We start from the raw sequence: 144,179 nt of genomic DNA on the forward strand, positions 1-144,179 counted from the left end.
TGAAGGAAAGGAAAACTGAAGATATTTACATTTATCATAAAGTATTGAATATGTGGCAAGTAAGTAATTTGTAATGGTTTTTACTTTTAAACTTCACAAAATCCTTGGAATTTAAGAATTTAAGTGAATGACCCAAAACTGACCCAGCTCGTCATGAGGGAGGGGAGTTGAACCCAGAAATGTCTGCTTCAATACCATGCATAGTTTCCAAAACAACACTCCACCTCCATTAATTAAGAAATACCCTTCATGGGCCTCGCCTGATGGGGCAGGCGGTTGAGCACCATGCTGTGAAGCTGTTCGCAGTCTCTGCAGTGCTGGTTCGATTGCCACCAGCCAGGGAGATACCCACATGGCGTGGCAGACTTCTCCTGTCTCACCTGCTGCTCCCCTTCGCAGTGTATTTTATTAGTCTGCCTGTTCTGTTCCCCATTCTGTCTCTGGTGAATCCTCTCACCCTCTCGCGTGTCTGACCTGTATCCCAGTTTTTGTATGTATGAATAAATAAATCTTTTTTTTTAAAAAAAGAAATACCCTTCATTTGGGAATTTAATGTATGTGGCCTCTAGATGCCAAAAAAGAGCTCAAATACCCTCTATTTATGGCTGTATCTTAAAAAAAAAAAACTCAATATTAATAGTAATGGCTCAAATTCCACCTCATTTTAATCTCCACTTATATCCTGCAGGAACTCCATCGAAAATCTCTCAGTTATTTCTAGGAGTCCCTGGAAGTGTCTTTGTCAGCTCAGAATTTACTCATGGAATTTTGCTCTGGACAGCCTTGCATATGTCCTTGGCCTTGAGGGAGGCCACATGCTTTGTAAGTCATTCATTCAGGTAATGTTTTGGAATACTTTGTACCCATCACTGGGAGTAAGTCAGTGTTTGGTTTCTTAAAGTGTCCAAAGCTGGAAGTCCTCATGATGGTAATTGGCAGCCTCTCTATACCCCGACATCTCTCATTGACCTCCTGAAAACATTTCCTTCAGCTTTCCACCCCCCCCACAGTGTTTAGACACCTGTTCGCCCAGAAGAGTGTGGGGAGGGGATCATAAATTGTCTGTATTATCTTTCTCAGTCTCATCCCTCGGCTCCCCACTCTTTACAAATGGTCTCTATTGAGGTCTTGCGGTGGCATCAGGTGCTCTCTGAGTGTCTCCCTCTCTCCAGCATTTGTATGTCTGTTATAAAGGGAAAGTTTAAAGCATGTTTGACTTGGCATAGTTGATTGTCAAAAAATGACACTTGAAATGCATTTTGATGAGTTCTAATCTTCCAGTCTTCCTAGCTAGCTCTGCCTATGTTATCTTTTTTTCTTGACCTTCAGAGTTTAGCTTTGCTATCATCTGGGAACTTGTTAAAAATGAAGAATTTGGGGGCCTCCCTGGTGGCACAGGGGTTAAAAACAGTGCTATCACCAGCCACTACAGCATGAGTTCTATCCCCAGCCGGGCAGGGAGTGACCCACATGGCGCAGCAGATCTCTCCTGCTTCCCCAGCTGCTCCCCTCAGCAGTGTATTTCAGTAGATCTGCCAGTTCTGTTCCTTGCTTTCTGGTGAATCCTGTCACCTCCCCCTCCCCCCACACCTCTGGCTTACGCCTGAGTTCTTGTATGCATAAATAAATGAATCTTTAAAAAAGTGCAGAATTTTGACCATCATTCTAAACCTACTGAATCCAAATCTGAGTTTCTACTGATAATCCCACCATTTAACAAGGACCAGTGATTTGTATACATGATAAAATTTGAGAAAGTCTGGTTTCTGATAGCCTCCCACTCCCTAAATTTATGCTTTAGGTAATGGCGAGCTAGGTGGCTTTTCCCAATCTCCAAACATTAAAAAGAACTAAATAGAATTGAAAATGAGCTTGAGTTTATTTTTTAATTTAACACACATGGTCTTTAGATGCCCTCTAAAAAGCTATAAAAAATTGGACATAAATAGGGGTATCTCTCTTAGAGTCATGAATTATTGCAATAACTTAATCAAATGGGTCTGATTTGATCTTTATGTCATGTTGCTGGGTATCTATTGTAATATATTTATAGGGATACTAGTTACTAAGGAGAGAAGCCTGGCTTAAGTGCATTTCATTCCATAGAAAGATACCAAGATAATTCTTCAGAGAGCTCTTGAATCAATTTATTGACTGCTGAGCTTCAATATTAGTTAAGGTGTTTAAAAAGATCATGAGAAAGATCTTTCCACTCCTAATTTTTGATTTGAGGAAAACTCAATTCAGTAGAACTCTGTGTATATATATATATATATATATATGTGTATGTAACACACACTCACACACACACATACATAGACATGTGTATATACAAATATACAAATATGCATTTACCTACATGCATGTGTATACATAATAAGTATATGTGTGTACCACAAATGCTTAGTGAACAAGCCACAAGTATGGAAAAGTAAGTAAATGGTTGCATTTATCCCAACAGATCTATCTAGTTAAACCACAGTAATCAATCAATACTAAATTAACAATCTACAATCTATACTCAGTCATACATTCAGCCCTAAATCTATCACTGTTGCCAAGGAAGTAGAAAGCAGTGATTGGATTAGCGTAGGGCATGCATTAACACTGCTAAGCTGGGGAGTACCAGTGTCCTTTGAAACAAGGAGATACGAGGATGGAATGGGGCAAATGGGGCTTTCCTAAAGCCATTATCATGTATCCATGATAGAAGAATTTCAGTCTTAGGCAGAGAAAAGGGCTTGTGTGAGGTCCTTCAAGGTCATGGATCACTTGCAGGGGAAATGGCAAGCAACTGTTATGGCTAGAGTAAATAATATCTAAAATCTCTGACCACTAAGACCACAAGAACCAGACCATAATTATGTCGCGCTGAAGCAAGTATGAAATTGTTTCATAATCAACACTCTTTCAAAATAAGACATGTATTCTTACAGAGTTGAGATACGAGATCTGGAAGATACAGATAATCAGAGAGTTTAAATGCAGAAGTCTCAAAAGAGTTTCACATAAAAAGACTTATGTTCTCAAAGATCTTAGCAATTCTTCTTCCAGCTAGAGCTGACTACCCTCAATTATAGGTTCTATTTGTGGGTCCCTGAACTTGATACTTGAAAACTTCCCTTGAGAATTACCTGTCAAAAGCATGCTTTGTCCAGCTGAAAACTAGGTTTATAAATACTTCAGCCTTTTTTAACACTGCCTCTGCAGAGTCATACACCACTTTTTTAAAGAAGTCATCAATTGGGGGTGACCTTTTCAAAAGAGTCAGGAATTCAGGAATCAAATTGATTCTGTACCTTTGTAGTATTGCTAGTTACAAAGCATGTTTTTGAAAGATGTCAAATAGAATACTTAACAACAAACTCTGTAATGAAGGTATATTGATGTTTGGTTATAGATCATAAACTGATACTTGAAAAGGTGAATGATTTTCTTTAAAATACACAGGAGCTCAGTGGCAAATAACCCTTTAGGTTAGAGACCCTTATCCCAAATCCAATAATTCTTCATCTGTGCACTTTCCTATCAGGAATAAAGTGGACTTTAGCAGAAACCTCTCATTTATTAAAACATAAATTGAATAACAGAACCCAGATCATATTTTAAGCTACTCAGTTGTAATTGGGATTGTGGCAATAGTTTGTTAATATTGATGCCACTAAAACATTAAAAAATATGAAGAACACACTTTCAAAATAAATGTGGGTAAAATGCCATCTTGTTTGGATGGATCTCACGTTTTATTTGTATATCCAAGGTCATTTACATTTGGGCTCCAACCACTTCCAAAAGCCCTCCCATTGCCCATGCTGTGTTTTTTTTTAATTAATTAACTTTTAATTGAGGCTATTACCACCCCATAGTCCAGCACCACAGGGAGATTAATGGAGTTTCTGTCTCCCGATTCAGAGAAATGTCGGGTGACCCCACAGGACCTTTAAACCCCACACAGGTGTCCCACAGGGAGAGCACATGTTTGGGTGCCCGCAGGTAGCTTAGCTAGAGCAGCCGCCATGATCAGGTGAGAACTGCAGATGCAATTCCAGATAAAGAAAGAAATATTTGCTCTGCTTCCCTCCCCTCCCCCATAGTAGCTGCCACTGACAGAAAGAGAAAGGCAGGGGGAGAAGGACAAAAACAGCGATGAAGATGGAGTCCCTCTGCCCGGCTCCAGCTCCTTAAGCCAGAGTCAACATGGGGGCAGTGGTGGTGCAACAGCGGGTTCACGCATGAGTCCCCCGCTGCTCAAACCCTTGCAGGTGCCTACCAGGCCTGTTCCAGGTCTCACCCTGGTGGCTTCTACGAGCTAAGATCTGCACACTGGATTCGCGTTAACCTGACAAAAACCTTGGAAAATCCATTGTGGGCCTCATCCGGCATGAACTCACCCTGTGTTTCCACTGATCAATTGGAGCAAAGTGCTTGCTAGCCCAACTTTACTTACGTTTCAGGCCCATCCTCAGCCTGGTCCATCCTCAGCCTCATCCATCCCTCCTGACAACACCTGAGCTCGGGATAAAATGGTCTGTCTTCTGCTGTCCCAGCCGCCCTCCACTCACTCATCTCCACCCACTCCCCACAGCAGCTTCTTGCTAGCAATGTGCACTCCTCTATAAAAGATAACGCCCTGTGCCCCCGCCTTGACACCACTGCAGAGTGCTCCCGCTGATGCCATAGTCCTTCCCCAATGCCAGGCCCTCCCCATCTTGTCCTAACTCTTTTAAATAAAGTCTCCCCTTGCTAAAGTCCGGAGTTTGTTTTTACATGCCACTGCCCTCTGGCTGATAGGAGAATTCTTCTTTACATAAACCCATCATGCCTTCTTACTAGTGAGGAGGAAAGCACCCTTGTTTCCCATTGTCTTATATTACATAAATTCTAATGATTTACTTCCTGAATCCTAAGAGCAATGATTCATTCACCTCTAAGCCTGGGGGGTTTACTTGCCTCTTGTTGCTTTAGCTCCAGATCTGTAGACTCTTTGTCTTGTGCCTCTTTCTCCTTTTCCCCAAACTTGCTGTAAAGGCCACAACCCATGGGTGTCCTTTAAAGGAAGTGGGGAAGGAGAGGACACAGGATGCTGGTCTTCTGGTAGCCTCTGGGTTTCCTAGAGTAAAGCTGCAGGCTGCTCCTCTTTACCCTGACACCCCCATGGCCTCAGTGTCTGCCACTTAGCTGCATTATTTATATCAGGGTTCTTCAACCAATGATGGCATTTGCTCCCCAGGGGACACTGGTGATCTGGGGAACAATTCTAGCTGTCCTAATTGCTAGGAGGTGGTTATTGGAATCTAGTGGGTAGGACCCCAGGGTGCTGCTAAACATCTTTCAGTGTCCAGGACAACCCTCTTGACAAAGAGTTATTCAGCCCCAATGTCAATAGTGCCAAGCGTGAGACATGCTGATTATTGATGCTGGCAAATTTAATCAAAGAACACTCACTTTTTCAAGAACTGAACATGGGACAGAAACATTTATCTATGACCTAGATGTACCTTCATTCCATCAATCTCCTATTTTTTTTTTTCTTCTTAAACTTTTTGGTGAAACAAGGATCCACAATTATGCAACAAAAGTTTATTGATAAGTTTGCAACATTGGGTACAACATATATAACTTCATCACGTGGTTACAATCCAGTATTTGTGCTTTGCAGGATAAGTAAACTCATTTGAGCACAACAAAAGTCTACACACGATATTCTGGGGTTGTTTAAAAAATAAATATATCATTTCCATTTAGTCACACAAAGAACTTCCAGTTTGAGATGATGGATACATTTTAGAATTTGATATTTGGTTAATGTGTCACTGAAACCTAAATTTGGGCCATTTGTCATAAATGCCTCATGAGCCCTGGCAATGATTCCCAGGGGGGTGAGTGTGTGGGGCGAGCTTCCTGATATTTCAGAATGTGGATGACATACGAGGTCTGCATCGAGGGAGCCGGGCCTTGTTCACAACTACAATTACTTCAGAACCTTTAAAAAAGTGTGAAAACAGTATCTCAGGAATTCTTTAATAAACACCTTCTTTGATCAAGAAAATAAAAGCCAATATAGCTTATTTATTGGAAGGGACAGAAGACTCATCAGGGAGATACCTTTATCTTTCAAAAGAGTAAATCTCTGTTATTAAAATACTTAAAATATGACCCAGTTTTCTTTTTTCCAAATGAAATGCCAATAGCTTTGCACCAGGAGAAGTCTATGATCCTAGCTGGTCATATCATATCCTGCATCCATCATCCAAAGACCATGTCTTCCCTGTGGGTACCACACACTGATGAAGCAGGGGCTGCTGAGCTCATGTCAATATCTGACTTCAGGTAAGAATCCCCTCATGTGAACCCTTCAGTCAACTATATATTATGTAGGATAACAATCTCTCTATCATTTACAATAAAAATAAAATGGAAGTTTATGCTTTATATAGTTGAATACACAAGCAACTTTTTTTCTCAAAAGACTTTTTTTTTTTTTAATAAGAAAGAAAGCTTTCCCTTAGGGTAAGAATTCTATAATCATGTCATCCAAGCAATGAAGAGTCAGAAATGACAATCTTTGATTGATCTTCCTCTCTTTCTCACCTGAAGGCAATAGTTTCATGGGCTGCTGTTGGGGAGATTCAGAGTTTTTATCAGTGTGCTGAGTGAGTAAGGGAAATCACCTCAGTAGAAACCATTGATAATTCTCTTGCTTTTCTGTTAATGTCCACTGAGGTTGGTCTCAAAGTGCAATCATTCACATCAAAATTATGGAAATTTGTCAGCTATATCTTAAGACTTTATTTGGGCTAATGCCTCCTTAAATTGCTCAGAAAAGCAAAGTCAAGGTCACAAAATTATTCTGACCAGTGACTTTGTTTCTAGTTGAGTTATATAATTGGAGACATGACATATCATTTCATATCGTCAAAAATATGTAAGTACAATTTCCTTGGTGTTTGGACCTCGTTATAAGCTTTTAATTTGAGTCCCATTAAGATTTCATTAAGGTCTGTTTTCCAGACATTCTAACACAAGCTATTTTGAAATCGGCCACAGGTAGTATTGATCTGTACAGACCTATATTTTGATTTTCTTCACATTTTTCCATGTGCAATAGTCTTGAGAAGCAGATTTTTTTTATAGCTCTGCTAATGTGATGTGATGTTTTGAGAAAATTTAGAGCAAATCACTGTAATCTAAGCTGGAATAAAGGAAAAGAATACTCTACAGATAGCACTGCCTTATCCCAGCTCCAACAGCCAGTCGAAGAGACTCGGGGTGTCTTCCTTTTGCTCCTCATGCATTTTGCAGTACTGGACAACTGCGTGGAAGATATCCCCCACTTTCCAGGACTTCTGATGGACCAGACGCACGACATCTAGAAACTAAAATGAAGCATAGAGTTAAGACACACATATCACAGAGGATCCTCAAAATCATCTCATTCAAACATCCTTCCAGAGGCAAAAGCTCTCCAGGCTATTTTTGAATATCACTAGTGATGGGGGACTATTTTCCAGACAGTCTGTTTTCTTTTTAGACAGTTCAAATTATTAAAGAGTTATTTCAACTGAAGTCTAATTTTCTTCACAATAGTGGTCATCCATGTGGGATACAAGTTGGAATTCTTCATTCCAGACTAATTCTTCTGGATACATGAACAGTTTCCTCAGGCCTACTTTCTTCTCTGGGTTGGACCCTTTTTGAAAGGAATGTATATAGCATGTACAGCATGATACCTGGTCCCTTCTATCTGTATCACAGATAATCTCATTGAATGTGTACAGAAAGGCCAAATAAACAAAGTGACAAACATTTGGGTTTGGTCACCTTATTCCACTTTGAGAAATTCCCTTCCCCACCATCAAGATCAAAAGAGATTGGATTTTCATTACAAAAGGAATTGCAGTCAACAGTCCTGTGAAATGGTCACTGACTAATGAAGAATGAGAGCTTGAGAGATGAAAAGTTGGGATTTGACATCCACATGTTCTTCTAACATCCTGTATAATGCTCTTTGTTCTACAGCACCCTATGTATGTAAGTGGTAGGAGAATATGTAACATTGATATTTATTTAGAACATTGGGCAAGAAGATACACTGGGAATCTGGTACAGTTTTCTGATAAAGAAAGATCTATTTGTTAAAAAACATGAACTGTTGTGATTTAGTTACATTTCTTCAGTATTTCCGTCTAGGACTTTTTTTGCTCTGTTCTTTTGTGTTTGCTCAGACTTTCAAGATGAGCCAGTAACTAGAATGTCAATTTTTTTCCTGATCTTTTCCCTCTGTTCAGCTCGGATTTGTTAATTCATTTCAATTACTGGGAAGTTGTCACATAGAGCTACTATTAAATTGGGCTTCTTCTCCAGCTGTGATGACACTACTTGCACAGTTACAGAAATCAGCACTTTATTGTACATGCTTGCTTTGTGTTGACTTAATCAGAATAAAGAACTTTTTTAGGTTGTAAAATGAAACACTTAACTTTTTACATGGAAATATAAACACTATCTCAAAGAGTTTTAGGATGATGTAAAAAGGAAGACAGATGGCAAGCCAGTAGCAATTATATTATAGATTGTATTCTCACTGGGACAGGACAGCATCTCAGCCATCATTTCATATCTTGTGTCTGCACCTAATAGGTGCTAAAAAAATTTGCTAATGACAGAAGGAATGACAAAATGTAAATTAAATACATTCAAAATGATCAAGATTATTTGAAATGTGGAATACTATCCAGATTCATCAAGGTTGAACTTTGTCTAAGAATTTATCCTTGAGTTTTATGTATTTACACATCTATTCTAAAAATATGAATGGAGGTATCACAATCACAGATTTCAAACTACATTACAAAGCTGTAGTAATCAAAATAGCATGGTATTGGAATAAAACTAGATACACAGACAGAGAGAATGGAATTGAGAGCCCATAACAATCCCACACTTACATGGACATAACCTTTGACAAAGGAGCCAAGAGTATGTGATGAAATAAGGAAAGCCTATCAAAAAATGGTGTTAGGAAAATTGGACAGCCATATGCAAAAGAATGAAACTAAGCCACCTTCTCAAACCATACACAAAAAGTAACTCACAATGGGTTAATAATGTGGATGTAAAACATGAAACCATAAAATACATAGAAGAAAACATCAACAAAACACTCCAAGACATTGGCTTCAGAGACATATTTAGGGACTCAACTCCAACAACAGAGGAAACAAAAGCAAAGATAAACAAGTGGAACTACATCAAACTAAAATGCTTCTGCACAGCAAAAGAAACTATCATTACAATGAAGCACTACTCCTTCACCACGAAATGGGAGAAATTATTTGCATACCCTACATCTGACATGATCTGTAAGTCCAAGATTTACAAAGAACTCAGGCAATTGAACAAAAGGAAAACAAATAGCCCAATGGGCGGGGGAGGGAGGAATGGGCAGAAGAACTATATAGATATTTCTCTAAAAAAGGTATGCAGAAAACCAACAGGCACAGGAAAAAAAATAAATGTTCATCATCACTTATCACCAGGGAAATGCAAACAAGAATCATGCTGAGATGCCATCTCACACCTATGAAAATAGCCTATATCAAAAAGGCCAGAAATAACAAATTTTAACAAGAATGTGGAGAAAAAGAAATCCTCTTATACTGTTGCTGGGAGTGCAGACTATTCCGGCCCCTACCAAATACAGTATGGAGTTTTTTAAAAAAATATTAAAAATAGATCTACCATCTGATCCAGCAATTCTACTCCTAGGTATCTATTGGAATTATATTAAAACACAAATTTGAAGGGAAATATATACTCCTATGCTCATTGTAGCACTATTTATAATAGCCAAGTTAAGAAAGAAACCTTAGCGTCCAAGGGAAGAAAGTAGATTAAGAAGGTGTGGTGTGGATACACAATGGAATACTACTCTTCTACAAAAGATAAAACATTGTAATTTGAACCCATATGGATGGAGATTATATTAAGTGAAATAAGTCAGAATGAGATAGGCAAACAGCAGATGGTTTCACTCATATGTAGAATACAGAGGAAGAAAACAAAGGAATAGACAAAGGCAAGACAAATAACCCTGGAAATTTGATTGTAGCATTGAGGGTGTCAGAGGGAGAGATAGGTGGGGAGCAAAAGGTGGAAGTATTCCAAAGGACTCTTGTAGGAACTACAGGTGCCTTGGTGGTGAGTATGAACCTATACCTCTAAATCATAATCAGTGCTTTGAACCAATGTTACCTCAATAACAAAGTAGTAGAAAAAAAATAAATGAAGCTACTTTATTAAAAAAAAAAACAAACTAAAAATACACAGTCACATTTTGGGGTTACATACTCAATAATTTTCTATTAATAGGGTGCTTCACAAAAATGACTGGAGACTGAATCTAGGCAAAGAAGAACCGAGATTGGGGCAATGGCACTAGAGAAGGGGCAAACATGGAGCTTGTCTCTTAGGGCACAGTGACTGGGTAAAATGATGTACTTTGAGAGGGCAGGACACTCTCTTTGCACTGCTCACTACAACAGTAATGGGGTGCCAGCTCCATTCAGTTCCATCGGCCCTAGTGATAGAATTTCAGACACTATTAGTTATCCGATCTTCCTTGCTGAGCTTTAGGTCAGTCAGATTCCTGAAATTTTAGAAAGAGAGCATAATAAACCTTTTAGGTAAAGGTTTTGTTTAAAATGCAAATAACTTCAGAAAGAGGAACTTGTCTATTAGTAATTTATGGAGATTCATCTAAATAATTTTCTGAGCTGGTACTTATATCTTGGTGCGTATGAATGATCTGAGGCATAATTTTTATATTGGACAATGTGAGGCCTAAGAGAAAAAGAAGAAAGGCTAGAATGTCTTTACATGATTCAATGAATCATTTTCATAGTTCTTCCTGGTTGTCTGGCGAGCAGGAGCTCTAGGTAAGAAGATTTGCCCATTGTTTCTTAAGTCTCATTGAGAGTTGTTCATAATCATCACCTTCTCTTCAGGATTTTCCTCAAGGTCACTGATGGCCTTATATGAGTCTTATCCCTTGAGGGTGTCTCTTATAAAGACGCCGTCAATACAAAGTCACAGAAACATAAAATTAGCCGTATCACCTTTCATTATTCTTTCTGTAAACTCTGGTGCTCTGAGTCACCACATTATTCCCAAGTTTTGTCACTAAGTCATGGCTCTAAGAGACAATCCAAGCTTTGGGGAGATGCCAGTATTTTCTAAACCCTTCCCAGAAGGCTCTGCTGCAGACCTTTCTACAAGCCTGATACCAGTCTCTTTGCATCTATGTAGGATCTACTGGAGGAGGGTCCCTCTCTGAGGGAGACCACAGGATGTTGTTGACTGACCCAAAGTTGCCAAAATGCCTCCGCCGTGAGCCCATCCTGCCAGTCATGTATGCAATGGTCCCAGGCTAGAATATGCCTCATGTTTTGACATCATTTAAATTTAACATAAGGCCAATAACCCAAGACAATTTCTCGTGTTTACAAATAAAGAGAATGAATGTCTCTGTCCCCTTCCCCAATATCATATACTGGAGCCTTAACCTGAAATGTGATGGGTATTAGGAGGGGGGTCTTTGGGAAATAATTAGGGTTAGAAGAGGTCATGAGGATGGGGCTCTCATAATAAAAGGGACACCAGAGCTCACACTGCCCTGTGAGGACACAGCTGTGGAACATGCCGCACCTTCATCTTGCACTGCTGGGCCCCAGAGCTGTGTGAAATGAATGTCAGTGTGTCAGACACTCAGTCTCTGGTACTTTATTATAGCAGTCAGAGCTAAGACAGCCTAACTCTTCCTTGTTTTTCCTTCCTTTGTTAAGTCTTCAAAACTGAGATCTTAAGGGCAGTATTTTGGGAAATGTGTGGTTAACAATCAATGTTATCAATGTTTCCCTCTCCTTCTCCTTTCAGCACTTTGCATGTGGAATGGAGTCAAGTGGGGAGGGGGCTTGACAGGCCTTCTTAGAGGACTGTGGGAGCCGTAGTGGTGGGTGGGAAGTGGTAACATACATCTGAAGGAGTGTGATCCTACACCTCTGGATCATCTGTGGTGTTGTAAACAATGTTACCTCAATACAAAAAAGAAATTAGGGGGAAGCCACTCTACTTCTGACCCCCATTTTCTTAAGATAAGCAGGCATCTGTTTCCTCTCTTCATACATTCTGTTCGAGGCATTGCCTTTGAGGAAAACAAGTAATTCTCACAGCTGAAAGAGGAGAAAGGGCCAGTCAACAGCCCACTCCAATTCACAGAAACCTACTCATTTTAAACAGAAGGAAAAGATTTGTAAAGCAATGATGCTTCCTATCCCAAACATGAGACAATTAGCTGTAAGTGGAAGATGAGGTGATGGGTCTTATTGATCTAAAAGCTTCTTAAGTTCATTCTGGATTTATCATTTTCATAGAGTGAAGTAATGGTGGGAAAATACCAATTGGTGTCATAACTACTTGCTTTTTCCTTTTCTGTTCCATTTTTTTTGTACCTTGAATCAAGTAGGTTAAATTTAAATGATGTCAAGGTCATTGAAAATTAAATTTGCAAGCTGTTTTAGATTTTTTAGGTGTTAGTATTCTCAACCATATTCTCCCTGGAATACAAAAAAATCACTTCAAATTCTGCCACTCTTGGGCCTCCCTGGTGGTACAAGGGGTTAAGCACAGCACTCTGAGGCTATCTGCAACCTCTGTAGTATGAGTTGATTCCTGGCTGGGCAGGGAGCTGACCATGCTGGCCATGGGGCAGCAGACCTCTCCTGTTTTGCCTGCTGCTTCCCTCAGCAGTGTCTTTCAATCAGTCTGCTGTTGTGTTCCCTACTGTCTCTGGTGAATCCTCTCACCCCCTGCACCTCTGGCCTGTACCCCTATTCTTGTATGTATAAATAAATAAATCTTTTAAAAACAAACAAATTCTGCCAACTTTCAGGATATTTTCACTGAGGCGGTCCCCAGCTTTAGTGTTCATCAGAGTCACTTAATTTGAGGGGAGGTGTTAAAAATGCATATTTCTGGGCCCAATCCTCAATAACCACTAGGTCCAAGAAGGGGCAGAGGGGCATTATTGGTAAATAAGTGTTTCCTGTGATTCTGTGCATTCGATTCATCATTAAGGTGTGATAAATATATATATATATATATTTTTTTTTTTAGAGGCATGTTTTATTTATTTATTTTTATTTATTTGTTTGTTTGTTTTGTTTATACATGCACTGGGTACAGTCAGAAGCGCGGGAGGGTGAGAGAATTCACCAGAGCCAGAGCAGGGAGCAGAGCAGGCAGAAGGACCGAAGTACACTGCTGAGGGTGATAAATATATTTTTTAATACGGACAAAACACAGGAAAGAGCAAGTTTGAAAGTGAAGATGTCATTTACTGGGTAGGAATGACAGTGCCCTGGATGGCCACAATATTTGGAATTTGACTTTTGAATGGACTCAAAGCTGGGATTAGTTACCAGTTGACTATAAGTGCAATTCAACTCCAAGGCTAAATTCATAGACAGTGGTGGGGAGGATGAACTGCTTCATTTTCATTTATGACATTCTCTACCCATTTAACTCTTGTCTGTATTTTCATATAGTAGGAGGATTAAAAGTTGGGAACCTATTAAGGGATATATGTTAACTAAATTAATCTATCCCCAAAATTCAAAATTCTTATAAATTCCCAGGGTTTACATCTGTGAATGGTGACTGGCAGTTGAATGTTGGAGAGAAAATGACATTTCTGAACTTCACGGAGATGTTACTTTAACCTTCTCCAAGCAATGAATTGCTAATGAGACACTGTTGCTTTAGTCTGATAGTGTCAAGGTAGGAAGCCACCTTCCTCTTAAAACAGCGATCCTTAATCCCTAGGCCCATGAATAAGATGAGATAAACATAGCCTTATTATGTTGCCTTAATGGCAAAAGAAATTCTTTGGTTAACTTTGCATTAATCAAAAAGAAGACTATGTGATGGACCTAATCTAATTGCATGAATCTTTCAAAAATCCAAGAGTGGCGGTGGCTGAAAAAGTAAGAGATTGACAGCATGAGTACATGGAGGGGCCACAAGACATCTGGGCAGCTTCTAGAAGGTGAGGTTGGCCCCCAGCTAACGGTCAGCAAGGAAATGGGGATTTCAGTTCTACAGCCACAAGGAACTGAATTAGAACAATCACTTGAACAAAGTTGGAAGCTTATTTTCCCCCATAGTTTCCAGATAAGTGGCCAGCCAGGTTGCCATATTGATTTCTGTCTTGTTAGTCCCTGAACAGAGAGCATAGTAACATTCACCCAAAATCTGACCTGCAGAGTTGGGTGTGATGGTTTTAAACTAGTAAATTTGTGGCAGTTGGTCATGTAGCAATAGAAAACTAGTAAGCCAACATTATTATTATTATTCCTCAGTCTCTTAACAGCATCCTGTTATATTATGGAAAATTGATCTTGAACGCAGATGGATTTATCCCTTAATCTTATTAACTGAGATTGTACCAAAGTTAGTGGTAGGTCTTAGAGATATGGAATCAGTCATAGTTGGTATTAATCTTGATGTTGCTCAGGGCTCTGTTCACCAACTTCACATTTCTGGCAAGTGGAGAATGATAATGAAGAAGTCCACCTAATGTAAAGTTTGCTTTGTAAGAAATTAAAAATGTATTCTCCTGGGCCTTCCCTTGAGGTGCAGTGGTTAAGCGCTGGGCTGCAAAGCTGCCTGCAGACTCTGCAGTGCCCGTTTGATCCCCGGCCACTGGTGAGGGTCCCACATGGCACGGCAGACCTTTCCTGCTGCCCACTGCTCCCCTCAGCAGTGTATTTCATCAGTCTGCCTGTTCTGCTCCCTGCTCTGGCTCTGGTGAATTCTCTCACCCTCCCACACTTCTGACTGTACCCAGTGCTTATATAAATTAAAAAAATAAATTAAAAAAATGCATTCTCCTGACACCATGCTACATCTGTTTTAAACATCAGCGTGGCCTCACATTGATTTCTAGTATAAACCAATCCTTTCTTTCTACCTTGTATTTAAATGAATGTTATGAAGAGGTTGATTCCAGAGCACAGGATTATCAAGAACAACAGACTTTTTGATAAATTCCCACTGCCTCAATTTACTTTCTCACCATCACCAAAGAGCTGAGACAAACTGAGCATCAAAGAAATAGTAATCATGATTATATCTGGGCAGGTGGGAAGTATCATAGTTGAAAACAATTTTAAGGTTAAGAATTTGAGAATAAATAATGCAAATTTGAATGAATTAACTGGACAATTACTGAGTTTCAGCAGTGATAAAAACACAAAGCTCTAGCAATATGCAAACCTGAACATGATACCTTTTCAATTCTGCTCTCCTGGGATTTCTTAAAGTAGATGGTGGGAATCCCAAGCTCAGAGGCAGCGATCCACTGCAGAGTGGCTCGAAGCTCAGCGTCAGGACACTCTGGCTCCAGGTCAAAGTTGATCACCAGCAGGCTGCCCTGGTGGCCGGCTGCTCCCACCGGGAGTCCAGGGGCCGGTTCTGCACACAGACACAACCACAGCCTCACTACACTTGCTACAGGGAGCTTGCAGGCAAATTGTGTGTCAGAATTACGGGAATGTGGCTTACCCTCTACGTTTTCTGACTGTCCTTTAAGAATCTCCTTCTCTTCTACTAATTCACTTTGGGAGAAAACAACAGTACATGATTGGTCATGTTTAGGAAGAGTAAGCTGTAAATGGAAGATGAAGTGATGGGTCTTATTGATCTAGAAGCTTCTTAAGTTCATTCTGGATTTATCATTTTCATTGAGTGAAGTAACACTGGGAAAATACCAATGAGGCTATGACAAGGACTACTGGGTCTGTGATAAATATCCCCACCCCTATAAAACAAACAAAAGGAAAGGCCTGATAACCTAGTGGTTTTAGTTGGGATGATTGGCATAGGAGACTCTGAGAGAAGCATCCTTCTATCTCCGTCATCTGTCTTCCATGATCCTTCGCAGATTTAAATAGTCAAGAGGGGATTTTGTGGGACACTAGCTCTGGGATGAAAATTTATATTTATCTCTTTCATATTTTATTGTCATTTAAAGGACACATGTTCCCATGTTGATGTCATTATTTTTTCAGAATGTGACAACAAACATTTCAGTTCAGGAGAACATGTTTTCTATATGGTCCTCTGATCTAAAATAAGGGGCAAAAAAACCAACATACTGCAAAATAACTTAATTGCTTGAATTTTTTGTTTCTTTCCTTTTATAGAAGGGTGGAGTTGGCTGGAAGTAATCTAGCACTAGCGACTCTCAACGAAAGTGAATATTTCATTAGATTTGGTCACGTGCAATATTTGAGATGTTTTTATAAGTGAATACTTGTTAGTGAGCCTGGTGTCCAGCGTGAGAAGCTATGACTGGACCTGACAGCAGGAAGGAAGGGGTAATCTTGAGAACCTCATGGTGCCCTATACCTTTGTCCTGGCAGCAAATGAAAGGACTGGGCCTCTTTAACATGTGTCTTTTTATGAGCTGATTCTCCCCTGCAGTCTCTGTTACTGCTAGGACCTGGTTGGTAAGCTCCACTGCCTTTCTGATGTTGAGAGAAAGTGCAGTTGCTCTTTCAAGCATATCTAATCATTTGTAGAAGAATGCCCAACTCCCCAAGGGTCCAGCTCTTCTGCCAGGTCTCTATGCAAGTGACAAAAGTGAAATGACACATGGCAGCCATGGTTTCTGCTGCTAAGGAGCTGTGGGGTGCTGACTTGTGTGGGGGTATTGATGCCATTATTTTTTTATACTCTGACAACAACATTTTAGTGTAGGAGAACATGGTTTTCCCTTAACACAGAGAGCCTGAGGGGTCCTAGGCTCACGTGGGGATTATGGATTCAACAATAAGTCAATAAATGTTTCCTGTAGGAGAGAGATAAAATCCCCCCAAAAGTAGATATTTGTTTCATTTTTTGGTTTCCTTTTAAAAACAATACCAACCCACAGCAAGGTGTTCGTGCATCTCGACTTGTGACTAATGGCTCTGTGGAAACACAAAGGATGCAACACAACTTGCAATCACTGAGGCATATCCCGCAGGTGGGATTCTGGATAACACGGTGAATTAGCAACACTTTAGCTATAGATAGTAACCAAGGAAACCAGCCAGGGAACAAAATGAATCTTAGATTTCATGTTCATTTTTGGGGGGAATTTCAGAAATCTCCAAATAATAAGGGAAGTCATGATGGTCAAAAAAAAAGATGTCAATTGATTTATTTTTCCAGAATAAGTACAAATTCTAGTTGAAATCCTATACTCATGCTGCTGTCCCTTTTGGTACCACATATTTTAATTTACTTTCAATTCTTGATCAAATTTGATGCAAGACCTATTGGGCTTCCCTAAGTATTTTTATCCCTTGGTTTTTCAGAGATTCTTTATGTGGTAGAGAGCAGAGTCCCTGGGTATTAATGATCCACAACCATCATGGCCCCATTTAGTAATGGGCACACTTGACATTACTAGCCCACATGTCTACAATTAAAGGAAGTCATTTACTCTACAGACATGTACTGAACAATGGTCTTTGTTGGTCAGCATAGTAACATTTAAATGGACTTTCGCTTCCATGTGTTCAACTACATAAAATGACATATATTTTTTATGGTATGGATAAGTTTCACCCGAAATGATTAGATCATCAGGGGCAGATTTGAAGTCCAGAAAGCAGGTGGTGGTAAGGTAGGGCTAAGGTAGGCCTGAGCTCTTGCTCCAGTGACATGGGACCACGGCAGTACGGACGTGATGGGATCAGTGTTGGCACACTGTGAATGATCAAAATGGATTGCCGATGGAATTGAGTAGTGGTCTCACAATCACTGCATCTCAGTGGCTACTTACTTAATCATAGGAGAAGATGGCATGCTTTCCTGATAAATGTCCAGGTCCATAATGCCAAGACTGCTAGTGGCACTACTGTTGCCATTGCTGACAAAGCAAAAGTTTACATATTAATGCCAGTCTCCAGCACCTGGCCACACTGCTGACACCGACATTCCATCGTTCTCGGAGGTGGTTTCTCTGGTTCCCGCAAGAATATGGCTTTTTGTCTAGGACTCCTGGGATATTTATTTCTGACTGAATTAAGGGGAATCCCAATAAAAGACATTTTTTGGCTCAAGCAGGTCCTCATCACCATCACCACCACCACCATTACTGTCATCATCGTCATCATGTTCTGGTTTCTGCAATGATATCACACCTGGTGGGTCACATCTAGTGTCCTTCACTCTATCAACTGGAGAATCCTTGGGTTTACCCATAGAGACAAAGTTATCTAAGAATGTGGGCCAAGGGACACACTGGGATGCTTCTCTGCCTGATTCATGGCTTTTGACACAAATCAGGGGATGAACAACATCCTCCCTTTACCATTCAGGAGATATTTTCCGAGGAACAGTCCGTGGGCTATCCACCTGACTCAATGTTTTCCTACAGCATACAGAGTTCACACGCACACTGAAGTGCAATGCCAACACTTTATAGCTCCTGTATCTTAAAATCTTTGAGACGAGCCACAGCTCATGCCTCAGTGCCATGGAGGGGAAGGGATGGAGTGCTGCATCTTTCCTAGATCACACAATCACCATATGGTCCAGCTACCAACCTGGATCTTAGATGATAATATCAAGACAATTTTGGTGCTCTGCCTGTACTTGCCAAAGGGAAGGCATTCAATTTCATGAAACCCACTGAGTTTTCTCATATTAGATGCCTCTGCCCAGTGAGGTCTTGGAAGGGTGAGCACTATTGTGTTGCGTGACGGGACCATCTCTTCCTGGAGGACAGTGACTAACCAACAGGACATTCCTGTTTTGATTTCATGTGGTGGGACTGAATAAATTCACTGCTTGGAATCTGGTGACTCAGACATTGCACTGGAGATAATTAACTCTATAAACTTCTGCTGAATCCAGAGAGTAAATTCTATTTGCTTTTTGTCTCTATATTATAACATTTGGCAACAGTTTTTTTTTTTTTTTTAAATTTTAGACAAATTGTTTGGCATTGGGAAATTTTCCTAAATCTAAATAGGCTGAACTGCCAGAAATAATACTTTCAAGGAACCATCATACCAAGCTGCATCTGAAACCTATTTTCCAATAGACCTTTCTGGAAAGCCTGCAGACTTGGCCCAGTGTCAAATAAGACTTTGGGCAGAAAAGTGGGGATTCTTTGTGTTTCAACCTCACAGCGGGTATAGTGTTCAGTTTGTGCCTCCCGATTGGCTTGGACCTCCTTTCGCTAGTTTCCAGAGTGGTAATACAGAGGGCAGGACAGAGAAAGGGGAGGAACAGTCAGGCCCAACAACAGGCAGCGTGAGAAACACTTGCCCCAGCTAAAGCCAGCCTGCATTGCCTCTGAAATACAATTGAGCCAGAGAGAAAGACCAAACACACCAGGTGTAATAGCACTGCTTATTTAAAAATTCGTGGTTGTCATTGTGGAAGGCACTCACTGGGACTCGCAGAGAAGGGAGCTCAGGTGGGTCTTAACCTTGGCCAGGTGATGGAAGCCATACCTGGTGTTAAGACAGCGCTCAGCACGACTGTGGCAGGCAGGCGCCTTGACCTAGTGTGCACATTGCTTTTTGCTCGCCCTTGTACTGCAAGTGTGTTTTTTAAGAATCTGCCTCGAGACCTACTTCCCTGGGAAGTCAAGTGAAAAGCAGGTACCTCATGGATCTGTCACTGAGCTGCAGAAAGCTGCTGGTGTCGTCTGGGTTGTCCTCCTCGTTGGCGAGTTGGGACCAGCTGTCTGTGCTCTCCCCGCTGCTGCCCGGGGGGTTGGGGGACTCATCAGGGTCTCTGCCTTCTGTGGAGACTTCAGCCTCTGGGGTATCTCTGGTACAAAGGCTGTCACTGCAGGCAGCAAGATATTGTTACCAAGAGTGCAGGCGGGAGACTGACCCTTTCCCGGGGAACTCCTGGCACCGTTGGGCTGGCAACCTGGCCAGAGCAAGCATGATTTCCTTGGACACAGGTGAGGGGGGGGGGGTCTTTCTTTTGGGTTGACCCTTCTTCCTGTACCCAGGCCCCACATGACTTTTCAGGATCATTCCCCACCAGCTCCCCATCTCTTCATTTCATCTCTTTGCACCCCCTCTCTCCATTCATATCCAAGACACGCACACTGACCAGCACACAGAATTATTGAAGGGCAGCGATGTTTAAAATAAAGAAATCCAGAATATGCTCCTAGAGACCTGATTCAGTGGTTTTGTGGAGGCCCACAAAACTGCATTTAATAAGCACATCAGGTGATTCTTACATAAGGAGCCCATGCTGGAGTTACCCCCATCCCCCAACCCCCGCCCTCATTGGTAATTTACCAAGTCATTCTACCTATAAACACCTCTCAACACTTTCTAGTTGAGGTCACCTTTGCAAATCATTCCCTTTCCTGAAAGCTCTGATTGATATCAGCACAGCTTTTCTGGACTGGTGCTTTTTCAGATCACATATCTTTCAGAGCATTTAATCCTTGATCTGACAGGCCTTTCTCCTTGAATCCATTCTTCCTTGCTCTCCCATGAATATCTGCCTCTCTGGACAGTCCTTTTCTGGAAACTGGTTCTCGGTTTCCTTTAAGTGTGACAATAGCCAGCTCCGGTCAGTTCACTGCCCTTCCCTGCAGTCTGTCCCTGAGTATCTCATTGATTCTCCTATTATGAAAACAGCTTCCAAGTCCGAATGCCAGCCGGGTCCCTCTTCCTATTTCTGGGGTTCTATTTTCTTTGCATTGATTTTCTGAACATATTCAATCTGTCTCATCAACATCTCAAAATCAGCATTTTACAATGAATTCTAACTGCCCTCCCATCCTCTCCCTGTTTCTTATTCCAGTTGGTTTTTCTAAGTGAGCCCAAAACCTTGGAGTGTTCTGCTTTCTTCTTCTTGACATTTGCATTCAGTCAAGATCGAGCATTTTCAGTTCCATCACATTTTGCATACTTATTTCCATTTTTTCTTTCTTTCTTTATATCATTTATTTATGCAAGAACCGGGGTACAGGCCAGATGTGCGGGAGGGTGAGAGGATCCATCAGAGACACAGCGGGAAACAGAACAGGCAGACTGATGAAATACACTCCTGAGGGGAGCAGCGGGCGAGACAGGAGAGGTCTGCTGTGCCATGTGGGTTTCTCCCTGGCCTGCTGGGATTGAACTGGCACTGCAGAGACTGTGGACAGCTTCACAGCACTGCACCCAACCGCCTGAGTCATCAGGGGAGGCCCTCCATTTTTTCTTTTAATTATTATATTATTTTATATATTTTTTACATCATTTTTCAGAATGTCTCTTATTTCCATTTCTGTGCTTTTGAAATTATCTTAATTTCCAACCTTCCAAATCTGTAGCGAAGAACGCAGAAGCCCAGTCAAATCCAACAACGTATGAAAGATAACAAGAGTTGGTACCACACATGAGACCTTGAGATTTGAGACATGTGGATATTGCTCTGTGCCCCTTGACCTGGACTATATTATGCTGAGCTCCTAATAGTCAAGCCTCATCACTTCTTCTCTCTCAGAACTTCACATTGTTTGAGATTAAGGTTTCCCACACACATCTTTGGCCAGTCAGTCAAGAACCTTCAAGAATTCCCTAAGGTGAAGCCTGTCCTCTATAGTCTTTCTAGTTTTACTGCCTCTACCCTCCTCACTAGACAACAAAAAAAATTATTTGATGTTCTGCAAACATTTCAGGGCATTCCTAACTCTTGGCTTTGGTCTCACTGCTTCCTTTGAACAAATGCTGCAGAACAGGACACAGTTTTTACAGTCTAATTACCACAGATTCCAGTTCTACCACCGGCCACCTATTCAACTTGGACTAGTTAATAAAGTTTTCTAAGAAAACAAAACCACTTTACAAAGACTTTTGGAAGAAATTAATTAGAAAATAAAACCATTTATTGTATGCATGTTGCATAATCCTGGTTCCTACATTCTACATTATTAAATTATATAATTGTACTAATATCCATTAGTTTAATCACACCCTTTCCTGAACTTTGCTCCTTATAAGCCATCAAATCTCAGCCAAGATGCTCACACCTGAATTTCCAAGGCTAGGGTCATTTCTTCTTCACCAATTGTCAAAGCAATTTACCTATTTTTTTTGTTTTCTTTTTCCCACTGCTTTCCAGTTTTTTACTCTAGTGCATATAGTTACCTGAATATATCATACATTATTAGAATTGTTATTATTAATAATTGTTATGTTTCTATAACATCAAATATTCTTTAGATGAATATGTTCTTGTCGAAGTGTCCAATGTCACAATTAGGCCCATTCAACTATTAATTTAACTATCTCCACATCTTAAGTCCCAAATGGGAAAATCTGAGGTGTCACCTACTAGAAAATTAGCCATGTCCTGCTCACCATGGTATTGATGTGTGGAAGTTTGTAGCATACTTTGCTGCTAACCCTAAAGCTAATATGTTTGAATTTCCATTAGTTTGCATAGCACAGTAACACACACACACGCACACACACACATGCACACACTGAATATGAAAGCTCTGGATTAGGGCTCAGGTCATTTATGTACTCAGAGTTGCTCACTTTGCTTAAAATTATAAGCAAATTCAAAAACCTTCCATGGGGAACAGGGAAGAATATGCTAGGGAACATGCTAGAATATTAAAAAATAGCTCTGTATCTCTCTTGATGTCTCTGTATCTTTAGAGTTAGTACAAATTGTTCTTTAATCCTGGTGACCATGCTCTTTGCTCAGAATATCTCCAGTGTAGAGAAACGTAAACATATCCATGGAGTCTTTTCTCCTGATACTACCTACATCAAAAAACAATAGCATAAAAGAGGACAACAATAATGATGGAAAAAATGCAAGATTTGACAAACAAAAAAGCACATGGTCCCCAATTTGGGATGCTTCTAATCAATGTATAATGGTTTGACTCATGGCTTTTCAACCTTACTGAGGAGTGAAAGCAATACCATTCAGTAGGAACAAGAATTTTGAATTAATAATTTGAATTCATACTTTGAATTATGAATTTTGTTCCTTTTCTGGGCTGATGATATGCAGCAGGATTCTCTTTTTCCCTCTCCACTCTCTGAAACAGGGCAGCTAAGTTAAGAATGCATGGCTGCCCCCCAACAGGGTGCTATTTTCCAGGAAACCTACTCTGGATAATTTAAACTGCTCACACTTGAGGGATATTTCTGCATGGATGTGGTGACCTAAAATACAACAGGTGTTTTTATTGGGGGCTGACGTGCATCGTGAACTCTGAAGTTGCTACTTTTTTATCAAGTTAAAAAGTTTTTTATTTTGGTATATTTCTTTTTTATGAAGCTTTTAGTAAGAGTTATGAAAATGTTCCTCAGATTGTAGCCTAAAAATATCTTCAGGAAATGACATCCCCACCCCCAAGCAAAGCACCTGTGTAACCCCCCTCTCTCTTGGGTACCAGTGGGTGGAAACTCTTTTGCAGGGAATTAAGCTCTATATTTAGCTACTTTGACACATTAAGTCTCATGATAACAACTCTTTGCCAAGAAAAAAAAAATGAAGTAAATATGACTAATTTACACCCTTTGCAATCTTGGGAATACTCCTGTTTTTACACAATGCTCATGATGTTCTGTAAGGTTTCTTTGGGAGAAAAAAATCTCCTGGAATTAAGGCATGCACATACTCTAACCTCAGTAACAACCACCCCCACAAAGCATATACTGATCAAATTCTTACAATGGTCAGAGGCTTGACTATGAGACCATTGGATCATTTTTAAATGGAGTTTAGAGTGAAATATCCTCTATTGATGCAGTAATATTATTCTTCCCATCAATTATATGAGTAAACTGAGAGATTATGGAACTTGATCAAAGTCATAGGATTATCTGGTTACTTAGTGGGGTTTATTTTCTATCACAATCTTCGACATACTCCACAAAGGAAACCATATTCCCTACCCAGTCCTTATACTTTGGAGACAGATAAGGTCTTGAATGTCTTTCATTATGGGGGAAGCCAAATCAGAAATCTGTATCATCAGTTGAAGAACAGGTGCTCAGGTCATTATATAGAACATAAGCCTAAACCATCTGGAAGCTTTTTGCATGCATATTTCCCATGTTTTTTGAAAGTCCCCAAGGTATAATCTCTTTTAAATATAATATTAGTGACAATTACACTCAAAATTGTTTAATGAACTTTATTTAACTTCATTGCCAGTTGCTATTTGATGTGAACCTACGACTGGATTTTGTTGAATTAGTAGTTCATGAAAGCTCCAGACTATAGAACTTTCTTTGACTAAATTCACAGGTAGTTTATGATCTCAGAGCTCAAGGAAAGTCAAAGGCAGACACCTGAAATCTAAAATAAGGTTTTTCCATTTTCCCTTATCTCACATTAAGGTTTAAAGAATTACACATTGGTCATTTCATTTCCTCAGCTCTTTGATCACATTTAAGTATGTGCAATTCTCTAGGCTCCCTAGAGATGGTGAATACTAAGGGGAGGTATGGTAAGACTTAAATAAACATTGTCTACAGCTAGAGAAGTATTGCATCTAAGACCTTTTCTTGGGTAGCTTGCCTCTGCTTTATTTGGTTTAATTTTGTGTTCTTTTGCTTGTGTGTTTTCATGCTTTCTTTGCCTCTTCTTCCTTTGGGCATTCTTCCAGGGTTTCATCCAAATAGAAAATTACACTCTAGGCACTAAATAGTTAAGAAAAAAGTAGTCAAGAGCCTCTGGACCACCCCCTGCTCATGTGCTATAAGCCTTACAACAAAGTGCAGGGGCATCCATACCTCTCTTTTGTTCCCCTGGGGGATGTGGGGAGGTGTGGGGGACCTTAGAGAGCAATGCCATTTGAGCAACGCTGTATTCAACATGTTTATTGTAACTAAACATTTAAAAGTCACAGGCTCTTTGTGCAACAGGTGTATGTAATCTTTGAAAAGATTAAACCAGTTATTTCTCTGGCTTATGTTTTTCCTAAAACAGAAACTTAGGTTTTTGTTTGTTTGTTTGTTTTCTTTTGTCTAATTTCACTCTAAACTCCATTTAAAAATGATCCAATGGTCTCATATTCAAGATTCTAATGAAATTTCTGCAGAAAATGGGAGTTGTAAAAAATTGACACTGCTTTAAGCAACCTGAGAGGAAAAACTAGCAGCTTCAAGTTCAAGAAGCATTGTCACCCACATCATAGAAGAACTATTGAAAAAGCAAACCTTCAGTTTTGTTTGCCCTTATGCTGCCACGATTACACTAGGCATCTGAAGGGCCAGCACTGTGGAACACAGAGTCCTTGCAAAGCTACTTAAAATATGACAGAAAAGGAAAACTTGAAAGGAGAAACCCAAAGAACACCACATCAAAATACCAGGTGCCAGTTTTAAAATTTATTTAAATTTAGTCTTCTTCAAACGAATAAGTTGATATAATTTCCTTACTGGCTTGGAAACGTGCCATGACTTTTACAAGTTGGTATGCTGTGGAAGATTCTTTCTAATGGGAAGAACGATACCTTATTTCCTCTGTTATATATGTGAATTTAATTTGCTTAAGAAATTAAAAAAATGCTTCCAACTTCCTATTATAAGTGCATATGAATAGAGAGGTTATTTGTTGTCTCAGAATTCAGTTCTTGCCTCAGTAAAGTCCCTATGATTTAGCATAAATCCTAACTAAGAGCCGGCTCCCCAGGGAGCCTGAAATCACTCACCTGTGTTTCTGGCAGGCACTCAAGGCCCTGTCTCCACCTCTTGCCACTGCTGCCCCTTGTTCTTCTTTCAGAGGCTCTTCTGCTTTCTCCAGGGGGCTGCCTTGGGAAAGGAAGCCTTCAGGGTCTCCAGCACACTCTTCTCTCTGATCTGCTTCGATCTGAATTAAAGGCACTTCCCTTGGGCAAAGTGATCTCCTGGTGTGGCTTACCTCGAGGCCCGAGGAAATTTCCTTTTTAGAATCTAAACTGTGGCGAGTGGTAAGAGGAGCAGGTTTGCTTGGAGACGACGCGGGGGGCTGGGGGCTTTCGGCCACCGAGTCCCTCCTCGGGTGATCCACCGACTCAGGCCCGCGCCGCCCGCGCCCGCCCTGCGCTCTGCCCGGAGCGCCCGGCCCCGCCGACTTGGCCGCGCGCAGGGCAGAGCCGGACCCCGCGGACCCCGCGTCGTCCACGATGATCTTGTTCTTGCGCATGAGGGCCTCGATGGAGTTTGCCCACGTCTCGTGAATCAGCCTGCTGGTGATCTGGTCCGTGCCGCTTCTCCGGTACAAGCAAGAGTCCGATTTGCAGAGCCCAGACTGCCCAGCGCCACTGCCCAGCTGCACGCTTAGGAACTCCTGCGGGCTGTTGGCGGCAAAGCCGTCTAAGGAGCTGGCTTTGATGGGCGCATTCACGGTCAGCCTGGCGCCGGGGGATCTGCTGTCTGGCATGGAGGACTGTCTGTGGCACAAGGGCGAGCGCAGAGAGGGCGAGAGAAAGCCCGCCGCCCAGTCCTGGCTGCCCCGTCGGGAGGCGGGCCCGTCCCGGCCCTCCCTCTCCATGTCCCTCAGCATGTACCTGTAGAACTCCTCGGTGATGCTCTCCGTGCTCGACTGCTTCGAGGGACAGGTGGGCCTCACGCTCAGGTGCTCGCCTTTGCGGCAGGCCTGCTGCATGGCCGAGCTGAGGATGCTGCTGGCGTTCTTGCCTGCGTAGTAGTCCAGCAGCAGCTCGAAGCCCCGCCCTTCACTCTCCATCTGGCTCACCATGAACCTGGAAAACTCCTCCGTGATGCTCTCGCAGCTCGACTGCTTGGAGACGGAGCTGGCCCTGCTCCCCGGCTGGCTCAGCGCCCGCGCCAGCCCCAGGCTGCCGACCAAGGCCCTGGCCTGGGGGTCCTCCTCGGGGATGCTCTCGCAGCTGGAGGCCTTCAGCCGGCTCCAGCGCTCCCGCTCAGCAGGCGGCTGCGGGGGCAGCCCTGGGCCTGCCAGACCCCGTCCACCATGGAGCACTCGCTCAGGTTCATGATCTTGGCGGCCACCTCGTTGGCAAAGGCGTTGACGGCCTCGGGGACATCCTCGAGGTTCACGGACTCGTCCACCACTCTGTTCATCAGCTTCTCTTTCAGCTCCGGGTGCTCGTCGGTTTTCCGCTTGATCTCGCTGAGCCGGGGGGGCTTGTGCTTCCTCAGCGCGCCGCCCGCCTGGCTTTCCTTTTTCCTCTTCAGGGGTCGGCAGGGGACGCTCGGGGTCGCCAGAAACTCACTCCCTCTTCTCCAAGCACAAAACCAGGGTTGTTTTCCATTGGAGTTGTCAAGGCAAATCGCTGCGATTTCAGTTGCCATGGAGACGATGGTCTCGGCTAACTCTTCGGCGAAGTCTGCAATGCAGTAGAGGTCTGCGGGGCTGGCCTGCGGCAGGGCCAGCGCGGGCAGCAGCGCGGCCGTCCCCAGCAAAGACAGGCTGCCCGGACCCTCGTTTACAGGCGAGGCGCAAGGGGGCTGGTCGGGGGCGTTTGGCCAGAGGCTGCCCTGCTGCGCACCCTGTGAGCCCGCGCTGCACTTGAGGGCTGAGGGTGTCCTCTCTCCCCCAGGAGAGCCTCTGCACTCGCTCCCTGGTTGACTGAGCCTGCGATGGGCTCTGGTGTCCTCTCTCCCTATAGCTTTCAGGTCTGCTTCTGTGGGGGGTGTCTCCACAGGTGGTGAATCAGGCCCGCTGGGACCACATGGCAACTCGGCTGGCAACTTGGGGTTCCTGCAGAGACCTGGCTTCTCTGGGCCTTTGGCATCTTGCTTTGGGTGCTGGTCATGTGCAGGGTCGTTGATAGCAAGGCTCGGGCGGCGGGAGCTGCTCAGTGGCTGGCCGCTGGAGTGTTCAGGGGCTTTCATCCACACTTGCCTGGCAGCCGGAGCGGGTGGCTGGGCCTCTCGTTCTGTTCCCCTCCACCCGATGGACTCCTTCGAAAGGGCGGTGGCACATTCGCCAAGCTGGACTATATGGTGCATCTTCTTGAAAGTGGAACATATCACATTGAAGAGCAGTTGGTGCGTCGTTTCCATTAAGATGTCTAATGTTTCCGAGGAAGGCCTGCCATTTGCGGGGCCCATTATTTTATTTTTCTGGTGAACTTCATCAATGGAATGCTTTAGGATAATACTGGACAGGGTCTGTGCCAGCTCATTCCCAAGGACATTTTCTGAGCACAAGGGCTGAGGCTTGGAAGCGGTTTCTAGGATTCTCCCGGTCATGGACTCCAGGAGGTCACCAATGCTGCTGTAGGTATTAGGCTTGGTTAACACCAGAGCAGTCTCCCTGAGCAAGGCCTCCGCCATGGCTTCCCTCCCCAGATCCATGCTCCTCCCAGTGCTGGAACCACAGCCTGCAGAGAAGATTGCAGAAGTCTCGGCTGTAGGTGAGAGGTTGTTTGAAGCTGCAGGGCACTTCACCTCTTCTGTGTCACCCAGGCCACAGACGGCCACTGCGCTTGCCACTTGAGTCATGCCACACAAAGCAGATGGAAATGAGTATTCGCTGATGGAAGGTTCCTGGAGTCCTTGCAATGTTTGCATTTGCAGAGGCTCATTGCCTCCCAGAGGATGGCTTGCCACCAGGGATTCTTGCTCCATTTTGAGTCTTTCTGTGGCCTGTGGACAGGAAATGGTCCCAATCACAGTGGCTGCACAAGCCAATGCAATTTCTAAAGTGCTCTGAGGGTGTCTGCTGGAGTTCTCTGCAGGGAAGTCATCTGAGGTTTCTGCAGAGACTTCTGTCTCCAGCCACGAGGAGAGGCCTGACTCAGGGGCAGCCCCACTGCCATCTGGACTCTGGATGATGACAATTTTGGGAAGCTCATTCCAGGAGCACGGGACCACTATGTCCTTTGTGGAACAACTGTTGGGTGACAGAGCACTTGCCACGGAACCACTGACTGTAGATTCCCGGGGTAGTGTTGGTTGAGATAATCTAATAAATGCATCTTGCAGCACGGATTCTGCTAAATTGGTAGCATATTCACCGGTTGTAGCTTCTCCAGCGGGAGGAACAGAGTTCATTCTGTACTCATGGTCACCTGGATTTAAGTCGCTTCCATGTTCAGAGGCAAACCCACAGGGAGAGGGTCCATCTTGCTTCGCCATCTTGGAGAAATCAGCGTCACCTGCGGTATAGAGAGCTTGTGATTTTTTCATTTGACTTTTAAAAGCTTCTGAATAATAATAACTTGAGACTGGTCTCTCATAATCCACAGCTTTGCCTTTCCTCTCTGGTGGGTTGGCTAAGAGATCTAGATTCTGCAAGGCTGTGTCATCTGCTACTTTTTCCAGAGAGCCTTCTATTTTCAACAATGGTGTAAGATATTTGTTAATGTATTTGTCTTCCAAAGTGTAAAGTGACTTTTCCTTGTAATTCCATTCCTGTGGGATAGATTCCTTTGGCTTACTTTCCAAAACACTGGCAGAGACATCTATATTTTCATAACCTAGTGACAAGAAAATGAAGGCCATGATTACTTTTGGGAGATTAGGTTCTTGTGAGTCTAAAATAATCATTTCTAAAAATGTCTTTTTTTTTAACATTGGGTATTTTTTCCCCAAATAACATTTTGTGCATTTGTTCAAGAAAAATAAACCTGAAAAGGATTTTGAATTTCATCTTGGGATGACACTGGACAAAATGGCTTTCAGTAGGGGGCCAATGTAAGCCCTATAGTGGGAGAAGGCATGGGAGATGGGGAATGGCCATCATCCTGCAGGGGAGAGGAACCCCAACTTTAGAAGTACCCAGTGCATACAGAGGAAAGAGGCTTAGAGCAAACTTGATAGTGAATTTTTTTTTTGCAAAGATTTACCCAGAAGTTTGCCCAGGACATGCCCAGCAACAAGGCCCAGTAACATCTGGAATATTCCTTTCTCTGCAGCCAAGAGTGGGGAAGAAGAAGCCATTAAACCTCAGAACAGAGATCTCTATTCATGAGTCAGTCCAAAAAGCAAATAAAGAGTAATCGGCAGATTTTGGGTTATTTTCCTTCTGTCCTCACAATAATAATACCATAAATATGTAGTTAACTGCAATAAACACATAGTTAAATGTAATAAACGTAATAGTGTTATAGCATTACCATACTCCAAACTATAGGTCAGGAAACGGGGACTCAGAAAAATTAGACCAGTAGTTCTGGGGTTCATGGCAATGCCGAGGCTGTGCTGGGATTCAGGCCAGACTAATTTGGCTTCCACTCGTCGGTGGCTTTTATGAAAGTCTTAGAGAAACTTATTTTGCTTCCAATGATAGGATCCATCTCTGCACAGGCAGGAGCATTTCCCCTTGAAACACACACATTTGCATCAGCACCCCTAAGGCATCTTTATGGGGTCTGGAGCCACCTAAGCACTGAATCGGCTCGAGCATTAGTCATCCTCTTCACCGTGTCTGTGTCTTCTTCCCTCCCTAAACTCAGTAAGTGAAAATGGTGATGATGTGTCAGCCAAACTCATGTGCCCTGAAACGCTTCTGAAATTTCTGCCAGACATTTTATGGTGTGACTCACGTCAGGATGTACATTGGATTTATTGGCAAGTTCTCACCATCCCTGGATTCTTCCACCTCGCTCTCCTCCTCCAGGTGCTCCGAGGCGGTGAGAAAATCTTCCTCGATGGAAGATAAGGAACAGTTTGTGTCATCCTCCACTTTCAAAATGTTTGTTTCCAGGTGGAGCTGCCGCTCCTGCACCAGCTCTAGACCAATCAAGAATTTGTTGATTTCAAAGATGATGCAGTTGGTGCTGTTGGGTCTGTTCCCTCTGGCACACTGGACCAGGCAGATATCTGGCAGCCAAGGACACTGGAAGGGGAGAAAGAGGGCGTTTATTAAAAGAGAAAATGAAAAACTACTGCCTCTGACCTTTATTCTTCCACCAATCTGTCCTGTTGGAAGCAGTGGGAACTGTTTGACATATCTTCTGGGCTTTTATTGATGAACTGCTTGGAAAAAAAAAAAAAATCAGGGGATGTGTGTTTGGGAACACAAGGTACCCAGGAGAAAGTTCAGCTTAGGGGAAAATAAACCATTGTATCATATGTTTTTGTTCTCTTCTGTGGAAACAACAATTGCATGGGGCAAAATGAAGCAGCAGAGAAGACTTTCTTCAAAGCTCTTAAAATAGGGAGAGAGGCCAGAACGGAGTTGGATCACAACTTCACTGAATCAAAAGGCAATGGAGACTTTAAGAGTGGTAGGAGGACTGTGGGCCATCTGTGTTTGCTAATTGGCTTTACGAAAAGGACAGCTAGACTTTCTGGTACCTCTATAGCAGGAGGTAGCTTTGCAAATTGGGACAAGGCACCTGCAGAAGTTCCCATCCTGCCATGGAGCTCAGACACTATCTTCTTGATGATTGTATTTCAAAGAGAGGGCTCCTATACCCTTTTACCATTATACCTCCCATTAGTTTTATGAGAAATAATTTAAATATATCACTATGTAAGTTAAGAAGTAAGCACGATGACTTGATTTATATATAGTGATACAATTAACATGATACCCATCATCTCAGATAGATACAATAGAAAGAAAGTGAAAAAAGAGAAAAAAATTCTCCTGTGATGAGAACTTCAAATCTCACTTCACAAATTTCAGCCATCCTGCAGCAGCATTAACTAGAGCCATCAGTTACTCACAACATCCCTCATACTCATTTATCTTGTAACTGAAGTTTGTGACTTTTGACCATCTTCCTTCAATTCTTCCTTATTTCAGCCCCACACCCTACCTCCGACCCTGGTAACCACAAACCTGATCTGTTTTCTGTGATGGTTATTTTTTTTTTGATTCCACATAAGCAAGATCATATAGTATTTGTCTTTCTCTTCCTGTTGCAAATGATAGGATTTTATTTCTTTATGATTGAATGATATCCCATTATAAATTTTATATATTTCATTATTTTTCCTTTATATAGTTGGCATTCCATGAATATATTATATGTTTTATTACATATAGTGGGACATATTATATCTGTTATATATACTATGTTATTAGCTAATGGGGTTATATAATAATACACTTTCTATATAATAAAATATTTCACTTGAACAATAATATGTCACACTTTTTTAAATCTATTCATCCCTGGACATCATCATATGGACAGTTAGACTGTCCTTTTCTGGCTCATGAAACTGGTGAGAAACTTTTAAAAAGATTTAAATCTCACAGGGCAGAGAATTCAGTGATAAGTTTTCTAAAGCAAGTGTTCTAAGCGAAGGGTGGTCAGGCAGGACTTAGAGGCATAAAGAAGATTGTCCAAAGTTTCATCAAGGTACACAGAGAATCAAAGCCACCTTGAGACCCCTCTTGTTTCAGTTGAGTCCCAGTTTCTCATACCAGTATCTCTTTCTGCTTTGGTGACATTCAAACTCTGTCAGCATTTCAGATGTGTTGCGAGTGTTCTATCAGCTACAGTAAGCTTGTGTTGTGCATCGGAACAAGCAGTCAAAATGAGATTTAAAGAAATCCCCTTCTAGAAGAGAACTCCAAAGTGCATTACTTTTCATCTAATCTCTAAAAGGCTGGTGTATAGGGGGGTGAGTGGTAAGGAGAACAATCCTTGGATGGTGCCTCGTTTGACCTATTCATTCTGATCATTTCTAAGGTTATCAGTTCCCAGTTCTCCAACATCCATTTTACTCTCCAGGCTGTTGTTGGTTAGAACAGCATGAACATGTTCCAGTCGCTCATGCTGATCCCTGGGGAATGACCAGTATGTCTTTTCCATTAGGGTGTTTGTTTATGTAAGAGGAACAATGTGCTGATTTTTAATTTTAAGAGAAAATTTTAAGGGAGAATTTTAAGAGAAATTTTTAAGAAAAATTATTTGACTGGAAAAAAGAGTTAATGGGCAGAGGGAAGATAAAAAATAAATCTCCATGTGAAACTTGAAATACTTTGTCTAAATGTCTTCTTATTCAAAAGGATTAGTGAAGTCATGATTATCTGTGGTTGGAATTAATTGGGTCTAATACTAACTGACTTGTCATTTTAGAATCTTTGAGTCTGAGTGTCTGTGTGTGAGTAGTGTGTAACTGCACAGACACAGGAATACAAGCACACAGAAGTTCATTTTGTATTCTGAAAGTAGTGTGTCTTTTTCTTACATAAATGTCATTTCTGAATCTCTTTCATTGAATATTCTAATGAGAGTAATTCAGACAGATGAATAATATAAAATGACAAATCAAATCATTCTCCAGTGCTCTCAGAAACAGCATTCCTCTATTCTTACATGCTTAAGACTCTTTTTCAAGGAAAGAGCTCCGTGGTCTTGCTGTGTGTTGTAAACCAGCAGCCTCAGCATCTCCTGGGAGCTCCTTAGAAATGCACATTCTCAGGTCCCACCCCCGCATTGACTAAACCAGAAGCTGCATTTTCAAGCAAACTTTTGGGGATTTGTATATGCATTGATATTTGAGAAACACTAGTCTATAGCCTGTATAAATTCACAAAGGATCTGTGATCCTCCAAATGGTAAGGAGTCACTGCTATAAAATAATAGCAGCTGACTTGATTCATTTTCTCTTTACTGAATTCATACATAATATACTGCCTTGAAATTTGTTAGATGCATGGCCTCCCTGGTGGTGCAAAGGGTTAAGACACAGCACTATGAAGCTGTCCACAGCTACTGCAGCACAAGCTTGATCCCCAGCCAAGGAGGTAACTCACATGGCACAACAGACCTCTCCTGTCTCACCTGCTGCTCCTTGCAGCAGTATATTTCAGTGGATCTGCCTTTTTAGCTTCCCACTCTGTCTCTGGTGGAATCTCTCAAGCCCCACACCTCTGGCCTGCACCCCAGCTCTTGTATAAATAAATAAATCTTTTTTAAAAAAAGAAATTTGCTAGATGCTTTCTGAGGGCCTATTATATGCAAAGCATGGTGGGTATTCCTGTCAAAACATGAATCAGATAATTTCCCTAGGGTTAGTAGAGTATAGCATAATATACTATCAGTGAAATCAAACATCAATAAATATAAATACATGATTGAACCACATGAAGTTGCCATATTTACAGGTCAACGGGCTTGAATATTGGCCAGTTCATACGATTCAGATTAAATACACATGACATAAACAACATATATTGTGGTAGGAGTCAAAAGGGATATTGACAAATCAACATGAATAGTTAAGTAGTATTTCAAGACAGACTTAGAGGAGAGCTATTATTAAATGTGCAAATTTACATAGCTATGGTATGTGTAGAAAGAAAATAGATTTTTCTTAACAATCTTCTTGAAAGTAAATAAGAATCCTGCAAGTTCCTAGATAAAATAAGCCCTAAAAATGTAGCCTGCAAAATAATGGCAGATATTATTTTTTTAATGGAAATCTTTTTATGGAAATCTGTTAAGTGTTTTGAATATTTATTAATGCCAATGCAAACACTATTTCTGCGAGGTCTGTAGTGCTGTTACTTTGTGACAGGTGAAAAGTCAGAGGCACAAAAAGACTAATTGGTCCTTTCAAGTCACATAATACGTTTATCTCATAGAAAGCACAGTCACAGATAAAGCTTACTCTTGTACGGAATAAGCATCTCAGAAAAAAAAATGTTTTTCTGTAGAAAAATAACTGATTTTATTTGTATTTCTCACTTGGCATTTAACTTGACTAATGGTTTTTGTAGTTATTATATTTTTGTTAAGGTTTTAAGTTATTCTGAGATTTCTAAATTTTATTCTAGACTAAGAATGGTTTGACAAGTCAAATCATTATCTTGGTACTGCTATCCTATATTTATTAGGTTGGCTGGCTTAAATAAATAACACCCAGAAAGAAGAAATTGTAGATTCTAGAAACACATGATATGAGTTTAAAAACTGGTATTATTCCTGAAACAGAGGACACTTCTGTTTTTTATTATCTAGAAATCTAAAATGTTTAAATCATCTTTTTTATTCTTCAATAGTTCAAGCTCTCCAAACACTCACAAGCCCATCCACCATTTCTTTCTCTGCTCCAGATGCTTCATAAAAATCAACACACAGCCCATCTCAACTTGCTAATCAAGACTAGAACAACACACGAGAAAAATGAATGCTCATCATTTTAATGTGTAGCTGTGTGTGTATCATTATCATTATATCTTATTTGAGAAAATTAATCTTCTATATAGTGACCTTTAGAAATCTTTTATATATCTTTCTATAAATTGATTAAACAATTTACCATTTTTATTTTTCTTTAAAAATTATTGTGTATCTAATAACAGTCAACATTAATAGGTTGAATGATAATAAAAATATTGTAATTTCTTCTTTCTAGTAACATTCTTTTCCTCTGGAATTTCATTCTTTGATCCCTGGAAATTCCCTTTCATCTTTGGGACTGCTATTCTCTATTTATTAGGTGGGTTGGTTTGGTACATCTTAAATAAACAACATCTGAAAGAAGATATTGTGGATTCTAGAAATACATGATATGAATTAAAAACTGGTATTGTTCCCAAAACAGAAGACACTTCTCTTATTGATTATCTAGCAGATTTGTAGAAAATCAAGCTGCCAGTCAATGTGTAACATGTCTATTCTAGTTTAAGTGTTGCACTTGAAAAGATAATAAATGTTAGGAGTGATATAAGGGAAACTTGATCAATACTTAGGAGACATACCCATGAAGGCATTCGTGAATACAAAGATCACTTTCATTTTGTTGCAATGGGAATTTATGTATAGCATCTATGAGCATTTGACTTTATTTATCCTGAGAACTGACCACAGGTTTCTTAGAAGTGCTTACATTTCTTACCTGTGAAACTTCAAAATCAGCCTGGAGGTTTCCAGATGTTAACCCACTTAGAAGGACAATTTCATTTTCTTTTGGCTGTTGGACATTCATGGAGCTAATAAGTTTTGGAAGATCTGGTGAAACATTGACCAGTTTCTGTAGAGCAAGAATCTTTGTTAGCTTAGACGATTTCTTTTCATTTCCAAAATACTACACCAAAACTATGTTACTTCAAAAGTAATATACTCATTTAACTAGTTTGAGATTTTTAATCTACTAAGATTTTTATTAATAGATGGTGCAAAATTGAAGCACAAATGCTTGGATTGGAATAGAAAATTCCTTCTATCTAAATATTTAAAACTCTTTTCTTATAGATTTTCCAAAGTAAACTTTTAATAATTACTGCCATACTGCAGATACAGATAGTAGTTTAGGAATTTGTTTTTCCTCCTAAGGCCTTGAATAAAAGACTTGTTGAGTAATATCCATCTGTTCTAATAAAGCCAATAATAACAAAATAGTGACTTTAAATTTGCTCTGTGTATTAGGTATGATGCTAAAGACTGCACAAGTTCTTTTGAACATTCCTCTCATACTACAACAATGAGTGATATTTGGAACCCAGTGAAAATCTATAATGTGAAATCTCTTTGGGCCATTGGGTTTGAGAAACTTCTGGTGCAGCGTCATTGAAAAGAAAGTATTATAAGAATAACTGAGTATTTGCAGGTCTACTTATTTTTGTTAATGAAGCTTCAGATGTGACTATTACACACTGAACAGTGAATTGCAGCCATCTCCATTTTGTGCATAAAACAATAATCATGTCACACCCAAATAATTCTCTCCATTGTATCCACAGGCTTTGCTTCCAAGGGACAGACTGGGTCTTCAAATTCTTGCATGCAGTGAAGGATTTATTTTAGGATCCTCACAACCTTGGATAAGCTTGGCATAGGTGCAGCAGCAAAATGCAAAGATTTGAGCCCCAGGGGAAAGTAAGGGAGGGCTATCAGGTAAGAGATAAACCATTGGGTGAAAGAAGCAGGAAGGCGACAACCTGAGAGGAAGAGAGACTCTGGTATCAGGCAGGTTTTGAGAAAACCTGGGAAAAGCCATCAGAGAGGGTGTTTGAGAACAGAGAAGGGGAGAGCAGAATAAACCACTTTAAAGGCAGTGGAGGGGGCTGGGTGGGTGGGGAAAGCCTCTGTTTGGACAGCAAGTCTGTCCACTTGGGAAAGCAGGTTTCACAAAGATAAGGAGGGCAAAGTGCTTGGGAAGGTGGTGGGTAAAGTCAGGGAAATGGACTGTGACAAAGTCATTACAATAGATTAGAAAAGTCCCTCATTATTTGCAGATGAAGTCCTGGGGGGTGGGGAGTCTCCCCCTAGTGCAGCCAGCCTTTGTCAAGTTCCAGGGTTACCTGCTGCAGGTGTTCACAACTGCCCTCATTCTTGTTTATGTCCAGGTTCACAAAGCAGACCTGTGAAAGGAGCAAAAGCAGTCCATGAAGTGAAGTCTGGTGGTATTTCTCCAAAAAAGCAGGAATCAGTTGGGACAAATGATTTGAGAACCACACACATTTTATACAGAGGATCTGGCATAGAAACAGCTATTTTCTCCTTGGATGTAGATCAGCACTGGAGTCATAATCACTGCTGGTTTCACAAAGTACTTTCTTCCTTTAAAGCTTCAACAGACAAAACCTAGTCTCCTTGCAGAGATCCGATGTCACAGACCCAACAGAACCTTCAGAATTATAAAGTTACCAGGACCTCATGAAGAAAAAAGATGGTGACCCTTTAGGTTAATGCTGATAATTAAAGCCAATACTTCTTTCCTCTTCTTTTTCCTTCTCATTTCCTGCTCTCTTTCTCCTCTCACTTTTAATAGAGTGTATGATAAGTGGAATTCTCTTTGCTTCACAGTTTTAGTTATTTTTAATTTATGTCCTCTTGTAGAGTTTCCCTCATTCTTAGTTATCTAATGTATAAAACACAATGCTTAATCAAAATTAGCCAATAAAAATTGTTATGATTTAAATCGCCAACACATCACATAGAAAAAAAATTCTACTAGGGCTTTAAGATGGAGATAGGGAAGAGAAAACTTAAAATTTCAAAGAGGTAAGACATTTTCTTGAAAGATGACTAGGATATTTTGGGTGGAAGGTGATAATCCAGGTTTTCACAGTTTGATACCTACAATTTTGAAGGACCTCATTTATGAAAAAGCATGACAAAAATTGATAGTTCTAAATGAAAAGTGAAAGTGGAATATTTATCTATTTAGACAGAGCAAAGAAATCACAACAAATCTCAAATTTAAAAGGCTGGCAAATAGCACAAATATGACAACTTTCAGTAAAATAACATTGTAACATTGTAACTACCCAATACACCTCCAGAATACTTTTTTCCTACATGTTTAGTTTCTCTTTAATCATCTCTTCACATAACAAAAGTTTTAAAACATCATTTTTTCCCTTAAAGATAATAGAAAGTTTTACTCTAGTAGTATTAATAGACTTTTTTTGAGTTTCACAAACTTTTACTTTTCTTTCTTTTTTTTTTTAAAGATTAATTTATTTATGCATACAAGAACTAGGGTACAGGCCAGAGGTATGGGGGGGAGGTGAGAGGATTCACCAGAGACAGAGTGAAGAACAGAACAGCAGGATTGACTGAAGTACACTGCTGAGGGGAGCAGCGGGCAAGTCAGGAGAGGTCTGCTGTGCCATGTGGAAAGCTCCCTGCCCAGGATCGAACTCATGCTGCAGAGGCTGCGGATAGCTTCATAGGTTGCGTCTTAACCCCTTGCGCCACCAGGGAGGTCCCTACTTTTCTTTCTTTGGAATGACACCTAGGAGTGGAATTGAGGGTCTTATGGCAGATCCATTTTTAATCTTTTGAGAAACCTCCCTACTGTTTTCCACAGGGGCTGGAGGAGTTTACATTCCTGCCTTTCTAGACCATAGTCTACTTCCCTTCACCCTCATTAGATTGTCAGTTCATGTGGCAGGCCCTGTTCGAACTGGATTCTTAGTGTTCAGCGTGGCCTGGTATTTGGTAGAACGAGTAAACGCTTGTTTATAAATGTCTGTCCATTACTCAGAAAGTGGCTCCACTTTATTCATGCACAGACAAATATGTGTAGAATTATTTCCCTTATTTAATGAATGTCGTCCAAATGATCAATAAACAAAGTTTTCTTCCAATAAAGATGTAACAGAATATAAAGGTTTATATACAGAGAGAGATATATGCCAGTTGTATGTAGTTTATATACAGATTAAATTAATACAAATAGTATATACTGTATATAATATACTATGCTACATATACTCTTTTTTTTTTTTTAGAGGCATGTATTTTCATTTATTTATTTATTAATTTGTTTGTTTGTTTATACATGCACTGGGTACAGTCAGAAGCGCGGGAGGGTGAGAGAATTCACCAGAGCCAGAGCGGGGAGCAGAGCAGGCAGAGGGACCGAAGTACACTGCTGAGGGGAGCAGCGGGTGGCAGGAGAGGTCTGCGCGCCATGTAGGACCCTCCTCCGGTGGCCGGGGAGCAGCCAGAGATCGAACTGGTGCCGCAGAGGCTGCGGGCAGCTTCGCAACCCAGCGCTCAACCGCTGCGCCACTGGGGAGGCCCTGCTACATATACTCTGTATATATAATATATATCTGCTATAGTATAATAAACTATATAATGTATATAAACAATATACAACTATGTAGATTTAACTCTGATATAGCCATGATATATACTGTATATAACCCTTTAAATCTATATATACACATATGTATGTGTGTGTATTGACACACACACACATTTATATATATATATATATATCTAGAGAGAGAGAGAGATAAAGAACTAGAGAGAAGTCTAATTGGGCTAATATTAATCCCACTATTGTAACTTCTTAGAGGACTTAAATTGACTTCTTTGTCCACTGAAAATAGTTTTGCTAAAAAGTAGAAAAAAGTACAAAGTTGAGAACCACAGCATCAATAAATGCACACAAAAGACAGTTCTCAGAACAGCAGCTCCTGTCCCTCCATGCAGGACACACAGTGTTGTGTCCGCACGTGCCCTTGTTCGGCCCATCTGTAGAAAATAGGTGGAAACACTACCCTTGTTGAAAGAACACAAACAGCACTTTTCCTACCTATTTATCAAAACTAGTCTAGTTGCACAAACTTTTGAATTCATATGTATTTCTCCTATTGTTGTGGTTTGAAAATGAAATGTAGGAATTAACAGTATGGACAAAATGATGCCACTTTATGTTTTTTGACTTTTACATATGTAATAAAATATTCTTTAAGGTTATTTATGTACAGCAAATTTAAATGTTTATAGGCAATATGCTCTTTTCTCTATTTATTATCATGAATGATTTAGTCAAGTTATTTCAATGATTTATTTTCTTTACAAGCCCCTTTTCATAAACGGAGGACCATGTAGGCAGATTATAAAATATGAATTCACTATGAAATTTCATTAGTGGTATAAAATATATTTTGGTGAAGGTCTACTTTGGTAAGAGAGAGGTTGACATCTAATGAAATAAGTAAATAATTACAAATGGATTGTAATTCATTCACAGCAACTTTTGTGAGGTAACTAATAAATAGGTTATTTCAATACAAATGGAGTCAGACAAAAACAGCAGTACAATGTCATTAAAAATATAGATTTGGATTTAAATTTTTTTGAAGATTTATTTTTATTTATATGTACAGGAACTGGGGTATAGGTCATAGGTGCAGGGGTGTGAGAGGATTCACCAGAGACAGAGTAGGGAACAGAACAGGCAGATCTACTGAAATCCACTGCTGAGGGGAGCAGCGGGGAGACAGGAGATGTCTGCTATGCCATGTGGGGTCGGCTCTCTGGCCAGGGATGGAACTCATGTGGCAGTGGCTGGCGATAGGTTGACAGCGCTGAGACTTAACCCCTTGCACCATCAAGGAGGTCCGGGATTATTTTTTTATATTCAAAGTGCAAGTTTATTATTAAAAAGGAAAGGCTACTTGCACAGACATAGTGGACAGAAAGAGCCACCCCTGAAATGGACAGGTTTGTAAAAAGAAACACCTGCATAGTCACAGGCAGGCAGGAGAGCTGCCCAGGTATGGCGGTTCATGGGAAAAAAAGTGGAATGAAAGTCAAGGTCAAACTCATGTTGCATGTCAAGCTCATGTTGCATGTGGACATCTACCTTTTTTTGGTGTATTCATCTCAGTGAACATTTTGGAAGTTCGGATCATCCAGTGCAGGGGTTGAGAGGTGCCTTAGCCTGTTGTACCCACTCAGGGCAGATCACCCTGCAGAAGGCTCTGGCCGTGGGGACTCAGTGGAGGACGGGGGATGTTTGACTTCCTGTGCTGGGTATTTTTTCATCTTTCCTGAAATTATCTAAAACCATTTAAAGAAACCATTCTTATGGAAAGTTGCTTAGAAAATGTTAACAAAAAGCCTGCTGTCAGTTTGCCTTTAAAATCTAGGCATTTGAATGTTGATTATGAACAAATATGTACTTAAACTTTATCTTAGAAGAAGCTGGACGCCTTCTGCAGAAGCTCCTAACAATGCAGCCATCTGGCCATGTGGCGATGACAGAAACTCTTAATTTGATGGTCTCAAAATGCTGATCTACAAATCCTCCAAAGGAAAAATTGCCTCCTTTCTTTCCCCAACCAAAAGACTTCTGCTAGATTCAGGACCCTGACCAAAATTAGCTTTTGAAGAATAGACATTTCCCCTGATTAGTACTTTAGGCTGATGACAACTAAAATGGTAATTTTTACATCAGTGTTGTTATGCCATAGCCTGTCAGGCCCTTTGGAACACACTTGAGTGTTTGGAAAAATCCTGCATTGTATCCAGTTATTACTGCGTCGAATGATTATAGCAATCACTCAAAAGGAAATACACAGTGTTGTTTACACTTGGGATGGTCAAACTTCTCTGATTGTTTTATTGTCAATATTTTATAAAATTTTGAAGTGCTGTGTTGGGGATAACAATTCAAGCAGTTTGTGAAAAGAGATACCAGATATTTCTAAATGATTACAGATATTTTAACTAGTTCTACATCAAGCTAATTTTATTGATAGCCTAAGTTTTTTAAAGTGTGCTATGCAAGATATTTATTCCTTTTATTCATAATTTTTGTCATTTTAAAAGATTTCTTTTTGAACAAAAGGACACATATTCAATGTCTAGTAAACACTTTTCATTTTTTTTTAAAAGATTTATCTATCCATGCATACAAGAGCTGGGGCACAAGCCAGAGATACAGGGGGTGAGAGGATTCACCAGAGACAGAGCGGGGAGCAAAACGGGCAGACTGACTGAAATACACTGCTGAGGGGAACAGCGGGCGAGACAGGAGAGGTCTGCCTAGCCATGTGGGTTGCTCCCTGGCCGGTCAGGAATCAAACCCGTGCTGCAGAGGCTGCAGACTGCTTAGCAGTGGGGTGGTTAACCCCTTGCGCCACCAGGGAGGCCCAAGTAAACATTTTTCAAATAAAGAATGTATTAGATTTGGCCTGTTCTGTTCTCTGCTCTGTCTCTGGTGAATTATCTCACCCTCCCGTGCTTCTGACTATACTCAGTGCTTGTATAAATAAACAAACAAATAAATAAATCTTTTTTTTTTTAATAAAAAGAATGTATTAGATTTATTTGAAATCTCCCTTTTAAAGATTTGCTTGATTGATATATAATTCACATACTATGTGATTTATGCATTTAAAGGGCATAGTTTGGATTCAAATGTATCCACAGAGCTGTGCAGCCAGCCCCACAATCACTTTTAAAATATTTTCATCATTCATGAAAGGAAAATTGTATCTATCAGCAGTCAGTTTCCATTTTCTCCAGATAATTTGCCTACCCTGAGGCCACCACTAAGCTCTTTATATCTGTATATGTTTGCTCTTCTGGATATTTAATGAAACTGGAATCATGCTTTTCTGTGGCTGGTTTTTAAATCATAATGTTTCTAAAGTTCATCATGCACAGTGTTATCGATAGGTCATTTGCTATAATTGCTGAGTAATATTCCATTATATGGATACATTGCATTTTCTTTATCATTTGGTCAGTTTATGGATATTTTGGTTGTTTCCATGGACACATTATTTTTTTCAAATTTCCCCTGGTAACTTAAAAAATTAAAAATCACAGGATTAGATTTTTTTTTAACTCTTATTTTATCATTTCTTTACTCCTTGGTGCTGAATGCATTCTCTTGTCACCTCCCCCTACTGAAAAATGTGATCTTAAGAAAATATGGTGCCCAAGGATGGTGGGGAGAGGGATGAATCAAGTTCCTCCTGGAACAAGAGTTTCCCTTGCTGTGTGTTTATATCTCAGAATGATGCACCAGGAAAACAGACTGGGAGTCCTGAGCATGCTTACTCCTGGAGTGCTCTGCAGGCTGACTGGAGGGGCCCAGTCACATCTTTGGAGGACCCTGTTGCTGTCAGTGTGCATTTGTTCCCTTCTCACTATCAATCCATTTCTCCACAAAGAAATTTTCCAATTTTTCTTGGAGTATATTTTCCAGCATTCTTGGATCTTGGTGGTATAAGGGGGCTAGGAGTGTCTCATCCCCTAGTATCTGAGTTTAAACTGTTTTCAGTGCTGTGATTTTACCCCATGTACCACTATGGAATAAAACTTAAGTTGCACTAATCTTTTCAAAAGGTATTGACTGAGTACCTACCATGCACCCATCACTCTGTTAGCTGCTGAATGATAATGAATGAATGCAATGAAGTAAAATAGTGGCCTCTTATGTAGAATCCAAGAGGTAGTTGAGTTTTAGCTTTTTTTTATGATCATTGCCAAAGTATATCTCTCCTTTCAGCATCCAACTTCATGTTTGTACATACTTTTTAATTAGTAATTTCTAACTACTAATCATTTCGAGATGTGAGTTGAAGACTTTCAGTGTCCTTAGCTCTGCTACAGCCTAGTCACTGGTTTTCCACTTTCTTAAAGGTGTGACATCATTCACCCATTGTTCCATTCTCTTTATTTATTTTGGTTTTATACATTTTTTATTTTACTTCAAATTAAGGGTGGCTTTAGAGATGGTGATTGAGTCATATAATTAATCATCTATACATAATGGAAATACCTCAAACATTTTTATCCCAACAAAGATATCCCCAGAATTGAATTTATGCCAGCTATTAAGTGAATATATTTTTGTTCATTTGTTGCATTGGGATGATTACTTTGGCAGTGATAGGTAAAATGAAATAATTGGCTACTGGAGTAAAAGTGATCAAGGCACTAGATTGGAAGGGAGTGAAAACGCACTTCAGAGGCAGACTCGAGAGGACTTGATGACAATGTGGGTAGGTATGAGAAAAGTTTATATGGATTTAAAAAAAATTTAAGCCAGGGTTATAGTAATAATAATAATATAATAATAATAATAATAACAACTACTACCTTCAGATAAAGTCCTTTGTCATTGTTTTTTGCATGCTATTTCTTAATAGCAGAGAAATATGTCTCTATACTCACGCATTTGTTAAAAATGGAAAATTAAAAATACCAAGACTGAGTTTTAAGAAAAATGATATAGAGCCCCTTTGTGAAAGTGAGTACTAGATCTCCATGTTGTAGATACAAAGCCTATAGAAAAGAAACAGAAAAAAAATAAAATGATATTGTGAGCTAATTCACAAAGAATTACATAGGCATAAAGAGAGACATGTGATGAAACAGCTGGTGAGCTGTAAAAAAAGGGTTGAAAATTTAAAAGCTTTTGTTTTGGATGGAAGTGAAAGAAATGATGCGTCTGTGGAATTAGTTATGCATTTGGGAAAATAACTTGTCTGGGCAATTGCTTTTTTACAGATGACAGGTTTATTAAACAAAGTCTAATAAACAGCAGAAGAAATTATGAGCGTGGCAGAAATTATGTGTTGCTGAACAAAAATAAGTTTTACAAACTGAATTCTAGCTAGAAATACTATTGGTTGGCATGTTGAAATAGTTGTTAACATTTTATTTATAATTTAAATGGAAAAGTTATTTGTAGCATCTGGTGAAAAACAGATTTATATCCATCAGTCCGTCCATCCATCCAGCCATCCATCCATCCATCATCATCCAATCATCTATCTATCTATCTATCTGTCTGTCTGTCTGTCTGTCTTGTATTTATCTCTATCTTCTTGTCTATGTAGTACCACTCAGTTAATTATCTTTGTTCTTAGTGATGATGGTCATTTGATTTAACCAAAAGCTGTTGGGTTTAGTTGGCAGAATATCAGGAAAGGATTTATGCTGTTGAGAGAAGTTGAATAGCTTACTGCCAATGACTCAAAACTAGAAAAGGCGGTGTTGCTGCTGTGGTTGGTGTGTCACAAACTTACTATGAAACTAACAAACACGGTGGCAACATTTTCCAAAAATTCTAGAATTTCAGTTCATGTAGCAAGTTCATTATGGGCTAGTTTTTGTTTGTTTTGGTTAAAAAGTTAAAACTGGACAATGTTATGAACATAGCCGTTAAATCTCTGAATCAATATGCTCCTGTAGCTTGAGTCAAAGAGAGGTTGCTGGATGAGCTGGTGTGAAATACTCTACAGATTTGGTGGTTTTGGGGATAAAGTGCTAAAGAGTTTGAACAGTTCAAACTTATTCCTGTATCTGAAAAGGAACTGCTAATCAAATGAAATCTTTCCTGTTTCCTGCTAAAAGAGTCATAGGTCTGGTGCAGTAAATAATGCAAAGTAAATGTAAACAACAAGTTTTGCCTCTCTAAAGCCTATCTAGATGAAATTACCTAACAGAGGTTACATTTTAACAAGGCCAGCCAGCCGCCAGCCAGGCTGATTGAACCTGTCTTTTGTCACAAACTTTTGTGCTTACTGACCGGAAGTTATCAATGTAAGATGGTTATGTATAAAAGAAACCCTTTGTCCCTAGACAGGTACTCAGACCTTATGGGGTTACCCAGGTCTGAGATCTCATGCATGAGTAACAAAGCTTCTCCTGATCTCACCATTCCTGAAGTATGGCTTGTTCTTTCCCTGCCTGGGTAAAGGCTAGAATTTATTTCTGCAACATATCCATGATTGCACTGAAGATTTGACCACTTCATTTGCCAAGACAGCTCATCTACTCACTGAAAGTTGTCAGAATACACAAGCTCATTGATCTAGTCACTGGGAAGTTACAAATTTGGAGATGCCATTTGGGAAGAAATAACCTAGTTCACTTTCATATACTGAAATAATTCCCACACTGTAGTTTTGAAGACAGATTTATAAATTATTTTTCTGGATGATATTAAACTGCATGTAAAATTAATGAATACTGCCTAATTTCTCTCTTAGTATTTAAACTGTGAAGGAAGTGTTGTGGAGATTACTGATATATAGCATCCAAAGTGCTAACATCTAAACACAACATTGGGCCACCAGAACTGTATAATTCTCCCAGATAATGACTGAAAGGTCAATGCAGGAGGCCAGAATGCAAAAGCCTACAAGGAAGCCTACCTAGGGGCAGGAATGCAGAAGCCTGCCTAGAAAATTCAGACAATGAACCCCTCCCCACCCTAGAATCTTTTCCGCCATGCAAACCCATTCTCCCACCTGACCTCTCCTCACCCTATAAAAGCCTGCCTCTCCCTGGCAATGAGTCTGGCTTCACCGACCCCCACCTTGGGTCCGTAAATCCCACCCAGGGCGCAGTAAATTCCCGTCCCCCCTTCGAGAAATTTAGCATGGCTCTTCTTTTCTTTACCGCGCCGAACCTTTCAATGATGATCTTCAATATAAGAAATAGGTCTACCCAGATTTGGTAGAATTCATGTTTGAAAACAACTATTTTCCACCACAGAAAGTAATAAAAGTATCACACCTTGCCAGAGGAGCCAGGGCTGAAAAGAAGATAGAGCTGGAGTCAGATGAGAATTCTACTCCTGTCAGTGATTTTTTTCATTGTTTTGGGGTACCCTCCAGTCCCCAGGTTTTGTTTGTGTGTCCTGCCTTAAGGCTATTGCTTATGGTTGTGCAAAGTGTGTGCTGTGTAACATGTGCTGCTAGTCATGGTAGAATTATGAGGTGGAATTCTGAAGGACGGAGACAGGACATAGACTTCAAGGAGGGGTGTCCTTTGAACCTGCGGCCTCAGGGGACACTCAGGAGGCATCTGTCACAGAACAAACAGACCCAGGTTGCAAAGATGACACCCTGGCCTGAGCTTCACAGAATGTGCAAACGGAACCTTGTGACTGTACAGACCCAGCTCCGCCCTCAGAGTTCCAGCATCCCTTCGGAGAGAACCAGACGCCAACTAAGCTGAGCTATGAACAATGAGGAGTTGTTAGTCACCCAACTGGGGAATAGAGGTTTTGCAGAAGTCACATTAGTTTGTGAAAAGACTGCCTTGGAATGACTCAGGTGGGAGGGACTAAGGAGCCCTGGGGTGAAGCTTCAAATGGCCCCCTCAATTTCAGGAGACCCCTGTTGGTTAGGTTCTAGGACATACCTCAGGGTAGAACTTAAATATGCCCTTGAAAGCAAAGAAAAAACTTAAGATTTCTGGTAGTACCAGAAGGAAGAGAAACACTTAACTTCTAATAATTAGATCATTGCATAAGCCAGAGCAGCTCCAAATGCTTCATTCACCCCCATATTTTCCTTTATATTTTGCCACCAGCTGATTTTCTATCATAACATGATTGATTCTGCAGTTGAAATCTACCTGTGCTAGAAACCTCGAGGACACGCGATCCCAGTGCCCACACCTGACCCTGGCACAGTCACCTCCCTTTCTCTCTGCACCTCTCAGCCTCGCCTCTCTCTGCTCCGGCCTCTTGATGCAAGGTAATTGGTTTTCTATAAAATGGCATTTTGGGCCTCTTTGAAGTTTATCTTCTTTTAAAAGGTTATTCAATTACCCTCTGTCTCCTTTCAAGCCATAGTCAAGCTGTTTGACTCCGCAGATGCAAAGTTCTTCACATCCAGACAGACCAGAGCAGGAGGCTGGAGACTGACCTGAAGCCTCAGCTCTGTGGGCAGCAGAGCCTGGGGCTGTGCCAAGCCCATGCTCACACCAGAGGATCACACGCATTCCTGTGTCCACACAAAAGGGCTCACGTTTCTCAGCCAGAACAAGAGCTCTACAGGAACTTTTTCTTCCAGGATAAATTCTCATGAGAGCACAAACAGAACAGACAGTCTCTTCAAATTCACTTACTGATTTTTAGTGCCCATTTAAACAAAACCAGTAAATTGAAGGGATCATACTTCAGAGACTGTAAATATGCTTTCTCTAAGGCATGATCCTGTCTACTAGCCTTTCTTTCGCTTCTTTATCCACCTGTACTGCTTTGCTAAGCTTGCTCCTTATTGTAAAACATTTCCAAGATCGTTATTCTTGACCTATTTTGAAAATTTAGCCCTGTGAATATGACTTTGATAGCACAAACCATAGTGTATATCTTGAGAGAATTCGATAACCTTGACTTTGTTCATAGTGTGATGACATGAGGGCGGCTTCTCTTGGACTGGGGTACAGAGAACTAAGAGAAGGCAGACACTTGGGCACTATCTAGGCTCAATTAATGGAAACCTATTGGCTCACTGATACCTGCTAGAAATTTTGATGGGTGCTTCCCATAATACTAAAAATAGATGTATTCTTAAAATCCCACAATGAAAGAAAATTATGGACACTCAGGATCAAGTTAACAGGGCTTGCAAAACATAAAGTTACATTCAAACAGTACTTGGGGGACTAGAAATCTGGGGAAGTAGAGATACTGGATTTCAGATGGTCCATTAAAATCATCTTGTCTTAGAGAATGACAGTCCACCCTGCAGGCTGAACCACGGAGCCATCAGACAGAGAGACAATCAGAGACAGACAGTCCTTTGCTTTCTGTCACGTAGTAAGGTCATCTGGTACAAGCCCTGAGTGAATGTCATTCAAAAGGGAAGCCAAGACTTCAAATGAGCACTGAGGCTTGTTTCTGTTTTCTCTGTTTCATACACTGGAACCAGGTCAGGTTGCATTTTAAAAGGTTTCTACTGCAAAGAATTAAAAATAAATTTTAAAGAAGACACTGATGCAAGGCTTACTCAGAGACCTGTATGAATTATTTATAAATATACATGCATAGTTGCTGAAATTACAGCATGAGTTATTAAATATATAGATGATGGAAATCTGCACTTTTCTTTGAGAACAAACAGATTTTAAAAAAATGTTTGCTCATGCAAGTTAGAATAGATTGGAATTAATTATTTTGAACACCTTAAAATTTTAATTTTTTGTTTTTCACATTTTTAGAAGAGCTTTGTTAAAATGTAGAGTTTCAAACATTTTTCCTCACTTCTAGAGTTCTGTGTTCTATTCCTTTGGATTTTAATACTACCATGAGTTTCATTCTTGATGAAAATAAATCACCAGTTAATGATGAAGTAGTTGAGTTCTGGACTCAAAAGTCATGTAACTCCTATAACACTTTCTTTTAAAGAGGCATCAGATTTTTCTATAATGCACATATTACGCCTAGGTTATGATTTTATGTATTGGCCTTTTAATGGGTTTATGTACCTGCCCAGGATTCTTGTGCCTAGCTTCATCTAGGTATTGATTTACTATTTTTTTACACTACGAGTTAAAAAAAAAATCACATCTTCTCAGAAATCTGCTTAAGGTATTTAGTTTTCCCCATTGTCTTCTCTGACCAGAAATAAAGCTGCATTTCCTGTGATCCCACCCCCTTCATTCCTATCTTTGGTGGTAACATATCACACTGAAGCAGAGCTGGGAAAGTGTGAACAATTCCCCAGCACCTTGGACACCTTAATGTAGCTTTATTTATCTGCTTTTAAGACACACGAGAGTGTATTTTATTTGGGTGGGGGGATAGGATAAAGGGAAGTGTAATCTTCCTTCCCCTTCCCCTCTTTTATTCTTTCTTCCATTTACTTAAATCATCTACCCCTTTCTCTGTCATTTCCATGTAAAGTCCCTGTTTCTTCCACACCCTGATTGTGGGATAAGAACTTCATATACAGCATATGTCAGTGTGCATCTATATATGTACATTTGCAGGGTTTGGGCATTGATTTATAAAAATGATATTATAGATCTTTGTTGTTTTTCTATTTGACTTTTTTCATTCAACAATACGTTCTGGAAATCCCTCTGCTGGTTAGTCAAGCAGCTCCAGCGCAGGCTTTAGGATGACATCCTGGTGCATAAGGGGAGTCACTTGGCTTAGGGTTTGTGGGTTCTTCTGTTTCCACTGTAGGGAATGTCTCATGGAGATTCTTATTTTCAGTTACTGTGATGGGTTCGATATGAAAAAACAGGATTTCTGGGTTGAAGAGTACATGCATACTTTAAATTTGAAGCGATGATTTGGTTCTATTGAAGTATTTGGAACAATTTAAATATCCACCAGCAATATGTGGGAGCACCCTTTCATTGCTTCTGTGCCAGGGGTGTGGATAGAGCTCTTTTAAACTCCCGTTGTCCTCCCTAAGAAGTATAATATCGGAACCTGCTTTTTGGAAGAAATACAAGGACCTCCCGTTCTTATTTTCACTCTATTTTTAACAGAAGAATTCAGTCCACACTAAATTTTTCATTACATTTTAATTTTTTTAAGGATTTATTTATTTATTTATTTATACAAGAACGGGGATACAGGCCAGATTTACGGGACGGTGAGAGGATTCACCAGAGATAGAGCGGGGAACAGAACAGGCAGACTGATGAAATACACTGCTGAGGGGAGCAGTGGGCATAACAGAGAGGTCTGTCGTGCCATGTGGGACCCTCGCCTGCCTGCCGGGATCGAACCGGTGCAGCAGAGGCTGCGCACAGCTTCACAGCACTGCGCTCAACTGCCTTAGCCACCAGGGGAGACCCAATTATATTTTTAATCAACATTTTCTATAAGTTGGTGGACTATTTCTATCTGCAGGTCTATGTATATTTAGTTCAGGTAAACATTACTTTTTTATTATGTGATTATGCTTTATTTTTTATTTGTTCCTTTCTCTCCTTCTGAAGCTTTTTATCATTCTCCTGTTAGATTTTTCCATCTATCTCCCTACTTTCTAAAATAGGGAGTTGAGATATTTCTTTGCTTTATCTCAACTACACATTTCATATCTGTAATGACTGTTTTTCACTGAACATCTATCTTTTGAAATTTTAAAATGGTGGTTTTTGGTCTTAAGATTAATTTTTATGTTTGAGTAGGTTCATGTGTTCTATGGTTTCCAAGCTTGGCCAGTTTAGAATCCCCCGCCTCTGCCTTACTCTAAAAAGATTGCTGGTTGGAATATGAATTGGCCAAGGAAATGCATGGGGTTCCTTAAGCCACCTCCTCCAGGAATAAAATTCAGGAACATTTTGAATTCTTTTCATCTTTAGATTGACACCCCCTTACATTGTGCCAAGTATATGTAATACCCTGTGGGAAATTATTAAATTTATTTTAAAATCATTTAATATTTGATTAAACTATGACCACCAGAGTTCTTTAATACAAATACCTGAAATGGATTTTGACTAACACAAACAGAAATTTACTACATCAGTATTGGGTAACTTATAAAAACAGAGGGTAGAAGTTCTCATGAAGCATGGAATATTGTTTAAAATGTCACAAGAAGCTGAGGGGCTGGATTCAATCCAGATCAGGTCATGGGGTGTCTGATTGGGTGCTACTGCTACTGTCACCTTAGTGCCTATGACTTCACAGCTGCCACTAAAAACAGGTGTCACCAGCACAGCTGGAATCATCAGCATCCCAGGAATGAATCCCACTTGGTTGCAGTGTATGATGTTTTTAAGGTGCTGTTGAATTTGGTTTCCTGTTGAGTATTCTGTAGTATTATATTGAGAGGTTCTGTATCTACACTCATCAGGAAATTGCGCTGTAGTTCTCTTTTCTTGTAGTGTCCTCATCTCGCTTAGGAGTTGGATGAATGTTAGCTTTGTAAACTGAATTTGGAGGGTTCCCTCCTCTTCTGTTTTAAGAGTTGGAAAGGGCCTCCCTGGTGGCTCAGGCAATTGAGCGCAGCACTGTGAAGCTGTCTGTAGCCTCTGCAACGCAGGTTCGATCCCTGCCGGCTAGTGAAGGTCCCACACAGCACTGCAGACCTCTCCTGTCTTACCTGCTGCTCCCCTCAGCAGTGTATTTCATCAGTCTGCCTGTTCTGTTCCCCACTCTGTCTCTGGTGAATCCTCTCACCCTCCCACGCATCTGGCCTGTACCCTGGTTCTTGTATAAATCAATCAATCAATCATTTTTTTTTTAAAAGAGTTGGAGAAAGATTGGCATGAGATCTTTAAATGCTTGGTACAATTCACCAGTGAAGACATCTGGTCCTGGGTTTTTCTGTATTCAGAGGTTATTGATTACCAAATCAATCTTCTTACTCACTATTGGTCTAATAACGTTTTCTGTTTCTTCATGATTCAAGTTGTTAGGTTCTATGTTCATAGCTCATTTTTTATTTTGTTCTTTGAATGTCAGGTTGTCCATTTGAGATCTTTTTCTGGAGTTTTAGAGTATAAAACTTCCTCCTGGAGCTGCTTTTGCTGTATCCTCTAAGTTCTGTTTGTCCACGCTTGTTTGTGTCACAGCTGCTCTTTTGTATATGCCTGATACGTCCATTTGGTCTTTAGTGAGGCTCAAATCCACTGGCTCCTTACTGTTCCTCTGCTGGATTATCTATCCATTGTTGAGAGTGGAGTATTAAACTATTCCTTTTAATTTTCTTTATCCTGTTCATCTGTATTTCCTTATTTCTTCTTTTAGCTATATTAGTATTTGATTTTGTATATATAGGTGCTACGATGTTGGGTACTTAAATATATAACTATTAGATCTTCTTGATGATTTTGTCTTTACCATTACAGAATGACCGTCTTGGTCTCTTGTGATTACTTTTAGCTTAAATTCTATTTTGTTTGATATAATTATAACTACTGCTTTTCACTATTTTCTTGGAGTATCTTTTTTCTCTCTTCACTCTGAGCCTACTTAAAGACTTAAAACTAAAGTGATTCTTTTGTAGATGGCATATCATTGGACCTTGTAGTTCCTATTCTAGAATTTAAGATGATAGATCACTTCCATTCATACTAGATGAACCATATAGAGAAGCTACTTTTGCATGATTTGGTCCTGCAGTTCTCAATGGTAACCTCTCCAATATAGGCCATTTCTCACAGTCTTTTAATAATTGGGTATTAGCACTCTTCCATTAAGAGATGGGATCAGTGTTTTTCAACCTTAGGTCTGGGTGAGTCTGCATCTACAGTAGGAATTACCTTGGTGTATCTGAAGACAGGCCATAAAAGTTGATACAGGTTCCACCTGGTACATGAGACATGTCCCTTGGGAACCCTAAACCACTACCTAAGTCTTGTTGCTGTAAAGACTCCATGCTGGAAAAACACTCAGAAGACTACAGAAAAATAGAGAGACATGCAGGAGGACATCTTCCCAGCCCAGATGTCAGACATGAATAAGTGAGTATCAGATGATTCCAGCCTCCGCCTTCAGACAGGCTTAGCTGAGGCCCAGTAGAGCTGATCTTCAGCTGAGTCCCAGACAACACTGGGCAGAAAGAACCATTGCCTGTGTCTTGTCTGCACTCCTGACCCACAGGGTCCGTGAGCATATGAAAAGTTGCTTTATGCTTGAGGTGCCACCATACTAACCGCAACAGGTAATTGTAGAATCAAAGACTTTCAGAGATGGAAATAAACTTTGAGGGCATCTAGTCAAAGAAGTTTGTTTTACTGATGATAAAATTAGCTTGGAGGAGAGAAAAATCTGACCCAATGCCTAACAGCTCATTTGTGTCTGGGCGGCTATCTTTTCCTCCTTGGGATGTGTGGTCAGGCAAGGGGTACCTCATGGGAGTACCTTACTGAATTGGGAATGATCTCTGAATTGCTTCTTATAACCAGATACTCAGGGCGAATAAAGCAAGAACAATGAGTTTTGAGGTCCCCAAAAGGTACTATGTAACCTATGATTATACGGGGCAGAACAAGTCTACACCAATGATAATCACATACACATGTTTGAATGGGTGTGTGGATATTCCATGCAGGTTGGGAGGATGTAGAAAGTTTTCCAGTTGTAATTCAGCCAGAAGCATGACTACTGCAGAAGTATGTCAATAAAATTTAGGTGTGAAGTCAAGAAAAAAATACATTACTAATGACTACTTAATGTCCAGAAAAAACTAAAACACGGTTATGTACACAAATGCCAGGCCCATCTGAGATCTCTGCATGTAAATATATTGCCCATGTTTTCAGCTGTAACACAATCCTCTCAAATGCAACACTTCAACAATCACATAGTTTCTTCTGTGCTGTGAGCTCCACAACCATTGCCATGTGACCACTTCATTCTATCCGTTAAGCTCAACCCTACTGCCCTCAGAATCACATGGATGGAAGATTGACATGCCTCAGCCCCTATGTGAGTGATTTTAATAAATGCTACTTTAGCAGATATAACTATGATCACTTAAATTTTTTTTAAAGCATAAAATCAATAATGTTGAGTCTGAAGTTGGCAGTGATATAGTGCCAACAAGAAGACCAAAGAATGAACTCAATGACCTATCACTTAGGGGACAGCCACTTTGTAAAATATTAGAGATTATATTGAGAATTAAAAAAAAAATCAAAGCAGGCTCTATGTTAAGTTTGCAAAACATCACAGGTCTGGTAGACCAGGGTGAATGGTTGGAGATTAACCTCAAGGTCAGTTTCCATAATCTGCTCCTATGACCCTAAGTCAAGCAGTTGTCTGCACTAATACAGGTTGTATTTCGGATGATTTGAAAAGATATGTCAGCAATGCAAAAATCACTGTAAATATATGCTGTGATTAAAAAGAGTATTTAAATGTAAAAATCTTTCATAATGGATGTTAATTGATAAAATCTCCAATCCATGATTATTAATGCCCTGCATGTTCTGCATTAATGTCCATGAGAAAATTAATCTTGAATTATGTAAGAATTACCTCCCCAGATATTTGACCCTGGCTTTATTTTGTTTGAACCCACCTGCCTGCCTTTCGCTCCTCTTTCCCTTCCTCTCTCCTTGCTTCCTTCTTGTTCCTGTCCCTCTCACTCACTCTCTCTTTCTTAACATATAGTTCGCCAAGAGACTATGTCCAGCTCAGTTGCCACTGTAGTTCCAGTAAGCAGCACATGCCTATAAAGTTAGGAAGAACATAGTAATGGAAGTAAATTCAAATTATAGAATATCAGCACAAAAATGAACCTCAAAGGTGAAAGGATTTTTTTAATACCTACAGTTTTGCTCTTGCACCACAAATATGGCAATATAGCCCACTGTCTTCTGGAATACACCAATGGGTGTGGATTTTCAAAACCAATAAGGCCTTAGAGCTCAGGTATGTATAAACATGTCCTTGCTAACTTGCTGGATTCTGAGGCCCAAAATGGGGAAATGCATCCTCTGAGCACACCCTCTGAATTACCAAGGATTTGCTTCTCCCCACCCTCAAGAGTTGACAAATGTTTGATGCTTTCTCTGAATTGAAAACCACACATCAGATATTTCTCAATGACCATGACCATGGATTTTGCAATTTCTGGCAGGTTGTGAATACAGGCTACAGTAAGATGGGGTGGCAAATTATGGTTTACAGGACTAAAAATACTGTTAGTAATTACAGCTTTGAGAAAAACAAAAGCTAGATTGATGCAGGAACCAATACCGTTTTTGCAAAAGATGCCAGAATACTCCTCAGAGGGAAAAGGAAAGGCAATATATCTGTCCAATTCTCAGATGTGAGGCAGGGGAAGAGGCTGTGAAACATGTAATTTCTTAGGACACTTTGAGTAGTTAAATTAGAAGCTAAGAGGTGAAGGAATAAAATACAACTAAAGGGAAGCCAGAATAGGAGAGTTTGTGGGAAATGGTTATGAAAAGGTCAGTTTGCTAAAAATTTCAAAACATATCATGGGTTTAAGTAAGGAGAAATGGAGATCAACTAATTAAAGTCTTGATGGTAGGGAGTAAGGTCTTCTAAATACTTGTTGCAAGAAACACTGGAGAGCTTCCTCCAACAAAACAAAAGTAGTCTTGTTCTTATCCTCTTGAAATGCAGAAGAGTAGTATTTATCTTTCAACATTCATCTGAGAAGGTGTGGGCCTATACCCTTAAATCATAGACAATGTTATAAGCCAATATTACCTCAATAAAAAAGAGAATACAATTTAAAAAACCAACAAAGGATTAATATTTGCTTTAGAGCAGAAAAAGTAAGGACACTTTTTTTTCTGTAAAGGGCCACATAGCAAATATTTTAGGGGTGCAGGTCATAGGTCATGTTTACACAACTCCTGTGGTGAGGGGTACAGTAACAGAGGATATGGAATGGAATGGGTGTGACTGTGTCCCAATAAAATTTGACTCACAAAACAGTTTGACAGATTTAGTCTGAGAACTACTAATGCCAACTACTTTGCCAACCACTGCTCTACAAAAATCAATGCTATGGCATCATTCGATTTTACTTTCCCAGTGAACCCTTCCACTCAGCCCATGACACAGACAGGAAGAGTGGCTGATGTGATGGAAAGACCTGGTTCCAGGCATTCACTCCATCACTGCATATGTTGAACAACTACTAAGCCTCTCAATAAACACCCAGACACACTTGTTCACTTACTATGAAATTTGGCTACTTCATAGTAAACCCAATAAAATAGAATTTTTAGCGGAAGCACTTTGTAAACTAAAGCATTATAAGGCTCTCATTATAAACAGGTACAAAGTGAAAAATGATTAGATAGGCAATTAAAGTAGGACCCATAAAAAGGAAGCAAATTTATGGAATCACTAAGTAATCACTTGTGTAATTAGGGGCCCTTTGTCCCTCTGTAAAAAGGACCAGCCATATCATTCAATTTCCACAATGTCAGAGGGCTAGCGATGACTCTAATCAGCATGCAGATGATGTAGAAAGGGTTAGGCAAGATTGTTTAGATTGCTTGGGTGTTATTCCTGGTTCCACCTTTACTACTGTGTGACTTCAGTTTGTTACCCCAGTCAACATTGTCTAGAGAAAATAATACTCCCTAACCCGAAGAGATGTCTGAATTAATGAAGCCATCTAATTTCATCAGAGAACCTGGTCGACCAGAAGTATTCAGTAAATACCAGCTCTTTTATTGAAATGATTCACAAAGTCATGTAAGTTTGGAATGGAAGAATCTAAAGATGCCTTATAAACTTGTGAATCACATCTTTTTTTTTTTTATAGAGGCATGTTTTATTTATTTGTTTGTTTGTTTGTTTGTTTGTTTATACATGCACTGGGTACAGTCAGAAGCGTGGGAGGGTGAGAGAATTCACCAGAGCCAGAGCAGGGAGCAAAGCAGGCAGAATGACAGAAGTACACTGCTGAGGGGAGCAGCAGGTGGCAGGAGAGGTCTGCATGCCATGTGGGACCCTCCTCCGGTGGCCGGGGGAGCAGCCGGGGATCAAACCAGCACCGCAGAGGCTGCGGGCAGCTTCGCAACCCAGCGCTCAACCACTGCGCCACCGGGGAGGCCCGTGAATCACTTCTATGATATCATGTCTGTGGGTTCAACCCATCTCTGAACATTTCTTTTATTAGGAAAGTTATTACTTTGCACAGGGTAGATCATGCATTCAATATTTCTATCCTCTATATAGTAAAGTTATTTGTTCAGAGAGAAAAGATAGCAGTGTTTGGGCTGTATTGTCTCCTTTTAGTACAGCTCCCCATTTCCAATCTCCAGTGAGGTGATGGACAGTGTGTTGGAACCTTAGCAACTCACACACTGGGTGCAACTTATAGGATGAGCCATCACCTAGGCAACCTGACTCTGCATGGATTGGCTGGCAAATCCATGTCCATTTCATGTTGTCTGGGGCAGTGTGGGTTATCACATTGCTTCCTGGGGTTGCTAATTTGTATGAGAATTTAAAAAAAATAACTGAACAAAACAGGATGTTAATAAACAATGTGCCCACAAAAAAGGTCAACAAATGGTTGCAGACGTGAGTTGGAGTTTGAAGCCTATGTGAATTTTCCTGTAATTATCCACCAATAAATACACTAGATTAATCATTCAATATTTTTATATGTTCATACATAAATATTACTTATTATAAATTGCTCAAGTTTTCTTGGGTTTTGTTTTCAATCAAGTGATGTGATGTAAATTTTCATGCACCACAGGAATTCATTATTTCTTTGTCATCTCAAATGTCCTGTGGAGCTTTGCTTGAGGCCACCTCTAAAATGGTCACTGTTAATTAAGTTTAAAAAGCACTTTCTTAAACTAAAAACCCAAGTGGACTTTTCCTAAGCAAATTAATTCACCCTGTCACTTCCCAGGCATGTGACCAGGGCTCAAGTCCAATGTTTGGCTGTTCCCCATTCAGACAACATCTCTTCATATCAAAGAAATAGCATTCATGAAGAGTGAGAAACGACTTTGGTAGACACAGGAAAAAGGCCATTTTTTCAGACAAACTTACTGAACGAGGAAAATAGTCAATAAAACTGAGCTGTTATAGATTAGCTCAAAGCCTGTGGCATTGATTGATGAATTCTCTTGGCAGCCATTAAAGTAAACCGAAAATACATCCCTAGTACTTTTGCTTAGTTCTTAGCTAATCCAGACAGGATGTGTTTTCACAGACTAAGCAACAGAACAGCAATCTGCTGAGTTAACAGAATAGCACACTGAAGGTCAATGTAAAAAAAATGCAGGAAAATGATGCTGTTCTCACTAATTAAGCAAAATATCACTTTGTTCCAATACTGCATTGTCAAGAACAATGAATAAGCATTTGAAAAGAGTCTTATAATTGGAAGGAACTTTAGAGTTCGCACAGATCGTGTAGCTTAGGGATTTGTGCTGATAAAGAAGGATGATCCTTAATTTTAATATCAGTTTTATTTTTTAGTCTGCACCGCCCTCATCTTATTTATCATTTCTATTGGACAAAATTACAGTGACAACAGAATTTTCTCTAGCATAAAACTTGCACACATGACTATCTGGTTGAAAATAAGCAAAATTTGGCCTCTCTGGGGCGCAAGGGGTTAAGCACCACACTATGAAGCAATCCACAGCCTCTACAGCATGAGTTTGATCCCCAGTCAAACAGGAAGAAACCCACATGGCGCAGCAGACCTCTCCTGTCTCGCCCGCTGCTCCCCTCAGCAGTGTATTTCAGTCAATCTGCCTGTTCTGTTCCCCACTCTGTCTCTCATGGATCCTCTCACCCCCCACATCTCTGGCCTGTACCCCTGCTCTTATATGCATAAATAAATAAATCTTAAAAAAAAAATAAGCAAAATTTTTGGTGGATTTCAAGGACACATACCTAAATTCTCTTGCAGGTTGATAACAGGATTATGTTGGAACAAATGAATAGTGTAAATAGACAACTGGGTTTGCTATGCAAGTAATACTACAATGACTTAGATCTCCTGTAATGTCTAAGAAACTTTCAGCCAACAACTCACAGAGTACTAAGGGGAACATTTTACAATTTTTCTTCTGGGCTAACTTTGAAATTATATTCCTCAATATAAAATTTTAAAAATTCTGTTTAACATGTTTTTAAAATCTGCCCTAGTCATTGAGTAACACCTGTTAGAAGTTTTCAGAATTCACAACAGCCTCTTCTGAAGTTGGAATACATGCATTACAGGAATTAATTTTTTTTCCCTAAGGAAAATTCTCACTGCACAAATATTCATCAACTTTACACAAAAACGATATGCTGTTCCTCAGGGACAGTAGATGTTTTAACTTTCAAGAGAGGCTGTCAACTCCACCCTCAATAAGGTAGAATGCTCAAGATTATCAGGTTACCTTTTTTTTTTTTAAGATTTATTTTTATTTATACAAGAGCTGGGGTACAGGCCAGAGTTGCAGGAGGGTGAGAGGATTCACCGGAGACAGAGTGTGGGGAGCAGAACAGGCAGACAGACTGAAAACACTGCTGAGGGGAACAGTGGGAGCAACAGGAGAGAGGTCTGCCTCGCCATGTGGGCTTCTCCCTGGCCAGCCAGGAATCGAACTAGCATCACGGAGGCTGCAGACAGCTTCACAACGCTGCGCTCAACCCACTGTGCCACCGGGGATGCCCGCAAGATTATCAAGTTACCTTAAACCAAAGACACGAGACTCCAGACTCGAGAGTTACAAATCCTCCTGAGGTCACAAACTCAGACATTCACGGGCCTGGAAAATAACATGGAGTGAAACAGAGGTTTCACTTAGTGAAACTAAGGTTTTCTAGTTTAGTGGAAAATAGAAACCTTAGTGAGCTCCAGGTCTGGGGGGACAGCCGAGGGAGCGCCGATGGCCTCCAGAGCTAGCCCCTAGTCAAACAAGCCAAGTTGGCAAACTCGATTAAGGCAAGGATTTTAATTCTCCAGAAATTGTCTTAAGAACAGGAAATGAAGAAAAGGTGATCTGAGACTATTTACTAAAATGCATAACAGAGTATCTACAGCATTTCAACCATAACTCCCTCACTCCTCCTTCCCTCTCCCACCTCACCTTCCTCCAGTTCAACCTGACGGAAGGGTCACCTGATTTCTCCCACCATCTCCCAAGCTAAGGTCACCGTTTCTCATGGAGAACTGCAGGCTGCCAGCACTTCTCGTTCCTTGGAACTCCAACTTGAAGAGAGCCAAGCAGACGTCAAATCTTGGATTGTGGAATCAAGTAATCGAGGGTTTCTCTCCTCCACTTAGGCCCCGACCCAGGTGCTACACCGGATGTGGTGGGCTTTGCTATACCAGGGCCCTGTCCTCCAGCTAAAGCAGGTCTGGCACAGTGAGTATCTGAGCCCGGTGTACCTGAGTATCCAGAGCAGTACCTTAGAGAGTTGTACAGCAGGAGAGACAGTCTAAATGAAAAGAGCTTCTGAACTCCTCTGCAAAGCACTGAGGTTATTTGAAATAGTGTCAGGGGAAGTTCAAGTCTGTGTTCACTCTCAAAAACATAAGGTCCTCACAACTCAGGGCAAAAACTAACCATGGCCCGGTGAGTTTACTGGAGAGAATCAGGAAACGAGGTCTCTGAGAAGTGCCTTTATAAGGTTAGAAGAGAACTCAAAGCTGTTCTCAAGAAGCAAACCTGCCCAAATTTAATCGACTCAAACTACTGAGCAGTTTATTGTCCAAAGTATCGTGGGAACCCAGAGAGCAGCCAGCTGGCAAAGAGTGGAGTCTAAAAGGAAGCGTGTAATATCAGTGAAGAAGGCAGAGTAGATTTGCTTTCAAATGATCCTTTCTTAATTGCATTATATTTGATAAAGGAAAGAAATAGAATTAAATGCAATATATCTTGGACCTCCCTGGTGGTGCCAGAGGTTAAAGCACAGCACTGTGAAGCTATCCGCTGCCACTATAGCATAAGATCGAGCCCCGGTCCAGCCAGAGAGCTGACCCACATGGTGCAGCAGACTTCTCCCGACTCACCCACTGCTCCCCTCAGCAGTATATTTCAGTAGACCTATCCGCCTGTTCTGTTCCCCACTCTGTCTCTGGTGAATCCTCTCACTCCCCACACCTCTGGCCTCTATCCCAGTTCTTATATGCATAAATAAATAAATCTTAAAAAAATAATAAATGCACTATATCTCAACCTAGAAATGGTGGCCTGGGAAGGCATGAGGGTACCAGATTCTGCTTGGTGGTAGAGACAACAGCTGCAGATTGGTTGATGGTTATCTAAGCAGGCAGGTAGCCAGCATTGGCCTGAATTATATCACGAGCCTTTCACTTCCAGCCCTGCCTCCTTTGATCAGGGCTGAGGTGAACTGGGGTCATCTGGGAGAGGTGGAGGCTGTGTTTTTCCATACCTTTGCAGGGGCCAGGTGCTGTTTGGGTTGACACACATGAATGGGAGACACCAAAGGGGTGACTACAGGTTAAAGTTTGAGAAAATTTAGAGTAACATTTGCAGCTGGATGTGATTTTGCCCCCAACATAGTGACTACCCCAAGCCCTCCCAGCTAAGGGACAATGTTGTAGACATTCGGTTGTTACATCTGGAGATTATTACTGGCATCTGGTGGCATGAAACCAGGAGAGCTGCTAAATATCTCAAAAGGCATAGGAGAGCCCACACAGTGCACTCATCCAGCCAATGCCACAGTCGTGCCGTGGGTAAGGGACCCTGCTTTAGGAGAATTCACCTCCCCCTCCCCGAAGCTTGGCACAACCACGGAGTCACCAATCACAGGCTGTCAGTGACTGATTATATTGAGCCAAACCCAGGGCATAATTTAGCAAGAGGGAAACTTTCTTCCATCCCTATTACCACTTTAGATGCTTCTAGCAAGTACAATAAATGCCTCCAGATCATCCAATTAAATTCCATCAACCTGACAGATGCTATGACCAGCCAATATGCTGGTTCAACGTGAATTCTGAAGTGAGGGTTATTTTTGGTGTTTAAAACGGCGTACTGTCCACGTATGGAAGGACAGAAATTCTTCTTTCAGTGCTTCTTTACTCCCTAATAGACCTCTAGGGTGAGTGTCTCTCATTGATATAAAAGAGAGAACTAAGAATATACACACTCAAACTAAAATTCAGCCTCTCTGGGAGTGCAAGGGGTTATAGCACAGCACTGTGAAGCTATCCGCAGCCACTGCAGCACGAGTTCGATCCCTGGCCAGGGAGCAGACCCATATGGCACAGCAGACCTCTCCTGACTTGCCCACTGCTCCCCTCAGCAGTGTATTTCAGTAGATCCACCTGTTTTGCTCCTGACTCTGTCTCTGGTGAATCTTTTCACTCCCCACACCCCTGGCCTTTGCCCCAGCTCTTGTATGCATAAATAAATAAATTAAATCTTAAAAAAAGGACAAAACCATCTAACAATGGACTCATTAGCCAGGCCCATTTTTAAATTTATTCTTCTTACATATTTTTCAATTTGAAACTCTAAGTTGTAAAAAAAAAAAAAATGCTATTATTTCTAACTAGTTTTCCTGGGATTTTAGAGAAACTGATTAAGAAAGACATGTTAATCCAAACAAATAATTCTATGAAAAATAAATAGAAAATTATGTAGTCAATATCCTTGAAGTATAAGGTGTTTTTAATGAGAAACACTATTTATTGTTGTTGGGTTTTCTTGATTGACAGGTTTTCCTCTCAGAGGAAAATTGCTATAACAACAGGAATTGTATGAAATTTGAAACTCAAATGCTATTCTGAGCTACTTTAATAATGCATATGTCTGTCAAAATGAATTAAAAAAAAAAAACAATTGAGAAATGGGCTAAACACCCAGGTTTTAAAAGTACACTCAGATCTATTCATCTGACTGTATTTTTAGAGACAAAAAAAGAAAATCAGGATACATAAAATACTTGACTATGCATCTGAAACTCAGGCTTACATGTTTAAGTAATAATCTCCTGCATTGGGGGGACTCTAGGATGAGGAGCTCACTGTCTGAGCACTTATTTTCAGAGTATCCAGGGCTCAGTTTTAAGACTCCTCTGTGTCTACACACTCTCCCTGGTTTGGCTAATGGTCTCTACTCTGCGTAGGCCATCTTGAAGAGCCCCAGATCTCCTCTCTCTCACCAGATTTTGCCAGCAACTACAACTTGTGCATTCAACCATCTTAGCATTTCTATATGGATGACTCAAAGACACCCAACATCACCCCCCTCCTCCCAATGGCTCCTCTCTGCCTCAGGATTCCCCATTATAGCAAACGAAATTACCCTTCACCTAGGAACTCCAGCAGAATTATAGGAGCTATTATTCACTTCTCTCTTCCCTTCGTCCAGTCCATAAACACATCTGGCCTAATATCGTCATGTACAATTATGTAGTCTACATTTTTGTATTTAATTTTGTTGTAAGCCTTTCAGCCTATATATTTTTTTTAAGATTTATTTATTTATACAAGAACTGGGGTATAGTCAGAAGTGCGGGAGGGTGAGAGAATTCACCAGAGACAGAGTGGGGAACAGAACAGGCAGAAGGACCGAAGACACTACTGAGAGGAGCAGCGGGTGTGGCAGGAGAGGTCTGCTGCGCCTTGTGGGTTTCTCCCTGGCCAGCTGGGAATTGAACCCGTACTGCGGAGGCTATGGAAAGCTTCATAGGCGCTCAATCTGCTGTGCCATCAGTGAAGCCCTTGGCCCATATTCTTAAATCTGTTTTTGCAAATCTGGTATGTAAAGGATGCAGGAATCTTTGGGCTACATGGGTCCAACATTCATTATCTGTTCCTGTGCTAGGGGACACAAGCAAGGTCTTTCTAATTTTTGCCATCACACGCTGTTCATTGTATCAAAAACTTACATTGCCTCACTAAGCGCGGACATTTTTCTAGCACTTTAGAAATGCGAATGCCTTTGACCTTTACAATTCATGTGATGAATACTGTGTCTTCTCTAGTTGCAGATGAGTAATCTGGGGCTCATTCTAGCTGATTTCTGCTATCGGTGTTAGCTTTTTCACTTTTATGCAGGCAACACTGACTTCTCTTTTAAAATTATTTAATAATTATTTAAATAATATCACTGTGCAATGGGTCCTGAATTAGAAACAAAGGTTTCTGCAGGTCGGGGAATATGCATGAGTTTACATTCTTATATTTCACATTTCTGAAGTATGGAGGCATAAAGGGGCATGGTGTCTACAATTCATTCTCAGTTTTTTCTCAAGAAAGAAATTGCATATGCATATTTACACAGAGATCCACATACGCACACATAGAGGAAACAAATAAAGCAAATGTACTAAAATGTCAGCATTTGGGTCATTTGGGAATTCTTTGCACGCTTTCTGAGAATTTTCTGTAAGTCTAAAATGAAGGAATTAAAGAAAAAAGATCCAAGCTTGACTTTATATGGACAAAATATTTCAAATTGCTTGAAAATTTGGTATATATCTGGTACAACTAAATAATGTCAGCTGTCCTTTCATAGTTTTAAAATTATGTATTTCCTTGATCATGAGTCTAGATTTTTCCATAGACTAAATCATCAAATGGGGTGTCTGTGCCTTCCTTAACTTTCTCCCTAACGCTTCAGAGTAGACTGGGCTTGGATGTATTTGGAGAGCTAATACAACATCAGTCATCTGAGATGTGTTTTGACATTGCTGCACCTCCAAGACCCTCAGAAAGCTCTCAAATATCTGAGTTTTGTCATCTCATGTGTGGAATCTTGCAGTTGCCTGAAAGTTTGATTTATTTATTTACAGATGTGAGGAAAATATAACACACTTTCAAATACTGTGATTCAACTACATGCATTCTAGAAAAGAGGTATCTGTTTGGAGGCTGATAGTCAAGAATCTTAAAATTCAGAGTAAGGAAGTAATCAGAGACTAACTATAATACTGAAATAAAAAGAATAAAAAAAGTATAGGTGGGCCTCCCCGGTGGCGCAGCGGTTAAGCGCTGGGTTGAGAAGCTGCCCGCGGCCTCTGCGGCGTAGGTTCGATCCCCAGCTGCTCCCCGGCCACCGGAGGAGGGTCCCACATGGCGCGCAGACCTCTCCTGCTGCCCACTGCTCCCCTCAGCAGTGTACTTTGGTCCTTCTGCCTGCTCTGCCCCCCGCTCTGGCTCTGGTGAATTCTCTCACCCTCCCGCGCTTCTGACTGTACCCAGTGCTTGTATAAACAAAACAAAACAAACAAACAAACAAATAAATAAATAAATAAAACATGCCTCTATTTAAAAAAAAAAAAAGTATAGGAATTGCCAAAATAAATTTAATGAAGCAATAAGCCAAAAGATGATCCTTAAAAAAAATCAAGAATTAAGTTTCAGTAAACTACAGAGAGTATTAGCAGATCAAAAAGTGGCTAAATTAACTTTTAATTAAAAACAAGTTATAAGGACTGAAAAGTCTGATTCTCACCTCTTGAATTGTTGACCTATACTGAAGACTGTATTTCAGCTATTGGATACTGGCCTCCAATTTTGTTCTTCTCTTCCCTATTTCCTTTTCATTTTAATAACTAGATTTAAAAAACACCTTGAAAGTTAGTAGATGGGTGATTTATTTTTTCAGAATGGAAAATCAGAAAGGAATTAAAATTATATAGTTTGAAGGGAGAGTACTATTGAGAGGAACAAACACAGTTTTCATATTTGATATCTTTTGAAAATTTTTACTTATGTATTTATTTTTACATTTTAAAAGGAAAAGGAGAAAGTAAAAGAGAAGCACCTGCATCCTCACCAGCAGGCAGGAGAGCCGCCCCTTGGGAAACATATAAAGGTGACTTGAGGGCCTCCCTGGTGGCTCAAGGGGTTAAACACAGCACTATGAAGCTATCGGCAGCCTCTGCAGCCCTGAGCCCCAGCTAGGGAGCTACCCACACGGTGCAGCAGACCTCTCCTGTCTTGCGCACTGCTCCCCTCAGCAGTGTATTTCCCCACTCTGGCTCTGGCGAATCCTCTCTCCCCCAGATAACCCCAGTTCTTGTATGCATAAATAAATAAATCTTTAAGAAAAAAAAGGTGACTTGAGGAGTTGCTGAACAGCCCTCCTGGCTAGCGTGGCTGTTGGGCAGGACTTCATACTCTGACTGCTTCTCATTGCCCTCCCGTTTCCTCATTGTGACTATGAAATGAATGCAGTTCCCCAGTGAAATGACTGCCAAAAACCCAATAATGACCAAAACTCAGGGTTGGACGTTTGAGGATACAGACCTACGGATGAAAGCACAGGACACCCTGAAAGTTTTCCATGCCAGGGCTTTTCCCTCAATGTCAATTTTAAGTGGTATCTAGAGCTCTGAAAACACTGTCCACAGACACCTAGTACTGGGAAAGGCAAATCTAGATATTCAGAGTTCAGGATAATTAATAACAAGTCTGTCAAAATTGCATATGAAAAAGTTGGTCACTAAATTTGATCAGGTATGAAAGAGCTAAAGGGTGATGATTAGGGTAAAGCAGGTCCCCCAGGATTATGAATAGTGTACAAAGCTATAAAATATGTTCCTACAAGGTCCTCAGAGTCTGTGTGATTATTTGTAAATAGATTTAGGTTTGGGATGATTTTGTTAAACTAAACTTTTAAACTGAAGTTTAATAAAAATATTACTTTAAAATACAGTCTTGGGCCTTCCTGGTGGTGCAGTGGTTGAGCACAGTGCTGTGAAGCCGTCCGCAGCCTCTGCAGCGCCGGTTCGATCCCAGCCTGCCTGCAAGGGTCCCACATGGCCAGCAGACCTCTCCTGTCTCGCCTGCTGCTCCCCTCAGCAGTGTATATCAGTCAGTCTGCCTGTTCTGTTCCCTGCCTGTCTCTGGTGGATCTTCTCACCCTTCCATGCATCTGGCCTGTACCCCAGCTCTTGTATAAATAAATAAATAAATCTTTAAAAAAATACAGCCTTCCTCCTCCCCTTTTAAATTAGACTGTCATTTTCAAGCTGATGTGGAGAATTTGTTTGGAAAAGGAAAGAAGTGCTTCCCCCCACACACACCACACCCCCCAACCATTTTGGCTCCTTTCCCAGGATTATTTTGATCAAGAGCTCAGCCACATCTACAGTTCACCTCACTTATCCTCGAGGTGACAGTTTCCCTTCAAAATATCCTGCTGGACTGTTTTCTCTCTCTGCTCCCTAGAAATCTGTGGCAAGTCAGTAAGAAAATTTGATAATTCAGAAAGTGATGGTAGTACATATTTTTGAGTGATTACTGGTAGTTTTCATTGGGTCCCCTATCAAGTTTAGAGTCATGGACAATTTTTTACTTTTGTGTCAGTTTCAATTGCTATAATTCTTCTAATATGCTTTTTATTGTGTTCAGCTATTTCCCCCCTTTTGGGAAGAATAGGAGAAACCATCAAGTCAGGACAAAACAACTCAATCTCACTGTTGTCTAAGAGACTAAGAGTGAAGAAAGGAGGTTGTGTCATTTCCAGCCCAAGCTTGAGTCCACTGGGGCTGCCGGGTGATGTTTTCTCACACTTATGAGTGGTACTCTGACATGTGGCTGTAAATTTAGCATTTCAAATTGTAGATCTGCAATCCGGACTCTAAAAATAAAGTTTAGAGAAGACTCCTTTGACCTTCAATATACAATTTTTAGAGCCCTGACATTTTTCCTTGCTCCAAGTGGGAGACTTCTTAATACAGAAGCTGCTTGTGGGGCGGCTTTGACCAAGGTGTAGCTACTGATTGCCTTTACTCTCTATTTCTCTGCTTTTTACAATTTATAGCCTGGTAGAGATCGCTATCAGCAAATGCCCAAATTTTTCAGCTCATCCTGCAACTGAATTTGCAAAGATCTTATCATTGTTAAATTACTTACCAGTTAATTTGTTTTGTTCTCCCCAAAGATTTTTAGATAGCAACTACTTTTCTGGACAAGGATCAAAAATCCTAAAAGTGGTAGACTCACGAGCACCTAAACAGAGATTGAATTAAGTCTGTTGAATGGCCTTTACTTTCCTTGCTGTGAGATTGTGCAACCTGACATGTCATATCCAGTTCTGGTTTTGCTCATTATATATAAAAAGCTTCTCGAGCCCATTTACAGCTTTTTTTTTTTTTTTTATTTTAACAGAAATGCTGGCATGCGACTTACCTCCAGGAATAGCTCAGAGCTGAGGCTCTCAATTTAGCCATGAGAATTACATTTCTCTCCTCTGGAAATATTTCCCCCAACCTTTAATCACGAGCTTATAAGAGCAAGGTGATTTCAGTTAAAAAGAAACAGATCTCTTATACAGGGCATATAGGAAGGGGCATATTTTACATCAATAATGTGTATTCACATTCTATGTCATTATGAATTATATTTATTTGTCAGAACATCTCGTCCCTTGAAAAAGAAGGTTTTGTATGTAAGGTTCAGCTCCCACATATTAACATGCATGCTTGTATACTCCTTAGGTGAAAAAGATTTTCAAATAATGGCAATAACTCCTAAGAATGGTAGAAAAAAATCACGGAATTTTCATCTTGGGAAATACCAACTAGCAGGAGTGAAAAAATATATTGAAAAGAATCCCAGGGCTTCTGAATGGTCTTTTTACTACTGATCATACAACTCTAATCTTTTTCTCAGCCAACTTGAAAATAAAAATATTGTCTATATCCTTTTCAGAGAATAGATCGGATTAATGTACCTGTTGAAATGAACAAAATGGGAGTAGAAACAAGAGCTCTGAATGCTATTTTGTTGTCAGATAAAACAAGTCATGTATTTTCAAAAGCCTACTTTCCCAACCTTGGGTTACCAATTAAGACACTTCACTCCTAAAGCGCCAATTTAGTCCGACCCCCCTTTACCAGACCTTCTCCCCTCCGGGCGTGGCGTTTACTCACCGAAGCGCAGTTTTCAGACTTGTCTTCCACAAAACCAATCCGGCAGGGCGTCCTCTGATTCTGCATCCAGTAGTCTGTGGACTCCAGCAGGCTGTTGCTGCGAAGCACCTAAGGGAACCGATAGAGCGAGCTCCTCAGTGCTGATCTGAGAGGTTTTCTATTTAAACGAGCAGCTCTTTCTGAAGAAGCCTGTAGGTGTTTTCTAGTCCTCAGAACATCTGAATATTAGGGGTGTGGGGAAACCTGCAGCCTCCTAGCCCCTCTAGAACGTGTACTATATCCAACCAGGGTTTTGCTTTAGAGAAATATGTTGATGTTATAATACAGATGTTTCGTCTCTCATCAAATGCAACTTCTGGAAATATCAGTGTACCTGCAACTGTTGTGTAATTTGCATTGAAATGATGGTTTTGGGGTCGAATTCACATGGCAAAGGAGAATCAACTTCATCTTGGTGTTAATGTACTTTCACACTGTATTTCTGATTTTAAAAATGTCGTGCTTTATTGCTACAGAAATTATGATTCCTCAGTTCTTTGCTTTGCTAAAATATCTGTGAAACAGGCTGATCTTCTAGAACACCTAGGGTACCATGTTAAATTTAAAAAATGTACATTACAAAAACTATATTTTTATGTAGAAACAGTACAGCAAAGCATGATGAATTTGAATACATGAATTAACAAAACCAAATGGGATTTTCAAATGTCTTGTTTCTGGACTTGGATTTTAAAACCATGAAAGAAAAAATCCTATTTCTGAGCCAAAACATTCTGAAGAAGAAATTTCATAAATAACCAAATGATTCAAATTCTAATGTGTCTTAGCACTGTCTAAATATTGTATAAAATCCTTATGATCCTATATAAGATTTCTATTGCTCTTCTGGCTCCCTCTACTTTATTAGGGCGCATGTCTGCTAATATTTGACAACTACCTTCACTTAAGCAAGATAACATATTTAATCAGCTTGGTTAATGCCACAAGAATAGAATGACACTTTAATTACATTTCACTTACAAAATGTAAAAATGCATTAATTTTTGTCTCTGAATATTGAGTTAACCAAATATAATTCAGACACATTTTTTTCCCTACAACATTTTGCTTTAGTTGAGTAATATTGCTTCTAAGTCTTTTCCTGTTCAGTATTCACTATTACCAAGAAATGACAAATTTTCATTAATGCTTTCCAGAACAGTAGAGACACTTTATGGATAAGCAAGAGATGAACTTGGATTATTAGTGCAAACAAATGTTGGTGATGGAACGTCTCACTTCATTTAAAGAATTTATCTAAATAGGGCTTCTTAAAATTTGAGGTTGAAGAAAGACCTAGGAGTCTGTAAAATCTTCCAGGGGGTCTAGCGGTCAAACTATTTCTCTAATCATTTCAACACATCAATGCGCCTTTCATTTTCCTGGTGTCCTGGGTCCTCAGTGGCTGTCTCCTCCTGGACATAGCTGTGATGGTGTGATAGGCTGACACAGCCTGAATGTAGAAGGAAGAAGAGGACCCAGCTGTCTTCTTTGAAATGATTTAATAAGGAGATTTGTGAACAATGAAAAATGAAATCTCTCTTTTCACTAAGAAGTTTGTTTTGGAAAATTGCTACTAACATAATGCTTATTATTTACCATTATTTATTTTGTTACTATTGTTTATTATTACTAAAATTATTTTAATAATACATTTTAATCATTAATACAAGTTAAAAATTGACAGTTTTATTAGCTTTATTTTCTTTTGGTATTTGAAAAAACTCTACTGATTTAATACTGGTTTAGAACATCCTATCAGTTTTAGGTGCAGAGAATTATAAATCAGTATCTGTGTATGCTTCATTATGTACAGCACTGGAAGTCTAGTTTTCTTTTTTTTTTACTTTTTAATTTAATCCTCATTGAGAAACCGTAAGATAGGAATTATTTTAAATGAAGATCAGTATTATCACAGAAATTGTCACTTGGAAGTTGAAGACCCAGAAGTCTAGAGAGATTCCTGTTTCTGCTCCCGGATGCTCAAAGCCTGATTTTGGATTTGACTTTGAAGACATCAAGGTCTGTGGATGATACTGGGGATCAAGCACACATGGCTCTACTTTGGGGTGTGTGTCTAAAAGATGATGTGCAGCAAATTTTGTAAACATAGCTATATTTCTTGGGGATATCCATTTAAAATTGGTTTTTCATTAGTGAAATTTCAAGGTGACATTTTCTTTTTTTTTTTTTTTTTAAGATTTATTTATTTATGCATACAATCACTGGGGTACAGGCCAGAGGTGTGGGGTGAGAGGATTCACCAGAGACAGAGTGGGAAACAGAACAGGCATACTGACTGAAATACACTGCTGACAGGAGCAGCGGGCGAGACAGGAGAGGCTGCTGCAACATGTGGGTTCTTCCTGGGCGCCCGGGGATCGAACTCATGCGTAGAGGCTGCGGATTGATTCATAGTGTGTGCTTAATCCCTTGTGCCACCGGGGAGCCAGCATTTTATTTTTTCTTTTAAATATTTATTTTATTTATGCATACAAGAGCTGGGATGTAGGCCAGAGGTGCAGGGGTGGGGGTGAGAGGATTCACCAGAAATAGAGTGGGGAGCAGATCAGGTAGATCCAAATACACTGCTGAGGGGAGCAGCGGGAGAGACAGAGAGGTCTGCTGTACCATGTGGGTCAGCTCTCTGGCCTGGGATCAGACCTCATGCCACAATGGCTGGTGATAGCTTGATAGCACTGACTTACCCCCTGTGTCACCAGGGATTTTCTTTTAGAAGAAGAAACTTTGTGATGTAAGTTATAATAATGGATGGATGAACTTGGCAGGTGTTACCAGCATTTCAACATGTCAGAGTGATACATGTTTTAACATTTATTTGAGTCAGCTTTACTTTACTCCCAACTTTATCCACTATGCTTCTGCTTCTTGCCTTCCTTTGATCTTTAGAATTTGGACCCCCCCATCTTTAAAGCAAAATCCTTGTTCATTCCACATGGTCAGAACATCAGAGATTTAAAATGGAGGCATTGAGTGAACATACCAGTTAATGATACTTGACCAAACAGTCTAATAAATCCTTGTAGTAGAAACACTTCTTGACCATTTCAAAGCTCACTCATCAAACATTAGACTTGTACTTCCTCTAATCTCTACAATATTCCAGACACATAGTATTAGCGTTACAACAAAACATGTCAGCAGAAGAAAGCAACTGTCCTTTAAACCAGAGCACATGCATTATTGCTTGTCCTAGGTCATCCTTAGGAGAGAGATGGTTCACACATGACTTAGCTAGATCTTTTAGAAAAGCAGTGGGCTTGGCTGGTATATCTCCCTGGTAAAGACAGAGGGGGAAGACATGGAGGTGCCAAAAGTCTTTGGCCTGATGCTCATACTCATGAGCTTCTCCAGGTTGTGCAAGAGGCTGTCTGAGAATGAGCTGATTGAGGTAACTGGCTGTCCTTTGGATTTCCACAACATTTAACTGCTTTTATATGGGGAAGTAAGCAGAGAAGGGTTAACCTGGCAAGTCTTCTATTTTAAGGATATTTTTGCACCTATTTCTAAAATAAATAATAACAAAAATATACAGAGACCTTGACCTGTCCTGGCTTAGGAATGAGGAAAACATCAACAGCTTTATGGACTTGTTTTCTCAATAGAAAAGGCTAGAAAGATTTTTCCACTTGGCTATCCAAGTACATACACAATGTTTCCTCAATTGTGAATTTTTCTTTTTTGCTTTAAAGTAAACAGAAATGGCAGAGTAAAGAAGCAGAATTTAAAATGTCTTCAATGTTTTAGAAGAAATGCTTTGAAGAGAGCTTCTTTGGTGCAAGAATTCCTTTGTTATATGATCTTAAAAGTTAACTCTTATTCATCAGAACTTAAACATTTATCCGATTGTTCCAATAGTTGAAATAAATGTTCCTCCTATTCAATTAATATTTAGAATATATTGCTTACTATCACTTAAATCCTTTCATCATTTTCCAAATAATATTGCTTTTATTGAGAATTCTCTGGGCTAAGGCCCAAGACATCCTATCTGAATTAAATCTCTAGCTTTATGAGGTTGAATTTTAGGGCTAATATGAAATGTGTTTAAAACAGTGGTTGGTACATGGAAAGACTCAATAAACACTAGCTGGCATAAAAATTACGATTCTCTTTGCCCAGGCTTAGAGGGGTCAATAGAGGGGTCACTTTGCCTCGACAGTGGAGAATTGGGACCCCAAGGGGCTCTTGGACCCCAGAGCATCCTTAGACGGAACTTCATTGCAAGGTGGTAGAATTAGGAGATTCACACAATTTCTCATCCTTGGGTTCTACCAAACGCACATCTCTGCCTTTATCCATCTCCCTTGAGGTCTTGACCTATGTGGTCGGGAGGCGTGAACTGCAGTTCTTACTCTCCTGTGTGCATGAGCAAGTCACCCAGCCGCTCCCAGCCTGAGTTTGCCCTTTGGACACTTCAGTCAAGTGGTCAGAAGGCCCCTTCCAGCACTCTCCCCTTCCATTTCTTTCCACTCCTCCGGCCCCCTCCCTTCCCCAAGTATTGAATACATTACAAGCCAAATGAGCAAGGACCATCAGTGCTCAAGCTTCAATAAACTACTTAGCATCATAAGTTCTGCAGTTTTAACCTGGGGAAAGCTTTTGGTAGAATGGTTTAGACAAACCATTAAAAAATAAAGAATGCTGAAAGGAAGAATATGTGCTTGATCATTTAATGATTTTGAAGCTTTATGACTATGACCTCCCTGTGGAGAGAGTCATTTTCTGTGGGAGAAAAGAGAAAAGCTCACCAGGCTCTCCATGGCTCATTTATTCATCTGTTATGTTGCGTGGCAAGTTCACTCATTGCAGATGAAGAGCTAATAATGAATGTACTGTGTGTTCTCAAGTTTGAAACAATAATGGCACATTTTCTTTAAAAATTTCATGAGTGTACTAAATAATAAAGAAGAGACTTTTGCTCTATCTTATAGCTACTTTCCTCTTTATATGGAGAACAAGTTTTAGGAACTTGGTATTAATACGGAATAGGTAGGGGAAAAGTAGCCACAGTCCTGGACAGTGTTGGGCAACGTCTCAAATTTTTTAAAGAAGTTATCTATGATGATTCCTCAGACCTATTTGTGATATATTCTTTAAGATGCAATAAAAGTCATTATTGATTTGGAATGATTTAGATTGGAAAGGATTAAGTCGAAGACAAATCACTTAAATTATATAGTGAGTCATAGAGATTTGGACATAGAGCTGAAATTCTCTCCCATCTATTCTTTACTATTTTTTTTTTAAATTTTTTTTGAAGAAAGGCCTGATTTTCTTTTCTTTTCTTTTCTTTTTTTTAAGATTTATTTTATTTGTACAAGAACCGGGGTACAGACCAGATGCGTGGGAGAATGAGAGGATTCATCAGAGACAGAGCGGGGAACAGAATAGGCAGACTGACGAAATACACTGCTGAGCAGTGGGCGAGACAGGAGAGGTCTGCTTGCCATGTGGGTTGCTCCGAGGCCAGAGGGGATCGAACCGGCAGTGCCAAGGCTGTGGACAGCTGCACAGCACTGTGCTCAACCGCCTGTGTCACCAAGGAGGCCCCTAATCTTCACTTATTGAGTGAACTTGGGCCAGTCATTTCAGTTCTGTGGGTTTTCAGTTTTGCATCTGTTATAGGAGGATAATGAAAGCAACTTTATAAAGTAGTCCAAAGTTTATTTCTTTAATTCACCTAACATTTGTGTACATACCATGGATTAGTCTCTGGGTAACACAAATGTGAATAATGTAAAATTCATCTCCATATTGATGAAACTTAGAAGCTGTCGTGGGAACCAAATAGTAAATAAGAGCATTAGAATACACATTTAGTGACAAATGAGAGTAGGTACTATGAAGAAATAGAATGGTGGGGAGACTGAGAATGATAGGAGGGGATGATCCTTGGGAAGGACAGGTGTGGAAGGCTGGATACCCATAGGGGCCCTAACTGTTCACCTTGTAATTGTCTCTCCTCTCTCTCTCCAAATCCAAGTCCATCTAGCTCACTGAAAAAAGAGTAAAAGAAAAGTATGAAAGTTTTAAAGACCAATCTGGTTCCAAATTCCAACTTCCTTAGTTAACTTCAATCTAATACAAGTCACTTGACAAATTTGAGACTCAGTTTTCTTACCTTCAAAATACACTCAATGTTGCCACTCACAATAAGGAAATTTTAACAGATATAGAAATAATAAAGGAGCAATAATTGATTATTTCACATGTCCACAAATAGGTATTGTAATTATAGAGACTATTACTGACACTATGCCATTCTTTCACCAGAGCTTAACCTCATTTGAATTGCACTCAATCAACATTAGTATTTTACCTACTAGTCCTATCAGAATCTAAGTTAGGTCCTAGGAAACAAGGAAAAAGGACACTATTTGCTGTTAGTGAGCCCAAAATTCACGGGCTTATTGTGAAACTATGGTCTAGCATTCAAGATCCTAATTCAGCTTCCATAATACCTTTTAATCATTTCATGAATATTTGTCAATTTCAATGTTTGGGATATTGCATTATGGCCAGTTTTAGTGTTTTCCCAATGCCTGCATTTCAGAGAGAAAATTTGTGAGCTATGTGATTTATTCAATAGGAAGAAAATCTCAAAGTCTGATCTCTGCATTCATTGATCTTTTATGTTTCTGCAAGGTTTTTATTTCCCTCAGGGAGTTTATGAAATGGTCATAAAGAATTTTAATGTTGCACAAGAGACTCATTTTCTAGTCTTAGACTACAAACACATTTCATTTTCTGATAATTGTAAGTATAAAGATATAAAGCATTTGCAAAAAATATAAGAGAAGGAAATTCTGTATTTGTATAATATAGACTTCATGCTAAATGATGAAATGCTTTTTAAAATAATGTCATCCCTGATGGTGCAGGAGTTAAAGACAATGCTATCAAACTATTGCCAGACACTGCAGTTCGATCTCCAGCCAGGGAGCTGATCCATATGGTGCAGCAGACCTCTCCTGTCTTGCCCGCTGCTCACCTCAGCAGTGGATTTCAGTAGATCTGCCTGTTCTGCTCCCCACTCTCTCTGGTGAATCCTCTTACTGCCTGCACCTCTGGCTTACATCTCAGTTCTTGAATGCATAAATAAATAAATCTTAAATAAAATAAAATAATCTCATCAGAACAAGAAACCCATTATTCTTAAAAAAAACAGATTTAGGTTTCTCACCCAATTAGGTGGATTTGGAGCTCAGATCTGTGGTGCTATGAAGCTATTGATCTGTTCAGCTGTCTGCAGGTTGGGCAGAGCCGGGGTGGGGGCAAACACCCCTGGCCATCTACTTCCTCAATGTTCCAAACAATTATTATTTTAAAAAATATGTGTCATGATTTGGAAAATATTTGGAAGGACCATCCAATAACTCATCCTTTCAAAAGTGACACAAACGTTTCATGAATGTGTGGAGGAGAAAGTGACGTGGAAACTCAGAGGAGTTCTAGCAGAAAGGGAGTAATCAAGGGGGTCAGTAGATTTCCTGCCATCACCCCCAGATGAATCCAGGGGCCTCCCTGGTGGCGCAAGGAGTTAAGCACAGCACTGTGAAGCTATCTGCAGCATAAGTTCAATCCCTGGGCCAGGGAGCTACCCATGTGGCTCAGCAGTCCTCTCCTGACTAGCCTGCTGCTTCCCTCAGCAATGTATTTCAGTAGATCTGCCTGTTCTTGTTCCCACTCTGTCTCTGGTGAATCCTCTCACTCCCCACACCTCTGGCCTGTATCCCAGTTCATGTATGCATAAATAAATCTTAAAAAAAAAAGATATGAGAATCCAGGCCGCTTCATCTTCTTGGTGGAATCTGGTGCTATCAGATTTTGCTTTCAAATTAGTTTAATACCAAATGCACAACAGTATTTTGTTGTAGTTTATTTTTCCTTTAAAATTTTAAGATACTATTTTCTTTTTTGACAGTCTTTTAAAATTAGAGTTTTAATTTGGATCCTATTGGTGTAAGCCATAGTCATGAAGCCTAAGGCATTACTTAGACTATATCTGGGGAGAACTTTGCAGAGAAGGATTAGGCTGTTGATCCATGGGGACCTAACTCACTCATTCATGTAACAGCTACTTGTCGAGTGCCTGCTGCTTTTATATATTTTGCTTATTGAACTGAGCAGTCAAATAACAAGAGTGAGGATAAAACAGTCTTGATCTCATTCTGTTGGAGAGGATAGAGTATGACCAAATCGACGATATCTATGTGTTCAATAGATATTCACATATACTTAGATATAGAAAATTACATGAAAATTATAGTGAATATAGTCAGAGGAAGGGATGAAAAAGTAGGAAGTAAGGCATACTATTTTTGAAAGTAGCACCCAAAGGTGACATTGAGCAGAGATCTGAATGGAGTGGGGTGCCAGCCATCTAGGGGAGAGCCCCAGGCAAAACACCAGCAGAAGAAAAGCCTCTAATTGGGTGAGCTTGCTTATTTGAAGAACAGCAAGGAGATGGTAATGGCTGGAACAGAGGGAGGGGTGGAAAATGCATTCTCACTGGTGGGAAATATTTTATGGTTTGATGTTCATTGAATAGAAATTTATTGTTAGACTGTGTTAATATTTTTTTAATGTCTTGGAGCATTCTAAGATTCTAATAGAGTCTTTTATTATAATTTTTGTTTATTTAGTTATGGGTTTAAATTTTGCTTAACTGCTACCTTAAAATTTTAGTATCTTAAAAACTTAACAACATGCACAGGGTTAGAAGTCAGACAATTTTGTGTACTTTAACACACTTTATATTGATTTAATCTGTGATTTAGCAAATGTTCCGGGAATTCTATAATTTTTTTTTCCACTCTGGTATATACAATCTTTCCATTATTTCACAGGAAACTCTGATGCTTATTTACAGCAAAATAAATACCTGAGATGAGACAGTGAAGCAAACTGGAAATAAAAGTATTGTGTGGAAGAAAAACACTGGCATGGAAACTCAGTGGTCTCATCTCGGTTGCTCAGAAGGTTTAATTAATTGTTAAGGTAACATTTTCCTTCACTGATGATTGTATTCTGGCTACCTGCCTGAGTTATTGTGTACTTTGACAAAAGAAGCAACTGTTTCTGAAGCATGAGTAATTATGTTTGGTTATTCCTAGGACATATTCTGAAATATAATTGTCTTGTTTGATGTGAAGCTATTGACACCTACTACAATTACAAAATCCTGGGACTGATTATTAGAATAATATTGGAAAATAAGAATCTCTCTTAAGACCTTGCAACAGAACAACTGTTCATTTTCAAGGAGAAGGAAAGAGCCTATGAAGCACCAGATCAAAGTTGGTAGGAAGGATGGGGAGGAAGTTGTTAGCAGTGGATCTGAACACACAGTAGGAGGGGCCACTTCTGGATAAGAAATATGGTGCCATTGTCATCCTTCCTGTAAACATATGATAATCACTGACCTTGAGATAGCATTTTTATAACATCAGTGTGTTTATCTATAGTCTTTTAGCAATATGTACTTGATCTAACTGAACTTGCCATGGTATATAAACATGGGATATACTGATTTATGGGGCCTTCGTCTCTGACAAAAGTTATCTATGGATGTAACTCTCTGAGCATAAAATGAAGATTTTTCATGAACAAAGGGGTTATCTTTGAAATCAATGTCCCCAGGTATGTAATTTAGAGACTTTGGCCATTCATTACATTCATTAACTTGGGCAGAGTTTTCAACCTAATGTGATAAATGAAGTAGCACAATTTCAGATCTCGCCTTACTTTCTTGTATTACACAATTCCCTTTATTATGGACACTGTAATTCAGTACACAAGAATGTTCTAAGCATGCAGAGGATAACTAACAAGTATCAAGACATACTTGTTTACTTCTGCCACATCACACAGATGTCAGCTGGCTAAACAGTGCTCTAAAAGCTAAACAGCACTTTTTCTTTGTTGAAAGTGATAACTGAGCTTGAGTCTCAAGATGCAAAAATTAAGGAAACATATACTCAGGAAATGCAAATGCGGTATTATATATGTGTGGTCAGCAATGGTTTAAACAGAATCTAATTACACATAGAAATAGAGGACAACATATTATTATATGTTTGCTATTTAGAGTCAGTATAATGCTGTGATATTGATAGGCTCAGTGAGAGGAATAGGATTATTAGTGTTTGGAGAAGCAAAATATAAGAAAAAACTTGCATGTAGGAAAATGTGTGATGTGCATCAAAACCTATCATTAATTTTGGATTATTTTTGTAGATATGCAAAATAGAGGTAGTGCAGAATTTCCCACTGAACTAAGGGACAGGGGACTTAATGACCATGTATCACTTGAGTGCTGGTACATACCTTTGGTTTTCGGCAATTATAAGAAAGTACCAATAGTTATTTCTCAAAACTCTTCTCTTCTTTGGAAAAGTTACTGGAAATAACTACCTTTCAAGATGTATGGAGTTGTACACAAAATTTGCCATGGGACACACCTGATTCTTGGGTGGTCTATATCCTGGAGGGTCAGAGGCCTCATATGGATCTTTCTTTCATGGTGTGTCCCATTCTCAAACTGCAGAGCGAAGTCTGGTAGATTTGGAAACACAGAGTGGGGGCTCATCTCTAAGTTGTGAGTCAGAGGACCCCACTAGAGCATGATATAAATTTATCTGAGCCTTTGCAGCATTATTCCCAAGAGCCAAGTTACAGAAAGCTAGAGCCAAGGAAGAGGAGTGGATGAAGATGTGGTCTGCATACAAAATGGAATATTACTCAGTTATATATAGATATATAAAGGTGAAATATATATGAAAAGGTGAAATCTTGCCATTTGAGACAACATGGTTGGAAATGGAGGTGAGTATATTAAGTGAAATAAGCAGAAGGAGAAAGACAAACAGTGGGTGATTTCAATTACATGCGGAATATAAAGAAACCAAACAAATGTACCGACAAAACTACATCAAAACAAGCCTTAGAAAGCTGACTAGGGAACTGATGGGACTGGAGGGGGAGAGTGAGATTCAGGAGCATTCAGGAGATTCAGGAGCAAAAGGGGAGGTCCCCAATGGACTGTGCTGGAGGATTATGGGAGCTTTGGTGGTGGGTGTGTGATGGTAACATACATATGAAAAGGTGTGAACCTGTATCACTAGATCATACACAGTGTTGTGAGCTAATGTCACCTTGGTAAAAATAACACAATTTAAAAAAATCAAACAAAAACCAAATTTATCTGAGCCTAATCTCCCCTGCCCTGGCACTGGCAGGGGCTACAAAGCAGGCCCTTTATTGAAAGGGCAAGTCTGCCAGGACACAGGAAAGGGGGAGGCTACCAGGAGGGTGGGTAGGCAGCATCTCCTCCAAATCACACAGCTGAAAGTGTTTCTTAGATCAGAGGCTGGAAAAAAATAAAAACGAGGAAGTCTGGAAAACAGGGACCCGAGTTGGCAAGTCTTTCTTAAATGCCCAGAGATAAAATAGAGAATGAATGCCAGAGTAGATATTTTTAAAAAATTAGGCCCATTCCATTTCTGCATAGAGATACTTAATACACAATATAAATAAGGTTTGGGGTAGTTATAAGAATTCACATGAAGATCACTTGCCTAGCTCCAATACTGCAACAGCATTCTCAATGCCACAAACTGTTCTCAGCTATTTTAGGTTTTCAGAGTCCTAGTTTTTGGTTAAAAAAAGAAAATAAAGAATAGGCACTGCAATATCCTTCCAGGAGTTCTGCACATAGCAAACATGATGTTCAAGGAATTAACTGTAGACAAGAGAGTAAGACTAGCATATTGGAATCCTAAACACTGTTGGTGGTGGTGAGAGTCCTGAACACAGATTCTCAAAAGTATGGACCTGTAGGTGTCTATACTCCCACCAACAGTGAAAGGGGGTTCCTTTTACTCCACACTCCCCCACACTTGTTTTTGGTCTTTTCAATGTGGGCCATCCTCAAAGGTGTGCAGGCGGTGTCATTGTGGTTCAGTCCTCATAAGTGCCACCTGCTAACTCATTGCGCCACTGAAGCCGAACCTGTGACTCAATTCCAAGGGAAAACAGCATGGCGGCTTCTCAAAATATTAAAAATGGATCTACCATATGATCCAGCAACTGCACCCCGAGGCATCCACTCCAGGAATACAAAAACATTAATTAAAAGGGATCTCAACACTCCTGTATTCTTTGCGGTACTATTTACAATAGCTACATGATAGAAACAGCCTAAGTGGATACATGGATCAGGAAGATGTGGTCTGTAATCACAGTGGAATATTACTCAGCAATCAAAAAAATAAACTCTTGCTATTTGTGACAACATCGGTGGAGCTGGAGGGGATTATGCTAAATTAAGTTAGAAAGAGAAAGACAAATACCAGTGATCGTATTGATATGTGGAATATAGAGACATACTAAGGGTCAAATAAAGCCAAACCAATAAAAAATCCTAAAAATCTGAGTGTAGTATTGAGGTTTTTAGAGGAGGGGGTCAGGACCAAACTGGGAAGGGAGCACCATGAACTCTGGTAGAGGCTCTGGGTCCTTGGTGGTGGGTGTGGCATGGTAACAACATCTGAAATGATCTGCTACCTCTAGCCATAAAATGTTGTAAATCATTATTAGCTCACTTAAAAAAAAATTGACATTTGGAATATGTTGAATCATATTCAAACTGCAAAATAAGCCAGAATCGATTAAGTCTTAAATGAAGTTTCCTGCATAGGATGCCTGGATTGACATTTTCCAAAGGATGAACTGACTTTTTTGCTTCAGAGTGGACTAGCCTGTGAAAGGCAAAAGGAGATTGTCAGCATTTTTACCGTTTTGCTGAAGGTGGAGGAAATTGGTCCCTGAAAAGCCTTCATTATCTGCGTCCTGGCCTCAGGTGGCTGTGAAACCTACTGGCTGCCTGTGTCAGGGCACACAAAACTGAATTGACCCCAGAGGGAAATTTGCAGCTGGCTCTTTAAATGCAACTGGGCTGAAGCAGGGACTCCTTTCCCCAGCTGGACCTCCAGCCCTTTCCTGCCGACCTCAGAGGCACCACCATGCATGTTTGTCTTGGCCCAAAGACCCACAAATGATCCTTCACAGCCATGGAAGGAGTTCAGCTGACCTTGACATCCCTGCTTCTCACCTGCGCTGGTCCTGGAGTGGCCACATCTCCTCTCCCCTTGTCCCCACCCACACCATGTCCCACATTCACCTGCCATTGCTTTAAGGAATCTTGGTTAGATTTCTTCAACTATCACTTTAAATAACATGGTTCTTTGTTTATTTTTTAAAAAATCTTTTATTAAAAGCCTCTGGCTAGGTCTGCAGAATGGTGATAAAACAGGACAAATGGACATTGGACAAAATTAAGATTGGCCATTTTTTGGTATCAGAAGCTGGTCCTGAAGCCCTTTGCCGGGGACCAGATCAGAAGAAACAGTTGACACAGCTGTCAGTGGTTTGTACTGCAAGGGGAAAAGCCTAGTGTTTTCCTCTATTGAAAGGTGAGGGCCTTCCTGGTGGCGCAGGGGGTTAAGATGCAACCTATGAAGTTATCCGCAGCCACAGCTGGCCAGGGAGCTACCCACATGGCACAGCAGACCTCTCCTGTCTCCCCGCTGCTCCCTTCAGCAGTGTATTTCAGTAGATCTGCCTGTTCTGCTCCCCACTCTGTCTCTGGTGAATCCTCTCCCCGCCCCATACCTCTGAGTGTATTTCAGTAGATCTGCCTGTTCTGCTCCCCACTCTGTCTCTGGTGAATCCTCTCCCCGCCCCATACCTCTGACCTGTACCCCAGCTCTTGTACACATAAATAAATAAATCTTTAAAACAAAAGAAAAGAATGGTGAGTGTGGCACAGTGATGCTGGTTTAGTTTTTCATTTACTTATTTCACATGTTAAAGTGCTTCTTTCCTCTAAGGGACCAGCTTCTGTCAATAGAGAATACTGCAGCTATTTTCCTTCATGTGCTTCCTGGAAGTGCCTGGGGGGCTTTGGGTCAACAGACACACTTCTGACTAATAAAAAATGTGTCTAGGCATATGGACCACATCCTGCAAAGGCCTCCCATGCCCATGCCTGCATGCCTTAATTGAATTGATTCAGTTAATTACACTCATGAAGATTATAGCAGTTTAGATGAAAGTGCATTTCATAGACTAAGATGCGCCACCGAGGGACATCCATTCTGTCATTTCTTAGCCGTATCTGTGCCACTGTTGACAGAAATTTTTAATCAGTTTAAAGGGGACCAGTCATGGTAAGGAATGTTCTAGTAACTTCAAAGGGCTGATCGATGTCATATTAAGATCAAGCTCTGCCTCTGGGAACCTGGAGTGTTTTCGGTCAGCTGCCTTTGATAAATCCAACTTTAAGGCAGACTTAATTAACATGACATAAAAATAGGAGGATATTTGTGGTGTTGATTTTTCTCCGCATTTGGTTCTCAGCAAATAGCAAAATCTTCACTTCATAAAGTAAAGCAGGCATCAAAAATGTCCAGCTATTGTGGAAAAATGACATTGGCTATAAATAATGCTGTAGTAGCAGAGGAAAATCCAGCAGATTTTCAAGGGAATGAGAAGACATCCCTGATATGTTCAGATTAGTTGTGTATTGTATTTAAATGAAATTTATCCTGGTGTAAAGGTCATTCATTTGCAACCAACTACTATTTACTGCACATCAGCTCAGTGCCCTGGGTTTACATGAACCTTTTTGTATGCAGATATTATACCCACCCTAAGGCATTTGAATCAGAGACATTACCTTCTTTGTTACCAGGTGTAAGATCACATAGTAAGAAACCTGTGGCTCTAACTCAAGCCTTTGGATTCCAAGTCCAGGACTGGTTAATTGACAATCCACTGTCTCTCAGTAGAAAGACAATATAAAGACTTTTCACTAGTTGACCAGGTACAAAAGAATAACATTTATGATCATTTCATTGCATGGAAAAATCCCTGATTTAGTCGAACAACGACAGTTGTATTTATCTTATAAGGGGCTGTCTGCTGAGACAGGAGCATCAGGCAATGTCCGTGGGAGACACAGCCAAGGGCTTGGGAGACCCCAGCGCCCTTCCCCACCAGCCACTCCCTTCCCAGTTTGTTCTTGCACTATTTTGGAATTCCCTCCTTTGAAATGCATTATTTTGACAAATTGCATTACTTACATTAAAACTTCCTCTGGGCTGGTACTTCTGTAAGAGGATGGTCCCCAGGGAAAGGGGAGGTTCTGTTACAGGGCAACCCCAATGTGAAATGGGTTAGCCTGACTGTGGTCCTCCCCTGCTCTTAAAAGGGACTTAAAATGAGACTCAGCTGCAGGCATATGCAAAAAGGTTAATAAAGGGTTTATTTACAAAAAGGGGAAATGAAGAAAGGACCAACTCAGGGAGAAAGAGAGAGAAATTGGTGAATGTGTCCTACCAGCTCTGCTTAGCTGGAACCCCAATAGCACACTGAAAGCCAGCGGAAAAAACAAAGGACTCCCAAGGCCCACATGTCTGGTTATACCAAGCCTGGCTGCTTGACTCCACCCTCAGTTCCCAGCACCCTCCCTTTGGTGGTGATGACATTATGGGATTTGTAGTCTTTGGTGCCTTTGATCTCTTTGGTCTGGGGTGAGGGTGGGGCCCAGAAAACCTGTGTTTGTGGAGTTTGTTCAGGACATTCTCTCCCCCCAACAATTCCAGGTTCCCTGCCCCACCCAAGGGAGGGTGGAGCTGAGCAGGGAGGAGAAGCAGGAGAAGAGACTGGGGAAGGAAGGAAGCAGGATGGAGAGCAAGAGGAGACCTGGGGGAGGCACGTGGAGCAGAGACATGTGAAGAAGCTGCACTTGCTTCTTGGTCCTGGACTGGTTGAAACAGACATGAGTGAGAGACTGTGGGGAGGTGAACAATGGCAGCTTTGATTTTGATTTTTCTCTTTCCTTCCAGACATGCTGGGGGGCCCCTTCTGCCCCTTTCCTATGGGGCCCCCATCAGAAGGTGATTTAGACTTGTGGGAGGCTCCGGGCCTTGCTTTGGACCAACCCTGTTTGTTTGGAAATTGGGTAACTTCAGGTGCTTGATTTGGGACCCATATTCTTTGTCTTTTCTTTGTTGCACACTCGTTGTATTCAAGTTCCTTTCCATTCAAGGTCTTACACACTGGAGTATGTTTTGTCTTGATGAGGCACATGGCAGAACCTATTTAGAGCGGTCAGTTTTGGGGGTTCTGGAGTAGCCTCACCCCATCCGGTACACTTCGTGAATTAGAGTGTCATAGAAGTTAGTTGGCATTCCCACTTGGCCAGGTTGGGAGTATCTGCTTGGAGCTGCATGATGAATGAAGTCTGAAGTTGTGTCCAGGTTGAGCAGGCTGTTATCAATGTCAGTTAAGGGAGGGGCTACAGGAACTACTGTAGCAGCAGCAGAAGTCAAGTAAAAACTGATTTTTGTGATCATTGGTAGATTCAGCTAAGTAGTTGATGGAGGTAAGGATAGAAAAGTTGGAAAGGAGGTTCCACAAGACCAGAAACCAGGCTCACATGATGCCAGGAGCAGGAGATGGGGGTAGAAGTGATTAGCATAGTTGGGAAACCAGCTATAGGAACTAAAAATCCTTAGGCACCAAGGCACAGGCACATGCAAGCAAAGTGTCAGATGCTGTTAGTGTCTTAGGGCCAAGACCAAGGAGATTGAGGCCATTTTAGACTCTCAGGTCCCTTTCAAATTCTATGTGACGGGGCCTCCCTGGTGGCACAAGCAGTTAAGTTGCACTGCAATGAAGCTATCCACAGCCACTGCAGCACAAGTTCGATCCCTGACCTGGGAGCTACCCACATGGCACAGCAGACCTCTCCTGTCTCGCCTGCTGCTCCCCTCAGCAGTGTATTTCAGTCAGTCTGCCTGTTCTGCTCCCCACTCTGTCTCTGATAAATCCTCTCACCCTCCCGTGCCTCTGGCCTGCACCCCAGCTCTGGTATGCATAAATAAATACATCTTAGAAAAAAAAAAATTCTACATGGCTATAAGAAATCAACAGTAAACAGGCCACTCCACCAACGAATGAGCCCCTCCCACAGAGAAGACTATTTCAGGGCAGTCTCTGCACTAGTGAGGGGCCGCAGCCCTCCTGCCCACCTGTGACTACACAGGTACTTCTTTTCGCTAACTTTCTCCCTGCAGGGCAGCAGAGGCAGCTCTCCTCAAGGGTGCCCCCCTGTGGCCATGCAGGCCTCTCCCTTAGCAAACCTGTCCCTTTCAGGGGCAGCCCTTTGTGCTTGCTGTATCTGTGCAAGTGTCCTTTATTTTTCTCTCCCTTTATAATAAGCCTGCCCTTTTGGATATGACTAACCACTCTGTGTCATGGAGAAACTCACCTGGGAAACTCATTGGTTCCTGTGAAAGGGGAGCTCTGGTGAACCCAAGGACCCCGCTCTCCGAACCCAACAACTCCAAAAATGACTTCATAGTGACGAACACTTTAGTGTGAATTTTTCTGCTAAGTTCCATAGCACTTAGAGAAAGGGCAAAGGGAGAGAAAGGGTAATTTTGAAGCTAGAGCCACGATAGCCATATGCATTATCGTGTACCCCAGAGCACTTCTGAGGACACCACGGGGAAGGGGGGATCTGCTAACAAGACACGGGACAATATACATGGAATGTGCTGTGTGGATGGTCACCTTAGCTCTGGGGACAGGCAGCCCACTCACGAGAATACATATTAAGGAGTTTCTCCTTCCGATAAGTATACCAAAGTCTTTTCCCTGATGCTAAGCCTTTTTCAATAAGTGTGGTTCTCAGTGATCACATTTCCCCCAAAATAAAGAGGAGCTGAAACAATTGCACCTGGGCAGGATTCCAGAAATTCTTAGAGAGTCCCCGTGATGCATATGAAGGAATTCAGTCGATCTGCAATTTTTAAGAAGCTGATTATTCAACTAATGCATTATCTTCTGGACCCTTGTTTTATTTCTTCCACTAGTTAATTTAGCAATATGTCAGTTCTGATGAGAAGGTTTGATAGGGAAGAAGATGAAGCTATTACATGAAATGAGTTTGGGGAATTACCAATGGGTTTCAATTATCCACATTACTCTTACTGAAGGTTGATTGACTGTGAAGAGCGGTAACTCAAACAGCCTTGCTATTTCTAAGGCAGAGATGTCCTTGCTCCTTTTGCCTCTTTGAACAGAGCATACATTATATGCACATTTATGAACATCTAGATTCTCACTTCCCCAGTCCCATTATCTGTGATTAGAAAGATTAAAAAACAACAACAACTTGATCATTGATCATTTGGTGGTGGGTGTGGTATAGTAACAAACACCTGAAGCTATGTGACCCCTAAATCACATGCTGTGTTGTAAATCAATCAATAAACAATACAATTAAAAGAATAAAAAAATGAAAAAATCAGCTGCAACATAGATATGATAAAGGACTGAAATAATTCAATATTCAATGTCTTTTATTTAGAACTTATGTACTAGATCAAAGAAGAAGAAAATAATGGTAAACTGCTCTTTGCATGGAAAAGAAAGCAGAGGCCACACAGTGTGTGATGTATGGCCTATGGGTACTAACCTGTCTTTAAATGCAAAAATGTATAAGTTTAAAGGAATATTTGAAATGAAAGACATTGAGATGCTCTGTGAATGCTACCAGCTCACAAGGCATTGACTTCTCCTACACTGGAGCTGCTTTTTGAAATTTGGTTGGCTCTTCTCTCTACTCATTCAAATCTTGATCATACTCCAAAGTGACTATTGAGATCCACTTTACTGTTCTTTGGTCTATTGTTACAGATGTAAGACCGTGTTCTTAGATATTCATACCCGCAATAGTTGTTTTTTTATCCAACTGATACTCTCTTGAGATATTTGTGTATCTTAAATAATTACTTCACTTGTGAATTACTGTTTGTCTTTCCATATGAGGAACCAGTATCATCTCCCAGACTAGACTATAAATTCTTCAAGAGTCAGGGGCCATTTATGAGCTATCCTTAGGTAGCCCCATTCAGAAGTCCAACTGTATTTAGGTTGGACCAGTAGAAAAGGCAATTTCATATGATTCCACCTATTAATAGTTATAATAGAATTAATTGTCTAGTGAATAGAGTTAAAACTTTCTGCAGTTATCCCTGCTCCACTCAAGAAAGGGTGGCACTGAGCAGGGAGGAGAAGCTGGGGAAGACTGGGAGAAGGAAGGGGGGAGACCAAGAAGGAGACCTGGAGGAGCCACGTGGACTGGGGAAACGTGTGAAACTCGCTTGCTTCACGGCCTTGGGCTTGTACCAGGGATATTGTCTTTTTTTCCCCAATGAATGTGCCGAGGCATGAAGGGTTAAATAATTTCCCTGAGAATACACAACTGGCAGTGATAGAACTGGGTGTTCCAGTTGGTAGTCAGTCTCAACTCAAGAATTCTAAAGGCCATTTGGACCCTAACCTATAGGAATACAGTTAGTTAAAAATTAGAACAGGGCCTCCCTGGTGGCGCAGGGGATTAAGCACCACACTATGAAGCAATCCGCAGCCTCTGCAGCACTAGTTCGATCCCAGGCCGGCCAGGGAGCAACCCGCATGGTGCAGCAGACCTCTTCTGTCTTGCCCGCTGTTCCCCTCAGCATTGTATTTCAGTCAGTCTGCCTGTTCTGTTCCCCACTCTGTCTCTGGTGAATCCTATCACTGCCCCGCCCCCGCTGTCTCTGGTCTGTACCCCAGCTCTTATATGCATAAATAAAGAAATCTTAAAAAAAAATTAGAACAATTGAAAGATCATAGTGAAGTCAGAGAAAGACAAATACCAGATGTTCCATTCACACATGGAATACAAAGAAACAAAATAACAAACAAAAGTAAACCCAATAAATTTTAGAAATCTGATTGCATAATTGAGGCTACCAGGTGAATTGAGGGTGGGGGTGAAAACATCAAGTGGGGAGGGGCCCAACAGTCTATGGTGAAGGATTGTGGGGCTTTGGTGGTGGGTGGGGTGTGGTCACACACATCTGAAAAGACATGAACCAGTACCTCTGACTCATACACAGTGTTATAAACCAATGTTACCTCGATAAAAATAAGAGTTTTAATTAGAAAATTATTTAGTCTTGGGAAATGTGCAGCATCTGGTGGAGACTTTATAATTTGGAGTTACAGAGTTAACATAAGACCTACAGTTTTAGCTTTTTTATAAGTATAATTTAGAAATATAGTGCCTCAGTGTCCTGAATTATAAGCTGGAATTTATATCACTGACTTCTCCATATGAATTTTTTAAAGGGAGCAAGAAAACTGGATCATATAAAATGTGTTTAAAAGGAGCTCTTAATTTATTAGTTTTATTTTTACATTTGGTTACATCGTATGCATGCAAAAACTTTCATAAAATTATATTTAATCTCACTTTTCTACAGTCAATACTTGTTCTCTAATGCAGATATTTATCAATTTCTTTGTTACTTGAAAGCTATAAAACCCACGCAAGCAGATACTATATAAGGCTGTTTAACCAATAAATTGATAACTTCTCTCCATATATAATGCATGCCATGTACACATCACATATATCATTCATACACATGCAATCTGTTTAGTAATAGAATTTGTCTAAATTTCAAATATGTACTTTTTACAATTTAAATTTTTTAAAAAATAAATGAAATATTCCAGTTGATTTCCTTTATGTTTGGATGACAAAAATGACATTCTCCTTTGGAGTACAGCATCAAATAAAGACAAAAACATTACGTGGGGAATTGGGAATTTGGCTTTAAGTTTCTGAGCCTTAAGTTAGCTAGAACAATAAGTCGGATGATGTTATGTCTGCAAGTGTCTTAAAGCAAGTTTTGCTTATCAATTTTCAAGTCTATGTTCTTGGAAATGTAAATTCTGTTTCTCTTAATAAATAAAATAAGCCACATATTCCCTTCTCTTTAAGAAACTATCCAAAGGAGAACAGACCTGGATTTTTCTTAGTCTTGGGAGCGTCCTGTAAAAGCCAAGTCATTCCCGATAAGTGGCGATTTTCCTGGTAGGAGACCCACAGGGCTGTGCCCCCAGGCCAGGTGTGGGCGAAGTTTCTGGGCAGAGCTTGGGGTTCAAGGGTCGAAGACTGACTTTCTAGTCATGCTCGTCTGAACCACATGAGCCAGCCAAGGTTTCCTCTTTTCATTACCACCAAGGGTTATCTGGGGAAGCAAATTGTGGGCCATCCTAGTGTTTGATTTGTGTTGCTTCTGCTTTAGAAAAAGTTCGTAAACCACACTGTGGCCACGCGCGGTCAGGGAGGCGAGGGGGCCGGTTACCTTCCTCCGGGCGGTGATGGAGCTCCCCGGGCTGCGTCCCCAGCTGCCCCCCGCGCCGCCCTGCTGCGGGGCCGGAACCTCACACGCCAGCGGGGACTCCACGTCGCTGCTTGTGCCCCAAAACACAAAAGAGAGCATGTTCCAGTGAGTCACCTCCATGTTCAGAAAGGAAGATGTGGTTTATCAAAACGCAACCTCGGGGCCTCCCTGGTGGCGCAGGGGTTAAAGTCTCAGCGCCATCAAGCTATCCCCAGCCGCTGAGGCCTGAGTTCCATCCTGGGACAGGGAGCTACCCACATGGCTCAGCAGACCTCTCCTGTCTCCCCGCTGCTCCCCTCAGCAGTGTATTTCAGTCAGTCTGCCTGCTCTGCTCCCCACTCTGTCTCTGGTGATTCCTCTCACCCCCGTCCCTTGCACTTCTGTCCTACACCACAGTTCTCCTATGCACAAATCAATCAATCAATCAATCTATCAGTGAATCAATCAATCTTTAAAAAAAAGAAAGTTAAGAAAAACCTCATCCTCTGGCTGACTCTGGCACTTACTTGCCTCACCCTTGGTGAAACTAGGATGAGCTAATTGTGAATATAAAGCTGCATCCAATACTGCAGTGCCAATGACATCTTTTCAGTTGCCACGTTAATTTCACTCTCCAATGCACAAAAGAAATACTAAATTTTATTTTTTAAAAAGAAGGGTAACTACTTTTAATTAGAAGGTGGGATGGTATGAAAAGGGCGTGGACTTAAGAAAACCCACCCTCTTTTTTCTAATTGAAATATATTTGCCATGTGACATTGCATAAATTGAAGATGAAAGACATGATTATTCTAACCATCGCAAAGAAACCCTCAGTATGAAATCAGGTCACCTCTGTAATGTTTCTGTGACTGGTGGTGGTATCATACCTTCTCGGTCTCCAAAATTCTAGATTTATATCCCTTTCCCTCTCTCTACAAACCTAAGTGTGTCTGACTATATACAGGATGGCATGACTTTTTACAAAGATTTAAAATCATTTGTGGGCCTCCCTGGTGGCGCAAGGGGTTAAGACGTAACACTATGAAGCTATCCGCAGCCACAGCTGGCCAAGGAGCAACCCACATGGTGCAGCAGACCTCTCCTGACTCGCCTGCTGTTCCCCTCAGCAGTGTATTTCAGTCAATCAGCCCCTTCTGTTCCCCACTCTGTCTCTGGTGAATCCTCTCACCACTCACACCTCTGGCCTGTACCCCAATTCTTATATGCCATAAATAAATAAGACTTAAAAAAATAAAATAAATAAAATAAAATCATTTGTACATCTTTAAGGCAGGAAAAAAATTAAAACCAATAGCTTTTCGTGATATGACTAGAGATTTAAATTGAGTCTAATTGTAATACAAAAATCTTTCTGAATCGTAAGGAAACATTTCTCTTTTGAAAATTTGAAATTAAAAGGATATACTGATATCTCAAGTCTACATATTTTATTTTTGTTGATGTTGACAACATAGACCACATGAAATTCATGAAAATACATTATGGAATAGGATCTATGTATGTAATTATCAAACCAACATACATTTTTTTTTCTTTTAAATACCAAGTGGAAGATTGGGTCAATAACACACTTCTAATTAATAAATGACCCTTATTAGTCATTTTTTTTATTGTATTGCAATTAGTCATGACTCAGACAATGCATGAATGTAGCTGGTTCGCATTTCCATTATTAATCATTACAGATGACATATTTTAGGCAGCTCTCCTGCCCGCTTGTGACTGTGCAGGTGCCTCTCTTTTTCTTTCTCCTTTTCCTAATAAGGCTGCCCTTTTAAAATGTAAATAAATAAATGACATTTTTCAAACGACTGCTGATGGTGAAGTAACAGATTGTAGATCTGGGTAAAAGTTGAACAGAATAATTCAAATAAAATCTGTCTTCATTCAAATTTTTATGTGTTATCTTTTATGTCATTGCCATATTGAGAACAAAAATGAGCCAAATTTAAATGAAAGGATAACACCCACTTATTGTAAACAGTGGTAGTGAAAGGAAGGAAGAGAGGGAGGAAGGAAGGAAAGTAGATCCAGATCCTGGCTACAACTGTGTAGTTACTATACTGCCTACCTTTTTGGGGTCTGTCATCACTTATAAATAAAAGCGGAATACACAGTGTGGTTCCTTCTATCTCTGGAAGTCATTTGTAAAATATCATGGCGTGTCTAAATTTTTAATGCTATTCTTACAGGTTTCCCCAGCATGGGGCCTCCCCCTTTCTAAGCTGCTATTTAAGTAAGAGACTCAACCTCAGACCCAACTCCAATGTTCCTCTGAGGCTTTTTGGCTACAGGGCAGCTTGACTTTAGGCAAAACTGAACAGGTTATCGTTGGAAAACAAGACCACAGAACAAATGAAGCTTGCTCTGCAATAACTTGCCCATGAGTCAGGGAAATCTCATATTCCTCCTTTCAGTCTTCAATGATCTGTGAGTTGAGCTTCTTGAAAACCCTCACAATCATGTGTCCTATTGCAACTGTGTCCCAGAGGCAGCTCTGAGATGCTAGAGGATCACCTCCAACCAGGCTGTCCCTGGAATGGTGTCTGGGCTTAGGGCATCTCCCAGGTCTCTCTGCAAGGTGAGAAATCTTGGGGGTAGAGAGTAGCCTGGCTGAGAAATAAGGTTGAGACAGACTTGATCTAAAGCATAGTACCTGAGCTTACAGAAGTAGAGCTTAGACAACCACTGATGACTCCAGCTAATGGGTAGAGATGGTCAGATCCCCAATCAGGGAATAATGGCAACATCAAGAAAGTAAAAGATCACCCATGGAAAGTCTGTGTTTTCCCATAAAGCACATTGTATCTGAGTGTAGCTAGGCAAGATATTTTGGTAATTTTTATGCACAAAAATATTTAAGAACTCTTCCAGTGGAAGGAAGCAGTGGCAAATCTACCAATACATGTATTGGATATAAAAGTCTTTCACTTTTGAGATGACTGTGAGATCCTGGAGGGAATGAAGGTGAGGAGGGAGGGAATATGAATGTGTTGCTTCCAGCTGGACTCCTTCCACTTCTTCTAATATTAAATCTGTATAGCAGTGATACCAGAAAACAATGACATAAATTTGTATTTGTTTATTATTGGGAAAAGCCAAGGAGGCAGTGGAGATGCACTCAACAAGTGCCGGGCACAGCAGGGCACCAGCAGCCAGAGCAGAGATGCAGCTCGAGAAACACACAAAGCCACTTGATGATGCTTAATATCCAAAAGTAGATGTTGAGAGGCTTTTTATTCTAAACCAGGTGACATGGATGTGAATTTCTAGTAAGTGGCCTTACAATGCAGCCTAATCTTTTTCTATGTCTTTAGATTGGAGATGGAGTTTTTGAGTATTTGCAAAGATGCTGTCCTTGCGCTAGGGAGGCAGTACTTTCGCTGCAACAGGATGAGGCAGAGAAGGCAGCAACATGAAATTCAGACATATATTAAAATTAGTTCAAACTGATATTAAAAGATTGCTGTCAAGACAGAGCAGATTCTTATAACTTGCTCCTAATGGGGGAAGCTGTAAGTTCTTCCCTGGGACTTTCCTTTGATTTTAACAAGTGTTGACATGTTTATAAAATATATCCTTTCAGGCTGATTTCATGCTGAAACTGTTCTGCTAAACATATTTCAATAAGGAGGCGGATCAAGGTGGGAAAGGAGATACAATAGCAGAATTTGAAGCAGTGACTTCAAAAATTCTATGTGAAGGGAAGTGGGTTCCCTCATAGAGAAATGTCCTCTGTGGATGAAGTGCAGTGTCACCACAGGCTGCAAGCCATGTGTGAATGAGTAGGTTACCCACTAGTGGAATGGCTTAGGGAAGTTCAGTTACTTCCTCAAAGGGAAAAGAATGCTCCCCAACTAGGAGAAGAATTCCCCAGGTACTGGAAGTTGAATTGTCTGTCTCTTGCTGCTCAAAGTTAGGTCTGTGAATCATCAGTGTTGATGTCACCTGGGAGCTTGTTAGAGACCCAGGAACTGGGGTCCCTCTCTAGAGCTAGTGGTTCATAATTTGAATTTTGACATTAAACTCAGATGATTCATATGCTCATTAAAGTTTGAGAAGCACTTATATGCATATTAAGGTAAATACACAATCTTACTTGCCTTCGGGAATGTACGCATGATGTTTCTGCTTTTAGAAACCCTCTTCCTGGTCCTCCTCCTTCTCCAGGGGAATTCCTAATTTATCCTTTAAGTCTCTGCTTATAAAGCACCTCTTGCATCTCCCTCTTCCCATGCCTCTGCTAAGGAGGCCACTACTTTCCAGCACACCTCAACAGCTGAGGTACACACAGACACACTCTCTTGCCTCCCTCCCGTGCCCCGGAAGAGAGTGGGTGCTCTTCCGCTGGACCAACAGGATCCTGAACCAAGTCTTGTTGTGGCACTTGGTCAAATTCCATGGAATTTTTCCAATATGTGCCTGTTTCCTTCTTTAAACTATAAATAATGAGAGGAGAGACACCCTTTGGGACCTAAGGCAGCACTATGCCATGGTGGATGGTCAGTTAGAATTTATTAATGCTTTTTCTTTTCTTTCTGAGCATCCTTGGTTGACCTCAAAAGATTATGCTCAATAGAATGTTCGAATTCAACTCTAAATTTTTTCCAGTGGTGACAGATGGTGGGATAAGCCTCATCTGAGAAGATAATTTAAAGAATTTCCCAGGATAGTTCTAATGAAAAAAGATCCTGCTGTTGTTGCTAAAATGTCGAGTAAACACAATGTAAAATTGAAAGAATTTTAACAGATTTTTAAAAGATAAGATTTGTTCCTATCTGTTCCTTGGGTTGTCTCATTTCCATTAAGGAGAACTACTCTTGAGCTTTATATTAAGTCCTTTAATCTCAACCCTGGGAGAAAAGGAAAGCTCACTTGCATTTGAAGAGATTTTGAGCAAGGAATCAAGATGCTTTCAATAAAATCAATTTAATGACATGCCACAAATAAGAACTTAGAGGATTTTAAAACACACCATCATGTGGTTTAAAATAAAAGTTTGCACAAGTGAGTATGTTTCATTTTCCTTCAGCTGAAGGGGTGAGACTGTTACATGAAGGGATTAAACAGTCTTTCAAAATTGGTTTGATTTAAAGAACACTTCCTGTGTTCATTCCTCACACCTTCATCTTCTGACCAAGCTGTTGACAGGGACTTCCTCCTTGAGCAAACATTAGTAGGGCTCCCTCAGCCTTCTTGTCAACCAGACCTTCACTGTGACCTGCCATATGCCATGGTCGCTGTGTTCAGATTCAGCAAGGACTCCTGCTTAAGTCAGTTTAGAGAGAACCTCTCCACACATGATATCTAATCAGTTCCTCATTCCTCACCCTTGATCACTAAGACCTTAGTCGACCTTCAGCCAGGATCTGCTAGGACAATGCAGCAAAGAGCCCTTCCCCTTAATATCTCTACTTAGCGATGGCTACCCACTGACCCACTTACTCTGCTCATTGGCTAAACATTCCCATTTGTCTTTGTTGTATTTGCTGTTGAGCTCATTTCTCTCTGACATCTCTCTGCCCTACTGCAATAGTGTAAATAAAATCTATCTTGCATTTTTAACAAGTGCATTTTAGCAAGCGTAATTTGTTTTTTTAAACGTACTCTTCTCCTTCTCTGTCTTTATCTCATAGGTAAGAAGTCTCCATGGTTTTGTCTGAGTCTCTTTGTTTCGCTCCTATATTCATATTTTTATTTTCTAGGGTGATACATCAGAGTTTGATTTTCTCATTATATCATCTATTTGAATTAAATGCCCATAACTGAAAGACCAACTTAGTCCTAATCAGTCCTGTAGGATTTTAGTAAAAGTATGAGAAGACATAATTATCCAAATCTCCAAGATATTTGGAAACAATTTCTATGCCTTTTTCAATATTTACAAGTGGCCAAGTAACTGTAGAATGGCAAATTTCAGATTTTTCAAACTTTAGTAAAATAACAATAATATAATAACAGTGAAACATAAAGTGGCCAACTTTTTATTTTTCCAAATAAGGGAGTTAAAAAATATTCCTTACTACCCTTACTCTAACCATTTTCCTCAAAGAAAAGCAACTGTGATGATACAACAAAAACTATGATACGCTATCTAAGAATGAAGGATATTTGTTTTTTAAAAAGGATATTTGCTTTTCATACACATTCACTATCATTTTTGGTCTTGAAATCAGTGAAAATGTTGCAGACATAAGTTTTGGTACAAATTTTATGACATATTATTAAATAATAGTAAAGAGAATATAAGCGGGTTACTCATAATTAATCATAAAACAAGTGGTTCATTCTTAGCAAAAAGAATAGCCTCAAATTAGCTATCCTCTAACTAACTCACCCTACTGCATGGGAGAAAATATTTTCATACCATACATCTGACACAGGAATATCCAAGATCTACAAAAACCTCATATAACTAAAGAAAAAGAAAACAAATAACCCAATCTAAAAATGGGCTGAATGCACACTTCTCCAAAGAAGGTAAACAGATGGTCAACAGGCACATAAAAGCATGTTCATCATCACTTATCATCAGGGAAATGCAAATCAAAACCACAATGAGATACCACCTTACACCTGTGAGATTGGCCCATATGCAAAGACCAGAAACAAGTGTTGATGAGGATGTGGACAAAAAGGAACACTTGTACTGGTCCAGCCCCTGTGGAAACAGTATGGATGTTTCTTGAAATGTTAAAAGTGGATCTACCATATGACCCAGCAATTCCACTCTTAGGGATCTATTGGAAGAATAAAAAAAAAAAAAACATGAATTTGAAGGGAAATATGCAGTCCTGTGTTCATTGCAGCACTATTTACAATAGTCAAGCTATTTAAACAACTTCAGTTCTCAAACCCAAATGAATGATCAAGCGTATGTAGTATAAACATATGATGGGATACTACTCAGCCATTCACAGTAAAATGGGTGTGACTGGAGGGGATTATGCTAAGTGAAATAAGTCAGAAGGAGAAAAATAATGGATGGTGTGACATATGTGGACTATAGAAATGCCAAACAAAGAGTCAGATAAAGCTAAACCGATAAAAAGTGCTAGAAATCTGACTGTAGAATTATGCCAACCAGAGTCAACAAAGCGGGAGACAAGACAATGGACTATGTGAGTTTTGGTGATGGGTGTGGTATGGCAACACCTGATGGGGGAGATTCTGTACCTCCAAAACATAAACTACATTATAAGCCAATGCAAACTTAATACTAAAAATAAATCAAAAAGCAGTTATGATTACACCATTATTATTTAATTTAGAAAACAATGTATAAATTCATATGGTTGGTAAATTCCTTTCCTTATTTTCAGTACTACTTGTGCTGAAAAACTTTGACCCGGAAAATTATATTGATATCATTCAATTAAAACTTTCTCATGCAGGCAACTCTCAAATCTCTCAGATACATCCAGTGAAACATAAAACCCATCAGAAGTAGATACTACGCAAAATAGCTAGATTACAATATAAAAGACAATCAAATAATAAACTTTTTATTAAAATATGGTCTAGATAAAATTTTCCACTCTACTTGGATGAAATTGGATACATAGTTCAAATCACTCCAAAATCTTATTTTTCCTCATTGATAAAATGTGCATTGTAACAGAAGCTCCACCAGACAGAAGTACAGTGATGGCACAGGGTAAGCTTCCAATATGAAACTGAGAAATGATGCCACTTTGAAACCTGTAAATTTATTTACTCTAAAGAGTCCCCTTGTTAGGTTTTCAGTACATTGATGTTAAATTAATCACACTATATGCAGCCCTTTTGAATAATGCATAAATGTTTGCTATGGTAACAGTTCTCTTTTCTGTTCTGGGACTTTGGTTTCCTAAAGATACTCAGTAAAGATTTCCATCCTTATGCTGACTCTTGACTATTATTGTGAGATTATGAAATGGAGACTAGTTAAGACCATTTTAAATACAAGAAAATACAGAATTTATTTCAAAATATACAAAGCTGTGGCCTGTTCAGACAAACAGTTTTATATCTACCAACCTGGGAAATATCAAGATAATTGAAGCCAAGCTCTAAAACTTCCAGAAGACATCTGAAATTTGTGAAATCAGCATTGTACAATGCAGCAATCTCACTCCTAAGTATCTATCCAAAGAAGGCAAAAGCACTGAAGAGAACGGATGTATGCACTCCTGTGTTCACTGCATCACTATTTGCAACAGTCAAGTTATGGAAACAACCCAAGTATTCAAGAACAGACCAGTAAATTAAAAAAATATGGTATAGGGCCTCCCCGGTGGTGCAGCGGTTGAGCGCTGGGTTGCAAAGCTGCCCTCAGCCTCTGCAGCACCGGTTCAATCCCCGGCTGCTCCCCAGCCACTGGAGGAGGGTCCCACATGGCGCGCAGACCTCTCCTGCCGCCCGCTGCTCCCCTCAGCAGTGTACTTCGGTCCCTCTGCCTGCCTGCTCTGTTCCCCGCTCTGGCCATAGTGAATTCTCTCACCCTCCCGCGCTTCTGACTGTACCCAGTGCTTGTATAAAAAAATAAATAAATCTTTAAAAAAAAAAATATGGTATATGAATACAATGAAATACTACTCAGCAATAAAAAAGACTCATCATCTGCATGGTGGCAGCAAGTTCTTGTCTCATGCTCGTGCCATGAAAATTGAGGACATGGGTCATGAGGCATGAGTTTTAGAAAGTTTATTCAGTGATAGGGAAGCAGCAAAGCTCCCTGCAATGACAGGGAGGAAGCATCTGAGTTGGTGCCCTCCACATGCTCTTGTCTAGGATCTTTTATGCCAACTATAGCTCCTCAAGTGGCCTCTATCTATTGAATACACGAGGGAGGAGGTAGCTTGCTAAAGATTAACACACAGGCAGCTAAAAACTTGGAAAAGTTTGCTGGACTTGGATTTAAAGACACAGGGTTATCACCTGCCTCCCTCCTGCTCTTTTTATGAACATTTTTGGCCGTCTCTCGCTCACAGGCACAGGGCTTATACATTTCCATTCTTCTATAATTCTTCTTCTGCCACTTTCATTCTCCGTGGGGCTTCTGCCCTGTCTAGCTAACCAGAATCTGTCTCAACAACGGATGGGACTGGAGGAGATAATATTAACCAAAGTAAGGCCAAAGGAGAAAGACAAGTATGTTTTTGTTTACTATGTACATGACTTACTATATGTCCTTTCTCCTTGCTTCTCCTTCTTGCAGGCTATATACTCCATTAATTTAAGAACCTTTGTTGGTTTTTCAAGATGCATTACCCATCCAAGGCCAGAGCCTATAGCAGGAGCTTAGAAAATATTTGTTGATTCCCTGTGCTAATTAAACATAGTTTCATATGCATAGAAAAACAATGGCTAATGGCATTATCAGTGACTTTTTTCTCTTGTTCCTTACTATATTTTTTAAATATTGTAAACTGGACATCGTTATTCGTAGTAGCTAGAGATCTTTATCCTAAGATGTATGATTTCTATGTATGAATCCTAGTGCTTAGAAAAAATTTGGAAATTAAGTGTTATTATAACTGCAATTATAAGGACTTCAATTATTAAATAACATTTTCCCTCAAAATCAAATTAAATTTGCAATCTAAACATACAGGTTATAGCATCAGTGATGTGTTCTCCTGGGTCCTGCCAAAGGGAACAGACAATCCAGCTGTTAAAAGTGGACTTAAGTGTTTGGTAGAAGCAATAAGATCAAGAAAACCAGCCAAAGCTACCTCAAAATAAAAGTAAAGCTTTAGTGAGGCCAGGGAAGAACCTTTTATCGCAGATAATTGTCTATGAGCCTACATCTTGCTTCCCTTATATCTCGGGAGAATGAGACTGTCAAGTGATTTCATGGTTGTCTGTGTAGATAAGTGGCACACTGAAATTTAACTTGGACAATCCTACAGAATGCCTCACTGATTCTGGATAATGAGGCTTAGATCAAAAGGAGAAGGTAAGTGAAGTGAGTCAGAAGGAGAAAGACAAATACAATGATTTGTACAATAGACAAAGCAGCGAAACAACCAAACAAAGCAAAGTCAAACCCTTGCACTCTGAGCGCAGAAAGGTGGCCCCAAGGGGGAGGGAGGTGGTGCAATGGGTGGAGGGGCCAATGGGTTGGTGGTGGAAGGTGACTGGGTATCTGGTGGTGGGCACAGTGAGATACGTCAGCCACTAAGGTGAGAAAGGACACCTGAAATGCAGATAGTGTTGGGAACTAATGTTTGAAACAAACAAATAAAAAAGAGCAGGAGCTCTTGGAAGCTGCTAGATGGAGTACCTGACACAGTTTAAAGATGCCCTGGACAGAGCCCCTGCTCTCCTGATGGGGAAGAATGGGCAGTGCCAAAGGCTTCCTTTTTCTTAACTGCACTAACTCAAGAAAATTTGCAGTTCTTTATTGGGTACATTAAAATATATTTTTAAATATCCAAAGTTGGGCCTCCTGGTGGCACAGGGGTTAAGTCTCAGCACTTATATCAAGCTATCACCAGCCACTACAGCACAAGTTCGATCCCTGGCCAGAGAGTTGACCCATATGGTGCAGCAGACCTCTCCTGACTCGCCCGCTGCTCCCCTCAGCAGTGTATTTCAGTCGATCTGCCTGTCCTGCTCCCCACTCTGTCTCTGGTGAGAGGATTCCTTCTCACCCCCTACACCTCTGACCCTGCACTCCAGTTCTTATATGCATAAATAAATAAAAACAAATCTTTAAAAAACAAAATATCCAAAGCCCATAGGAAGATTTCCAGGAAGAACTAAAACGATATTTTGTTGGAATGGGTTGAAGTATGTTCCTTTAAAAAGAGCAGGGGGTGACTGGTCATATGAGTCCTGCTCTCAGACATGTTGGCAGGTTGAGTCGAGCCTAATGTGTGTCTGTTCTCCATGTACCTGGGTTTTGTGCTATTAAATTACAGATTATTTCCACATCGTTCAATTCGCTTAATTTCCTAGTCCTGAATGCATTTTCATTTCACCACAGTAAAAAGAACAGCTTATTAAAAATAAAAAATTAGAAATAGAATCTTTTTAAAAAGAGAGCTATCGAAAGCATTTAGCAATGAGAACATAAAACTCACAAGCAGGGAGCCGGTCTGAACTGCACAGGATTAAAATACTTTAAATCAGCTGCTAACACTTAAAAATGGAAAGAATGTGCCTAAAAAAGCCTAAGTTCTTGTCTTTTCTTGGAACAGTAGTAAATCAGACTGTAGTTGGTGAACTTGGGGCCCTTTCTATGCAAAATTCTTTTTGAATCTTTGGCACTCATTATCACTGGCCTGGATAGTACTAGATCATGTCGTCTCTGGATGACAAAGGTCAGTGACATATGTTTTATAAAGATTTTATTTATTTATTTTTGCATAGAACTGGAGTGCAACCTAGAGGTGTGGGAGGGGGTGAGAGAATTCACCAGAGACAGAGTGGGGAGCAGAACAGGCAGACCTACTGAAACACACTGCTGAGAGGAGCAGCGGGGGAGACAGGAGAGGTCTGCTGAGCCATGTGCTCCCTGGCCAGAGATCGAACTCAGGCCTTTGAGGTGGTCCTTCGTGGTGGTAGCACTGAGCTTAACCCCTAGGCCACCAGGGAGGCCCCCGTAACATATATTTTAACTCAGATATTCTTCCTTTTGATTTTTTAAATTATCTATGCCATCAGTTACATTTGTCTTCAGATTTATTGATTTTTTAACTTGTTTTGCATTTTAAAATAAAGTCCTTTTATACATGATTTTCCAAAGGCTTAGAGATGTCTTCTGTTGTCATACCTAAACTACCCAGCAGTTTCATATACAACTGCTAAAGAATCATATTCATTTGCCTACTGGGGACAAGAGCTGCAGGAATCACAAGGAGTAAAAGTATCTTTCCTTATCACTGTTAACAGGTGTCACTCGCCACTTTAAGGCACTTCACTATTTCACAGTGAAAAAAAAAAACAAAAAACAAAAATGGGTTTTATGATCTAGCTGGAGTTGAAATAAAATTGCCTGGTTTTATTTCCAAGTATGTTTGTCCTTGTGGTGAGAAAGAATATATGATTCACTACTGCACCCCTCAGTGCTTAGCGCCAACTGCCAAGTAGTCTCAAAAAATAGGTAAGGTCAGAAAATGGCCCTTTATCTTAAATGGTCAGATAATGGCAAAGACAGTCTTCCAATTCCAACTCTAGGCTTCTGCCTGTAAGAGTGCTGGCCCTGGGAGACCAATGTGAGTGAAATGATCAGATAGCTGCAAATACTCCATAGACACGTAAAAGGACATTTGATGACTTTGTATGGAGACAAAGCTTACATAAATTATAATTACGGTTCTTAAAACCAGTAAAAAGATAGGACACAGAGCAGCACTCATACACTCAACAAATATGTGCTGTGAGAAGGTCAGCAACTAGTATAAACCTGTTGAAATTTAGAAATGTTCTCTTGCCGTGGATGGAGTGGAGATGCCAGCGTGTGCTGGAAGGCAGAAGACTAGGGTTCAGGTCCGATCTGACACTTCCAACAGTTTATTTGCAGCATTTGCTTCATTTTTCTGATCCTCAGTTTCTTCATCTGTTCAATGGGGCTGATTCTACTGATAGTTACTTTATAGCGTTTAAAAAAAAAAAGATTTATTTATGCATACAAGAGCTGGGGTAGAGGCCAGAGATGCAGGGTGTCAGAGGATTCATCAGAGACAGAGCAGGGAGAAGAACAAGCAGATTGAGCTGAAACCCACTGCTGAGGGGAGCAGCAGGCGAGACAAGAGAGGTCTGCTGTCCCATGTGGGTCACCTCCTGGCCAGGGATGGAACTCATGCTGCAGTGGCTGTGGATAGCTTCATAGTGCTGCATCTTAACCCCTTGCACCACCAGAGAGGTGTTTTTGTTACTGAAAGGAGAGCCTCTCAGTCAGCAGTGGGTAAGCCTGTAGGTGAGCGACCTCCACTCTGCTGTTGGGACAGGTCCTTGCCTTCTGTTGCTTCAAATCCTGGGACACTCTCAGCAGGGGAGGGGTCTCGTGCCCATTTGATTCATAAGAGACCGAGACACAGAAGTTTGGCCTCTGCGGGCCTTACAATTAATGGCTTCGCTGGGGCCCCAAGCCTGGCTGTACCTGACCAGTCTGTGCTCTTTCTCAGGTGCCTGCTGTCTTCGTAATAACTTGCTTTCGTCATACGCTACATTTCCTAAACATGGCTCTTCTTTTCCAGGGGTACTGGGGCCCAGAAGAACAATGCAGACCAGTGTTAGCGTGAGAGTTCTCAGCTTGCTGCACCACGTCAAATGCAACTTCCCTGAGAGGAGAGGGATGTGTGCTGGTGAGGGGCCTCACCCAACAGCACAGCCAGGCCGAGGCCTCCGGGAGAGAGAAACAGAAAACCTCCTCTGTGATTCAAGACTAAGACTAGATGTGCCTAATTCAAAATCTGTGTTCCTTGTCTAACTTTGATGCTGGAATCCCTGCTCGTGCCTCAGTCATTTAAGGGAAAGAAGGTCACAGGACCCTGAAGGGAGGGGCCACCAAAAGAGTAACATTTGACCATAAGAAGAGATAAGAAGCACAGCTCAGTTTGGCAGGAGTGATACTCCAAGTCAGGCAGCCTGCAAAGAGTTAGGGCCAGAATCTGAGGCCTGGGGGCCCAGAAGGCTCAGGGGATGAAGGATGTAAGAGGAGACCCTGGGGGTCATGATGTGGCTATGTAATCCCTTTAACCCCACACCCCACAACCAACTTGGATTCCTGGGGAGTCTCCTGCTGAGAAAGGCAGCAGAGAGGCAGGTAGCTGAGGTTAGTTCAACTACCCATGGGGCTGATGGAGGGGACAGAAGAGGGGTTATAAACGCCAGCAGATTTGGAGAGGAAGGGAGAGGAGAAGGGGTGGGGCCGGGGGAAGAAACAGAATTTATTATCCATTATGGAGAAAGACGCACTCGCAGCAAGTTGTCTTTAAAATGGACAGAAGTAGGGCCTCCCTGGTGGTGCCAGGGTTAAGATGCAGCACTATGAAGCTGTCCACAGCCACTGCAAATGAGTTCGATCCCCAGCTAGGGAGCTGACCCACGTGGTGCAACAAACCTCTCCTATCTCTCCCTCTGCTCCCCTCAGCAGTGTATTTCAGTGCATCTGCCTGTTCTGCTCCCCATTTTGTCTCTGGTGAATCTTCTCAGCCACAAACCTCAGTTCTTGTATGCATAAATAAATAAATATTTTTAAAAAATAAAGCAATGGGAACACAGATCAATAAATAGCTGTAACCTAAACGCAACTGTTACAGGTTCACATCATTGCAGCTTGCAGAATACCATCGAGTCCCAAAGAACAAGACTGAAGAAACCTTGACTTGTTCTTGGAAATTGCATTTCATCCTTTTTCAGGGGAAGAAGAGCACGGAATTTTACTGAAATCGAACAGATGAATGTGTTTCATCAATATTAGGACACTATAGCCATTGGCACAGCATGTCTACGCTGTTGCCTCATTAGATGCCATTGAGAAAAGTAAACTAAGAACAGAAAGTGAGCAAACCCAACTAGAAATTATATAAAGAGAATTCCAGATGACTTAGTACCTTAGAGCAGTTGTTCTCAGTTCTGAAGTGTTCAAGAATGCCATAAACTTGTTTCGGACAGAGATGCTCTAGCTCTAATATTGGTTGCAAATTATAGCTACAAAAGGGCAATAGAACTTTGAAGTGGCACAGGCAAAGAAGGCAAAGAAAATCTCAAAGTCTAGGAGTCACTGTTAATTGTAGCTCAGGGAGGAAATGCAGCGGGTGTGCAGTTATTAGCCTGTTTCTCTGCAGAGCGGAACTGACTGTGTCCTATATAGGAGATCATTGTGGTCAGCAATGTCTTCCCTTGTGAAAGACTTAGGCTCAGACATGCTCACTAAGAGGATGCATCTCTTTTTCCCCCTTAATTTAGGTTAAGGTTGCTATCTTTTATATATACATTCAGAGCATCTACATTATGATTTCCCAAAGAATCTGTCTAGCACACCTTCAGTGTAGCTACACAGCAGAATTGTGATAGAATGACAAGCAGGAAGAATCATGCAGAAGCTTTATTCTGTCTGTGTTCCTGGCTTGTCCTGTGCAGTTGCTTGGATGACTCAATTATTTTCCACTTATCCCCTCAACCAAAATGATACTGCAAGGAGACACATTAAGAAATAGTCACAGCTGTATATCCCAGACCTCCTGGTTACTGATTCAGATTTACTTCTGGGCATCTCATTTTCTAAGGGAAGATGTTGTAGAAACACACAAGCATTTAATTTCTACTGAAATGCTCAGTCAAAATGGGATTTCTTTCTACTGATATGTTAAGAATTCCATTGTAAGCAAGGGAATTTTGTGAGCAGAAAGAGTGTCATCCTTCTTAAGCAACCATAAAACTATGAAAATCTGCATGCACATCACCAAACTTTGTGTGATGTGCTCAAGAAAGAGGAGTGAATAAAGCAGATATAATCCTCGGGTTCTTTGGGAACCTTGTATCAGAGGACAGACATGCAAAAAGCAACATGTGAAAGTAAAACACATAAATTATTAAGGAAAATAACTGTTGACAGTTGCTCTTATAAAGTGAAGACTTTCACACAGGTTGGCTAGTATTTTTCTATTTTCAAATAGTGAGAATTGTACCAGGAAACATTAATACACATACAAGGTCAGTGGTGGTAAGTAATTTTACCAAAGACCCAGAGTACATCAAAGAATATGATCTTAATTCTTCCAATTCTACATCTTGGGGTTCTTTCTGTTACAAAGCACTGTCCATACAGAATCTAAAATAAATTAAATGTTCCCAGACAGTTGTATATTGAATATCTTGGAAAGAAGATATCCCAATAATTGGAAAGCTCTATCTATCTGTTTATCTATCTATCTATTTATCTATCTATCATCTATCTACCTACCTACTTGTTCATCCATCCATCCATCCATCTGAATATTTCATGGTTCTCCAATCACAATCTTAAAAAAGCAGTACTCAATGAGAATAGAATGAAACAGCTAGATAATGAACAATGACAAACTTGTTACTCTCTTGTTTTTTTTTTTTTTTAAGATTTATTTATTTATTTATTTATTTACACAAGCACTGGGTACAGTCAGAAACACAGGAGGGTGAGAGAATTCACTAGAGCCAGAGTGGGGAACAGAACAGGCAGACTGATGAAATACACTGCTGAGAGGAGCAGCGGGCGCAGCAGGAGAGGTCTGTAGTGCCATGTGGGACCCTTGCCAGCCACCGGGGATCGAACCGCTGCGCCACCAGGGGAGGCCCTCTCTTATCTGTTTTTTATAGAAATTTTTTTAAAAGGAATTCTGAGTCTATTTGCCTCCCTGAAGATACACCTGTTACTTCAGCCTATTTAAATTGAGGGTGAAAGGCATTATTTTGGGATAAAGGGTGTGGTAGAAAGTTGGAAGCAGTGCACAGGCAGAAGGCCAGAAGAAGATGTGGGCAGTATATCCCTGCTGTATATGGAGAGGGAGAGTCTACTGTGACCCCTGAAATTTGGGTGACTCTTATTGTGTCACAATTGCTAGGAAAGCCTTCACTGGAAATAAACACCTCGGCTGAAATATTTTTGAAGACTAGAGGGCCACAGAGGGCAGTTGTATTTTGTTAGGTTGAGTAATCATGATTCTTGAAAGGAAAGTTACAAGAAAAACAAGGAACCAAATTTTAAACACTGCTACTATTTATTAAGCCACTGTTATTAGGCGGCTGCAGAATGCATAAGACTACTGTGGAAATGCCAGGGGCACAAGAGCATGCCAAGCTTAGCAAAGCTCGTTATGAGTGATATGCTTGCAAAAGGTCAGGGGCTATGCTGCAGAATGGACAACACAACCCCAGCATTGTTTTTATCCATGACTTTGAATTAAAGCAAAGCAGCAGGGAGAACAGAGTTGTGATCTAGTGGATTTAATCAGTGACTGAGTTCAGTGTTGATCACTGTTGGAACAAAGTCATATCTATTGTCCAAACTGTCTGCTAACTGCATTCTTCACTTACTTTTCTATTTTCAGAGCTGAAAGGGCTATGTGAAAATAAACTATGCTCATGTAAGATAATTGTCACTGCACTTTAGATCTTTCTTTTCCAGCATAGTCTGGAGTTAGTTAACTTAAGCAGGGGTGCGAAGAACCAGAAACAAGTTTAAGGTATGTCCTAGGACATAAGGAAGGGCAAACTGAGTTCCATTATTAATTCTACAGAATGAATATGGGACCCACAAGGAAATTCAGAGAAACACCAAAGGATTCAGAAGTCAGCAGGATTTGAATTGGCAGTGAGAAAAGTAAAGCTGTTCTGACTTAACCAGTTCTCCCAAGACATCTCATCCCTCTGATGCTTTTGGTCTCAATTCATTCTCTCACTCCAAACCTTTCCCCTGAATTTCAGAATTGAATACCCAACAATCTGCTGGATGTCTCCATCCATATGTTTTGCATCTATCTCAAATTTAACTTATTTCCATCTGATTTGATTTTCTCCGTGAATATTCAGCTCAGCTCTCGCCATTGGAATCAATACAAATTATCTAAACTAATACACCTTGGGATTTATCTTTGAATTATTTACCCCTCACCTTCATATCTGACACATTATCAAATCCTTCCAGTTTTACTCTGTAAATAAAACTGCAACCTATTCCCTTCTTTGCGTTCTTGTTATCAGTGAAAGTATTCAATGCGCCCTTATGTGTGATAAGCGAAGATACAGTGATTGAGGGGTGAAGACTGAGGGATTATTTTAAATAAAAATAATCCACAATCTTGATTTTGATTATTCCAGAAACTATTTTCAAGTAACTTTGCAATGAATTATATCTGGACTTGTCTCCCTCCTGGTGTGGCTCTCTTATAGACAGCAGTGGTCTCTCTGGAAGACAGGAGAGGAGTGGACAAACACAGCACCTGTGGTTGGGAGCTGATGATTAACCACATGTGGGATGCTTGCTGTCAAGACTTGGCATGTAGATGGTGGTCTTACTTTCAATATACTTTGCTATCTATTCCATTCTCTGATATCTCATGTAACAAGCTAGGGAAGAATATCAAGGATGTTGGCTTGATATTTTCACCCAATTTCACAGCCTCATCTGCTCAAAGCAGGAATGGGACTAGAATGAATTGCCAAGGTTCCATCCTGGGCTCGCTTCCCTCCCTGTTCTGACCACCACAGTACACACGGAGATACCAGAAGATGCCAAGGGCTTGCTACCAAAACAAGGCGAGGGGATGAAGACTGACGGGGTGAAGTCATCTATAAATGAGTGGGCATATAGTTAGGAGTCCAGTCTAGACTGTAGGACTAGACTGTCCTACAAATTTAGGCATTAACTAGGTTCTTAAACGTGATGGCAAAGCAAAACTTGTACCAGTAAAAGTTGAACAGGTAAGCTAGACTTTGTTCAAGCCTATTGCAACTGGGGAGAGAGACTGAGTTAAAGTCTGAACTCTATTGAAACAGAGGGTGAGAATCATTTCAGGAGCAGGGGGTATGGTGGCTGATGGGAGAGGGAGGCTCCTAGTCCATCTGTGTTTGTTAATTGACCTTTAGCCCTCCAAAATATACTATCTCATATCTTCATGACACCAGATAGTTTTATAACTTGAGGCAAGGTGCCCACAGAAATTAGGTTCCTTTCCTCCCACAGAAAGTAGAGTATAGGGAAGAGATCCCTTTTGATATGCACATTTAAAGAGATGGTGTCCAGGTCCTTAAGAAAGACATTCCTGCATTGTAAATTGACAAGAGACTTTAAAAGAATGTATACTTCAATGGGGCTGAAAGGAATTTAAAGGTACATGTTTTCTAAGGAAAATGCTGTAAGAAAGGTAAGTCTGGTCTTAGAGGTAGGAGGATGATCTTGGACATGAAATTAAGCTGAGAGAAATGTCTTTCCAGATTATTGGATTATAGGGTTTTCTGCCAACAAACTCTTGGTTTCTTCTCCTTCCTCATTTTTTACAAGAAACCATGTACTTCACTTCTATGTCCTCCCTAGTATTTCTAAGGACTGATTTCTTGTTTGGGAAGGCAAAGGGACTATGGCTGGTGCTAGGAGCCCAGGTCCATGGGCGCCAATTGCAATCAGGGAGAGAGACTGAGTTAATGTCTGAACTCTATTGAAACAGAGCGTGAGAAAGATTTCAGGAGCAGGGGGTACAGTGGCTGATGGGAGAGGGAGGCTCCTAGTCCTGAGTTAAAGTCTGGACTTTAACTTAGGAGAAGAGCAGTGGGACCTGCCAGGCCCCCCTCATCTGTCAGATAAGGTCTTTGATATAAAAACCTTCATTGCTTTGGGAAGACAGAGTGAGTCAAAGAACAGACTGAAGAGGAGGAATTTCAGCTTCTTGGGTGTTTTGAATGAATCAGTGGAATTGGTGGGTCCAGGAGCAGGGGGATTGTAATATTGTATTAGCCAAGACCATCTTCTCCAGGACCATGAAATTCAAATGTTCTTTAAATCTATGTGGCCCTCTGGAAGGAAATACTTCACTATTTGGCTAGAGGTAAACTTTTGTATACCAATCATAGGTGCTCTCAATTTTTACAAGAAACTCTTCAAGGGTTTGAAAAGGTTTATTGTTCATAGTCTGTAGATGATGAAAGGAAGTGACAGTCTATAAGCATTTGCTCCAGAGTGGAAAGCCATGAGTCAGTGAGAGGGGGATCCAGGATTTTCACCATCATGCTGTATTCTTAATAAAAGAGCAAGCTTTCATGTACCTTCTGTACGTATATGCTATGCTAACTGTGGAGGACATTAAAAACAAGTGAACCCATCCATAAGCTGGGCTTTCTTTTGGACAGGTGTGTGTTGTTTCAACTCTTTGATACCTTGGTTTCACCTGTCTGTCTCTTTCAAGAGCTTTCTAAAGAGTAAGCATACATCCCATTGTGCCCAATTGGGAGTCACTGCTATATTACATGGCATGACGTTATAGAAGGCTAGAAGTGAAAGGGATCTAGAAGATCCATGAAAATAGGGTATATGCCATCAGATCCAGAAGGAGATTAGGAAACAACAAGTCAGTCACGGTGCCCAGACAGTCATGGCCATTGATTTCAAATCACCACTAAACACCAAGATTCTAGGTACTGAATACATTGCTCGCCCATTTCCTCTTCTTAGAATTTGAGACTGTGTTTCCTTGAGATTTATGAATTAGGTGTATGGCAACATCATCACAGGTATTGAAGGGATCATGCATTCTAGGATAAAGAATGATCTAAAATTTACACTTAAGACAGTATCGAATATTTGTCCCTGATTTTCCATTTGTTCAGGGTGATGGATCAATCTTTCTGAAAAAGGTGGTGTGGAAAGTAGGACAGAGCTGTAAATGTGCTCTTGAATTTCTCCTTCCTGTGGACTTAAAACACTGCCTCTCACTTGTTAATGGAAGATCATAGTGTAGCTGACAGCTTTGAGTTGTTTGCTCCATTTAAATATCCAGTTGTTTTTCCCCTGAACTAACATAGTTAGAGATGAAATCTTGAGATTCTAATAGGGCTTAATAAAATGTTTTTAGATTAGGGCCTCCCCAGTGGCGCAGCGGTTGAGCGCTGGGTTGCAAAGCTGCCTGCAGCCTCTGCAGTGCCGGTTCGATCCCCCGCTGCTCCCTGGCCACGGAAGGAGGTCCCACATGGCACGTAGACCTCTCCTGCAGCCCGCTGCTCCCCTCAGCAGTGTGCTTTGGTCCTTCTGCTTGCTCTGCTCCCTGCTCTAGCTCTGGTGAATTCTCTCACCCTCCCGCGCTTCTGACTGTACCCAGTGCTTGTATAAATAAATAAATAAATCTTTAAAAAAAAATGTTTTTAGATTAGATGCAGGTTTGGCTAACATAAACTGACAGGAAATATGAATTAAAGTATTTCATTTTAGGGCCTCCCCGGTGGCGCAGCGGTTGAGCGCTGGGTTGCGAAGCTGCCCTTGGCCTCTGAGGCGCCAGTTCGATCCCCAGCTGCTTCCCGGCCACCAGAGGAGGGTCACGCATGGCGCCCAGACCTCTCCTGCCGCCCGCTGCTCCCCTCAGCAGTGTACTTCGGTCCTTCTGCCTGCTCTGTTCTCTGTTCTGGCTCTGGTGAATTCTCTCACCCTCCCGCGCTTCTGACTGTACCCAGTGCTTGTATAAACAAACAAACAAACAAATAAAGAAAGAAAGAAAACATGCCTCTATAAAAAAAAAATAATAATAATAATAAAATAAAGTACTTCATTTTAAAAAAGTTTATCTTAGATGAATTTATCACTCAAATTGTCATATAAAAATTCAGTATTGAAATAGAATTTGGGAAGAACAAGCAAAGAAGTAGGAAGAGGAAGAAGGAAAGAGAAGGAAAGGAAAAGGAAATCATACACTATAAAAATTCAAGTAATTTAGGGAATAAGAGAGGGTCCCTTTTTTAAACTTCCAGTTCTAGGTTAGATAGGTCCCACGGAGAAAATTATTTCTGTTTGCAAAAGTGATAATTTCAGTATGTCTTAAATTTAAAAGATAATCTTGTTTTTGGGCTGCCCTTGTATGTTCTAATGATATCAGTGTTTGCATAATCTGTTCTTCAGAATACGCCCCCCCCCATTTGAAATAAAGTTTGGATTTTCAATTAATGCAAGAGTAAGAAAACTGCCTGGAACCAAAAGAACTTTTGGATCACCTACCTCTGCTCCGTAGTATTGTGTGTTTTTTTAATCTAATTATTTCCTTTGCTTAATTTCCTTCTGCTTCAAAGTTTTCACCTAAGAAATAGAGCAAATTATATCCATCATCGCTAACTCAAAGGAGGGTTGTGATCAAATACTTTCATCTATGGGGTAACATGATAAAATATAAACCTGACTGTATACACACTAGTTACTAATGAGTCCAGCTTTCCTTCTATTACTACTGTATATAGTACAACGTACACATAAGAAAACACACTGGATGAGACCCTTGGATTCACACTGTTTTCATAATACCTGGTTGTGTGACTTAGCAAGTCAAATAAATATATATATATTTTTTGTGAAACAGATCACTAAAGGGACTCTACCAACACTTATACATCTAAAATAATTTTCCATTTTTCTTTTTCTTGAACTGCACTACTAGTCAGAGAACTCTTGGTTGTGGGTCTATAAAACAACTGCCAAGATAATTTTTCATCTCTCAACAGCTTGGCTTCATGATTGGAGGCATATTTTATTTTTGAGAACTGGTGTTTTAAAGGACTATTTGATATAATCCATATATTTTATTGAACATTTAAAAATAAAAAATATTCATCACCAAAACTAATTGGAGTTTTCACAGAAGTAAAGTATTATGAGTTAATAACTCAAATGACCATAAGTGACCCCAATTTTAAAAATCATGCTTCAAAATTTATCAGGTATATGAATGAAATAATATTCACAGAATATTGCCTGATTAAAATTTTAGTCATTTATATCTTTGATTTACTGAGAACTTCAGGAAAAGATTAAGCCAACATATAAAAAATATATCCTATAATTAACTTTATATATCAGTAAGACTTCTTGTTTTCTCTGTCTAGTTGTTCAACAGAATGCCATAAATTCTTTATAATTCTTAAGAGAATGATATATAATCACCAAATAAATTTTGTTAGATACTGAAAATACAGATATACACAACAGAAATCTTGATTGATCACAATTCGATTCCTCTTGATCATTGCTGTTTTCAAAAAGCTTGCACACTGTGTCCAGTCACCGATTTTTTCCCCCAAAATTTTGTGGACAAGTGGTATAACTAATATATTTCCACATACCACTTTTAAATTTTAGTTTATTTTTACATATTAATACATATGACTTGTAATAAAATATTGATAGGAAGGAAACGATTTTCTTGTATTCCAATAAAATAAAACATAAATTAACCCATCTACTGGAGTTAAATGAATATTTTTATATGAATAAGGATGTTGTTAAAATAACTGATTTGTGGAAATGTGATGTGTGTTGGTGAACAGTTAACGTTCAAAAGCTTTAATACTGGAGCTGATGTTAAATCTATATTAGCATTTTCCTAGGTTTCTAGAAGAAGCAGAGCAAAAAGCATTGCATTTGCTTTGTTCTTTATTAGATCAATTGACAGAACTGCACTAGAAAAAATTGTAAGGAATCATTGGCTAACTTATTCCTACTAGTTTAGAAAATGTCCAAGCTTTGAATAGAAACATAATCCTGATTCAGTCACAGCAATATTGATGTAGGTACAACCTCTTACAGAAAGTGTCTCTGTTGGACCCACATAATTCACTAATTCATTTTTAATCACCTTAGGCAGCAATATAATAGACTTTGCAGAACGCAATTCTACAGTTTCCGTGGCTTTCAAAATGTCTCAAGCTTATCCCTAAAAATCATCGGCGATTTTTTTTAAGTTATAAAAAAGTCTGCAGTACAGAAGGTCCTTTTCACACATCGGGGCAGAATGGAGAGAGTTACTGGAAGGTTGACCTCCTTGGGACCCGGGGGTTAGAGATTCTTCCCCCAGGGCAGTTTCCGGCCACTCATTGAAACCAGGCTGGTCCTTTCGGAAACCATTGCCACTCCACAGCCCCAGCAGGCTGCAGAGGAAGTGCCAGAGGGATGGGGCAGCTCTGTTTCCTTACCGAATAGAAATACTTCAAGTCTCTAGATGGCAGCCTTCCACGCGTTCGAAAAGCAATCTCCGCTCGCTCTGCCACCCCACCTGCGCTCCCACCCGCATCTCAGCTCCTAGGCCAGATAGTAGCGTCTGTCTGTGCGCCCCTGCCGTGGATGTTGGGCTTTGCTGCTCTCCAAGAAGGGAGTTTAAAGTGTTTATTCCAGGGCCTGGTAATCTGGGCCGAAAGCTGCCCAGATGTTCCCCGGGGGAAGGGGACGCGAGGGGTGACAAGGTGATGGACACCCAGCCCCTGGCCTGGGAGCGGGCTGTGCGGCTGCAAGGGGGGCACCTGCATTCAAGCGGCCGCAGCATCCTCTGCTCGGGGCGTGGACTCGGCGCCCCAGCACAAAAAGCGCAAAAGCCACCTGCCCACGCACAATCGGCGCTATCGCCTCGATTTACCCTGACGTTTGGGTAGGGGGAGTAGAAACATAAAAATTGCAGTTTCATAAATTCGCGAAGGACTGAGTGGGAAGGAGCACAGAACAGAAGCGAAAGGCGAGAAAGAGGGAGGAAAAGCAAACCAGGGCAAACACGTTGTTCCTACCTGGCTGCGCTTAAGGTGGCGTCCCTGACCTGCCCGCGCAGGGACCCCAGGACTGGGGTGGAGGCAGAAGAGGCGCTCAGCAGCCCGAGGTGGGCAGGGGGGAGAGGCTGACCGGCCAGCGACGCGGGGGCAGCTGAGGCCGGCGGCGCTGGGGCGGACACAAGTCTTCTCAGCCCAGGTTCTTGGTCAGGTGCAGCCCAGGTGTCGGTCAGCGAGTGGGGACCCGCTCCCGCACCTCTACCTCCCCCACCACATCGCCCACCCGACCACCACAGACACTCCCCAAGTGGAGATGCACGGGCGTGTGTGGGGAAGGGTGTGCTTTGCCCAGTCCTGCTCCCTCCTGCTTTCACCCCTGCCTTGGAACCCGTCACCCCCTGGCGCGAAACCTCCCCAGGCTGCTCCGCCGGCCGAGCAGACCTCAGCCCTTGGTCCCCAGACACCGGCAGGGACAGTCCCCCAGCCCGTGCAGCTCGGCGCGCAGGCCGCACCCCGCACCCCGGCACCGCGCCCCGAGGGAGCCGCGATTACCCCGAGACTCCCACTGCCGGGCAGGACGTCTTCCCGGGCGCGGAGTCCTCGGTCCCCCGCGGGGCAGCCGGCGTCCACCCAGGCGCCCCGGGCAGGTCCGCGAGGACCCGGGCGCCGAGCCGAGTGGAAGCTGCCTTGGGCCGGGCCAAGTGGGAAGCGGGTCTTACCTCGGCACCGACAGCAGCGAGTGGACGTCCATGGCTGGTGCGCGCGGAGAAGGGTGCGAAGCGCGGGCCGGGGCGGGCGGGCGGCGGGACCCCGAGCGCAGAGACGCGCGGATGCGGCCGCGCGCGCGGGGACGGAGGCGCACGAGCTGGGGCCGCCGCGGCGCTGGCGGAGACACGCTCCTCCCCGAAGGGAACACGCCGGATGCCGCGCCACAGGCCCCCGAGGGTCCCCTCCCTGTCGCCCCTCGGATTAGGAGAGAGGTGGGCCCAAGCGCCCGCCTTCTGCCCGGCGATGCCCGCCGCCCCGGCAGCTGCGGGTCAGTAGCCCAGGACTCCTGCTCAGCCCTCCCGCCCGGCGCCGGCGACTCGGAGGGAAATTCTCTCTCCGCGCCTCGCTCTGCGGGCCCCTCCCCGCCGGTCTCTCGCTCCAAGGCTCTCTGAACTCTGAAGTTGCTCACCCGCTTCACCCGCATCCCCGCTCCGCTCGCTCCAGGCGATGCCCGCGAGCCCGGGCGCCAGCCCCTCCTTGCCCCTAGAGTCTGAATTTATTTTTGTTTGCCTTCCTCCCTGGGGCACTTGGTCTCTCTGATCCCCCCCCCCCACACCTATTTTCTCTGTCCTTCGTTTTCCCTCCCTCATTTTCACCCTCACCTCTTCCTCTAATTGATTGTGCTTTCCTTGTGACTCCTCCTGCCTGGCCAGGAAGGCACCTGTGTGCACAGAGAGACCTCAGCGCTGACAGTGGCACCTCAAGGGCCAGCACCCAGGCCCTCAGGAAGGCTGTCAGGAAAAGCCTGCAAGTGCTCACTTCAGTGACATCAAACAAAACCAAAAACCTGACCATTGTTTTAAAAAGAAATATATTGATAGTGACAGATAACTGATAAGATAGGGTGCTTTGACTTTGATTCATTCTCATTAAAAAATTATAATATGCATACAAGAACTGGGGTACAGGCAGAGGTGCTGAGGTGAGGGGGGAGAGAGGGGGTGAGAGGATTTACCAGAGAAAGAGCAGGGAGCAGAACAGGCATATCTACCGAAATACACTGCTGAGGGGAGCAGTGGGTGAGACAGGAGAGTTCTGCTGCGCCATGTGAGTCACCTTCTTGGCTGGAGTTTGAGCTCTAACTCGTGCTGCAATAGCTGAGGATTGCTTCATAGTGCTGAAGCTTAACCCCTGTGCCACCAGGGAAGCCCCCGCATAAATAAATAAATTAAATAATAATAATAATAAATATTAAACCACTGGACTTCCACAAATGGGAAGATAAAGTACATGCACTTGACACCATTCCCCTGGTCAGTACAACCAAAAGCTCTGGAGATGACAAAGCACACTTAAGAGGATGAAAGGTGGAGAACGGTCAGACCAGCCAGGAGCTTAGGAGGAATGCTACTGTGGTGTCTCATGTATCCCAGACTTGGAGTTGAAGAAGCTGGCAACCCAGAAATATCCTTGAGACAAATATCCTTGAGAGGAGTCTCTCTGGCCACAGGACCAGGAATTTGGTAGACCAGCAACACAGAAAATTTGCAAACAGTAAAAGCTCCTCCCTGGCTCAAAAGGAGAAACCTGTGGCCCAGTCCACCTGTGCCATCAAAGCCCCTGGGGAGACCTAGTTTCTATCATTTCTGAGCTCTAGTGAGTAAGCCCCAAAACCCGAGCCATGCTGGTGTCAGAGAAGACTCAGTAGGAAGTTGTGGGTCCCTATGAGCTGGCCACTCATGGGCAACTGTGATCTATTTGTTATCTACAAATCCCAGCAGAGCATTCCTTGGCCACCTACCAAGTATAGCTCATATCGTGAGGCAGGTCCCGGGACACCCAAGCCGCTGTTGACCTGATTACGTGACTGTCTCCATGCAGGTCTCGGGATAACTCTGCCTGCGATAACATCATACTTTGCTGACACAAATGTCTCTTGACACATGGTCACAATGTCCCCTTCCCTGTCCCTTGAAAAACCTTGTCCCCCATTCCTATCCCTACCCTGGGGACCCTATTCCTCATACCACTGTTGCATGATCAACTTCTACTATTCTGTATGATTTCAATAAATGGCACGAGAACTTCTGCTCAAGGAGCAGTGTCTTGCCTTGCAAACCCGCTCTACAACTGCTGTGTCCCTCATGGCATTCCCTGTGCAAAGCAGCAACAAAGTTCCTGTCGTAAAGGGGAGTGAGGACTTTCATCTCTGCAGAGAGTAGCAGACTGCTCCCCACCCTCGGCATCAATTCAGTCAGCTCTTCCCTAGGGAGCAGCAGGAATGAGACCCTTCCCACTGCACTGGGGTAATACAGATGGATGTTGGAGAACTTTCACCACTGCCCAGAAGTAACAGGCCACATGCACCCTTCTCCCAGCCACTGGAGACCACCCAGGAAGAGAACTCAACATTCACACCACATCCAGCTCCCAGTTAGGGAGGCTTCCTGGACTAGTCACCATTCCTGCCTAGCTTTAGGGGGTCTCCTTCCCCCTCAGGTGGCAAAGTCAGACCAGAGGGGAACGCACACTCTAGGGCCACCTGGCAGGAATGAAGGAGCCTCTCCCCACTAACCCACATTGCTCTGCAGGACTGTCAAGAAAAGCCAACTAGAACTAATATTTAAATGAGACTCAGAGTCTGCTAATAAAATACCCGACATGTGCAGGCTCTAATAGAAAATGATTCATCATACCAAGAACCAGGAAGATTTCAAATCAAATGAAAACAAAAATCAGTAGATCCTAACTCTGAGATGGTGCAGATGTTAAAATTATCTGATCAAAATCTTAAAGTAACCATGATCAAAGTGCTTCAGTGAGTAATTATAAGCACACTTGGAACAAATGAAGAAATGGAAAGAAAACAAAAAAAAAAATCTTAAAGTAGAAAGCACAAAGAAACGCCAGTGGAAATTCTAGAACTGAAAATACAGTAATCAAAGTAAAATGTTAATTGATGATGTTAACATCATAATGAAGTGGGCAGAGTAGAAAAATCAGTGAACTGGAAGATCAAACAATAATAAATTATGCAATTTGAACAAAAGAGAGAAAATAGGCCAAAAAAAATCAGTCTTAGTAATAATGTGTGAAGAAAAATGACTGAGCATTTCCAAATTTGGCAAAAGACATTAATTAACTCTAGATTCAAGAGCTAAGCAAAATTCAAATATGTTGAACACAAATAAATTCACACAAAGACATATCATAGTCAAACTTCTGAAAATTAAATGGAAAGACAAAATTTCAAACACGATTGTAGACAAATACCAACTTTCCCATAAAAAAAGAAAAAAAAAACAAAAACAGTTTAATTAACGATGGATTTCCCACCAGAAGCCACAGGCTAGATGTGACACATTTTTTTAAGTTCTGAGGAAAAGAACTATCAACACAGAATCCTACATCCAGCAAAATATTCTTCAGACACATTAGTCTCTAAAGCACTGGCTACAAGTAGTAGCTGACAGCATTTTTCAAATGATGAAACATTACTTAAATGTCAGGCATTAATAATTATTATCCCTTATACCACATGGAGTTTAGCTTCAAGTTCCTGTGCAGCCTACACTTCAAACTGGTTCTCCGGCACACACTCCTCTCCCCACTTGCTTGTTCCTAACTGCTTCCTCAGGAGCCACCATTAGAAGCAGTAGAGCTAGCTGGAGACTCTCAGGTCCAGGGCTTAGGTTGACCCTGAATGGGAATCCTCACCTGATTTCACACAAACCTTTCTGCATCTGACTATCCTGGTGTAAGGAGGCATTGAGGACCTGTAGGTTGCACTGAGTGTTGCAGAAGCATTGCTCAGGCGTCAGACACCCCTGGAACAGACATTTAACTAGAGAGAATTTACAGGTAATGAATAAGCACATAAAATAATCTATTAGCCAAGAGCAAATTAAAGATGCAGAGACATTTCACTATATATCTATTAAAATGACTAAAATAAAAAGTAATGACAAGACCAAGAGCTGCAGAAGATGCAAAGAAAACAAGTCCCTCTTCATTTATCCCTTGCAAGTAGGGAGGTAAAATGTGAAAATCATTGGAAATCATTTGGCAGTTTCTTAAGAAGCTAAACACTTAGAGCCATGTAACCCAGCATTTTTGTTGCTGAGTATTAATCTCAGAGAAACTTAGACATGTGTTTACATACCATCCCTTATTTGGATATTTATTTATAGCAGCTTTATTTATAACAATCAAAAACTACAAATGACACAAATGTTTTTCAATATTTGAATGATAAATTGCCTTCTCTATGCCATGGAATACTACTCAGCAATAAAAAAGAACAAGCTATCAATGTAAGCACCAACCTGGATGCATTTCTAGAGAATTATGTTGAGTGAAAAAACAAGCCCAATGTTTATATTCTTATGAGATTGTATATATGACAAACTTGAAAAAACAAAATTACAGGTGGAGAACAGATCAATAGTTGCCAGAATTTAAAGAAGGGAGAAAGGCAGGAAGGAAATGGGTATGGATGTAACGTGACAACACGAGATGCCTTGGTGGTTATGGAAATAATGAGCATCTGGACTGTGTTAAAGATAATACTCTGCCTGTGACATTGTGCTGTAGATTTTGCAACATGTGACCTTTGGTGTAAACTAGGTAAAGGAAATACATAGTCACACTTTTTTCTTTCTTAAAATTGCATGTGGAACTATAAATGCATCAAAAAAATTTTAATTAAAATAAAAAGATTTATTTTAATAGTATCTGCAGTTACAGTACATGGAATAAATCATACTGAGTATATAGAGAAATTCCAACCTCTTCTAGATTATGCTGTGTCTACTGAAAAAGAGAATGACTGATTTATAAATATCACAAAAAAATGGAAATTTAAAAATGTATGGGGTGGAGTAGTGGGGCGGGGGGTGGGGGCGGGGAGAGAGAGAAAGAGAGAGAAAGTACAAAGCCCATAACTTTAGGTAATGAATCATTCCCAAATATTTTAAATGCTCTCAATAAATCATGCATAAAATAATTTTGAAATACTTCATTAGAACAGATTTCTGAAAGAACAAATCTATTTTAACTTGAACTTAGATAAACAGGACACATCAGCAGGGCAGAGGGCAGGGTGAAGTGTCTGAGCTCCACCCGTGCCTGTGTGCACTGATTTTACCTGCACATCATCTTGATATGTTTTTCTGACCTAGGATTTTTGTAGTCTGGGATTTTTGTGGTCAGTTTTCTATTACTGCTCTAACAAAGAATCACACATTTAGTGGCTTAAAACAAAAATTCATTATTATCTTACAGTTCTGGAAGCCAGAAGTGAGGCTTGGGTCTCATCAGGCTAAAATCCAGGGACTGGCAGTCTTTGTTCCTCTCTGAAGCCCCTAGGAGACAATCCACTTCCTGCTCATCTTGTTGGTGGAGTTCAATTCCGCCAATTGTGGTCATAGGGTCTTTTGTTTCTTTCTGTCTATAAACTCAAGAGATTCCTGATTCCAGGAGCAGCCACATTGCTCTCAAGAGTGGCATCTCCCACCATCAGCAAAGCCAGTAGGAGCGGATCAAATCCATCTCCCATGCCATCTCTCTGACTCACTCTTGTGCCCTGGTCTTCCATTTGTAAGGACATACATGATTAAGATAGGTCATCCGGATAATCCAGGATAATCTCAACTCAGAATGTTAACTTAATCACATCTGTGAGGTCCTTGTGACTGTATAAGGCAACATATGCACAGGATTTTGGGGACTGGCATGAACTCCTTTGGGGAGCTGCTGTTCTGTTTACCACAATCAGTTCTTTTGGTGAACTCGACTGGAGGGTAGGGTAATGCATCTCCAGTAGAGCGGCATAGCAGAATATTTGCTCCCTAGTCTCAACCCAGTACCAGAATGTTTTCTAAGATATCTCTGGTCTTACCCCTCCCTGACATGGAGATTTTGAAGAATTGTGCTTGGGACTCCATTTATACCGCTCTTTCAACACACGTCCACTGGGCTTGCCTCATTGTCCAGGTACTGCTGGAGGGAGTGCACACTCATGATTCCATTTGCTCCCATAAGTTTATATTTTGAAAGAGGGAGAAGACTAAATGAAATACTTACAGATGGTGATGCTCAGTGTCAAGTACATGCAAGAAAGTAAATTTGAACATTTAGACTCATACCAAAGCAGATTATTGAAATATTCCTCAACCAGTCCCAATGTGGCAATGAACTTAGTGAATCAGGAAATGCAAATAAAATGAGAATATATTTTCTCTATTAGCTTGGCTTTCCCTCTTGTCTATGTGGGAATGAACATTACAGCTTACCACTCTCTTTCATGTTCAGGTTGAGCACAAAGAGACAGATTGTATACAGGTTGAGCTGGCAAAGTCAGCTCTGTGAAGTAAGCACCATAATCTTCTCCACTCTCTTCTCCCCATCTTCTATGAGTCTCATCATGTCCTCATGAATATCTCTAATGATCAGACCCATCACTGACTAATATTGAGGTTCTTCCCCCAGGATATGTAAAAGGCATGATATATATCATATGTATGATATATTTCATTATATATTATATACACTACCCTATATATTATATATTTTATATCATATATATTTATATTACATATAGTGTGTGTGTGTGTGTGTGTGTGTGTGTTTCCCCATTCAGGATCAAGGAAAATATTTCTGCACCCAAAGTCCTAAAATGCCGTTATGACTGAGACTTGGAGCTTTAATTTATAAAACAAAGTAGAACGTTCTTATGTTTTTGCAATTGCAGTTATCATTGCGCTTGTCAAAAAAATAAGCAATGACATTCCAAAAAATTTAATTGGGGATATTTACAACTTTTTCTACATTATGTTAAGCTGTTGAGAAATTTGTATTTACAAAAGTAAGTGGAGACTATGATATCATGGAACCCTTCAAAACATTCATTTGACTTGAGAATTTTCTGTATAGTTTCTCAGCTTTGTCAGAGTTGTCGTTTCTGCTGCCTGTGACACTATTCTCCAAAATGTTGGCTTCTCCCTCTGGATTATGAAAGCAGAAACAGGGAGGTGGAGGAAGAGCATATGGTTCTGGAAGGCAGCCATCAGAATGTGGGCTCCTGAGGGCGTGGGAGGGCGCCAGGTGCTGTTCTTTTATGTGGTCTCAAAACATAGTCAGAAATCAGTTAATTTGGTTCAGATTTCTGCAACAAGTCTGAGGAGCTAGAATGCGAGGTTCCAGATCCAACATTCAATGACAGTCATGAACTGTGAAGGGCTACAGGTCCCGCAGAGTTGCTAAGAGCACATGGAAGGGCCTGCGCTCCACCTGGGTTGGCAAAAGCAGGTGACCTGCTTATTTCTAAGGACACAGACATAGGCGGGGAGTGAAGAATGCGATGCTCATCAGTTTTAGGAATTTGGAAATGTGCTTAGAGACAGCAGCAACATAAGAAGACACTCCCAGGAGCCCAGCTGTGGTCACCCTTGTCTGTGTAGCCCCTTAGTGTCACTCCCTGTGCCTGTGCCTGCAGCAGTATTGGGATTTTGACCAATGTGAAGACAACTTGATGTGACCTACACTCAGATTTAACAGCAGACACCTGGACACCCAATAAACAGCCATGAAAACTGCACTTGAATGAGGGTGACCCATCATCTTTGCATCCATCCATCTCAATCTGGTTCCATAGCAATGTCTATGACCCCCCAATTCTATTTCCAGGAGAATCTCTGGAGATGCTGTTCAGAGATCAGCATTCTTAGGGCTTTCAGAGGTAATTCTAACCTGCAAAGTCTACACTTGATTTTTGCAAATACCGTATTTTACAGGAGAGAAAACAGACCCAGGGAGAAGATAACCTGTTTAAGATGTTACAGTGTGTTAGATGGAGAGTAGAACCAGGAAAGCGAGTGTACCCAGTCTTGTGATTGAAGTAGGCCCTATGTCTGAGGAGGTGAAGTGGCCCAGCCCCTCTGATTTATAAATAGTGTAGGGAACCAACATCACAATTAAAAAAAAAATTCAATTAAAGAGGAATGTCAGGTCCTGTAGTGAAAATAAAAATTTGCTTTTAACAGATAATTAAAAGATTCTTTAAAGATCCGTAGAGTTCCCAGCAAACCATATAGACTTTAATAACTTTTAATTGTTTCTTTGTTATACAAATATTTATGAAGCCCTATTAAATAGCAGGCTCATTTTAGGCACTAGGTTTATATCAGTAAATAAAACATGCAGAAACTCTCGCTCTCCTGTTTGCATTCCAGTAAGAGGACACAGATAAATAAAACACATATAGAAATAAATAAATGTATTACAATTTATTCATTTACTCACTGAAGAACAACATTTGGTTTGTTTCCAACTTTTTCACAATTAAGAGTTCTGCTGTTAAAAAGCAGAATGTTTTCATCTCTCTAGGGTGAATACCTAACAGTGGGGTTTCTGCTTTCTTGGTGAGTATGTGTTTAGCTTTATAAGAAGTGTCCTATTTTTCAGAGTGACCACGCAATTTTGCATCCTACCAGAAATGTATGAGTTTCATTTGCCAATATTCTCATCAATATTGTGTCAGTTTTACATTATTTTAGCCACTCCAGCAAGTGTGTGGTGCCTTAAAATTTGGTTTTGATTGGCATTTAACTAATGAAATGTTAAACATCATCCCTGCATTTCTTTCCCATCTATACATCTTTGGTGAAATAAATGTCTGCTCAAGTCTTTTGCTCATTCTGTTTTTGTTTTTGTTTACTTTTTTATTTGGATATTGTTAAGTTTATATAAACATACATATCCATTCTTGATATAACACTTTGTCAGATATATGGTTGATGAATAGTTTCTCTAATTTTCTAAGCTGCCCTTTCATTCTCTATGCAGAGATATTCACAGACAGAGATTTTTCATTATGATGAAGACTAATTGAAAATTATCTTCTTTGATGAACCATAATTTGAAGTCATATTTAAGAGTTTTTTCCCTATCTTAACTTTTTTTCCCTAAAATATTATATAACTTTATATCTAAATCCACATGCTATTTGGAGTTAATTTTAACTTTTGCACAATTTTATTAAATTTTCCTATGTATTTGCCATACCCAAACACAATATGTTAGAAAGTATACCCTTTCTCCACTGAATTGAGTTTGTATCTTGATCAACAAACCATAGTTTTGGATGTGTATTTCAGGATTTTCTATTATGCTCCATTGACCCCTGTGCTTATCCTTTGTTAGTCCTATACAATTTTTATTATTGTCACTTCATAAGTCTGAAGGTAAGTTAGTGTTAGTCCTCCCTCTTTGCTTACCTTTATCAAAAGTGTTTCAGTTATTCCAGCTCCTTTACTCATCATGCAATTTTTAGAACTAACTTTTTGATATTGTATTAATTGAGTCAGATTGCTGTAACAAAATACAAAAAACTGGATGGTGTTTGTCAGAGATCTGGAGATCAGAAAGTTCGAGATCAAGGATCAAAGTGCCAGCTGATGATGTGTGTCCTCACTTGGGGACAGCATGGGAGGGGGGAGAGAGAGAGAGAAAGAGAGCAGAGTCTGCACAGTGGTTTGAACCCCCTGTGGTGTGTAAAATAATTTATGAGCTGACAAATGCATAATGGCTACAACTTATCATGGTTTTGATTATTTTTATTGTTGACAACTTGCAATAGTGGGACTTTATTTCAAAAATTTAAAAGATATTGGCCATTAGTACTAATGGACATTTTCATGGAGGCATTTATTCAGGAGAGGCTTGTAGATTGCCAGTTACAAGCAAACCAGCACTTGTAGGAGGGAACTTACAGCGTCTTTCATAATCTGACTTTTTTCCCAAAAGAGACTTTGCTTAGAGCCTGGAAAGTACTTTAGATTTTTTTTTTACATCTTTTAAATACAAATAATTCTTGCTGTGTTTCAATTAGAATAAGGCTCAAAAATAGCTAGTTTGGTTCTTAGATTTTCCAAATGGGAAAAATGGCAGAGACAAGGGTAACTTTTCAAAGCTTTCATAGGTAGATGGTATCAGAATAAGGCTAAAACTTTACCAAAAATGTTTTTACCAATTCTGATAGGCATAATAATGACCCCTTCCCCCTAGACTGACATGACCTAATTCCTGGAAACTATGAATATGTCAGGTTATATAGCATAGGAAAATTAAGGCTGCAGATCAAAATAAGTCTTCTAATTATCTAACCTTGAGGTGGGAAATTATTCTGGATTATCCCAGTGGGTCCAATGTAATCAGCTGGATCCTTATATGGAGAAGAGGATGCAGAAGGAGAGAGAGTCAGATACAGACTTGAAGTTGTGAAAATGCTGGTTTTGAAGATGGAAGAAGGTGCCCTCAGCCAAGAAATCAGATCCCTCTAGAATCTAGCAAAGACAAACAAATAGATCCTCCCCTCAAGTCCCCGGGGAACACAACTCTGCCAACACCTTGATTTTAGCCCAATGAGACATACCCTGAATTATAACATAATAAATTTGTGTTTTATTACTATGCTAGTAGGAATATGATGTACAAATAAATCATAATATTGCCTGAAACTTTTCAGATTCAGGAACATTAATGTGTTTACAGTTTCTCATAACCTGGTAAACTGGATGTACTTTTTTCTTAGCTATAATGATCAGGACAGGTTTTCAGAAATGATTTTCAGATGTCCGTTCAACTGTGTTTACATGACAGCAGAAGAAAACAACCTATAAAAATAAATAAATTAAATACTGTAAAAAATTACTGATAGATTGAGTGAGCAAATATGTATTTGCAGTATATTCTCATGAAAAAAGTATCATACAGAGGGTGAAAAACTAAACTTCTTGGCATCATAGAACATGGGCCGGAAGATGGAACAAATACAATGCACAACTGAAATACACTGGGGAACAGGCAAGAGTTGGCTACTGTAGAGTCACTGGCTGAATAAATCCACCTACTGATGGCTCACAGATTATCCTAAGGTCAAATGAAGTGGGTTCATTTGCAAAGAAGGAGCAATTTGGCATAAACATGAGAATGGAGTGATCAGGTATCATTAAAAATCCTATCATCTGTATCGCAAGCATATTAGCTTCCTATTGCTGCCATAACCAATTGCCAACAACTTAATGGTTTAAAGCAGCACAATGACTCATTCAATTTTGAAGTTTAGAAGTCTGAGAAGAACCTCATGAGACTAAAATCATGGTGTTAACATAATTGTTTATTTATTCATTTATTTTTGGCGAATCTTCAGAGAATTTGAATCTATTTCTTGCCTTGTCCAGACTAGAGGCTGCCAGCATTCCTTGGCTCATGCCTATGTAACTCTCGTCTTTGCTTCTGTTGTCCCGCAGACTTCTTCCTCTTTTGACCTTCTTGCCTTTGTCTCGTAAGAACCCTGTGACGACATTTTGAGTCCACCCAATTATTGTCCCATCTCAAGTTCTTTATTTTAATCACACCTGCAAAGTCCTTTTGCCAGATAAGGTAGCAAATTCACAGGTTCCGAGAATTAGGATGACAACATCTTTTGAGGGCCATTATTCAGCATAACATGGGGAATTATTTGTCTAGTTTTATTTTCTATAGCTAGAAGTTCTAGATATTCTGTGTTCATGGATTGAAAGAAATATTGTTAAATCATCCATACTACCAAGCTTAAGAAAACAAGACACTAACATGAAAAGCTCTGTGCACTCCCATGTTCATTGCAGCATTATTGAAATAGTCAAGAGACAGAATTAACCCAAGGTTCAATCAATGGATGCATGGCTAAAGAGGAGACACAAGTAATGGGATACTACTTGGGATCATTTTCAGAGACTTTAGTCTGTGTGTCTCTGTGTGTGAGATGGTGTTTGCATGTTTGCATGGTGTTCCTCTTACTGGTAGGGAATCTTACTTCTCATAGCCAGTGCCTTGCCAGTTTCAGTATCTTTATATCATCTGTAATGGCATGGAGAAGCTTTGCTGAGAATGACTCAACCCACATTCAGAAATGAGAGCTAGAAGGTGGAGGGAGTTGATGATTCTTTTCTCTGTCAAACTAAGGAAGGAGAAAGAAAATAATGTGTGAGTAAAAGTTGCAAACTGAAGTTTTTTAAGACAGAAAACTAACAACTAGGTTATCTTTTAGGTATTGATCACATGCCATTTTAGCTTTGAAGGGGAACATGCAGGATGTTGATGGATAGTTGCAAATAAAGGAGATGACTTTTGGTAAAACCTGAAAGCCTTTTATATTTAGGATTATGATTTTCTTTTCTTTGAAGGCATTTGTGAGTCTACTAGAAAATGAAATCAGCTAAAACACCATTGGAAGGATTTGAGTTGCTTATTTTCTATAGTTTTATTTTAAATAGTATAAAGATTAGGAGTAATCCTTCTGCTGTTAATAGTTGAAGGAGCCTGTGCTCTCATGAAAAGAATAGGGAATGGATTTTTAAATTTCTTATCTATTGCCAAAACAACTGATTTGATAAATCTTGGTAGTTTCTCCAACTCAATTCCATTACCTCGGGATACAGAAAATGGTGAGAGAAAATAAAACTTAAGAAAATGAAACTGAAAAAGAAGACTTCCTCTGGAGGAATTCAAACTGAATTGAACAAAACCCAAAATGATAACAGCAGTAGAAACAGCAATATGTAAAGAGTTTCAACAACAAGTGATGGAAAAGATGCAGCATTGTGGGAATGTAAACTGGTGTAGCCACTTTGGAAAGCATCTGGCTTTACCTTAAAAAGCTAAAAATGAAAATGCCAGCAATCTCCCAGCAATCTCACTGTTTGGCATCTGTTCAAAGAACATGAAACCATCAACATCAAAAATTATATATTCTACAATGTTTATTTAAACATTGTTTACAACAGCCAGGACATGGAAATAACCTGTGTGTGCACTGGTAGAGGAAAGGCTCAAGAAGGTGTGGTATGGCCACACAGTGGACTACTACTCAGCCATAAAGAAAAACAAAATGTTCCCATTTACATAAAATGGAAGGAGATTGAGGGCATTGTAGGTAATGAAACAAGCCAGAATGACAAAGACAAATATTGGATGTGTTCATAACAGGTAATTTGACAAAGCAAAATGACAAAGAAAATACTTATACTAACTAGTGGATGCTAATAAACAAAGAGACTTCTGAGGTGAAGAGTGGAGGGGGAAGGGAGAAAGCCAAAGGGGCATGCAAGATGGTGCTGGGGAAATCATACATAGAATTGCAAAGGAACTCAATAAACAAAAGAGAAAAAGTAGCCTATGCTTCTGAGAATGAAGATGGCAAAAATAGTTTTAATGCAGGAATTCAAATAATAAATAAATCTCTTGAACAAAATTTCAAAATCAAATGGAGTAGAATGAAAGAAATCTTCCTTGCGGCTATACATATAAATACAAGAGAATATACTAAATTATGGAAACAATAAATGTGAGTGTTGTGCCCAAGATCAGCAGACTTGGCAAGCATAGCCTCCAAGAACCCAAAGACAGCCAATGCAAACACAAAAGGGAGTTTATTACAGACTGGAGTCCAGGCTCACGGCACCTACCAACGCAGCGGCAGATATCAAGAGCCCAGAACAAAGGAAGCAGGGGTTTTTTATAGGGTTAAATCATGCTGGCAGTTACTCATTGGCTACAAGGATGCATTTTTCAACTTTGCCCAGCTATAATTCTAAGCTGACTGGCCCGGCCGAGATGCAGCTCCTATTAGGGCAAGTTCGCCCTCATTGGTGACCGGAGGGTGAGGGTGGAGTGAGGGTTGAAACTGTTGAAACTATCTCTGGAATACAGTCGTCATTCCCGGGACAGCAAAACCTAAAATTCTAAAATGGAAGTTACGCACAAAATGACAAAGCAATGGCTAAGAATACTTATGCCTTGTTCCACAGTGAGGACATCTCTAAAGTCTGTAATAGAAAAGTGGTTACATTTCTCGGGCCTAGATGTTGGGATTAAATAATTGAGACTTTGCTTTCCTGCCCATGTTCCAATTAGCTGGTTATCTTGGTCACAAGATTTGTGCCATTTATTTAATTCCTGAAAGTCCTGCAATCGGAATTTATTTCACACATCAAATACTTGAGCAAACAGATGGAAAGGAAACAAAGCAATGTTTTAACACGCCATCGAGGGCAATTGTCCATCATGGAAAACACACCGGGTCTGTCGTCTAGGTGGTGGGTATACCAGCCAGTGGGGGTATTGTTGGAGTCAAGCATTTGATGATACACAATCTGCCTGCTGGCTCCAAGCATAGCAGAACCCTCAGTCCGCCCAGCACCCTGGGACACCAGACACCTCAGACATCCCAGTGCTCTGTTCAAGATCTAACAAGACCAAATTAAATTTCAAACACATTATCACTGATGGGAAGGCACGGATGCAGAAAGTACTTTTGCTTCTATTTGAACACCTTCAGAAAGAAACTGAGAATATGGGTCTTCGTGGAATTTCCCCAAATGTAGTTATGGCCGCCCCGAGATGGGGAGAGTGCTGTCAAGTGCTTAAGACCCTGTTATGAGGAGCAAGAGATGGATGTGGGTGAGCTGTTCAGAGGCCTTTGATTGTGGGTTTATGGACAAAATGCACCGTGACAGCTCTTGAGTCAGACCATTTCTGTGCTAATAGTGAAGCATTGCCCCTTATTACTTTCTCACCCCCTCCTCCTGTCCATTAGCATTTTGAAATATTTAGAATCCTTGAATAAAATAATCTAATCTATTGCTTTGATTGAAATATATGAACCATTTATTACACATAAGTATGATTTAAAGTGGAAATCTATTCCTCAGTAATGCAAACAGGAGACCTGGATAACAAATAAATACAAATACATTTTTGGGACTGCTGCTTGAAAATTGATTTGATGTCCATTACTACTAGTTAAACATTCCTTCACAAGGACTTTCTGTATTTTTCTTTATCCTAAAAGAAATTTGAGAAAATATGGAACACATTTTTATAAAGGCTAGAGCAATAAAATAAAACAGAAAGTCTATAACCTCAACAACCAGAATTGGCATTGAGAGAGCAGATGCCTGTCCTGGCTGAAAAAGTGAAACCCAGCGTGAAATGAGGAAGATAACACCGTGGCCCATAAACTAGCCCCAGGAGAGACATCTGGGAAGCCAGCTGCCAGGCTGGAGAGAGCATGGTTTCTCGCAGGTCCTGAAACCACTGTGAGATGCCATAGAGACCCCATCTCTGAATCTTTCTGGTTGACTCTTTTACCAATGACGCCCCAGACCTATTTTGCATTTCATCCTTACCGCAGCACCTTTGCTACCAAGCTCTCACTTGCCTGCACCCAACCCCTAGCCAATCCCATGTGTAGTCCTATCTTGGCAACAGCACCTTATCCCTTATCGAGACCAGATCCTGCCCCCACAGACTCACCTATGAACATTTCAGTGGAAACTCAAGCCTGCCCGGCTCATCTGTTCATGTCCCAGTCACTTCCCACAGTAAGGCCATCGCAGAGTTACTTGACATTCACTTTCATAATAATTTGCTAAATCTCCTGTAGTCCCCACTAAACTGGAAGCTCCAGGAAGGCAGCTGCATCTATTGCTGCATAAACGCTGTCCTACACCTGAGTTGCCTAAATGAGCAATTTAATACCATTGCCTACATTCCAGGAAGTTGATGGATCCTGCTGGGAAATTCATCCTGTGGGTCCTTCTATTGTTGAAGTCAAATGCCAAGGAAACTGGACTCAGGTGAAGACTGTCATACAGCATGGTGCTGTGGCGGGAGCAGCTAACGCACACCAGGCCTATCCATTGCTTGTCCACCTCCCCCCCACCACTTACTCTCTCTGATTCTCTCTTGCTAGCTTCTCCACAAACATACCTCTACCTTTCTTAGTGATGCAGCCTCAGGAGAGCTGGAAGAGATCGAATTCTTGCTTGATGTATTCAGGTTCCACAAATGAGTGTTCCAAGGAAAAGAAAGTGGAAACTCTCTTAAATGCTGGGTCTGGAATCTGGCATCCTATCATCTTCATCATAATCTGTTGGTGAAGCAGTCACAGAGCCTACCTGTGATCACAGGGGAGTGAAATTAATTCCATCTTGCGAGGTGGAAAACCATGGAACATAGGGGAGGGGAGAAGTCAGCATGGTGTCTTGGAGGTCAGATTCCACAGGCTGGGCAGGGTCGCCAATGCATTGTCAGTGCCTCATGCTGCTCCTACCTGGAGTAAATACTCAGTGAATATTTGTTTTATGAGTAAATGAAGGAGAAAACCAAATAGCGGCAGAGTTTGGAGAACTGGAACTTGGTAAATTGTGGGCATAAGAAAATAAGCCTCTTCTCTTTAAGTCTACTGGGAATTTCTAGGACACTCGAGGACACAACAGTGGTTGGTGATATGAGACTGACCTCAAATCGTTCATAGGCATTCTTGCACAATCAAGGGCTGGCTGGGATGCGAATACCCAGCAGAAGATAGACTAGAAGGAGGTCTGCAAGCAGGAATCTTGGAAAGCACTCAGTACAACACTGTTTCTTCAAGCCTGTTTTTCCTCCTCCCGATTCATATGATAGTCACTTCTTTCAAGTTTCTATAACTGGTTTCCCTTCAAAGGAAATTACTGAGATGTCATGTGTTCAACAATTCAAGTCTCATGCTTGCTATCCTGAGAGCAGCGCTATTCTCAGCCAGCGCAGGCACAGGGACGTGTTGTCTGCTGTGAATTTCACTGTCAGCTCGAAACTACCTTGGACCCCACATCACGCCCTTCTTATAAGGGATGCATGAGGTTGGGAGCTGTCTGTGCAAGTTTTCCCAATTCAGTCAAACCTGAAAATGTGAGAAACCTTTGCAAAAACCCTATCATTGAAAGATTTCTGGCCCAATTTGCAAAAGCAACTCATTTTGTGGACTTTTCAGGTCCATGACATTTAAGCAAACCAAAGTGACTCCAAGATTATCCCATGACCAGGAAATTTTCATTTTTGCCATCATGTCTTTTGTTGTGGGGGAGGAGGTGGGGGTGAGGGGGAATAGGAGACTAGTCACATATTGTATAATGCTGGTAAATCACCACACATGGCACTTAAAACATCCCCCGACTAATCAGGGCAGAATTCCTTACAAAATGCAGGAGTTTATCTCCATAAATAGCACCATTACCTGGAAATTGAGGCTTGAAGAAGTTGCTCTAATTTGCTCAAGCACTCTTGTTAGTTTAAGTACTGATTGAGCAACATTTTAACTAAAGCTTTTGTATTTCTGAAGATGTGTAGAAGCACCCATGGAGAGCACAAAGCTCTCTGTCCCTGACTGGGATCTTGAAGGCCAATGTCAACGCTGGCTTATTTGTAAACTATTTTCATTCCCTAATTCATTTTTTTTAAGATTTATTTACTTATACAAGAACTGGGGTACAGGCCAGAGGCACAGGAGGTTGAAAGGATTCACCAGAGACAGAGCGGGGAGCAGTACAGGTAGACAGACTGAAAACACTGCAGAGGGGAGCAGCGGGCGAGACAAGAGGGGTCTGCCGCGCCATGTGTGTATCTCCCGGCTGGGAATTGAACTGGCACTGCAGAGGCTGTGGATGGCTTCACAGGGCTGCGCTCAACCCACTGCACCACCAGGGAGGCCCCAGAAAACATGTTAGGTCCCAAAGTAAGATTCTTTTGTGAGAAAGAAATACTTGCCAGGGCATCAAACGGTCTTCTCCAGCTAAAGAACAAGACACAGGAGTCTGATTTCCATGTGCCGGGAGGGGTCCGACACTACAATTCCACCCTCATTTGACTGAAGTTTCAGATTTTCCATTGCTGGCTGAGACAGTCCTAATATTCGTGACGTCATCCTGTTCATGATGACATGAATAGGTCTTTTCAGGAACAACCTGCTGACCTATATAAAAACCTGCTGACCTATATAAAATAACTTTTAGCACAGATGGTGTTCTGTTGAATCAGCAGTGATAAACCTTTTTACCCTGCACTCAATTATTAGAAGGCCAGCATGCAAACATTTATGCTCCACAGGGAAAAGTTTGCTCATGTCACAGATAAGCATGGGCATTGCTGTTGGATCCTTATTTGAGAAAAGGAAAGTTTTTTAGTTTATGTAAGAAGATGTGACAAGAAATGAAAAATTATTTATAGAAATAATTTTTAATTGATATAATGCAAAGTTTAATATACAGTTTTATATGTTTTTAAAAGGCAAATGTGATAAGAGGTGCCTTCAAATTGTATTTGGAGGTAAAGAAACAGGGACATAAGGTAAATGATCTCTAGTGAGGGAAAGAGAGATTAACTTTTCAAAGATTAAAAAGACCCAGCAACTTCATCAGATGTGTTAAAAATTATTGGTGGCATCAGAATCACCAGGGGGCTTGAGTGCCCCTGCACCAAATATAAGACATGAGTGATTGGTTTAGATGTTGTATTTAGAGGAGTTAGTAACACTTTTGCAAGTATATGAAAAATTTGTGAAAAATCACTAAATAGAGGAACTTGTGGACTCCTAGAATTTTGCAAAGAGTCAGAGCACCCGTCTATGCTCCCAAACTAATCATCAGTGGTCTTAGAAAAACCAATATAATTCCCATTTTATGGATGTGGAAGGAGAGTCAAAAATTAACTTCAATGGTGGTACCAGAACTAGAACTAATCTTTGATTCTTTTTAATTCTTAATATTAATCCTTTCAATTATGAGAAAATTTAATTACAAGAAAAGCTATATCATGAATATTTACTTTTTCAGACATAGTTTTTTCAAGAGCTTCTTTTATTCTGTTAAATAAATGTTAAATAATGTTAACAAAATTCATAAAATCATTGTATAAAAAGCATGTCCCATAGAATTTGTCATTTCCATTGCTGATAGGGTTTGGTTTTTTTTTTTGAAGATTTATTTATTTATGCATACAAGAACTGGGGTACAGGTCAGAGGCGCGGGGGGTGAGAGGATTCACCAGAGACAGAGCAGGGAACAAAACAGACAGACTGACTGAAATACACTGCTGAGGGGAGCTGCGGGCGAGTCAGGAGAGGTCTGCTGTGCCATGTGAGTCACCTCCCTGGCCAGGGATCGAACTTGTGCTGCAGTAGCTGTGATAGCTTCATAGGTTGCCTCTTAACCCCTTGTGCCACGAGGGAGGCCCTGCTGATAGGGTTTTTTAAAAAAAAACTTTTTATTGATGAAATACTGCATTATAACATTATACATTTCAGGTGTGTTTCATAAAAACTCAACATCTGCATATACTCCATTAAATTCACCTCTAGAAGTCCATTTTTTCTTATCCACTGACCCCTTTTACCTGATTTATCTTCCTTCTTCCCTCTGGTAACCACTAATTGCTTTTTTTTAAAAAAAAAATATATTTATTTATTTATTTATTTATACAGGAACTGGGGTACAGGCCAGAGGTGCGGGAGGGTGAGAGGATTCACCAGAGACAGAGTGGGGAACAGAACAGGCAGACTGACTGAAATACACTGCTGAGGGGAGCAGCGGGCAAGACAGGACAGTTCTGCCACCCCACGTGGGGCCCTCGCCGGCCTGCTGGATTGAACCCGCGCTGCAGAGGCTGTGGACAGCTTCACAGTGTGGTGCTCAACCGCCTGCGCCACCAGGGGAGGCCCACTAATTGCTTTTTTTAGACTTAAAGTTCAGTTTTGTTTTATTCAATTTATCTGTTTGGTTTCTCTACATACCCCATATGTTAACAGGTTATTTTTTTTTTGTTTTTTTGTGGAACTTTTAAGGTGACTTTTTTGAGGGCAATTCACAAGTAACAAAAGGGTCAGCTTGAATTTGAGTTGTGACAGGTCTAGACACCTGGCAAAGGCATAAAGCGTCAAAATGAGATGGTAGTCTTGGAATTTTCCTGTTCTCCCCTCATGGGTTGGGACTCAGGTATTCGGGCCTTGTTCGCCCCGGACAAGGGGGGTTCCCAGGCTCCTGCACCTCCTCTCTGTGCTTCCCTTGCCAATTGACCACGGACCTGGCCTGGCTCCAGAGCCCAAAGAGTCGGAGCCCAGCCAGAGCCTCCAGTCAGAGCCCAGAGTCCCACTGTTCTCCTCAATCCTCCCAGAAAGCACAACCTTTTTAAAATGTCTTCTAGGCCCATGTTCTTGCTTTGTTTCCTCCATCCTTTCTTTTTCTCATTCTTAATTCTCCCACACACTCTCAGTCAGGGGAAGAATCCTTGTTATCAGAATAACTCTGGTTACTCACTGCTTAAGGAAGATGAGCTCTCTGGATTTTACCTCTTTCTATTTGGAGACACTTATTATACAGGCAATTTTGCGAAGGGAAATCACAGGAAATTAAGGTGATATTTTTCTGTCAAGTGTAAAAGAAAATATACCTGTAGGCAGTAGGTTTAGAATGTAACTGCTGACCCACTAGTAGGAAGTTGTTCTGTAAATTATTCCCCTTTGAAAATGAGAATTACAGCCTTTTCCATGAGATGTCAAATGAAAGTAACGTGCGAGTAATATTAGATGACTCACACGGGAATATTCTCCCTGCAAACCAAAGGAAGTCAACCAAGAACAAATAGCATTTCTGTGATCGTAGCGTTTGCCACTTAAGAAAGCAAAATTAAACTTCTCTGTGTCCTTCCCTATGTGCGAAAATAAGATGGTGGCTGCTGTGGCAGGCACGCAGCCCTGGCTGTTGATAAAAGCCAAGGAGGAAATCACGGGCCGCCATGTGTGTTCACAGCATGTGCCATGGTTGTTATTATTCCAAAGCTAAGTGTAGAGACACACACGAGAAACATGAAAATAAAAGGATTTCTCCCTTGATAAAATATACCCTAAGGTGGCTTTAAAAAAGTGAGTTTTTAGGGCCTCCCTGGTGGCTTAGGGGTTAAGTTTCAGCATTATCACCACAAAGGCCCACCTTGTGAAGGCCTGAGTTTGATGCCTGGCCAGGGAGCTGATCCACATGGCGCAGCAGACCTCTCCTGTCTCGCTGCTCCCCTCTGCAGTGTATTTCAGTAGATCTGCCTGTTCTGCTCCCTACTCTGTCTCTGCTGAATTCTCTCACACACCCCCTGCACCTCTGGCCTACACCCCAGTTCTTGTATGCATAAATAAATACAAATAAATCTTAAAAAATTTTTTTTTCTTGGAATCTGTGTAGGTAAATGACAACAGGCACAAATGTAGGTCTTTATAAAAGTTATGTGTTCCAAGGCAAACTTTTGAAACAGGGTTACCTGTATTTCCAAATACAGCTGAGATGGGGCAGTCACAAAACAGTGATAAAGAGTCGTGTGATCTAGCCAGGGTGTTATGCGGAGCAGCGCTCAGGCAGAGTCTTCCGAGTCTTCCAGGAAACCCAGTCCTGGCATGGGTGGGGAAGTGAGCTGTGGAGCATCTGTTTCCCAGGGGACACAGAGCACCAGGTACAGACTTCAGCTACTGAACAGATAAATAGACTACAAAATTATCCTTTGAATCCTCTTTCTCACTCCTTTGAAGAGCTATTTACTTAGAGGAATTAGAAGTAGAAGGGTAGAGGAAGGAAGATAGAGCAAGGAGGTTTAATGGACACATGAGGAGGCACACTTCTGCATGTGGTTGTTACAGGAGTATTGACACTTGGGCGGATCATTTTTTAACCCCACCCTGTCTACATGAAAAGATTATTCAAACAATAACCTTGAAAAGATGTATTATGAGAAAAAAGAAATGCCAAGAATGAATATTTTTATGAACTTCTTATACAATTATGCCAGCAAAAATTGAAAGAAATTTTTATTAAAATTTCCATTTTATGACACAGAAACATTAATTCCAAAGGGCACCTGCACGCCTATGTTTATAGCAGCACTATTTACAATAGCTAAGCTATGGAAACAACCCAAATGCCCAAAAATAAATGAGTGGATCAAGAAGATGTGGTACATATACACAATGGAATATTACTCAGCATTCAAAAAAGATAAACACAGGCAGTTTGCAGCAACTTGGATGGAGCTAGAAGGGATCATGCTCAGCAAAATAAGACAGAAAGAAAAAGAGAAATACCGGATGTTCTCACTCATAGCAGGAATTTAGAAAACCTAAATAAGAGACTGGGAAAAGACTAATCAATATAAAGTAAAAATCAAAATCAAAAATCACAAGCAACTATAAACCAGAGACACACTATGGGGGGGGGGTCAGGGAAAGGAAGGACTAGAGTCAAAATAAGGGGGGTGGTGCAATTGTATGGGGAATATAACCAAAATGAAAATGCATATATTGTGCAAAGATGAAAAATGATGTAAGAATTATGTAAAATAAAATATTAAAAAAATAAAAATGGAAAAGAAAAGAAAAAAGTTCACCTTTTTTTTTTTTAAATAAACAGCTTTGGTTTCATTGCTAACTCAAAAAAATTTCCATTTTAGTTTATTTAATTTAAGTTAAATACTACAGCACAAAAGAAGGAAACATGATGATGACAGTTTTAAATTTTATTACAATATTGTTTTTAAAAAGATAAATCTTATACTGCAGTTTAGTCTACTGAGTAATTAAGAACTTCATCATTTCATTTTAATCTGCATTTGTCAATGTCTGTTAACGAGAGGATTATGCTAAAAGAAATAAGCCAGAAGGAGAAAGATAAATAATAGATGGTTTCACTTACATGTGGAATACAGAGAAACAAAACAAAGGGTCAAACCAAACCAAATAAAAAATAAAAAATAAAAATAAAATAAAAATCAAATCTAGCTGTAAAGTAGAGAATACCAAAGGGGAGGGCTGTGGTAGAAAATAAATGGTAGAAGGGGCTGCATGGACTCTGGTGGAGGACTCTGGTGCCTGTGGTGGTGTGGCATGGTAACATGCCTCTGAAGAGGTGTGAACCTTTGTCTGTGAATTGTATACAGTCTTGTAAATTAATGTAATCTTAATAAAAAATAAATTGTATTTGTATCTCTACTGATCTGATTGATGAATGTGCTCTATTTTTTATTTTAAAATGTTTCTTTCACAGGTAACAACATATAAAAAAATAGTTCACAAATGTCTTAAACATAAGAAAGTTTGGCAGTAATTCATAAAAATTCCACTTCATAATCAATTCTGCAAATTGCAATACTATTTAGATTTTTATTTTTTCTGAGTCAATTGTAGAGGCAATCAGATCTCTCTGTAGTTGAAATATTTCCATCAAAATCTCTTCACCAGAAAATTCATTACATTCTTCTGTTATATTTGGAAGCTACTTTGACATTTTCTTTCGACTGCAAATATCAGACAAAATGACTAAATGGTTTTACTTGATTCACTGATTTAGAACAAGTGTCCAGTTCCTGGTGAACATGATTAAGATATTCAAACATTGTCTTTTTGATATTTTGGGTAACACAAGGCAATCATCATCTGTCATTTCTCCTGGTATTTTTCTGGGAAATTTGATTCTTTTTCTATATATAATTCTACTTCCTTACATTTTTTTTTTCTTGTTCATAGTCAATGTTATTCTTCATGAGCAAAGTCCAGGGTGTCATTGAACATTGTTCAATCTGATTCTAGCTGTTTACAAATTTGTGTCTAATTAGCCACATCTATAACATCACATCAGAAAAAAATAACACATGTAGGAATTGGAGACATTAACTGTTGAATAACCAAGCTCAAATGAGTCCCAAACTTTTTCAATTTGCTCTTGAAATGAACATGTGGCTGAGACTGTGTATTGGGGGTCAACTCTGTAACTGGAAGTCCTCCAAGTTAGGCTCCTTTTAGGACACTGTATTTATGAAAGGGAAAGACAAGGAAAAGGTACCCATTTACAGCGTATTTATGTATTATTAAAAGTCAACATTAACTTTAGAAAATGTTTAGAAGTTGAACTACATAAGAGATTTTTTGGGGAAAAAATATTCACTACTGATATAGATGATGTACCAGTATATAGCCAACATATAGCCCACACTGACCATGCTTGGTGATAATGTCACCTTGTGGGGCATCAGCAATGGGAGCGGCAGAGGGTGGAGAAAAGACAACTCAAAGTCCAAGTAGAGAGAGAGAGACCTAGAAGGGTTTATACCTCAGGGAGTGCAGCACCTTTTTCCAGGGCAGTCTCATATATATTGGAAATCAGGTTCAGGGAAAGTGGGCAAGCAAGTGGAGGATGTGTGGTGGGGATGTGGATTGGGGATGCATTATTTTCTGGCACAAGCTAGGAGTGGGGGCTGAATAGGGGTTGTTGCCTGGGGGGCTCCATTGTTGCTGCTGATCATAATATCCTCTGCCTAGTCCCTGTTTACACTTAACTTCCTGTCAAGGTGGTCCAGTTGGTTATGCTAATCTGGCCATAATGTTGCCTGCTGTTTTCAGCAGATACTGGTTTTCCAATAGGTTACTCATACCAAGACTTTTGTCTGGTGAGAGGCCCCCTGCCTGACTCTGCATTTTAGCTTGACCAGCAGGAAGTCTGGGTGCCAAGACAATGTCCTGAGAACAAGGGGACTGGGGAATCCACAGGTAATAAAACCAAACTGCATTTTAATTGGCTTTCTAACTACCTGCATCCTGAGCAAAATGTTCCCATCTCCCATCCTATTCAAAGCATCCACTACTAGCCACCCTTGGTCCCAATGCTAGATTGTCTTGAGCTGCTTGGGGTAGGGGTAGAAGCTTTAAACTTGTACAAAATGAGTTATTAGATAAATGCATATTATAATAAAAAGCAACTCCTGTAACTTAGAGTCATCAGAAAACTATAGGATCTGCTTGAGACGTCATCTAGGGGTGGGGAAAAAAGATACAACGACAGGGCTGTGTGCGGTGAATAGAAAAATAGGAAGATTTTTCTGTGACTTATGACTGTTCAATGAAAGGTCACACACATCAAGTTATTTTCTAGATTTGCAAAAAATTCTCCAATTCCGTACTAACTGTTCTCTCCTCATGAGGCATAAAAATGCCAAGCATTTCAATATGTTCATAATACTGGGTTCAAGGTTAATCTCACCATTCTTAAATCCATGCTATTAAATTGTCATATTGTTTTCCACTAAGAGGATAAGTAGAGAATTTAAAAAGCTTTCTAGCTTTTAAGGATCAGGATTAAAAGTAAAAGGGAAAAGTACTGCTTAATATATGTCACCAACTGCATATATATTTCTAAATAATGGACGATATCATTTTATTTGTGTGTGTATGGAGGAGAGAGAGAAAAGAGAGAGAATGAGAGTTTGACCAGTGACTGATTTATGGCTAAACATTATGTTTTTTGTAAATAATTATCAAGTAAAATTCATAAATCAAACCTTCTGCAACTTCTTAAAGAGACCTGTGTTGTTTACTCTCCATTTGCTGGCCTCTCTGCCGAGGTATCTTCTCCATCCTCTCCACCTGGGTTGAGGCCCTGAGGGAATAACCTTTCATATTATGTTGCCCAGTTTCCCTGGCCATGTGTATTATGTCCAGCCAATGGAAGATGCTGGCAGGAGAGGAGAGTGTAGGTGTCTGTGGACAGAGATCGGAGCCCACCTCCCGCTGGATTAGGCCACTGTGCGGGCCCTGCCTTCCCACAGCCGCTGCGGCTCATTTCCCTACCTTGTTCCTGCTGGGGGTAAAGCTGGCTAGTGCCACTGAAACTCAGCCTCTGCCGTGGTTTCCATGACCTTGCCCAGCACTGTCAATCCTCCTCCAGGCTTAACTTTGAGCCACAATCTCAAGTGAAAATTCTTCTGTGTGCTCCTGGGACTTTGACTAATTCCATGGCTTTTGTTCCTTTTCAGCCATGTCTTTGTAAGCCCCCTGATGTACCTGCTTATGGGGGTCCCAGAAACAGCTATTCTGTCTGGGGCTAGATCCTTTGAAAAGATAAGCTTTTGGGATATCACTGTTTTTTTGTGTCCAGTGGAAGAAGTGATGTGCATCTGCTAACGAAGATTAAACTATATAATGCATCTGAGCACATCTATCACAGATGCTGAAAAAAAGCTAGTTGGTAACATTACTACAGAGAATCCATGAAAGCCATCTGTAGTATGGCTTGGAATCCTACTCCACTTCTTTGTTTACAGTCCTACTCTGGCCCCTAAGGCACCGTTAGTTTTCTTTCTTGTTCTTACTTATTTGGAATTGAGCTGCACAGAAATGGTAATCATCAATTCTCTGGTCATGACACACTCTACCCATACATACCAATACATGGCCCCCTTTTATTCAAATAATCAATAATCAGTTGCCTTAACAATATAATAAGCACCCTCAAGCTCATCATTCAAATAAAAGCTAAATTCTTAATGGAATCTATACACGGCCCTGTAGCCCATCTTACCTCCACTCATTGATGTAAATATCATCTTGAATTCATCATTTCTTTGTTTCCATTTTTGTGTAGTTTGATTCCATCTATACATACTTCTTAAAAAGTTAGTAGATTTTATTTTATTTAAAAAATTTTTTAAACATGGCAGGTGGTATGTAGTCTTTTGATTTTTTGAGTTTTTCTTATTCACCCACTTTCATTTTTTTAATATTCCTCAGCATTGTTGTAAACGATAGTTAATTAAATCTGACCATTGTATAATATTCCATTACGTGAATGGGTTATTAACTCATTCTCTTTGAGGGGACACTTAGGTTAGCACTAGGATTTTACCATACTTAACTGCACTGCTACAACAGTCCAGTGTTGACTCATTTTTCTCCCAACAAGCATCTATTTGTATATTCCTAGAAGTGAAATTGTTGGGCTTCAGATACATGAGTGTCCAACTTTCACAGATAATGGCATAATGTTTCCCAAAGTACTTGCACCAATAGCCACTGTTAATAACAATGCATAATAAATTTTGTGTCTCAAAATCCTCTTCAACCTTTGATTTTGTATGACAAAATTTGCAGTTAATTTATGTATATCTCATAAAATAATGACAAGTCATTGTGGTTATAATGACCATTTTCATTAATGGTGTTACATATTTTTTAATTTGCCCTAAAGTGATTATTTTTTCTGAAATTGATGTTTTAAATTCTTTTTCTCTTAATTCTGTTGGTTATCTGTGCTTTCACAAGTTGTATATATGTAAGAATATAACACATAATGTGTGTGTGTGTATTTCCTTAGAGTTATTCGTTTTTTTGTTGTGTGTATGAGTTTGTGACTTGTATGTTTCTTTTCTTTTTAGTCTTTACTGAAGTAACATTAGGTTAGACTTTACTTAAATTTCAGGTGTACTGCATTAAAATTAGACATTTGTGTATGCTACATTACAATTCCCACCAAAAGTCTTGCTTCTGTCTGTCACCTACAATTGAACCCCAATTTGCCTTCCCCCCCCTCCTTTTCCCCTATGGTAACCATCATTTTGTTTTTAGAGTCTAAGGATTTGTTTTCATTTTCCCAACACATTTTATTGAAGAGAACTTTTCCTATTGCATAGGCTTAACTTCTTTGTCAAAAATTAGTTGTCCATATATGTGTGGGTTTATTTCTATTATTTTTATTTTCATTATAACATTAATAGTTTATCACATTTCAATATAAACAACTGATAATTTCCATTAAAGTCAATGTTTTTGTGTCTTGTTTAAAAATCTTTCTCTATACAAGATGTAAAAGATATTCAACAATATTTGTATTAAGAGGTTAAAACTTTGTTCTTAACATTTAAGCAGCCTTCATCATATAAAATACAAAGAGAAAGGCTATCTGAGTAAATAATTTTATTGCACAACATGGTAGTTTGCAAGATGTTGCTTAGATTTCCAAATGTGGTAGAGAATGGATGATTTGTAGTGCATATCACCTTTCCTGTTTGTGATTTATGATAAATATCTGTACAAATATTTAGGGAATATTTAAGATTTTAAATGTTTGTCAAAATGCAGTGAGACAATTCTGGACTTTCCTGTAAACATATTTATAATGACCATTAGATTGCTCTCTGTTCATTTCCCCATTTACTCATTAAAGTTTATCGAAAGTCAATTGTTTCATCACAGTTCCATCAACTACCTGTTAAGTCTCATCTCATAGTTAATGAACACACCTGTGTTTGGAATAATCAAATAGTTTGTATTAAAAAAGGAATATATTTCCTGCTATATATTTCAGATTTAAAATACACATGATTTCTTTAGGATGAATTTATTTTTTAATTTATTTTGGAAGAATCAGCTGATAATATATTTTTCTTACTGCTTTTCCCCTTACTTCTTTGTAGTTTCTATCTTTCTGGACCCTATATTCATATGGGCTTTCTAAGTGCAAATTTGAATGCACAGAAACTTTCTTCAGAGTAAGTGCCTCATTTCCCTCCCCCCATTTTGCTGAGGAATGTTGTTTAAAACTTGCTACTAAGACCTGATTAACCAATAATTATATGACCTACATAAACATGCAGCACATTTGTTTTGAGGTTTGTTTCTGAGACAATAGTCAGCTACTCTGAAGGATTTTCAGATATTTTGAAATAGAAATAAATGAAAAGCAAAGGAAATATAATCATATTTTAATATATTTAATGTTTTTGAAAACAAATTGGTTAATTCATGTTTATGTTCAAAAACAGTAGCGACCAGAATATAGTTCATTTAATGTACTGACCTCATGAATGTGTACACACGCACAAACACTTACCAGTTAGAAAAGGATTGTGGTCTATGGTGGCCACGGGGGGGAGAGGTAACAGGAAATGAAAAAGACTCCAAGCCCCCAGTCTTTATGCACCTGCTATTCACAATATCCCTAAAGCCCTTATTGGACATAGA

At 40.5% G+C, this 144,179-nt stretch overlaps 1 protein-coding gene across 1 annotated transcript; it reads right to left on the minus strand.

Moving 5' to 3' along the window:
* Positions 1–5,576: 5,576 nt before the first annotated feature.
* SPHKAP (SPHK1 interactor, AKAP domain containing) lies at positions 5,577–114,330 on the minus strand. The gene is given in 14 exon segments (XM_037522149.2): positions 5,577–7,376; positions 15,347–15,531; positions 15,622–15,674; positions 17,891–17,977; positions 19,726–19,911; positions 25,763–26,969; positions 26,972–29,497; positions 30,603–30,858; positions 35,826–35,960; positions 37,231–37,290; positions 69,222–69,329; positions 90,560–90,665; positions 112,269–112,300; positions 114,325–114,330. Coding segments are annotated over 14 exon segments (5,091 nt in total). The 3' UTR covers positions 5,577–7,232.
* Between the last annotated feature and the right edge of the window lie 29,849 nt (positions 114,331–144,179).

This window comes from Talpa occidentalis, unplaced genomic scaffold, assembly GCF_014898055.3.
Source record: "Talpa occidentalis isolate TD23 unplaced genomic scaffold, MPIMG_talOcc4v2.1 talOcc4.3, whole genome shotgun sequence".
Classification (NCBI taxonomy): domain Eukaryota; kingdom Metazoa; phylum Chordata; class Mammalia; order Eulipotyphla; family Talpidae; genus Talpa; species Talpa occidentalis.